Genomic DNA, 121,896 nt, shown 5'->3' on the forward strand with positions numbered 1-121,896 from the left:
AGTGGATAGAGAGATGCATTTTACCCTCTCACACAACACCAGAACCAGGGGACATCCACTAAAATAGAGTGTTAAGAGAGTTAGGACAGACAAAAGAAAATATTTCTTTACTCAGCGTGTTGTTGGTCTGTGGAACTCCTAGCCACAGCATGTGGTGATGGCATCTGGCCTAGATGTCTTTAAAAGGGGATTGGACAAATTTCTGGAGGAAAAATCCATTATATGTTACAAGCCATGATGTGTATGTGTACCCTCCTGATTTTAGAAATGGGCTATGTCAGAATGCCAGATGCAAGGGAGGGCACCAGGATGCAGGTGTCTTGTTATCAGGTGTGCTCCCTGGGGCATTTGGTGGGGCACTGTGAGATACAGGAAGCTGAACTAGATGGGCCTATGGCCTGATCCAGCAGGGCTGTTCTTATGTTCTTATAAAATAGTTGGCCATCCATCTGGCATTACATTTCTTATTCAGCTATTTTGTAAGAATATGTGACTTGATGTGCTTTCTTTTTCACATGAAAAACATTCTGAAGTCTTCCAAAACAGAACCAGGCAAGTAGAAATATTTTACTGGCTCCAAACATGTTACACTAATTTTTCTGTAAGGATTAAGCAAGCTTCAAAAAATAAAATGGAAAAGTGCACAGCAAAGCTAAGGATTTTGCAGTTTGGCCAGAGACTTCCCCTTTTATACGAGTATCACCCACAGACAGGGATATCCAAGATTTGCATAATTTCTACTGTGGTGCTTTGGACAAGTTCAGATTATACAATTTAGCAAACATACGGCTATAGCTGTAGTTTTAAAAGCAAAAGGGGAGAATAAGGGAGATAAAAACGTTCACAGAAATTCCCCAACCTGCTCCCGTTCTGTGACAGCTAAGCAGAAGAACTACCAATCATACCATGCAACAAAACAAAAGTTCTGTTTCTTCATGCAGAAATAAGCTACATAGAGACAGCCAGTCATACTGTAAGCGATAGTTACTAGCTAGAGGAAAAGAAGTGCAATCTTAAGCATATCTATTCAGAAGTAAGTCCCACTGTGTTTATGGGACTTACTCCCAGGTAACTGTGTACAGCAGAGTATTGCAGCCTAAGTATGATTGTTCTGTTATGTGTGGATGCAGCAGTCAATGGCATTAGGCTCTCTGCCCTGAAGTGGTCCACTTTTGCTCTGATTCCTTGCATAATTCATATACATGGACACAAAATTAATGGCATGTTGCTACTAACTGTTTTACCAAGACCTTTTAGTGATCTGCAAACAAATCAACATAGTACTGCACATGCTACACAAGACACTATACAGCAGAGCTGGGCTTGTAAGACTTCAGGCTTGTAAGATGTAATTTTGCTTTGTTTCTTTAAACTAGAGCCACAAGATGCATTAACCAGAGCTTTCTACCAGGAGGGAAATGGCAGTTTCAGGTATTCCTTGCCATGTTTTACCATGGCCTTACTGCTGTTCTTACTAACCCATAAAATGGCCATTGTTATGATGGGTGAGGTGTGAGGGTGGCAGGAAGGTTTATATAGTGCAAGAATTCTGATAGAGTGCAATATGGCTGCAAGTGCTTTTACACATTGGGTAGAAAGTAGTTTGGAATCTATCTATTCATAGACCATGATTTAATTCTAGGTCGCTGAATTAGTTGCAGTATATTGGCAAAGGTTTCAGGTTACCAACTGGTTAACAGTACAATCTGCAGGTGAAGATGCATTCTTGCATATGCCAGCTATGCCAGTGGATCAGTGGTGTCACTAGGGAGGTGCGGGTGGTGCAGGCTGCACCGGGTGACGCACACAGGGGGGTGACACTCACTGGGGGGTGACATGCTAAAATTGCGGTGGTTAGGGATAATACAATCATATACCGTTGGATGGGGAACGTCCAGCAGAATGCAATGCAAAAGCCCAGAGTGAAATATCTTCTTTCTATCTAAAGTTATGGCCAAAAAACCAGACAACAAAAAATGCATGGAGCCCTATGGAAAGTGAAACTGAGCTGTATCGCGTGTTTACTCGTGATTAGGCAACCTTACCTTAGTCCGTTGGAAAGGGCAGGCTGAGAAGAATCCAATGACACCTGAATGGTCCTGATCCAATGAATGCAGCCCCCAAAAACACCTGAGAAGGATGTCCCTCCCTCCAAGCAGACGAATGTATTGAGCCCCATGGAAAGTGAAACTAAACCACAGGTCATGTTTACTCGCGAGTAAGCAAACGTGCCTTGGCTGGTGGCCAGGCCAGGGAAAGGGGAATGTGAAGCCACCAGAATGGTCCTGAGCTGATGGAACTGGAGCTTAACAAATGCTCCAGAAGGCAGCCTCCCCCCCCCCCCACCAAAAAGGATCAAAACAGAGGCTTCAGCTGATAAGGTGAACTTTTTTGAGACTTGCAAAGCCAGGTGGCTCCTGACAGGGATCTGGTTTAAACAGAAGTTCTTAAATTGAACTGGGCACTGGGTAGGGTTGAAAACCTTACTGATTTTGGAGGGGGGGTGTAATTGCAGGCAGGCTACAGAGAAAATTCACTTGGTGAGCCAGGGCTGGCTTCTGTTTATTTAATTATTGGTTTTCCTTGAATTATTTATACTTATTTTAATTTGCCTGATGATGTCACTTCCACCATGACATCACTTCTGGTGGGTCTTGGACAGGTTGTCATTCTAAAAAGTGGGTCCCAGTGCTAAAAATTTGAGAACTGCTGCAATAAGGTGTGACACCACTACAGTCAGTCAACAAAACCTTTATTAGGCATAAACATTTAATAGGTGAGGACTCTGTATAGAAATCGTAGGACACCACTAGTGACCAAAATCACTAAAATCACAATTTGAAAGAATAATACCATCATGTTATATATCGATCAATGCGTAATTTCATGCAGAATGTGTTGGGGGGGCGGAGCAACGGTACATCATCACGCCCACCATCTGGGTTGTTGCCCCACCCACTGCATGGGGGGGGTGATGCGCTGGCATCCCACACTGGGTGACACGAACTCTAGTGATGCCACTGCAGTGGATGGTTCATGAGATGCAGTAAATAACTGGCTTCAACCACTGAATCATCATTTTGTATCTGGTTCTGGCCCCAAGTCACTGATTACACCTGTTTCCAGTTGGTGGACCTGGACATTTTTGTGGAAAACCAACCCCTTGCCTATGTGATCTATGTTAGCAGTGGTAAGCCCCCAGCACAACATTGTCCCAGAGTACAGTTTTAGTTTTCACCCTAGTTTTGGCAGAGATTAGATTCAAGACAGGGACAGGGATTGCCTGATTCCCAGCTTGGTCTTTAATGGCCAAAACATCCTTTAGTATTAATGTGTGTATTTATTTTTTTTTGGTATGTTTCATATGCCAAAAAAGGTAAATGAATGAATGAATGAATGTATTTGCCCAATATTTTAGTAAGAGTTTTCCTTAAGAGTGCAAGGGCAGGGAGCACGCAAACTGTGACAAAATCACAATCACAAAATAACAATTTGGCCCCACTATAGATCTAATTTGGATCATGCACTCCACATGCTATTTATATTAGGAAAAATTGCTTCATCTGAAAGCCTGTAGTGTTTCTGCCCTCAGCTTCTGTACTATGCCAGTCCATTTCAGTTCAATGGGTCATATTTCCAGGGCCAACCTTCTAACGAGCCACAGTGAAACCTGAATGCAAGTGGCACTTCCAGGGGCAGTGGCAGCAGAATGCCATGTCCACTTCTGCCAAAGCCTCCATTTCTGCAGTCAGCCACCCCAGCTGCCTGCACCATGCCTTTCTTTTTTTCCCGTTTTCAGTACTCTAGCCCACTACACTACTCTCTTTTCTGCTCCATCCCCCTCTTCCTTTTCCAATTCAGGGACTGGGAGGTGGGCACCTCAGGTATTGGAAGGTCTTGGGCTGGCCCTGGGAGCAAGAGTGCACAGTACCAGCATTAGATTAAGTCCTGTCAAGGGTGGAAGAGATTGGCTTGTGGGGGAAGACCTATCTGTCAATAGGTAGGAATGAGTGACAATGACATAAGAAAAACAAAAAAATGAGTGGGGCACTGAGAGACTGGAATCAAGCACCAAAATGGCTTGGGCTGGACCTGCTAAATTCTTAGAGCAGTGTTTCTCAAACTGTGGGTCGGGACCCACTAAGTGGATCGCAAGCCCATTTCAGGTGGGTCCCCATTCATTTCAATATTTTATTTTTAATATATTGGACTTGATGCTACCTACCATGATATGTGACTGCATTTTGGGAAATGTTACAGATCAGTATTTTTAACAGGCTACTCTGTTTCTGATTTTAACAATGATAGTAAATGGGAATTACTCCCTGGTAAGTGTGAGTAGGATTGCAGCCTAGAATTGTTTAAAATCTTCCTGCTTGATGATGTCACTTCCAGTCATGGCATCACTTCCGGTGGGTTCTGAGAGATTCACATTCTAAAAAGTGGGTCCAGGTGCTAAAAGTTTGAGAACCACTCTCTTTGTTTAGGATTATAGTTGTAGGTAAATATATTTTTTTCTATGTTGAAATTGTTTAACTTGCTATAGTAGTATTCCCAGTAAAAAGGTATCACCTTGTTTATTTCATTTGAGAGGTACAGTCTTTCCTAAGTATATTGTCTTTTTTCCTCCAATTGATAGAATGCATTGTTGAACATTCGCGACAAGGCTTAATGGAGTTTCTACAAATTAAAAAGGAATTTTGTGCTTCCTGGGTCTGATTAGCTCATTACGCCATCCTCATTGCCACTCTGCCCCTCTCCAGGAGAAAATAGTGAACTGTGTGAGTCACATTTTCTCTTTTTGAGGAGTGTTTCAACCCTGGAAGTGCCTGACTGAAAAGCAATCTGCTTGTGACCTCGGTCCTTACTCCAGTTATTTCCCAGTGTAATCGCCCCTCCTCCAAAGTTAAAAAAATAATAAAAACACAAAAAAACTTGTAATGTTGGATTTTCCCCTTCTAAGTGAATAATACCAGTCCTTCAATATATATAGGGTCAGAAATGCCCTACAACTCATTCTGCCCTTCAGCCCTACCAGCTAAAAATCTTCCTGAGAGAGGCAAGGGGAGGAGGCAAAGCCTAAAGAGAGACCATGCATTTTCTGGTGGAATGTGAGTGTGATGCTGCTGGCTCTTGTCATGCAAGGGAGTGTCTAAAACTTAGCAGAGCAGCTGGTAGTGGGAGCCTCTTTGATTCAACTTCTCTGTTTCCTCTTCTCTTGCTTTCATCAGGCTGTTTCTGGGCTGCTACTGCCCTCATGTCATTTCTTGGGACTGAAGCTTTGCCTATTTTGGATTCCTCTGGAGAAGAAGAACTGAGCATTGGCTCTTCCAGCTCTTCTGCCAGGACTTTGCCAGATAGATGTCCCCACATCCAGCTGGCTCATTGGCTCCAAGGGCGGGCTGCCGCTTGGAAAAAAGAGGTGAGTCATGCTGGCAAGAACTTGGTCATGTCTTCCTGTGTTTGAAAGTGGTTGAAAGCAAGCGGCAATGGGAAAGCTTTCTGTTTATTTCTCTTATCTGAGATTTTGCTACTTGGAGGATGAAATCTACTTCTATCTGGAGAGAAATACAACTTCTAGGCTTAGGCTGGAGACTTTAACTTCTCTGCTTGGCTGCTTAGGCCAAATATTGCATTTAAGTTTTCTAGTGCTTATTAATTATTATTATTATTATTATTATTATTATTATTATTATTATTATTATTAACAGTATTTATATACCGCTTTTCAACGAAAAGTTCACAAAGCGGTTTATAGAGAAAAATCAAATAACTAATGGCTCCCTGTCCCAAAAGGGCTCACAATCTAAAAAGATGCAGAAGAACACCAGCAGACAGCCACTAGAAAAGGCACTGCTGGGGTGAGATGGGCTAGTTACTCTCCCCCTGCTAAAAAGAGGAGCACCCACTTGAAAGAGTGCCTCTTGCCCAGTTAGCAGGGGTTATACAACCCTTGCAACGCTATTTCATCTAGTGCATAATATTCACAGCACATCAATGAGACTGATCTTTGTAGAAACAAACAGGGATAAGAATTTACTTCTTTTTTTAAGTGGGAGAAGGGCAAAGCAATGTGCAGCAGGAGTTGAAGCATGTTTACTCAGACGTAAGTTCCACTAAATTCAAAAGAACTGACTACTCGGGAGATGTACAAAAGAAGTGTTTTGGGGGTAGGTTGATGGATGTTCTGTTGTGCCAAGCTGGTGACATAGGAACCTAGGAAAAGCAAGGTAGAACAGATCCATTGAAATGCTCAACTATTTAAAAAAGGGGGGGTCCCTATTAGTTAAGAGTATCTCAAGAGTGCTAAACAATTTGGCTGTAGTGGCTGTGAGATTTGCAGATACAGATCAAACAGCTAATGCAATGAGGGTCACTTTTTGCAGTAGCATGGAGCAAGAACAATGTTTAAAGATAAATGTAATTACCTTAAAGCAAAACATTCTGTACACATATCAAGATACACTTTCTCTGCTTTATGCACACATACAAGCTGCAACCTTATGTTTACTTACCTGGGAGTAAGAGAAGCAGGGGAGTTATTCAGCCAGATTCTTCTTCGATCCTGCTGAGTCTCCAGAGAAGTACACATTTTTACTTTCACTTTCAATAACAGGAACAGGAACTTTAAAAAATGTAAAAAAAACCCATGTACTCTTTTATCCCCTCCTCACTCTTTTTTCTAACAGGAATAGCGGCTGACGCTGCCACGCACATCAAAACAACCTTATATTACTTCTCAGGCATTGTTCTTATGTGACCTCCAGGGCTGGTGCAGTGATGTAACATGTGGCTCAAGCAGCCTCCTCCATTCTTTTGTTTTTCACATGTTTTGCAAGAGCATGGAAAACATAGGAGGAGGTGCATCACAAAGATTTAGCACATCAGTGATGGTAGCCACACAGTTCTGTGACCCAGCCTCCATCAAGGAGCTGTAATGTACACTATGCCTTTACACTTAACAGTTCAGGTGTTAAAGTGCATTAAGGATTTGCTAAACTGAAGAGTTCTGGCGAATGTGATCCACATAGCAGTGGACCATAAATATGAGGGCTAGCTGAGTCTCATGTTTCCATTGCTGTGAAGTTGCTCACACTTTGCAAAGGGATGGTCAGCACTGTTAACTCTGATCATGCTGATCACTTTTTGAAGTGAAAAGACAAGGTAATAGCAGTTTGTCATCACCCCCCCCCCATTAGCACTGACTCATTTGTTTGGGATGCTGGATATAAAGGGGCACCTATGCATCAGTTCTTCTTAACATTTAACTTGTGGGAATTGTGGTTGCAAATTTGCACTCAAAATCGTTTTTCTATATATATTTCCCTTGAATTTAGAGCAGACCTAGCAATGGTATTGCTGTTGAATCACTTGAATCTATAGGTATATACTATATAGGAACTTACTTATACCGAGTCAGACCATTGGTCCATCTAGTTCAGTGTTTCTCAAACTGTGAGTCAGGACCCACTAGGTGGGTCCCCATTCATTTCAATTTTTTATTTTTAATATATTAGATTCGATGCTACCATGATATGTGACTGCATTTGGCGAAATGTTGCAGACCTGTACTTTTAACAAGCTACTGTATATTCTTTTAACAATGACAGTCAGTGGGGCTTAATCCTGGGTAGGATTGCAGCCCAGGATTGTTAAAAATTTTCCTGCTTGATGACATCACTTCCAGTCATGACATCACTTCTGGTGGGTCTTGACAGATTCTCATTCTAAAAAGTGGGTCCTGGTGCTAAATGTGTGAAAACCACTGATCTAGTTCATTCACCGTCTACTCCAAGGTTTGAGAAAGGAAACTATCAGAAGACAATAGGAAAAGTTATGGTCTATCTGTGAATGCCATTGATGAAGAGTTTTATTTCACTTATGATGCGTTCTGGTGGATAGTTTATAATATTAGAGTGCTCGTGTAATAAAGGTTCATGTAAATCTTTTTGTTTTATTAGCTGTGTACGGAACAAGCCGCCTGTGAGGGCAGCATGGAAATGCTCTTCCAGAATAATCTCCAGCTTCCAAAGATCACTAAAGAATGCTTCGAAATGGAATTTGACAAGGCAAGAATTCCTTACTATAAAAAATAAATGAGCATGCTAGCTGTAGCATTCATTAAAGGTTAAACAGAAAAATGCTAAATGTTTATATATGTCACTGACCAAAGTCAATGAGTACCAAAGTCATTGCCAATATTTTGCTCATTTTGGAGTATTTGGTTTGCTTATAATGTCAATTCACAGTAAAATAGTAGCTAATGGATAAAATGAGGGACATATTTTTGGCAAATAATCTTACCCAAAAATTATATTTTCCTTATCCTCCCATTTTAGGAGAAATGCCTGAGACAACTTTCAAGTGGCCTTTATGCATTTCAAACATACTTGAAATATATAGAAGCATCTTCTACCGATAATGCACAACAAACTTCAGCTATATGGCAAAGTACACAGCATCTGGCAAATACTTTGAAGTCAATGGTAAGTTCTATTTACCTTTAATCACTCATAATTGCTTTTACATTCAAGAAAAGCAGTTACAAGGTTATTATGTTTAAGAATACATAATATCAGTAGTAAAGGGTACTACTAAGGGTACTAAATCATGGGTATTTTCTGAATAGATACTTCATTTCTCAAACCCCTTATTACCTCTGCTTTATATGACAGTTGTAGAAATTATTAAAGAAGGCTTTTTTAAATAAGAGGAAAAACTACACATCTGGTTAACTGACATCAAAATATTAATTGACATCAAACAAGGTGATTTCTTCTCATTTTTTCTCTAGCTGTAGAATTAGAAGCCAGTTATGCTTCTTTTTCTTATAAACAGCTCCTATAGAAATACTTTAAAACATAATTTAATTATGATGAACCAGTAAGTTACTTTTACTGTCCAAAATAATAGAATCCTGAATAAATTAAGCTGCCTTCAGTGCCCTAACTTGGAGAAAAGTGGGATAAAAAAGGCACGAAAATTGTCAAGGCACACTTTCAGTTTTTTGACAACTGACAAGGCATACCGCACTGACACCAGGGGCTCACATCCCCCAGTGGCCCTAACAACAAATGATCCTCCCCCCAAACTCTTGTGGCACACCCGCAGACCATCCACAGCACACCAGTGTACCATGGCACAGTGGATGAAAATGGCTGGATTAGAGAACAGGCAACAGAGGGTGGAAATAAATCGACAGCTTTCGCAATAGAAAGAAAAGATTGGTCCTCCAAGGATCTGTTCTGAGACCAGTTTAAATTGCTCATAATTTGTATCACGCATGAGCAACATGATAACGAAGTATACAGCTTAAACCAAACTATTCTGGGTGGCAAAAAACCAAGCATATTATAAAGAGCTCTGGAAGGATCTTCCAAAGTGGGTGAATGTGCAACAGGACTGCAAATGAAGCCCAGTCTAAGTATGTGATGTGCACTGGGGCAAAAAATAAAATAAAATCCCAGCTTCAAATATACATTGATCAGGTCCAAACGGATGGTGACTAATCAGAAATTACCTTGGGGCTGCAACAGACATCTTGCTGATACCAGCAACTGTGCGTAGCAACAGTGGTAAAGGTTAATTTCAACATTAGGGATGATTTATTAATTGGGAAGTTTATACGATGCCTTTTCAATTTCAAAAAGGAAAATATTCAAAGCTACTACTTGCATAGCTAAAAACCAATTTTAAAAAAATCAATAATACAGTACAATACAATACCAAAAAAGCAGCAGATGACACGACTAAGAGTCAAAATAACAAACACCACTAGGCAGCAGATAAATCAGTTTGTCAGAATAAATGTCTTAGATCAACAGCTGAACTAAAATGGAAACATATCTCCCATGGCACAGAATTCCACATACTGAATGCAACAACAGAAATGCCCATTTATGCATCCCTGACACCATGCCTCAAAAGGCAGAAGAACATTTGGAAGGGGTTTTTTAGCCTTTAGCAGTCAGTCATATTCATGTGGTGATGCTTCTTTAGAAATCATGTCCCTAAGTCATTTAGAGCTTTCAAGATGATAATCAGCACTTTGAATTGTGCCTAGAAATAGATCAGGAACCAGTGTAGCTGATACAGCAAGGGAGTTATATGTTATCATAAGTTAGCGCTGGTCAGTACTCTTGCAATAGCATTTTACTCCAGTCTGGGTATAGTTGGCACATTAAGGACGCAATCCTAACCAGCTTTCCCACACTGGCATAGCAGGACAAAGTTCCAAACAACACAGTCCTGGAACGAGCTGGAATGCCTAGTATGTATGCACTGCTGAAACAGAGACGCATGTGTTGGCTCGGTCATGTCGTAAGAATGGATGATGGCCGGATCCTAAAGGATCTCCTCTATGGAGAACTCGTGCAAGGAAAGCGCCCTACAGGTAGACCACAGCTGTGATACATCTGCAAGAGGGATCTGAAGGCCTTAGGAGTGGACCTCAACAGGTGGGAAACCCTGGCCTCTGAGCGGCCTTGGAGGCAGGCTGTGCAGCATGGCCTTTCCCAGTTTGAAGAGACACTTGGCCAACAGTTTGAGGCAAAGAAGGAAGGCCCATAGCCAGGGAGACAGACCAGGGACAGACTGCACTTGCTCCCGGTGTGGAAGGGATTGTCACTCCCGAATTGGCCTTTTCAGCCACACTAGATGCTGTTCCAGAACCACCATTCAGAGCGCGATACCATAGTCTTTCGAGACTGAAGGTTGCCAACAACAACCCGGGGCATGTGCTGCATCCTGCAGTTGGGGGGCAGTCATGGAGGCCTCCTCAAGGTAAGGCAATGTTTGTTCCCTTACCTCGGAGTTGCATTGCCCTTAGTGCCAGAAAGTTGGTTAGGATTGGGGCCTAAGAGAGCAAAACCACTTTTGGCTGTAGCTGCTATCTTAGCATCTGGATCCAGGGGCACTCCTAAACTGCAAAGCCAACCTCTCAAAGGGAGTAGAACCCTGTTCAGAACAGGTTAGCCCATTATCACTTGATCAGTTGATTTTCTGACCAATAATACTTTGACTTGTCTGGACAAGTTTCAGGCTTTTTGCTCATGTACATCTCATCACTGACCTCCACAGTCTACTATTACAGTGATCAGGGCAGAAAGAAGATACAGTATAGAATTGCATGCCATCTGTATACTGATGACAAATAATCCCAAACCATCAGATGATTTATTCCAACAACTTTACATACATATCAGAGAACAAGATGAGACCTTGCAGGACACCATTTAGGCCATAGTGACAAAGAGGTGACAGCTGTCCTAAAGGAAGATCCATAGCCACTAAAAAATGATACCCCCAAGCCCCATCCAAGCAAGGTGATTCACAAAGTTACAATAGTTGTTGACAATGAAAAGTCCCAAGAAGTCTAGTGAAACCACAAAGACGTGCTCTCCTATCCAGTTTGCAATGCAAATCATTCACCAGGTTGATGAATTCCATTTTAACAGAAGGTTACTGGGAAAGAAATTGGGAAAAGGGCAATCAAAACTGTAAAGATTTTGGAACACCTTTACAATTTTAGTTTAGAAAACAAATAATCAAAGGGAAACACAGCAGAGACATATAAAATTTTGGATTGGGTGGGAAAAGTGGGTAGAGAGAAATTTCTTTTATAATACTAGATTCGAGGGACTTGTAACTTAAACTGGTTGGCAAGCGATTTCAAGAAAAAGTGCCCCAGCAAAAATCAGCTGGTTGAAAATTAGGCCTAGCTTAAGTAAACTAATAGTGGGGAGAGAAGCTTGTAGGTCCTGCTGGCTAAGAATGAGAAGTTGACCAGACAAGCATGCTTGGGCTGTGTAAGAAACTGTTGGTTTTAAGTAGGACAGAAGAGATATTGAATTAGAAATTCTTACAAAGTTTAAACCAGCCATTTTCACCGACTGTGCCGTGGCACACTAGTGTGCCATGGATGGACTGCAGGTGTGCCATGGGAGTTTGGGGGGAGAATCATTCGTTAATAGGGCTACTGGGGGATGTGAGCCCCTGCTGTCAGTGTGGTATGCCTTATCAATTGTCAAAAAACTGATGGTGTGCCTTGACAATTTTAGTGCCTTGTCAGTGTGCCATGAGATGAAAAAAATTGAAAATCACTGGTTTAAACTATGAAAGAAATGGATGTATGAAGGATAAAAAAGGGATAGACTGCAGAGAACGACTCCCTTCAGCCATAGAAATTGGTACATGACAAATAGGTTTCTTTTAACGTAAGTTGCCCTAAGCCCGTAAGGCTGCAGTTTTCAAACTCTCCTGGAGTTTGAAATCCACAGTAAGTCCTTGCAGGGGCAGGGGGGAAGAAGTGGGGGCGAAGGCAGCGACACGATCTCCAGGATCACGCCACTCAGGGGCGCTGCAGGGACTGAGATGCACTGACCAGTCCCTGCAGCAGTGTCCTGGGGGTGTGGGGAGCCCTGCACTAGCGCCTGAAGGGCTCCCCAGATCGCTCCACTCAGTGGCATAGCTAAGGGCGTGCAGGGGGTAGCAGTTGCACTGGGCAACAAGCTTTAGGGGGCAACAAGCTGAGCTTGACACCAGTGGCCAAAATTGTGAAGAAATTTGGTATGTATGAATAATACCATCATGTTATATATCATGGAAAGGTAATGTAATGCAGAATGCAATGAAACAAACCACATTGGACTATCTGTATTCTATCAAAAGTTATGGCCAATTAAACAGAAAACGAAAACACAACTGCCTTATGGAACAAAAAGTAAGATTTTCTTAACTCAAAACTGACCTGTGACACTGATTGTTCTGAAAGCCAATGTGATGTTGTTATGATACAGCATGGAAACTATAAGGTGTTAATATGAGTCAGCTCTCATTTCCATGTATCATAATATAGCTACTCCTGCTGATAAAGAGGCACTTTTGCAAGTGATGCTCCTCTTATATTTAGCAAGGGGGAAATAACCATCCCTCTTCACCCCAGCACAGTATCTCTGACCACTAAGGGGCACACATTTTATTGATTTACTTAATTAAATTTGATTTTGTCATGGGGGGGGGGGGGCTACAAAGTATTCTTTTATCCCAGGTAGCAGATAGATGCCTTAGCTATGCCACGGGCTGGGGGGAGGTGGCAGATGAAGTGGGTGGTGAACTGTTGGGGGGAGGAGGCCAGTTTCCCCCCAATTTGCACTTTTAAAAAGCCCAGGTGTGATGTCACTTCTGGTTCTGATATCACTTCCAGGGCATCATTTTGAGCTCTGCACTGGGCTTCACGTTCATTAGCTCCACCACTAGCTCCACTTTCACTTCTGCTGTCCTGGGGAGCCCTGCAGAGGCTCGTGCATGGCTCCCTGCACCCCAGGATGGCTGCTGCAGGGACTGGTGGGTGCACCCCAGTCCCTGCAGAAGTGAAAGTAGAGCATTCTGCAGACGGTCACGCAGGGCTCCCCGCACCCTCGGGAGGCTGCAGGAGGCTCTGGTAAGTGCAGCCAAGCCCCTGCAGCCCCCTGAGCAATCCCCAGGATTGCGCCACTGCCTCCTCCCTGCCTCCTGACTGTTCCCGCCCCTTAAGAGGCTAGGGCCCACAGGCTGGGTTGTCGCAACATCCCAGTCTGAAAACCTCTGCTGTAAGGGTAGGACAGTGTACAACTCAAGTAAAATAACTATCTGGTTATAAGATCCCCCACTATCTGAAAATATCACCAGCTAGCATTATCATGCTTGAGAATATAATCTATTTGCCAGATGAACAAAATAATATTCTTCCAAGCAAGAACCCTGTAACAAGTAAGCTTTTTGTTTCCTCCACTACAGATGAACAATCCCGATACCGTGACTATGCCCGATCCAGTCGCACAGAAAACCCTTTCTGCAAAGCTACAGGAACACACTGGGTGGAATGCTACTGTTATCAAGCAACTTGTATTGCAAAGTTTTACTTCATTTATGGAGACAACTACAAGGGCTATTCGCTTCATGTGTGAGGGCAGGCGTTTTCGGGTCTAAACGCTTGATTTTCTTATTTGCTGCTTTATACTGTGTTCAGTATAGGGACTGAACTTTTTAAATCTGGCACATAAATTATTATACAATCTGCGGTAAAGCAGATACTACTGTTGTTCTGTTTTGAGAACCCATACCATTAGCTGTTTTTTAATTGGGTATACACCTTTCGGATTTATTTATTATATTTATTTATTCAATGTATGTATTTTTTTTTACTCTGAAGACTTAGTTAATTTAATTAGGGACAACTGATTAATTTTGGCTGTGATCAGTACCACAAAGATTCCAGTATTCACAGACTATATGACTTGAAGGGTACAGATGTTTGTGTTGCTAAATTATGCCTTGAAATTTTGTGATAAATTTATTTATTGGGGCATGCTAATACCTCTCAGAATTATAATTGGCAGAAACGGGTTATCGTATACCAGCAGAAGAATACAACAGGAGGTGTTTATTAGCCCCCTTGTTAAATGCTGTTATTTTTAAGTTGCATTTTATAGTTTTAAAACTATTTTAATAATCATTTTGAATTTATATATATATATATATTTATTTTGTAATATCTGGTTTCTACTTTTTATATTGTTTTGCATTCTGCCCAGGAAATGCTGTTAAATTTGTATATTAAATAAATAAAATTGAACCAAGGCCAAATGTGTAGTTATTGAGAGGAAAAGAAAGATCTGCATATGGATAAATGGATAACTAGTATATTGAAGAGTTAATTTTGGCTACCAGGAATTTCATTTTACACCCAACTATGGAAAATAAACTGGATGTAGTTACAATAAAAAAATTTGGGGGGCCTAACTAGATGGCTAGTTGGCCTTTGAGTGTCCTTTTAAAAACTGCAAATAGAACTCACGGGGGAAGGGACTGCACATGCCCAATCTCATCTGATCGTGGAAGCTAAGCAGGGTCAGGCCTGGATAGTACTTGGATGGGAGACTGCCTGGGAATACCAGGTGCTGTAGGCTTATACCAGGGGTGTCCAAAGTTTTTGGCAGGAGGGCCACATCAGCTCTCTGACACTGTGTCGGGGGCCGGGGGGGGGAAGAATTAATTTACATTTAAAATTTGAATAAATTTACATAAGCTTACATAGATGAATATATTAAAGATGAAGTTATATGAATGAATGAAGGTCTTGCAATAGCTCAAGGCCTATAAAAGGCCTTGCACAAAGCAAGGCCAACCTTTCCTTCACTGCAACTGCTGCATCACAGATGCGTAAGAGCAAGCAGTGGAGGGAGCTCTAATCCCACAGCTCACATGAGAGATCAAACAGTCGCCCTCACACTGAGAGAAGTTGCGTTGGACCAGTGCGGGCTTCAACAAATCTCTGGAGGGCCAGAGGCTCATTGGAGACTGGGGACTCCCTGAGGGCTGCATTGAGAGGCCTCGAGGGCCGCAAGTGGCCCCCGGGCCAGGGTTTCGGCACCCCTGGCTTATACCATAGTCTTTCGAGACTGAAGGTTGCCAACCACAACCACAGGACATGAAAATCAACCCACCTCCACAGTTGCTATCTGTCTTGGAAGAAAAGCTGACATTGGAACCAATGCCTTCCATGGCATGTTGTAGCTTATACATAGAAGTGTTCTTAAATGTTTTAAATTTTTTTCCCCCAAGGAAAATGTTCAAAAAAGGTGTTATGTATTTTTGTTCCAAGGATGCAATGTATAAATTATAAAAGCTTTAAAAGAGTACTGGGTAGGTGATATAGGTTGTATAGTGTCAGCAGATGCCACAACAGTCATTACACAGGAGTTAGAAAAGGGTTTCTTTCCACAGATTTTGGGCTTTTGTTATTGTAGTTGTTTTACAAAAGTGAGAAATGCAGACAATGATGTTATGTGTTTTTGTTTCGTTATCAGTGAAAAATCACACCTCTAGATAAGACCATATTAGTTGAGAACACTACACATGGATATTAAAAAATAAGCAAAACCCATAATGCAGTGGTTTTCAAACTCTCCAGGAGAGTTTGAGCCACTGTAAGTTCTTGCGGGGGCAGCGGGGGTGGGTGGAAGGCAGTGGCGCGATCCCAATGATCGCACTGCTCAGGGGGCTGCAGGGGCTAGGGAGCACTTACCCAAGCCTCCTGCAGCCTCCCCAGGGTGCAGGGAGCCCAGTGCGAACCTTTGTTAGAGCTCCCTGCGGCAGTGAATGTAAAAGCAGAGCAATCGCGCCCCACCTCCACTAAAGCGGCAGTGGAGCGTCATCGCTTCACTTTCAATGCTTTGGGGAGCCCGAACAAAAGTTAGCACCGGGCTCCCCGCACGCTGGGAAGGCTGCAGGAGGCTTGGGTAAGTACTCCCAAGCCCCTGCAGCCCCCTGAGTGGCAAGATCCTGGGGATTGCGCTGCTGCCTCCTCCCTGCCTCCAGGCTGCCCCCGCCCCTTAAGGGGGCAGAGGCCAGGGCCCACAGGCTGGGGCATCGCAACGCCCCAGTTTGAAAAGCCCTGCCATAATGGTTCCAATCCTGATTGCCCACCCCACCACATGTATACCTGCAATTTACTGTTAAACAAAGAACATGCCAGGGCTGACAATGATAGTCATTGGCCCTGGCATGTTTTTTGTTAACAGTACATTTAGTCAGGCCATCAGTCAATATGTTCCCTGCTAAGATTTTCTCATTTCAAGAAGACCAGTGGTACCTGAAATCAATATATTGATAACAATAGATTTTCAGAGTAATCCCCCAACTGACATACAGCATTAAGATATGGAGGCTTGCTGATGTGTCCATTTTGCAAGTGATGTTGGTTTTTTTCTGAAGAGAATATTGCTCTTTTAAGAACAGAAATTGGGCTAGTATCTGTTGAAACTCCTATCTATTTCAGTGGTAGCTTCTAACTGGTTAAAGCTTTAGTTTCCAAATATCTCCCAGTGCTGGCCCAGGACAGGATCAGGCCATCAATGAGTAGAGTTCTCAAGATTTATTAATTCCAAAAGTGACCTACAGCACAATCCTATGCAAGTCTCCTCAGAAGTCCCATTGAGTTCAATGGGGATTACTCCAAGGAAAGACATCCGAAGTGGCGTGAAGCAGGGCTGTGTTCTTGCACCAACCTTGTTTGGGATTTTCTTCGCTGTCATGCTGAAGCAGGCCTTTGGAACTGCAATAGAAGGCATCTATCTCTGGACCAGATCTGATGGAAAGCTCTTCAATCTCTCCAGACTGAGAGCAAAGTTCAAAGTCCAGCTGAAATGTCTGCGTGACTTCCTCTTTGCCGACGATGCAGCTGTCACTGCCCACTCTGCCAAAGATCTCCAGCAGCTCATGGATCGTTTTAGCAAGGCCTGCCAAGATTTTGGACTGACGATCAGCTTAAAGAAAACACAGGTCATGGTTCAGGATGTGGACTCACCTCCCAGCATTACAATCTCTGCGCATGAACTGGAGGTTGTCTATGACTTTGTGTACCTTGGCTCAATGATCTCCGACACTCTTTCTTTCGATAACGAGCTAAACAAATGCATCGGTAAAGCAGCTACCACGTTTTCCAGACTCACAAAGAGAGTCTGGTCCAACAAGAAGCTGACGGAACATACCAAGATCCAGGTCTACAGAGCTTGCGTCCTGAGTACACTTCTGTACTGCAGCGAGTCATGGACTCTCCACTCACAACAGGAGAGGAAACTGAGCGCTTTCCACATGCACTGCCTCCAACGCATTCTCAGCATCACCTGGCAGGACAAAGTTCCAAACAACACAGTCCTGGAACGTGCTGGAATCCCTAGCATGTATGCACTGCTGAAACAGAGACGCCTGCGTTGGCTCGGTCATGTCGTGAGAATGGATGATGGCCGGATCCCAAAGGATCTCCTCTATGGAGAACTCGTGCAAGGAAAGCGCCCTACAGGTAGACCACAGCTGCGATACAAGGACATCTGCAAGAGGGATCTGAAGGCCTTAGGAGTGGACCTCAACAAGTGGGAAACCCTGGCCTCTGAGCGGCCTGCTTGGAGGCAGGCTGTGCAGCATGGCCTTTCCCAGTTTGAAGAGACACTTGACCAACAGTCTGAGGCAAAGAAGGAAGGCCCATAGCCAGGGAGACAGACCAGGGACAGACTGCACTTGCTCCTGGTGTGGAAGGGATTGTCACTCCCGGATTGGCCTTTTCAGCCACACTAGATGCTGTGCCAGAACCACCTTTCAGAGCGCGATACCATAGTCTTTCGAGACTGAAGGTTGCCAATATATACTCCAAGGAAAGTGTGTATAGGATTATAATTCTAGAAACTTGTAAAATGCAGTCTCAACTACTCCAGAATCATCAGAAATCACAGTGTAGGTTGGTTACAATCCTATGCATTTTCTTAGGAGAAAAACCCACTGAATCTAGTGGGGTTTACTCCCAAGTAACCATGTATAAGATGAATCAGAAAAGTATTTGTATAGTACTTTTCTAAACGCTTATAACAATCAACAAAGATTACTGAGTGCAAAGATTAATAATCTCAGTGCAAAGATTACTGAGATAGTGTAACAGCCTTGTAAGTTTAGCTTGACATGATACCAGTACTGTCATGAGGAACAAAGGAAGGAAAGAATCAAGTCTGGGAGAGCTGCTTGGCCAAGATCACTCAGTGAATCCATGGCTAAGAAGTGAATTGAACAAGGCATTTCTGGTTCTTGTCTAGAAGCTTCCCTTTTTGGGGGGAAGAGGAAATTGCTACATAGCTGGTGATTGTATAACTTCTGACACACTTGAATACTTTCGGTGTCTTGGTTCTTTGCTCATCTGGCATTCAATAAGGATAAGATACCAAAGCTGCTTGATCTTCAACCAGAGGAAGACAGGACAACTGCACCTTATTGATTTACAATACTTTCAAACTTTGGACTGCATGTGACTGATGAATATGGCATACCATTACAATGAAACAGCAGGCAAGCATGACTGCTCAAGAGGTCCTGCTCCTTTCTGATACCCTAAGAATATTTCTATTCTGATTTTCAACAAAAAGCAGTTGATATAAACAGGACCAAGCTGATTCCCTGTCCCACAATCAAGAGATCTCCAAAAGCCCCTAGATAAGGGATGACAAATGTAAGTCCCATGGGCCACATGTAGCCTGTAGAGGCTCTTTATCCAGTCCACATGATAGATCGGCTTTCCCAGCACCATCAACTGCCAAGTTGCAAAATGACACATTGGCAGAAGAAGCACTGCTGAAAGGGTGGCACTGGGAGAACCCAATTATCTTGTGGGCCAACATTTCAGCAGTGCTCACGTGTCACTAGTGAAAAGGCAGCATGCATAATTGGGTTCTCCCAGTGCTATTCTTTCAGCAGTGCCACTTCTTCTGACATGCTGGGAAGGAGAGACCTCAGAAGGCAAGAAACGGTGCAGAGAAGAGGCAGACCAAGATCTGTGAGAAAGGGAGAAAATGTAAATGTGCTGAGACAGCCCAATTGTCATGCAGGTTAACCTTTCAGCTTGTGCTAAGGCAAAGTTACTTTGCAGAACACCTCTTAGCTGCCAAGCTGCAAAGTGATGCCTCAGCAGAAGTGGCACTGCTAATATGGTCGTCTGTGCGCTCCCATATCTTAAAAATATTATCAAGATTTGTGTATTTTCTCTCATTTACAGCTAATGAATTCCTAAGTGAGAAATTTCTGGTCATCACCTACTTAATGATGTCACTTCTGGGTTAATTTCTTCAATTCTGGCCCTTAGCAGGCAGCATGAATGTTATTTGGCCCATTGTATGAAATGATACCCCCTTCTCTAGATTTTTCTAGGCTGTCCATTTCCCTTAGACTTCTCCTATGAAATTCTATAGGAGTTTGTCCCCTGATTCTATAGGAGTTTACCCCCTGATTTTTGATCACCAAATCTTGGAAAGGAAAGAACATCCTTCATAAATTGCTTTCAATCTCCTCTGCTCATGTATGAAAATATCAAAAAAGTAAACTCTTGATCCAAGGATGCCCAGGTTTATTGCTGAAAGTGGTGACTGATCTTTTTTGTATTGGTGACAAAAAGGCTTACAACGGCAAAAGGGCTATTCTGCATGTGCAAGGGCTGATTCACATGCCCAGAAAAAGTACATAGAATGTTCCTAGGATACAAAGGGTAGGATTCCTAGGATACAAAGGTAGAATTAATAAAATGACTGAATGCTACCCCATGTCAAAGAACATGAATGCAGGATTATCAATAGCTAGTTCCCCTTGTGAACTGCTTCTCAGTAACCAGGATGAGAAAGATTTCTAAATGGGAAGGAAATTGCTATTTTTTATTCTTCCATGTCACCAATGTGCCACAACTTACTAATTTAGGTACAGGGCTCAAAAGTTTTTAACTAGTATCCTCTGTGCTGGTCTGTAGTCCAATAGTCCCAGTCTCTAGCTTCCAGCCATACCTAAGGCTTGCAAGGGCTTAAGCTGCTAATGCCAAGGATGAGTGAGAAGAAGCACTTATCAGCAAAGCACACTGGGGAGAAGTTGTATACTGTGTCTAAATATATATTCTCTGGCTATATCTTCATTATGTAATAAACAGCATTTTAAACATTCTTTCAGTAGCATGCCAAGGAAATTAGCAGTTACTCCCAGTCCTTCAAGTTTCCCACAGCCTCTGCTGAGATTCTGGAATAAGATTCAGGAATCCTTCTGCAACAATTAAAATGCATAACATTGTGGATTCTGACATATGTAACATTAGTGTTCTGTAGTATTAACTAAGATGTGACCTTGCTCAACCCATGATCGAAATGAAGACTGACTGGCCCAAGCTCTGGTCATTATAAGGATAAAGTTGAAACAATCAAATCTCTCAGTCCTGAAACACCAAGGAAACAAAGAGGAAGTGAGGTCAAAACTTCAAAAAACAAATTGTTTCAGATTTTACATTTATTTCAACAGTTTTAAATGAAAGTAAAATTAATCAGATTGACAGAAATTCCACTGTGTCATAAGCATATTCAATGATGTCAGGAAACTGTGCTGATCAATGGTATATTGCTTGACAAATGTCCTTCCTAGTTTCTGGAATTTACACATTTTCAGCTGTTTTTATATGTTCAGCTGCTCCTTTCAGAGTACAGTGGTTAAATCCTTCATCCCCAAAGCAGACTGAAACAAAACACAGAGGTGAGGGGAGAAAAGAAAAAGAAAAAGAAAGCTGATCAGGTCTTTTTAAAATGTTCAGTGTTTCAAAACATTAAGTAGTGCTATAACAACTTACTCAGGCATAGAAAGTCTATCTAAACCCATATACAGGTGAACATAACTTAGTGACGTTTCGATCAGTGAAACCAGCATACGCAATGGCCACCGCTGGTCCCTGTTCACTCCCCCAAGCCTCTGAAGCCAAGGGGAGCTGCACTCTCCTTGCTCAGGAGGCTCAGACTGGCCATTTCAGCCAAGAACACATGACTTCCAGTTTCCCGAGGAAGTCAAAACGGGCATTCTGAGCCTCACAGAGGCAGTGCACAGATGCGTGGTGCTTCTGCGAGGCTCAGAAAAGCCTCCAGAGGGGAGGGAAGCACAGCTTTGGAGGCTTCACTTAATGTCAAGCCTCGCTCGACAATGGGGGTGCCAGTCTGCATCCCTATCGTTAAGCGACACACGACTGTATATGATTAAGCTAAACCTGCATATAACTGCTGGATCATTCAAACAAAACTATATGTGAACTGTGGCAGTTTCCCTCTATCATGACATGATATGCAGGTTCAGAAAGAAAAAAGAATTCCCATTTCCAAATATTTGTTATTTCTTTTTTCTGCTACTCAAAAAAAATACTTTTCATAACATATGCCTTATAAATCTTATTTTGATTAAAAGTAAACATAACAAACATACCCAGCTTTAATATCACAAACATTCCCCTAGCTTATGAGGTAGGGGGAATCACTGACTCTCCGACAAGAGGTAAGGAGTCATGCCTTCATTCCTCAAAATTATTCTGGTAATGAAGCTTTATGCAATCAAATTGTCTTTAAATCATTTTATAATTGCTAGTTCTATATTTTTAAAAAAGGTATTCACATCTCTGGATGCTACCACGTCAATAAGAAAGAGAATATTTCTTTCTGTTGGTCCCTCTTTTAAACTAAAGAATTGTAGTACCGAACTGGTCTGCACCTTGCCCAAGAACATAGCAACAGACACACACGAAATATCTAATGTCATCCCACATCTAAGTCTCAAACTATCACCTGCAAGCTAACCACATTTTCTCTTCTTAAGCATGGATTGATACTGCATAACTATTAATAGCTGAACACCTACCTCAGTAGATTCGGTTCAGGCATTCCAGGATCTGCACCTCTCTTAAAGCCTAAAGTTATAAATATGTAAGTCAACATAAATTTACTTAATATAGAATAAATCTATGGAAAGCACTTATGTACATAAAAGACTGATGACAATAAGGTAACACACTGCAGTTTAACAAACAAAGAGTCTTGAAAGCACTTTAAAGACTAGCCAATTTCTTTCAGCATACATTTTGTGAGCTAGAATCCACTTCATTAGATGCAGTACATAAGAAGCGGCCTGCTGAATCAGGCAAAGAGCCCATCTAGTCCAACTTCCTGCATCTAAGGCCCAAATCCTAACCCAATTTTCAGCACTGTGCCAATGGGACATGTGCTGCATCTTGCAGTTGGGGGGTACTCATGGAGGACTTCTCAAGGTAAGGGAATGTTTGTTTCCTTACTTAGGAACTGCATTGCCTTTATGCCAGTGCTGGAAAGTGGGTAAGAATTGCGCACTAAGTGACCCACAAAATGCCTCTTGGAACACACAAGACAACAAGATACCTGTACTCTGTTGCCTCTACAGAGATAGGCTACCTCTAAAATCTGAATGTTCCATACAGTCATTATGACATGTAAACTATGATGAATTTGTCCTCCTTAAGTCTAATCCTTTTTTAAGGGCACCAAGACCTGCTGCCATCACAACATCGTGTGGTACAACATCGTGTGGCACAGATTAATTATGCACTAGGTAAAGAAATATTTTGTCTGTTCCAACTTCCTGCAAGTCAATTTTAGTGAGTGTTCCCGGGTTCTAGTGTTGTGCAAGAGGGAAAAGAACTTCCTTCCATCTGTTCCATGCATAATTTTATGTCACCTTCTTTCTCAGTCACCTTCTTTCTATAATGGAAAGCTTCAGCTCCAATCCTGTGCACTATTCCTGACTGTAAACCCAACTAAATTTCTTGGTCCTTAATTCTGAGTAGAAATACATAGGCTCATGCTTAATTTGTTTGAGAAAAAAAGATACTCTTCCGCCATTTCCACCACGTATTCCCTTGTTCTATGGCAGGGATCTCCAAACCCCGGCCTGGGGGCCAGATGCAGCCCATGGCAAGCCTCTTTCTGGCCCACAGCCAGCCTCTGATCCCGAGAGCCTTTAGTACAGATGATCAAACACAACTGGAGTTGTGAGGTGGGGGAATGGGGGTCCATTTGTGCTTTGGGCTGTGTTGGTGCTTGGAGAAATCCTGGACATTTAAGCCCATTCATTCATTTATTCATTCATCCAAGTTCCACCTCTGACGCATTTATTCAAATTTTATATTTAATTTTTTTTTACAGCCCTCAAAACTGTGCCAGATATTTGATCCAGCCCTTTGGCCAAAAAGTTTAGAGACCCTGTTCTATGGCAAAACATAGAAGAGGGAATGTGTTGCCCTCCTAGTACATCATATCGCTTTATTTTTTTCTGAAGAAGAGACAAACAGAGTTTCCCAAATAGCAATAGGCTGAACTAATTCCCTGAGTAATGAAATAGCCTGCAGGAGCAGCTCACACATCAACTAAAATATTTTCCCATTTAATGACAAACTTGTTATTAATGTTTTATAGAACAAGATCATTGAGTGTTCTAACATCTAATAGCTAGAGGTGTTTGTTTCCAGTGAGTAAGATAGGATTACAGTTTCTTATTGAATATGATGGGCTTACTTCTGAGTAAAGTAAAAATACCACTTTCAAACACCTCTACTAATAAAAATTTTGAATCACTTATATCCAAAGTGAAATCTTTGTCCAGAAAAGAGGAAGTCACTCATATAGTCTTAAATATAATGAACAAAAATATTCTCTACTAGTCATGAGAAAGTAGAGAAAAAAATTGTTAAACATATTCAATAAGACCAGGGAAATCCCTATAAAGAACCTTCTGAAATTCTGCTTCCAGTTTTGGGAAATGTGGTAACTTCCAAACACCAAGAACTCACCCAAAGCAAAAGCACACACACCCCCTCCAATGAATTGGTTTAAGTATCTTTATTCTGCACCAATAAATATTTGGTAGTCATGATTATTTCTCAAAAACAGAATTTGGAAATAACCCCATTATTTATAATCTACTTAAATCAACTCTGCAAAACAATTCAGAGGCTATTTCTGCCCCTCAACTTTTCTTCCATCCAACATGAACTACTACTACTTCTCCACACACCCATGGTTTTTTCTTCTCCTCTCTGGAAGCTATTTTCTGCATGAATCTCAAACAATTTAATTTAAAGACTATTGGCTTTAATTAAGCATTCAAAGGTAAAAGGATTCTACTGGATGAATCATCCCAGAAGGCTTAAACATTAAGATAGGATTCTGACTATGTCACAGGGAAACTGGAACTACTCCAGAGTTTTGTAAGAAGAATGCCAACCAGCAAAGCCAAATGTTCTGCTTTCAACTAATGAGATGTACTGTTGTTTAAAATTCATTTAGGCTGCATTTACTTGAAAGCTCCACACAGCTTAGTGAGACTTACTTCGGAGTAAGCATACATAGGATCACAACTCTTACTGGCCATGGGAAAAAGGGAGAGGAAAAGAAGTGTGCAAGCCAAGGCAGCACTGAAGAAAAGTAACTCTTTGTTGGTCAAGGTTGTTGCCATATTCTCATTTTTGTAACCTCAGGCAAGATAGTTTTAAGTAACCAACAGCTAGGGTGGAGTAACTTCAGTCTTCCATTACCTTTTCTTTAAAAAAAAAAAAAGAATTCTTGAGAACTATCTGCATTTTTATATCATATTATTATTAGCTTTGTTATATACCACTGTTGTTCAGGGCAAGGACCCAAAGCAGTTTACACGCAGTAACAAACAACAAAGGTAGTTTTTCTCCTGTATTGGACTGCAGGTGTGAAAATAGGAATAAACTCAACAATTTCCAGACTCCTTTTTTTTCCCTTGCAAGTTGGGCTAAAGAGTAGCACAACAATGACATCATGATGCGGAGTATTAAGATTCTAGAGCAGTGTTTCTCAACCAGTGGTATGAGAACTGGTGGTTTCTAGTGGCACTCATGGAACCCCTGGACATCTGCCACCTGGCAACGAGACCAGGAATGAGACACAATAAACAGCGATAGGAGAATCTGCTTGGCAGTCAGAGCCGCAAAGCATGTTTTTCCGCACTAGAAAAAGCCCTCCCATCCACCCTTAGCCTCTTACTGGTGTTTGACACGTCACATCTGGTCTCCCAACCCAGAAGTAACTGGTGATGATGTTATCACCAGCTACTTCCGGTGGTACTTCCAATAGGTGGACCATGTGAAGCGGTGCGGCAGAGCACAAACATTGAAAAACACTGGTCTGCGATTGGCTCTAGTGAAGCGTAATGCATGCTGGGATTTGTAGTGCCTGATTGTATGAGGCTTGTGCAAAGCAACACAAGTTGTGGTAGCGGGTGCACACACTCACCAGGGACGTGTGGTGGGCGGGGAGGCAGGTGAGGCAGAGCCGCCCCACTGGGGTCCTTCGAAGAACGCCGCCATTGTGTGAAGCACATAAGCACTCACAACCCATGTGCTTCACACATGGGTCGTGAGTGCTTGTGCACCTCACATGGCGGCGGTGCTCTTTGAAGGACCCCAGTCAGGAGGCTCTGCCTCACCTGCCTCCCTGCCCACCACGTGTCCCTGACACACACCTCAAGATGAGAACGTGATTCTTCCAGGCAGCCACTTTGAGCCACTGTGCTGTGGCACAGTGGTGTGCCATGAATGGCACACTGGTGTGCCACAAGAATGTAGGGGAGGGCTATTGATCAGTAGAGCTAGTGGGGCTGTGAGCCCCCCCCCCCCGACAGCATGGTGTGCCTTGACACTGTCAGTGCACCCTGAGAGGCAATAGGTTGGAAACCACTGCTCCAGAGCCTCTAGAGAGGGAGGAGGCGGGAGGGCGTCAGGAAGAGCTGTGGGTCTTGCACCCACAGTGGGTCCCCCACTGAGCACACGGAAGTGGGGCGCCACGTGGGCCGCCCACGAGCCCTCCAGGGACGACCCTCCCCTCCGCGCGTCACAGGCGTCAACGCGTCCTGGAACAAGCGCGGCGCGCGCTCGTCGGAACGACCGTTTACTGACCGCCAACGGCCCCCTCCCCCTCCCCCTCCCCCTCCCCCTCCGCACTGACCTAGGTAGAGCACGACGGGGATGAAGCCCCAGCGGATGGCGAACTGGCCGCCTTTGAAGAGGTGCTGCAGCCGCTGCTTGGCCTCCTTGCCCAGCTTCGGCATGACGGAGGCGAGGCCGACCCGGCGGAACAGGGAGCCGAAAGGAGGAGAGCTGCGGGCGGCCCCGTGACGCAGCCGCGCACGCGCCAGCCTCGGCCGGTAGGGAATGGTGGCGGCGCTGCAGGCAGGCCGGCCGGCCGGCCGGAGGACGAACGGGGCGGAGGCTGCGGCGGAAGTGTCTTCTCGGCCGCAGCCTCGTGTGGCGTTTCTACACGGAGCCGGCGCCGCATTAAGGCTGCAGCCCCATTCGCACTGACCTGGGAGTGAGCCCCACTGACACTAATGGGCCTTACTTCTGAGTAGACGTGCATTGGACTGGGCTCAACGTCAGGCTGCCATCCTATGCGTACTTAGCTGGGAGTAAGTCCCACTATCATGGGACTTACTTCTGAGTAGACATGCAGACGCTTGGGCTCTGTGGCTGCAACCCTATCCACACTTAGCTGGGAGTGAGCCCCACTGACTGTAATGGGACTTACTTCTGAGTAGACATGCATAGGAATGGGCTCTGTGGCTGCAGTCCTATTCGCACTTAGCTGGGAGTAAGCCTCATTGACTCTAATAGGAGTTACTTCTGAGTAGACATGTGTAGGCTTGAGCTCTTAGTTACTTATTTTCCATTTTTGCCTAGCGCAGGTCTAGGGAGTCATTTTGTTGCTCCAGGCTGCAAACTGCATCTGTCCTTGGGAGTAAGGAGGGGCAGATGCCCATATGCCATCTCTTCACACCAGAGACAGTCGGTGGGTGATGCAGAGCCTCCCCAAGCTCCCACAACCCACATGCAGAGAGCACCTCACAGGGCGGCAGCACTTTTTAAAGGACTCCAGTGGGGAGGCTCTGCCTTACCTACATACTCATGGACTGCATGTCACCGCCATTCTCCGTGTATGCAAGCAAATATATTATTTTAATATATCCATAAATCATTTGCTTCAGCAAAGTGGTATAGGGACATCACTTTTGCCTTAGGGTGGTGGTCTTAGGTCTTTTTCATGCCACAATCCTACACACACTCACGGGGCCCATGAGGGGGGGTAATTTGTGCCTGGCTCAGGATGAGGAAGGAGGCCCAAGGAGCCAAAAGAAATTTCCTGATCTCTTACATTTTTCAATCTCAGCTTGTGTGTGGTGCTGAAGGCACTACCCTGGGCATAGGGTGGCAACTGCTGCTGCAAGCTATGCACACCAGGTTCATAAATACAAACTCCCCCACTGTGTTTTCCCCTGCCTTCCCCTTTGGGAAAGGGTCCAAAGAAACTTTGTACCCCATGATAAAATTCCTCTCAGAGGCCCTGCCCCCCCCAATAAAGTATGTGACTGAGGACCCACCCCTGATGTTGCTCTCCCCTGGACCCAATTTGCCAACCCCATTGCCACCCAGCCCCGCCAGCCCCATTTCCCCCACTCTTGTAATCTTCACAACAATGCTGTGAGGTAGCAGACTGTACAGGGCTGGCTATAGGAGCTGCAGGGCAAGACAACAAAGAGAAGAAGCTGTGCAGGATTATCCCTAGAACTCAGCTTTGATAAGGCAGTACCATGATTGGATTGGATCCAAGCCCTCATTTGTTTTGAAATGTTGCTGCGAGGCCCCAAATGAAGCTTCACAACCCCATTGGGGTCATGACCCACAGGTTCAAAAACACTGCCCTAGGTGGAAAGGATTTCTTTTATAGGAAAACCTAACATGTCAACTGGCCCCTAAATACCCCCCATAAATCTGAGGGAGGAGCCCTCCAGAGCAGATGAAGACCTAACCCCAGCTTTTGCCTTGGCGGGCAGCAGGACCACCTGAAAAGGGCCAGCTAAGCAAAAACTGTTTCCAGTAACTGCGAACTAGAAGTCTAGAAACGCAGCTGGGCAAGAAAGAAGCAGTCTACTACAAAAGCCCTAGGGCAGTGTTTCTCAACCAATGGTACTGGTACCACCAGTGGTACTTGAGGAGGTGTCTGGTGGTACTTGCAAGACCCCAGGACACCCGCCACTGAGACAAGGAACGCAATACAACAAACAGTGATAGGAGGCTCAGTTCAGCAGGCAGATCTCTAAAGCATGCTTTTCAGCACTTGAAAACACCCTCCCGTTCACCCTTTGCCTCTTACTAGTGTTTGTTGTATCGCATCTGACCCTCCAACCCAGAAGTAATTGGTGATGATGCCATCGCCAGTTATTTCTGATGGCACTTTGAATAGATGAACTATGTGAAGTGTCCAGTGGACAAATGTTGAGAAACACTGCCCTAGGGCAGTGGTCTTAGACCTTTTTGGTGTCACAATTCCAATAAATAAATTATAAGACTGGGGAACCACCACCAATCCTGCTCCCCCCTCCGACTAGTATCTAATCTGCCTATTTCCTGCCCCTGTCCCCACCCTGTTGCCTTCTCTTGCACAGGCTTTGAAAGGTTGCCACAACCCCCCCCCCCCAAAGAGGCTTCACAACCCACAGGCTGAAGAACACTGCACAGTCACAGATAGAGGCTAGACTAGGAATTTGCTTTTTTTTTTTTTTTAAGGCCAGACATTTAAACTAACAGTCATCACCACTGTTAGGACAGTGAATTCCATGAGTTAAATAGGGTTCATGTGAAATAGTACTTTCTATGTGTTCTGAAAGTACTTGGCCAACAGTCTGAGGCAAAGAGGCAAAGAAGGAAGGCCCATAGCCAAGGAGACAGACCAGGGACAGACTGCACTTGCTCCCAGTGCGGAAGGGATTGTCACTCCCGAATTGGCCTTTTCAGCCACACTAGACGCTGTTCCAGAACCACCATTCAGAGCGTGATACCATAGTCTTTCGAGACTGAAGGTTGCCTACAGAGATGTGTTCTGAACCTACTATATATCAAGTCAGCTTGAGAGCTGCCAGGAAAAAAGAAAGGTGAATGCTTTCTTTCCATATTTAGCACTTCTAGTAACATGGCCCAGGGCTCTTGTACAGTAGGCATAAAGAAATCATGGTTGATTTAATGCTGTAAATTTTACGCTGCAATCCCACACATACTAAGTAATGAGCAAGTCCCATTGAACTTAGTGGAGTTTTATTTCTGGGAAAAGGTTGTAGTGTCACATCAATTAACAGTACAGTCATATGCAGTACAATACATTTAATCAGAAGTAAGTCATATTTTACTTAATGAGGCTTATTTCCAGGAAAGTGCAGATAAGATTGCAGCCCAAGTGTCCTAAATTTACAAGTGAGGGAAAAAACACAGGCTTGTCTCTGCTGAAATGTTGTCTACCAGATACAGTTTAGAAATACTGTCTTAACAAAATAAAATTAAAACATTGCTCAATCAAGCAGAAACACTATGTAATCCCTCCAAAAGATTTTTAGTTATTCAACTGGACCTGCAGCCTTACTTGTTTCTGAACTAAAACAGCCCATACTCAACTGAGTTCTTTCCCAACCTGTTTCCATCAAATCTGCTAGGAGGCTCTTAGACCTCCCTTTTTCAGCACCTGGCTTGGTGACATACTACCTATCTCACAGAGCATTAATTGGGCATTAGGATTCGGAAGCCAAATCTTCCCTGAACAACAGCATCTCAACTGGGTGCTCTGTATCCACAAATCTAGCAAAGCACATCTATTAGCTAGCTGTTTTTTTATCTTGCCTACATTCATTCAACATAGTTGCATTCCAGTCCAAGAGAGCCGAATTAATCTGGAAACATTTCATTCATCTTCCCACGGGCAGCTACAACACAAGTGTAGTGATTCATTAAGAAAGAGGAAAAGGCTTAAGAATTACACAAAAGGCTTAAGAATTGCTGTGCTAGAACAATGTTTAACTGTAAGGAATAAAACTGTTACAACAGTAAGGCTGCAATCCTAACCAACTATTCAGCCCTGACATAAGGGCAATGCAATTCTGAGGTGAGGGAACAAACATTGCCTTACCTTGAGGAGGCCTCCGTGACTGCCCCCCAACTGCTGGATGCAGCACATGCCCCACTGGCACAGCTATGCCACAACTGAAAAGTTGGTTAGGATTGTGCCCGAAGTTGTACACAGTAAGCATACAGGCTCTTACAGTTGCCCAAATTCCAAGTATGAACAACCATCAATAACTAAGTAGGGGAAGGTGGAAACTAACCTGGTTTGTTCCCTGGACAGTGCACGTGTTGAAGCATCAAGTCGTCTGTGACATAGTAGTAGCAGTTCTTAATAATATGTTATTGGCAATTGCTTAAAGATGGTGGGTGCCATGGGTTTCATTGCACTTTTCCTTTGATACCGACACAAACTATACAAGTTCTGTCCTAAAAGTCATTCATTAAAACTAGACTTAAATAAGTTAATACCATAGTCTTTTGAGACTGAAGGTTGCCAACCAACCAAATAAGTTAAGAAAAGTCTAACAAAATAATGAGATCTCTATGTGAAAATCTGCTCTTTTACATGTAGATAGATCAACAGAATTATTTTTTAATGCTTATCTTTGATGTCCTTTTTTTTCCTCCCATAGATTCTGTAATAAAAGGTGCAGACTAACACCGTAGTCACAGGTTTCTCCTGGTGAGAGGTATATTGCACAAGTATTTGTTTAAACACAGATCACTTACTAAATATAGGGTATTTCAAAAAATGTACACACATTTTAATGAGCTCCAGTTCATTGTAGAAAACCTGTAGCACTTGAACATCTACAGGAAGTAATTCAAGAGATGTGTGGAACCATCTCAGCACACACTTTGGTGGATATCTGCAGTTCCCTTACTCAATGATGTCAGCAGTATATGAATGCCAGTGGGGAACATTTGGAGCACTTGGTCTAATTAAACAGTCAAGCAACTGCTTCTGGGTTTACCATTTGCAGTTTGTGTGTGAATTATAGCATAATAAATTTGACACTATAAAGTGTGTATATTTTCTTGAGACCCCCTGCATCTTCACAGTCAGTGTAATTGTGAGTGGTATATCTGGTCAAAGATGAAAACCATTAACTGATTTGTGGATACCTCTGTAGAGTGTAATGCACACTTCTGATGGCTTAAAGGATTTTCTGAGGCCAGAATGGTAGCTAAAGTAGGTTTAGATTTAAACCTTTCTTTGCAGTTATTCAATTTTCTTTCATAGGTTGATATAGACTCTTGCCCTTTTAGAAAACAGTTGTGTTTTAGTATTTACACTACTGTAAAGATGACTGTATATGCTCTAAAAGCATTCACAATAGGTCTTCAACAGACTACTAAGAACTTTTATACCAAGTGTAGATGAACGTAGTATATCTTGATATCTGACTATATAAACGTTGCTATTGCTTCAACTTAGGTATGAATCAGCAGGGTAAGTGAGCACACATGCTACATACAGTGGAGATTTCCAGTCACTTTTTCTTTTGGAGCAGGTTCCTCCACTGCATTATCAAACTGTTTTTAAAATGCATCTGAATCTTGTGTAGTATATAGTGAGAAGTGTTGAAAAGGAACCAGGCAGAAGAATATTGATGCCCTTATCTGCATACATCCATACCACTTTAGTAAATTACAGCACTCAGTTTCTACAAAATCTAACTAAACAATAAAAGAGTAAAAATAAATAGCACTGCAAGAAAGCAGCAGTAGCTAATTATCAAACTCAATTGAAACAGTTTTTGCCTGTTTTGGGAAAAGTTGCCAACATATTATCCCCAAATATGTATGAACTGTCACAGTATGTCTTAAAATAGGTTGTAATATACAACTCTTTGTATTCTCTAGTGAAAAAGTGTATTCTGTTTGGTTTTAATGAAGTGTTAATATTTGTTTCAACAGGCTGTATGAGATGCAGGATAATGGAAGACAAACATTTGCTTTCCAGAAAGGTATTTTACAGTGAGCAAGCACTTGCAACAATGATTTCTTGTTTTGCTTAAGTGATACAGGTAAAAAAAATTTTTTTAAGTAAGCCACACCATTTGGAACACAGTAGAACAAACTCTCATCTCATAGGGGTGGCCCACCCACTGAATGAAGTGATGCAGGTTGAATTAGTGGCAGATTGGAGGGAGCAAGATAGCAGTGGATTGAGGGTACACTTTGACATGTCCCTCTTTGACATGGTAGAAGTCTGCCACCACTTCCCTCCAGCCTCCATGAATGCAACCCACATTGATCAACTTTCCATCTGCTAAAAGCAAGAGTATTGCCTGCCTCTATACCTGCTTTTGGTGTTGCTTCTTCAGTCATGGAAGTGTAGGATTTTCAGTTTGATTTCCAGGGAGCACGTGAACCAAAGAGTTTCTTTATTCACATGGTTCCTTTAAATCAAACCAGGAATTCTACAGTTGAAGACACTCTGCAAGGAATGCAATAAGTAGCTGTTTTTGTTTGTTTTTAAATTGTGCAGAGGCAGCAAACCCAAGGCAGCTTTCTGGATCACACTGCCACTGCTCTGAGTCATGTGTTATAAATAGAGATGTTTGAAAATTGTATTATTTATTTTACTTAGAAGTAATCCCATTGTGTTCAGTAAGGCTTAGACTGTAATCCTATCTTGCTCACAGAAAACAAACACCTCTAATTATAAAACAGAGAGCTGGTGTAGCATACTGGCTAAAGAGAGTAATCTATGAATCAAGATATCCCTTGTTTGAATATTGCCCCTGCAATGGGTTGCCCCTGCAACTAATGGGTTGGCTTTAGGCAAGTTAGCCACAATTTCACCAGCTGCAATATGGGATTAATAATACTTAATTTATTTCTTGCATTTCTTGCAAATGTGGAGGAGATATTCAAAGAAATGCCAAAAAGCAAGGACACCTTTATGGGATAATTATGTAGCAAAAATTATCCCTGTTAAATACAGGATGACTTAGGCAGAAGAATGAGGACCTTTGTTTCTTAGATGTGTCAGAATTTAAATGATTGGAAGGATTTACTAAAGCAAAGTACAAGAAAAAACTTGACAAGGAGAGATCGTATTTATATTAAAACATAGCTGAAGTATGCTTAAAAAGAAGCATAACCACTACTTTTTTAAAGACATCTGTGTTGAGAAAAATACTTAAATGAACACATCAAGAAAGAAAAATGCATAAACATTTGCTGAATTATGTTTTTTAAACAGATCCAGAGGAAGATCAGAGAATGTTGCTGTTTGTGTAGTTTCATCTTTTACCACAAGATGGAGATTATCAAGATATCCTTGTAAATCAATTTGCCTGAGTTTACTGACTACTAGGAAAACCATCACTTCTGTAAATATTGGAAATGATAGTTTATCACAGTTGTCATTGCCACACGTTGACATGAATACTCATACTTAATGAAACTATCTTGTCTTTGTAACTAGCTATTTTTATTAATCTGATGCAAGCACTCTGCAAGGGAGTTACTGAAATCTGATTATGCACCAAGTATGCCGAGACCTATAATAATAATAATCAGAACATCTTTCAGTTGCATCTCGGATAGTAAAGTGTGGCACTGAAGGATTCATACGTACTACAAATGAATGGACAAATTGCAATACCACTAATCTGTTTAACATAAACGAGAATTGGTGACATGTATTCTCAGCCCAAACAGAGACATAATTAATTGGGCCTATAGAATTTTCTTATCTTTTTAGGTGAGGTCTTATAGTTGAACTTCTGTTGGATAAGCAGAGAATAAAAACACAGTGAATTTATGCACTGTGGTATTAAACATTAAGCTGGTATAATGAAAGATTACAAGAGCTTCAGCCAAGTTCTTTCAACTGTTTTTCAGAGATGACATTTCAAATTAACTCTGTGACATGACAGACAATAAAATATCAATCACCCAGATGACTATGTAGAATGTAGTAACTTTATTATTCTGCTACAGCACAATGAAATTTATGCACCTTTGAGATACAAGCATAAATATATACAACAATTCCAACAATCACACTCTTCACACTTACCCACACATTCTATACAACATGCATCATAAGAAGATGGCTAATTTAAATATATTTCCTTCATTCTACTAAAAATAAGTGTAGTATTAAGCTAAATTATGTTTCGCCTGTTTGTGTAGTCATAACCAGTCATTACTAGTAATCCTCTGATATCTCAGGGTGCTGCTTAAAATAATAAAAGGGTGAAATCTAAGTGAAATTCTTGAGATTTCTTATTTCCGAGCACCTGTTTTGTCAAGATGGAGAATGGCAAGCCCTAACTTTGTGGTTCATACTTTACAAGATTAAGGGCGCAATCCTAACCTGCGATGGAACAGGCAAACCAGGAGGCTTGTGTGTAATCCACTGTAGGATTGTGGCCAGAAGCAGCTCAGCCAGAGGTAAAGGGGAAACTTTTCCCCTTAACCCTGGGTAAGGGCTACTGGCCACAATGGGTTTCCTCGGACTTGCGCCACCTCTGGAGGTTGCACAAGGCAGAGGAGAGCGGAGCAGCTTGAAGCCGCTCCGTTCTCCCCAGGAACAGGGGTTGGGATCCAGTATAACTGCTGGATCCCAGCCTCGCCTGCCACTCCCCGCCCACACACCCGCCCCCAGGGCCACCTACCATTGCCTGCCCTCCCTCCGCCCAGGAACACCTCCCTCCCTCCTCCTCCCCGCCCCCCCACACCGACCTTTTCCGCTTGTGTCTGCACAGGCGGGCCGACACAAGCGGCTGAGGGGAAGCTGGTGCGGAGGCTTATGTCAGCCTCCATGGGCTGGTGCTTCTTGGAGCACCGGCATGGCTTCCCCTTGAGGAGCTGCAAATGTGCTTTACAGCACATTTACAACCCTCCTAGGCTGGCCCAAGGGACTTGGGCTGGCATAAGGCGCAGTTTGGATTGCACCCTAAGCCATACAATTCTAATTTAAAGTTTAAGCCTATGTGCTTTCTGGTTTTCAGATACAGCAGCTATAAAAAGACTTATAATTCCCCAATATAGGTGTATGCAGATACTCTCACTATAGTGTACTGCTACTACTACAGTAATTAAAGTCACAGATGTTTTGGCATCTTTGTAATATGCTATTTTCTTTTAACCTATCTTCCTCCACATGATAGAAGATCTATTTTTTTTTCTGAGCCACTGGAGGGCAGGCTTGAACTCTGGTCTGTGCTTCCAGGAGAGCTCCATGAGCTCCTAACTGAGGGGGACATTTGTCATTTTAATTATTATTATAATTCAGAGCATTTCTACCCATGCCTTCCAGTTCACAGGTTTCCCAAGGTAGCTTAACAGTAATAACAGGTGTGGGTTTCCCAGGTTTCCCAACATAGCTTAACAGTAATAACAGAAATAAAAAACACAATATATCATTTCAAAATATAACCAATAAAAGCAGCTCATCAGTTTGCTAAAAGGCATGTTTATATTGAGCTATAAATGGCTGCATGCTTTATGATGAAACAGACATGATTTACAGAATACAGCTTGAACTCACATGGATGGCAAATTAAAGCAAATCCATTAAAAAACAATGTCCCTTTGCTAGGTAATTTAAAAATAGCCTAGCTGACCTTTGTGATGTAAAACAGAGTCATTAGGCAAAGGATCCATCAATCAGTCTGCCTCCAGGCACTTAGAAAAGCTTCATTCCAAGTCAACAACCCCTCCCTTCACCCAGAGTGCAGCCCTGGGAAAGAATGCAAAGTGATTATCTTTCTTTCAAGTGCTCAGGGGGAAGGGAGGGGTCACTTGCTTTGGAGTGGAGCTGTTCTAAGTGCCTGGATGGATTAAACTGATGGATTGTCAGCCAGCTGCCCTCTCTCGCATTAACGAGGCTATTGTTAAACAACTTTTTTTCCTTTAATTTAAAGGGCCCTTTTCACATTAAGATAAAACCATAAATCTGTGGATAATTAGGTTATACCTGTAATTAGAAATGGGTGTCAAATGGTCTAATCCTGTTTGCTATTGAAGTAGGACAGCTGTTACCAGAACTTCCTAGCACAACCCATCACTGCTGCAAGGCTATAACTCATCCCCTTTTGCCACCGGTGGCGCTGCAAATTGTTAAGGTTAGTTTGAATGGGATGATTGGTGTAGGATCCCTGTTTTGTCCCAGTGTGAGCCGGTTGCAAGAAAAAACAGCAAATACAGCAGAGTACTTTCAGCAGATGTATTTGAGCAAGGGATATCACAAGTAGAGTAGTCAGTTAGCAGTCCAAGAGTCAGCACGAAGAGCAGTCAATCCAAGTATAACAAATCCAAATCAGTTTCCAACAATACACAGTCAAAGTTTCAGTCCATAAGTCAGTAATAACATATACATACAGTATCCAGCCTCCTCAGTCACTGGCAGCAGTTCCACAGTTATCTCCAACACCCCTACTGCTGCGCTGGAAGCTCCGACAGACTAACCTTATGTAGTTAGCTTAGCCAATCAGTGCTGGCTTGGTCACACCCAGGGTGTGTCAGTCCCAGGTGCCTGCTGACTCAGCAATCTACACCTGCTCCCTGAACCAACTTGTAAGCTGTGGTTCTGCTTCCCTCAGAACACAAAGCTAACACAAATCACAGCCTAGCACTTCCTTCTGCTCTTGTGCAGTTTAGCTATGCCATAGGAGGCATATCTGCCCTAATTATGATTTCCAAATAAAAAGTATTGTACTTCCTGTGTTACCTCAGTTAAACTCACAGCACAATCCAGAGATGGTGATGGGCCAGCACAAGTCCTTTGAGCCAACCCAGAAGTATCACAAATATGCCATAAAGCATGTTCGCACCTCCTTTAGAGTTGGCTGAGCTAGCACATGGATTTGTGCTGACTCAGGGAGGCCAAATTCAGGCCCGCCCACCACCCCAAACTGGTAAGTATGCACTGGTGGAGGCTGATGCGGAGGGGTGTTTTGTAGATGGTGGTGGGAGGGTGGAAAGGGGGATATTTTGGGGTGGGGGGGAAGTGGGCCATTGGGGGTTGGAACACACTTGGGCAACTTAGGCCAGATCCTAACCCCCCCCCCCCCGCCCTGGCCAGCCTGGCATTACAGCCTGTTGATTTTGCTGGCACAGACTTGACTAGCCCCAAAGGAGTGGCTGGTGTGTGACACATAAGGGGATAAATATCCCCCTACTTCCAGTTGCACGGCTGCCACCGCCTAACCTGTGCTGGATACCGTGCATGCCACTTGGCCTGCCTATTCCAGTGCAGGTTAGGATTGGGTTGCCCCTGTAATAGGAGTAGACCATCCAGCTAAGCACATTTGATTCCATTAAATTAACAGGATTTTCAGGAACAGTCCTTATGTGTAAGGTATCAGTGAACTGCATAATGTAGTTCCACAAGAAAGAAATTGCATTAAGTGTTTCTTTTTTTAAACAATCATCTTGCTAGGCATTGCACCAAACCATCTATATTTTTTAAAACATCAGTTTCAGTAAGCAATGAATTGTAACTTCCATGTAGATTAGGTTCTAGAAAAATTGTTATAGCTTTCAGGCTTTCATGTGCTCAGTGAGAGTTGGTTTTCTTCTTTTTTAAACAGAATTCCATTATCCATGTAATCCTGCAGATTGCTTTGGATTCAAAAGTAGTTTGTTGCCCCAGTGAAGAAGAGTGCTGTTCAAGAAACTGAAGCAATCAGATGGTATGTAATAGCTACATATAGCAGAAACAGGCTGTGAAGTTGACACTTGGAAAAAAAAATCAAAAAAGGAAAAAAGGTATATTTTAGAAACTAAGGAAATAGCTTATTCACAAGCAATTTATTCATGCAATCACAAATGTGTCTGCAAACAGTTTACAATTTAGCACAACAGAGGCACTATTTAAATTAGTATAATTCTGTTTTGAAAACTTAATACTAAGCTTACAAAATAGAGAATTAAAATTCTCTCTCCGCTATGTGCAGCTGCAAAGAGACCACAAGCGGAGCAGGGCCAGTTACTTCTCAATAATTGTAATTCTTGAGTAGTCACCTTTGCTGACACACAACCCTTTCAACTGTTCCCTCAGGCCCAATAGCTTGTTCTTTCTTCAAATACAATTTGAACTTAAGGGGTGGTCCTCCAAGAAATCAAGCAACTTGGTACTCTTGCTCCCAAGGATTATGGCATGCACAGGATTCTCCCCTCTCCCACTCAAAAGCGTGAGAAAGTTTAGCAACTTTCAAGCTTCACACTGTACATCCTCAGTACTCCATTTGTTGTGTGCACAGATGACCACTCAAGATCTACAATTCCTGGTAAACAGATCTTTTGGCAACTCTTGAGTTACTTCAGCCATTTCACACAGGCATTAACTTATGTAAAATCAAACTTGGTAAGGATATAGACCAAGGAAATCAACTTTTTTCCCTATATGGCATTTATGAATAAGCAAGCCATTATATGGAACCTTGCCACTTAGCAAAGTAAATTAGCAGAATTTTGCTATCATATTACTCAAATTCATAAGCATGTGGCAATCTGGCAAGACTGTTACACCTTCTGTGCTTCTACACTCAAATGCTTTTTCAGCTGACTTTAAGCCAATGAAGCATTTTCAAACAGTTCAGTGATTTTGCATTTAACCTTCATTATATATTCTTTCTTCCTGTAGAAGAAAGGAAGTGCTGCTGTCGTACACACACAGCTGTGTGTGTGTGTGTGTGTGTGTGTGTACACGTACGTACACATACACAAAGTCTTGTGCCTGGGTTTGCCCAGCCCAGAATTAAACTTAATTGCTGAAATTATAACATGAAAAAGTCAAAATGCAATTGGTGTATGGCTGTTTTGCAATCGTTGACTGGATAGCAGAGCTAACACCTAAAGGTGCCCATAACAACAGTAACCACATGGCAGTTTTCCAAAAGAAGATAAATTTTATTAACATGAAACATGAAAATGGCACATTTGCATGCAACATCTGTTTGGACAAGCACAGATTAAATGAAGGAAGGAGTGAGTGAGTGAGTGAGTTGAGAGTCAGGCTGCCAGCTGGGCTGAGTTTCCTCTGCCAAAGGTGACCCAATAGGAGAAAAGGTGAAAGGTAGTGGGAGGCACTGGGGATTTTAGAAGGAAGGAGAAATCATTATAAGCATTAGAGAAAGAAAGATTACCTATTTTTAATCTGCAGAGTAGATTGAGGTATGATTCTGCAAAGCAAGGCCAGGCTGCACAGCTTTGGATCCTTGAGGAGGGGGGAAATACAGCCAAATAGGTGCCCCTTGGTGAGCAGGGAAAATAGCTCCCCTTTAGGGGTTTGGACAAAGAAAACAGATTCCGGAGTGAATAATGGTATCTGGAACATCTCCTGCATGCACAGCCAGGAGTTTCCTGGACTTCATTGAATTAAGGTGTATCCTTACAGGAGGACACACAGCCTTAATGCACCCCAATTGGAGAAGTTCCCAAGAGACAAAAGGTATGGCATGGTGTGGACTTCACCCATACTTAGTTCATTGGTGGGAGAGACATCCTGCAGAAGAATGCTAAAAAGACTGTCTGGATGCCCTGGCTCCAGGTAGTTAGGCTTAATTATACAGGAAGACTTGTACTTGCAAATAAGATCTTGCCAATGTGGAGAGCATGAATTTGCAACACCTTAGAGAAAAAATACACACAACTGCCCTGCAGTGCTGCAGGTTTCCTTTCCATTCAATAGCCTTTATTAGCATGACCAAACTTGATTCGAGGGAGCATTGCCTCACCACCACCACCCCCCAATTTCAGGATAAAATCCTGCCTGACTCTTAGGAATGTCAGCTAAGGAACCAGGCAGGAAAGACTGCACATTTTGGAACTGACAAGTTACTTTTGTTTTCTAAAACCTGTGACAGGCTGGAAGCCTGTCCAAGCAAGAAGCATGTCCAAACAAGAGTGGAAAGTGCTTCTAGACATTGGGGGGGGGGGGGAAGAGACAGGTTAATGTTTTTTCATGTTGAACTGCTATTCTCTATGGAGCATTGAGACTTTGGAGAGCTCCCTAACCTTCATGAACCGCAGGACCTACATTGAGAAGGAACCAGAAAAGCCTCAGTGCACCTTTTATTTTTAATTTTAAAATATGTATACCCCACCCTTCCCCATCAGGAGACATCCAGGGTGGCCTGTGTAGTACACACATAGCTACATGCTACCTTTTAGATCCTGACCACAGACTGAAAGATTATATGCATTTTATTTATTTAAAAGATTTTCTTTATCCCACCTTCTAAGGTAGCTTACAATTTATAGAGAAAAAATACAATTTATAAAAACAGTGAATAAATTCATTCATTTATAAATAAATAAACACACACACACCCCAATTGGAGGAGGACAAAACTATTAACACTCAAGGAACTGACATAGAGGCACAGGAGACAGACAACCCAACATCAAACAAAACCAAAAGGTTTTGAGCCCTCGCTGAAACGCCATGAGGGCAGGGTAGATCTTAATTACCCCAGTAGGGAGTTCCATAATTGTGGTGCCACTACTGAGAATGCTCACCTCCACCATCCCCCTAACTTGGGAGAAAGGCAGCACTTGCAGGAAAGCTCCCTCAGATGACCTAAGAGGGCAGGCCGGAAAATATTTTACTTCTACAAATTCATGGGACACATATGGCATTGGGCACATATTAATCGTCTTGAGAATCTCAACTTTCAAAAACAGTTTCCAATCTTTACAGCTAGAGAAAGAGGCTTGAAAATGCATGCAGCATGTATGGCGAAATTCCAGAAAACTGAAAGGATTTCCAAGAATCAAAGGAGCATGGCTGTGCAGACATATAGTAGCAAGAGACAGAATTATGCCAAATGTTAAATTGTCTTAATTTGCACCATTCATACATCCTGTGAAATTTCAAAGTGCTGACTTTTTTGTTTTAATATAGTATGGGTAACACAGCTCTGATTATGTGCTATTGTTATTAGATGCTTAAATTGTTTAAGTCGGGGTGTCAAACAAGGCCCGGGGGCCGGATGCGGCCCGCGGAAGCTTTTTATCTGGCCCTCAGGCTCTCAGCTGCTAAGCAGTGCTAAGGGGTTACTGCTGAAAGGGTATCCCACATGAAAATTGGGCTCTCCCATATCTTGAAAGATGATCAAGATTTGCATATTTTCTGTTCTGTCATTTGCAGCTAATGAGTTCCTAAGTGAGGAAAAAGTGCTTATTTTTGGTTAATACCTGTGTAATGACATCACTTCCAGCCCTTAGAAGGCATCATGAATGCTATTGGGCCCTCTGTATGAAATGAGTTTGACATCCCTGGTTTAAGTGAGTGTAGTCGTGGGGATGGGGGTCTCTTCCTCCTTGCCCCAAGTGGCAAACTCAAATGGGTGGTCATTCAACACAACAAAAATGGGTGCTAGTTAATATAATTTACAGACAGCTATACGTAAACTTGGGGTAGTCAGCCCTAATTGAAGAAGGCAGCATTCCATTGGCCCTGATTGGTTTTCTTCATTTTAACTGTCCCTTTCCCCTTGCCTGTCTCTGTGCCACTCTGGTTGAAGCTTGCAGTCATGATTACCATAATGGGGCAGTGAATCCCATCCCTTGCATGGTTTTTGAAGTAGTGCTTGTCTATGTTAAATCCAATGACAATCACCAATGATTGGCCAATCACAATGATCATCAATCACAACGGCCAGTGATGATTTCTACTGTTGTGGGAGAGCAAGAAAAATCTTTTATTCACTTTTCTCTGAATTATGATTTTAGAAGCCTCTATCAGATACTCCAGGGCCTTGTTCTTTTTCTGAGCTTCCCTGTTTCTATACTAAGCAACTTGAAATATAGCAAACAGAACTGGACACAATATTCCAAATACAGCTACACTATATGTTTCTACAAAGGCATGATAGTACTGGGCAGTTTATTTTCAATCCCTTCCTTACTAAGTCTGTGCTTGGAATATGCCTTTTTCGCCACTGTCACATGCTTTGTCTCATGGTTGACCAAGGAGTTGTTTGTGAGAAGAGATTAAGAGGACTGCCTGGAACAAAAATGGAAAAATAGAGCACATAAAAAATGGACACAGTCCTGGATAATAGCTAAACCAGAAGGTTTCCTTAGCTTAGGAAAAAAAAAAAGCTTTCAGACCATTAATCTTGTAAAAGCAGAAACTATCCCGATGCTGATAAGACAGCCACTGATCCTTTGCGTATAAACATACCTTGTTGCAATACCATCAAAACCAACAACCGTCATGTAGAACAAGCTGAGGCCTGCTGGCTAGAAATCCTAAGAGGCTTTCCAACCAGCTCTGCAGAGAAGCTTCTGTGATGGATTCAAATGGCAAATTCACATTTTAATTTCTGTGCCTCTGGAGTTCCAGTTTTGTCAGCAGCCAAGATAAGGAGATCTCCTGCAAAAGAATGTTATGTGGGTGACTAAACTCTATGTAACTGCAAATGGAAACAAATACTTGGCATCATTTTGAGAGATTTCCTGGCTCAGTGGAAGGAATGACGCAGTGTGTGTATTCATCTGCCTATGCAAGGAGCTGCCCTTCCCTTCGAGTACATAGGAATGTTTCTGCATGTAGGAAAATCACATGTGCAACAGTGTGCATCAAAGTCAGCATGTACCAGCCTAAATGCTTTCAGAAATGTGAGGTCTGTTCAGACATAGCTAAGAAACAGACTTTTATATTGCTTCTCTCTAATGGGACCCATAGCAGTCCACAAAAACTTGCAGTTAACTAGTAATATCATGGTCACACTGTCCAATACAGAGTCAGGCAAACTTAAGACCACTCGAAAGAATAGGTTTACGTGTGTTTTACTCTGTTGGATTATAGTCAGTTGGTTCCTTTCTTGCTTTTTACATTAGTGTTGCTAGGCAATTACATTAAAATAGTGTGTGTGGAGTCAAATTAACCATTGTTCTTCTGGATGCATGGAAGATCTACATGGAAGTTAACTCATTATTGCCCAACCCACAGGTGTACACATTTGATCCCTGTTATGAACAGGCAATGTTGGACAGAAATGGCTTAATTACGATGATATTTTAAAAATGTAACATGCCTAAACCTCCATCTCAACTGAGAACTATCAGCATCAGGTCAAAGACCATGGTCCTAATCTAGACTAAGCTCTTTTTCCTGCTATCTTTATTGAAGCTGCTATCTCCTGTTTGATAATTGCCCCTTCTGTTCACAAAGTCTGACTTTTGTTTTCAATTAGCCACATTTGTTCCTGCTTTCTTCCTTAGGGCTTAATTTGTATATTATTTCAGAGCTTTGAACACAAATCATTCCTTTAAATAGTAAAATAATCATTCCTTTAAACAGTAGTATGTTTTCAACCCTGAGCATGGTCTGTGTATGCTAAAGGTGCAGGGCAAGCTCTGTTTGACTGTCCAGCAGAGGGAGAGAGTAGCCATGACCTGATCAACTATAGCCTTTTGTAATTAATACCAAGTATATTGAGTTGCAAGGCAAAGATAATTACAATATTCTTATTTGTATATGCTTGAATTATGTTTTCTTCTCTAAACCTTAGTTTAACTTAATTAGTACCCTCTTCCTCAGGTTATTCAAACACTTTCTAGTTCCACAACTACCTGTAGTCACATGAAAACACTGACCCAGTATCAGGGAAAGGAGAGTGGTAGTTTGGAAAGCAATCTGAATTAAACATAGGATTAGGATATGCCCACATAGGATAGGATTAAAGCTGCAATCCTATACATAGTTACCTAGGAATAAGTCCCACTGAACTCAATGGGCTTCTGAGTTGACATGCATAGGATTGTGCTGCAAATCAGCCTCACTCCCAACCATAGCGAAGCTTCAGAAATTCCTTTTTGTTGGGATATAAAAAGAGGAATGGGGTTGGCAGTTACCTCAAGTAAGGCCCAGGGCAAAAACTGCTTTTGCTTGTGTTCTGTTCAGTTAGCTTGGACATTTCTGAGCAAGACAATTAACATGGGTCACCCAAAACTCACAATGCACTGAAGATCAGGCTAGATCTGCTACATTACCTTTGTCTCTAACTTGTGATAAAGATGACCAAATAAGAAAAAAGCTGAAGGAAAAAAAGATGATTGGGCACCAGAGACTAGAGCTGTAGCTGCTGCAAAATAAATAGCACAATTCCAAAATGCAGAAATGTCTCAAAGGCATTTTTGTCCCACACTCACTTGCAGGCAGTGGACTAGATTTGCAAGAACTGGGTTTTTGTTGAAACACATAAAAAGATGAATTCAAGTAGTTCTAGGCCAACAGGAAAAAGAGGCATGCCAGCATATTAATTGAAACTGTTGAATGGGGTGGGTATTGTAAGTGACATGAACTTTCTTTGTTTAATAACACTGGCTTCTGGACTACTTTGCATCGTCAGTATATTGTAAACACAGCTACAAGGAAGAAAAGATTTTTTCAGAAGGATAGAGCCTGTCCACTTAGTAGAAGAAAAATCAAAATGTGGAATGTAAAAACACAAATGTAATGTAGCATTCCCCCCGCCCAACAAAGAAAGATTACTTGATATAGTATATTTTACATACATGATATAGCTGAACTTGTGCATCAGTGTATTAAATTTATCCACAAAATTTATGCAAATGTTGAGCTGTCCAAATTAATGCTTTAAGGGTGATGCTGCTATCCTCCAGCCTATCCTCCAATGAAACTGCACTGTAAAGAAACAGAATGGATAGTCGATTAAATATATTGTAGAATCAATTTTCCTGGCACAAAACAGCTCAGTTACATTCAGTACTCTAGGGTGTCTGAAATACAAGCATGTGTTCAAGAATATAATTCAAAATCAAGACATGAACATTTTAGCACCTTAACTAATTAGAGAAAACTGTGGCAGAGAAACAGGTCACTCCTACTTGGAAGCCGGATGTTAGGAAATTATTTGTCCTGGTTAGACGAAAGTCAGGGTTATTCTACTGCTTTCTCTCCCTTTTACAGAGATAACAGCTTCCCACTCTGTGTACATGAGGCAAAATTAACATGTTACATATGAATCAACAGCGTGCATGCAACTTCCATATGCAAAATTAACACTGTATATGGAGAAGGTAACCTTCTGAATATATATTCATGCTAGTAACAAACTGACATTCCATTTGGGAGGTGGAGAAGATTCTTAGGAAGATTTAAAAACCCACTCCCCAGATAAACACTATTTTGCAGTTTTAAAAAGTAACCTTTTGAAAATACAGTCATTTCTCATTATCTGCTAAGATTAAGTCCCTGAAAACCCACACAGATACTGAATTTGCTGATAATGAACTGTTGATCCTACAGGATCACTGGGTTTAGATGCAAGGGGTACCATGGGGGTAAGGGGTCCCTGCCATCAGAAAAATCCAGCAGAAACCCCCAGAACATGCAGCAGGAAGTGCCAAAATACCTAAATGCTACATAGATCTTCCAGAGGTGGCAGTAACCTTCAGAATTGCACCTGTGACCAGTGTGGACCCCTTTAAAATGACCAGTGGAAGCTTCCACTGGCCATTTTAAAGGGGTCCACACTGGTCACAGGTGCAATTCTGAAGGTTACTGCCACCTCTGGAAGGTCCCTGCATAGCAGATAATGGGAACAGATGCATAGATAACAAGAGAAGGTTCTGCCCCTTGCAGATAAGAGAATTTGTACATAGCAAGTTTAGAGAGTGAGAACTAACTGTAAAGATTTCAAAGGGAAACAATCACAAGGCAAAATGTGTATTGGCTACACAGATGAATGTAGTACCCAGAAACATTACATGGACGTAAGTCAATTACCCAGGCACTCCCCAAGAAGGGCAGGAGACAGAGGCTTGGGATGATTGTAATTTATTGAATTAATAAAAATAACCTGCAGCAGGGAGAAATTAAGCTAGTAAAAACCCCAAAGCATGCTGGCCACTAAGAGCTTGGGGGAAAATGGCACTAGCTGTTTACCTCCCCCAAGACCCCATGGACCTGACATCCTGACTCCAGGTGGCACCCTGTCAAAGACAGGGTTAGCCTATTCCAGCCAACCCCAAGGGGTTGAGGCAGCTGGTCAGCACTGATCCACACAGGCTAAGTGTGAGCTGGCCCTTTTTTTAACCAGCCAGGGGACTTGCCAGCCAGCCTCACCAACCCAGACAAGTGTTGTCAGAGTGGTCCTGACTCACCCTGACCTTGCTTACCTCAGCATGCACGCCACCCCCATTCCAGGCTACCCAGCCAGCATGCCACCTGCCCCACCAAGGGAAACCTTTAAATAACTACATCTATAACACCACACTCAAATGCCAGTCCAGGGTAGGCAAAAAAACCAATAACTAGGGCCAATCAGGTTAGCAGCCAAAAAATTCCTACCCAGTTCCCACATGGAGCCTCCAGTTACTCTGACTGAACATAGGGCAGGCAGGTGAGGCTTGCTGAAAAGGCATGGACTGAAGCTGGGAAGACCTTGCTGGCTCCAGCATGCCACACCCCAATTGATTCAGCAGCCAATCAGTTGCCCCAATTTTCCCACCTCTGCCCTGAGTCCGTCCTGGGAGGCTGGGCAAAAGGTACCAGGACTATAAGTGCCCCAGTGCAAATCTATGTAAATCCAGTGAGCTGTGAAGATATCAACACTCCTGTGAAATGACCACATTTGATCTCAAGGTGGGGGAGGGGAAGCCAAGTGATACCCTGTCACCTGTTCACAATCCCACCTATTAAGAAACATCACATTAATTTTGTCTTTCATATTTTCTTGTGATTTAATTTATATAGCATTGGCTGCCCCACTCAGCTTTTAGAAGATTTGCCATTGCGCCCCATTTGTTGTGTACAGTGTAGGGATCTTTCTGTGTTGCGTGAATGTTGTCTTTGCCAGCCACTGGATGAATCTTTTGTGCTATGAAAATGTGTCTCCTTATCCCCATTGATCCTGTGAGCACCATGTGAAATATAGGTGTACAAAAGGGCAAGAGGTGTGGTCTGATGGTGCTGTCTGAAGAGCTAAGCAGGGGAATCCATGGTCATGTTTCTGGATAGGAGACGGGACACAACGCCAGGCCGGGACAAGGTGCTGTACCTGTTGCGGCAGGACGGAGTTGCTAATGAGCTGATTTCTGCAGTGAGAGTGTGGGGGAGTGTGTGAGAGCCTGCCAGCAAGAACAGAAACAACCCTGAGGACCTGTCCAGGCTTATGATTTACAATTCCTGCTGAAGCTTGACCTAAAGCTGAATGGGGGCATGTACAAAGAATATTCAGGATGTCTTGGCCCCATTACTAGAATACTTTGCTCCATGTCACTACTGCATTTCAGCCACTGTCTGGCACTCCAAATTTATTTACCTCTCCAACCCTCCCTATCCTGTCATTCCAAGCCACTATTAATGTACGGCATACTTTAGTGTGTGCAACTGCAGCCAGACTGCTCTCCCTCCACCTTCTGAGGGCACACACAATTCAGACTTCTTCCTAAAGGCAACCTTCACTCACAGGTCAGCAAATACTTTATTACGAAATGTATCCATTCATGGTGTAGCATTGTGGAATCACCTTTATTTCTTGGCTCTCTGACAAACTAAGATACTGACCACTAAGACAGAGCCTACCTGCCATCACCAGACAGCTATTAGAAGCAGATTATAGCCACGCAGTTCTATCAATACCACTGACACAGGAGACAAAGAATGGATTACTATATCCTTTTGCTGGATTCTGCCAGGAAATAGCACCATAAATGAAGCCCGTAATTACTTAATAAAGAACTCAAGCTATGCAAGTATCTGCATTGCTATACATACTTAAGTGAAATGGTTTTAAAAGCCAATTTCCCAATAAGGAAGGCAGTTCACATACAACTCTCTTTTGAGCTGATCTGGTGTTTTACGGCATTAATTATTGGTAGACGTACCAATGGCTGTTGCATAATTGCGTACCAACATATCCCCAGTAGAAAGCAAGCCCCAAAGATTTTAGGTGAACTGCCCCATAGAATAGGACAGTCATCCTAGACTCATACCGACAGTTCATATGTTGCAAATTCAGAAGTATTTCAAAGCTGAACTTGACAGATCAGAGACGCCTAGCCTGAGGCAGACCAAAGTGTATGTCTCAAGTTGGCTGGGGCAGTTGAGAATGTGGTGAGGGGTACCCTGTACCCACCCACAACCTCCCCCAGCCTACTGCCTGACTGGTTGCACCACCTGGCTGCTGTCCCATCTCATTTTGCTCACTTACCTTGGGAAGTGAGTGGGGGCAGCTTACCTTCTTCATGCAAGAATCATGCCTGTGAGACAAGTAGAAGCTGCTGTGATCCTATTCCCAACAGTGTTTTTTCATTAGAACAATTGCCCACTTCTTAAACTTTCCCTTCAGCATTTGTTCAAAACTAGCCCACATGAAAGGCTCTTTCCCATGATCTCCCCATGCTGGTCTGTTTTGACATTACATGAATGGAAAGTGGTAAGGTAGTGGCTGTAGTGATGAGGTTTTATCCACCACTTCTCATTACTCCTGTTTATACAGTGAAGCCATTGAGATTCATACACATTACAAAAGAACAGAAAAGAGACTTCACATTAATTCTTTGGTGTCGGCCCTTGTGAACAGAACCATAGGAGCATCCAAGATTGACAGCAATCTTCAGAGGCCAGCAACTAATGACAACTGATATTTACATAGCCAATCAGAGAGCATTGGCCATCAGTACTTTTGAGCCTAGATACTGACAGTTATACTTGGTAGTGTGGTAAGGCTACTGCATGTCTTAAGCTTTTGAAAATGCCAGCCACAGCAGTTGGCAAAATGTTAGGTGATAACAAATCTATTCAACCATGGCCTATCAGCCCAGATAACTAACTTTGCATTAGACACTGGCCATAAAAGCCTAAGTGTTTACATTCAGTGGAAGTTTGCCCCCCTCCCTAGAAACTGTGCATAGGAAGGGGCACAATCAGGGTGGAAATGACAACAGGGTCAAGAGCTAAGGCCTGCTACTGTGGTTCCCCCCATGCCATTTATGGAAGTTTATTTATCAGTATAGATTTTATCAGTATAGCTAAACACTAATAGATATAGATAAGAACATAGTTGAGAGAAAGGTAGGTGGCAATTCTGCTCACAGATGAGCAAGTTTGCATATAAAGGGAACTGACTATTTATTGTCCTGGTGTATGTCAGTTCAGACATTGCTACTCCTGGTGAACAAAAACTTGCTTAAAATATAACCAGTTTCCATTCCGTTTGAAGAATGAATCCTTCTGCAAGAGGAAGGCTCTTTAGGATACAACACTACTGTATATACCGTAAACTAAAATTGCATTAACCTGGAATCCAGGTGGAATCAGGTTTGCAGTAATGGGAAGCTTAGAGTTTCTTCCAATTAAGAAGAAATCTGGATCAGATAGAGAAAAAGTGTAGTGACTACCATCATATGAATGGGTATATTAAACATTCCCTCCATACTGTTATCTAAAACCAAAATTACACAGTACTCAAAAAGGAACTGCAAATTGCAATTAGCCATTCCAATACATTTTAGCATCAAAACAAAAAGGCAATGGTTTTTGTTTGTACTAAATGTATTAGGTCTCCACTCGGTGCCATTTGTTTCACATATTTTATAATTAAAAATTCAAGAAAATCCTCTACTATTAATATGCAATGTAATTACTACATAAATTCATCATTATTATGATCAGTTTACATTAATTATAGTGGGGAAAATATCATAAGCATCTATTTAAATAAGGGATAACAGTTCATTAGTCTAGTTCTTGGTATTCACTAACTCATGTGCCATAAAGGCACTCATAAGCAGCGTATTTAAGTCACATTGTATACTACATATATCATACATGTGCAGGAAAACATTTTCATCACCCATAGCATTACGCTTAACTCAAGTTAGTCACAAACTGCAAAAGAAAATGGATTTTGGAAAACTAGAAGAATGTAAAACTAAAATGTAAAACTGTAAAACTAAAAGAATGACATGTTTCACATGTCATAGTTAAAGCCCAAGTTCATTTCGTCTCATGCAAACAACTATCATACAGGTTGGGGGGTGTAGTGTTTATGTGCACAGGCGCTGAGCTTAGCCTTGGTAACATGGCAACCGGCAGGCAGGCAAACCTGCTTCCCCCCCCACTCAGGCACACCAGAGTGGGCCAGTTGCGAAGGTTGAAGCCCAGAGCCTGTAAACAGAGGATGTTATGAAGAAGCCCTTATCTAGAAATGTATTGCGGTCAAGCCAGAGCCAGCAGGTTGCTTAGCAGTGCAGATTTCAGCAACCTTCAGTAATTTTCCCTGTTGTATAGCTTTGCATCATGTGTTTTGAGAATGAATAAAAGTCTGAGGAAGCTAGCCGGGAGGACGGACTTCTCTCTCAATCTCATACCATCCTACTTCCGGCTCAGCTCTCCCTGCATCAACCCTCTGAATGTCTGCTGTGTCTCATTCATTGCTCTGACTCCTTGCTGCTCTAGTTCTAACTTTCAAACCCTCAGAGTGCTTCTGCTTTTAGCACTCTCCCTCAGGCACCAAGGTTCTAAACCCTGGGTGCTTCCCAAGTAGCATTGCGCTGCTAACGGGGGGGGGGGGGTGTTTATTCCACATTATGTAACTTAGCCTGCAATCCCAACCACACTTTCCTGAGTGTAAGCCCCATTGAACAAAATAGGACTTGCTTCTGAGTAGTCCTGGTTAGGATTGTGCCCTTAGCCTACTGGAGAAACTTTCAGGCAGACCAGAACATTCCTCTCATATTTAACACAGGACACATCAAAGAGTTTCTCAAACTGTGGGTCCATGGCCCACCAGTGGGTCAGGACCCAATTTTTGATGGTTCACAAAGAGTAGATTAGGTTATGTGAATCAAAGTTAAACAAGCAGTTGTTTGGGGGAATTACTGCTACCCAATCATCATTATAGCCACAGAGGCTTGAGTGACAGGTAAAATGAAACCTTTTTTGGGTGCATCCTGATGCTGAAAAGTTTGAGAATCACTAATTATAGCACAGCATGCCCCAAGGATTAACCACTGTGCATTTCATTTTTACAGGAGTCTGAAATACCCCAAAAATCTCTGCAACTATGCTCACAGCTGACTAGAGCCAGTGTTCCCAGATGGCACAATATAGATTCAGATTGGAGATGTGAAGCAACCACGTGGGTCCAGAAACCTGCAAGCAGCCCTTCATGCTAACCTGAAACTTCGAGCTCCAGTTGAGGAAGTGAAAGCTGAACTTTTCATGGGCTTGTTTCAACAGGGGAACTTTCTGAGTGCACAGATGCAGTGCGATTCAGCCTATGCATTTGTGCCAGTACACACACAGCTCAACCTATGGCATTTATAGTCACTCATTCAGTGTAGAACACATTTTTACAAGAGCACCAGCCACCAACTGCTATTTGAGCTTTTGTAGGGTTATGGTTCATTTAGTTGTCCAGGGTTTAGGCTAACTCAATGCAAACACACCAGGCCCAAAACAAGACATGGAAGGATACTGGTCTATAGGACTTTAGGATGCACAGAAAGCAAAAGGGGCCATGTTGCAACTCTAGTAACCGTACTATGAAAATGAACCAAAACACGTGAGAAAATAAGGAGGCAAATAAAGGAAAATCCCTGAAAAAAAATCAAAAGCTGTATAGATATTTCATCTGTCATATACTCAGTCACATCACAGTTCTGTATTCAGTACTAGACAAGAGTCCATGCTGTACAATGTCTAAAAATGTGTTAATGTACCAGTGACAGCTATAGCCAAGTTGCTAGAGCAATTCTAAATAATCCTCTCTAGTAAGTGGTACACTATATAATTTTGTGCAGATATCTAGTGTTGTACAATTACCACCCCACTGGGCAGCTCCTCAAAAGCTAAATCTTATCAAATTAAGAATCAAATTAAAATCCCCAGATGGCATATATTTTACACATTAGAAGTTCTTGTTCTAATTTTAATTTCCTTTTGCCCAGATTTCATCCTCACCTGTCCCTTCAGTCTAATCCTGGCTTTGACGCAAAAGTAGGATTACCACAGAGCACCACATGTGTGCTCAAGAAATTGAAGCTCATAGATCTGTCAGGAAATTTGATACTTTGGTTGCGATACAGTTTTTCAGCAAAAGTTAGAATGCCCTGTGAGGTTAAAGCAATATTATTTTGAACTGAAACAGAATGGGTTTCAACTGCATCCAGTAGCTGGACATTAAGCAGTGCTTTTCTTCACAACAGATGGGAGGTTATTTCTGCATTCTGAAGACAGAGAACTGCTGTCCATTTCTATGGGCTAAGGTGCAGAGGTTTTCTTCTGAATGGAACAGTAAAGCATCAGATACATTACATTTCTACCTTCATCAGATCAATCAGAATATTCCATCACCCATTGAAAAGGCCATTGCCGATACCTGATAGTAAAGGTAGCTTTACTCTATTCATATACAGTATACTTACCAGGCCAGTATAGCAATTTGTACAGAACTGAAAGTTGTATGTGCTGTTCATTTCCACTTCATGCAACATATTACTTGAGAGGTGTTTCCATCACATGCATGCAATCCATCTCCCTGCTCAGTGTTAGAGGAATTATGCAAACTTGTCTGTACAGGGCTCCAGTCAAACTGGCCAACTTCAGACATTACTATGAGGACCACACATGCCTGCCCCAGTGCAGCAACTGTAGCATCAACACATCAGTCATCAAAGCAGGTCTTTTCTCCATATTACATAGCAATTTACCCAATATTCTTTGTTTTTTTTCTCCACCACAAGTTATTAACATTTTACAGGACATATCAGCTGAAACATGCAAAGCCGTCACACCTTACAATGGCTTCCAGAACTAGTTATTCTGTATATACTGAAACCCAGGCAGCTTTTCAGTAGATCCAGTCCCGCCTGCCCAACATGTGCACCTTCATAGAGCCATACTTGGTCCAATTACATTTCATAAATACCAACAGTTACAGCTACAAAAACATTAGGTTCTCAAGAGTATTTTCCCCCCATACAGCCAGATCTGCCCATCCAAACAAACAAACAAAATCATAAAGAAAATTTGCTAAACATTCTGAATTGCGCATTAGATTTGTGAAAATTCAGTTATATTGTGAGGACGAGCTAGTGCATTGTTGATTAATAGTTCAATATATAGCAAAAACATTCAGAACGCTTTTTATGTGCTACTTTAGTGCAAGGCTCACTCTAAAATGTAGTGATCTACAAACTTTATAAATCAAATGGTTACAATCTCTTCCTCAGAACACAATTATGTTGCTCCATTAGAAGCTACCTTTCAATGAATAATTCTTCCAGCATTAATTTTCATCAAACAGCAGCCAACTATTTTGCAAGTATGCTACATTCTACAATACAAAGCACCAGGGGATTCATATAGCATAGTTTCACTTCTGAAAGAGAGAACAAGCCACCAGAGTATATGAGAGAAAAGCACAGGCTTTACTATGCCCTAGTCAGGCCCACTCCTTATACCTGAGGTATTCAATCTGTGCATCCCACCTCCCTAGGGCAGCATGGCTAGCTGATAGGGACTCCTGAGGCATCTGGGGAGAGAGGTGGCTGCAGCTGATTCTGCAGAGCTCTACTCAGCTGCACCTGCTGCCTGCTGACTTGCTTTTCTTCAGCTGTGAAAGAGGTGGGTGGGGCAGCATGAGGCTGGGAGGGCATGTGAAACATGGTGGGGGGAGGTGGGAGAGAAGGCTGGTTGGGCATTGGCAGAGGTGCCGCATCTCACCATGGAGCTCTCTCCATGTGCAACCTCACCCCAGGGACTACATTTCCCAGTGTGCCCCTCGCCCTGGGTGTCCTGGGATTGGTCAAGGCTGGAGGAGAGTGCCGAGGTGCTGCATCTCATCAGCACAGGGTGTGCTCCTGACAGGCTTCAAATTGGGAGTGAAGAGTAAGCTCAACAAAGGAGGAAGCCAGCCCGCTCTTAGTGGGGTGTCCAAATACCATAGCCTGCATCCCTCCGTCTTGCCTGGGGGGAATGGGGCTGGCATCTGCATGTTGGGTGTATGTGTGTGAGCAGCCCCCATCTACTTTGGGGTGAGTTGTAATCTTGCTGGGTGAGGCTGCAATCCTTTCCACTTTCCTGGGAGTAAGCCCCATTGACTCAAATGGGGCTTACTTCTGAGTAGACCTGCATAGGCTTGGGGTCTGTGTCAGCTTAACCCAGGATCCTCACCTTTCTCTTTTTCCTCCCCCTTCAAAAAAGAAAAAAAGCCACTTGATGTCTTTGTCTCCAAAAATTGATTAAAAAATAAAAACACCCATTCCTTTTTAGCAATCCCCTTTTTCCTCCTGCCTCCTTTGGGTGGTTGGGGGGGAACTTCCCATGTTGGCTGTTATTGTAAGACAAAAGGCACAATCCTGGCTAGGTCTACTCAGAAGTAAGTCCAATTGTGTTCAATGGGACTTATTCCCAAGGAAGTGAGTTTAGGATTGCAGCCAAACAGTCTCTAGGTCTCAGTTTGCATCAGTTTGCAATTAGCAGATACACACAAAACAAAGTCTTCCCCTCCCCCAACAAATTCATCACTTCCCCCCTCCCTTTCCCAAACCCTCCAGGTGTGCTGCTAACAAACTCAGGGCACAATCCTAACCAGGTCTACTCAGAAGTAAGTCCTATTTTGTTCAGTGGGGCTTACTCTCAGGTAAGTGTGGTTAGGATTGCAGCCTCAGAGTGCTGGCAGCTGTTTTTTTTGTTTCTAGTGTATAATTATAACACCTTCATCCACATTTTGGGGGTAGGTGAGGTGTTGTAATGGGGAGCAGTGGCCAATGGCCACAAGGATCAGGGGAGTCACGAGCCAGAAAAGTTCGCAAACCACTGCCTTATACAGACATGGCACAACCCCTGTCTCATTTGAGGCACCACAGAATAGCTGTGGTGAGAGACAGCTTTTTTTTTTTTTAAACACAGTCATATCCATGGGATCAATAACTTCTGATCATGCCAGGGGTTAATTTTCAACTCCTTTGCCCCTTCAGTTTACCTCTGAGATATGTAAGCATGTCATAGGTGAAAGTGTTTTTAGATATCCTTATTTCAAGATAATCATTTCTAAATGGACCCTTAATTATTGTTTTCTCCTGCTCTAATTGCATGTGTTTGCTAGTTGACAGGACAGCAAAAGGTTGGCAACCTTCAGTCTCGAAAGACTATGGTATTGTGCTCTGACAGCATGTGTTTGAAATATTTGCAACTTGTCTTAGCTGTATCATTTGTATTAACCACACATCAATCTTTTTAGCATAGTGTGCTGCCATAGGGATGGGGCTGAAGCTCAGCAGTGGAGCACACACTTTGCATGCAGAATGTCCCAGGGTCAATCCCTGGTATATCTAAGTAGGGGTGGGAAAGAGTCCTGACTGAAACTCTGGAGATCTACTGTCAGTCAGTGTCTCCACTACTGAGTCAGCACCATCATACATTGATAATTTTAGGTAAAGAACAATTTACACCAGATCAAAAAGGGTACGAAGCAAGAAATTCTGCAGGTTGTAACCCTAGATCTCCCAGCTGCACACTAAAACATACAGGCTGGGATTTATTTTATCTCTTGATTATGCAACTGTATGTTAAACAACATTATCATTCTTATTAGTATTATCAACATGGTGAGGGGAGAAAGATCAACATACAGAAATCTACTTGCAGCTAGTCACCTCAGAACAATTCAACTAAGATGTGGGCTGAAATTCTAGTACATGAGCACTAGTAACTAGCTGATGAGGTAGAATGGTGTTATAAGCAAATGGGAATCTGAACTGTACCAGATAGAAGATAATCATTTATTTAATGAAAGTAAGACTTTAGAAACCTTATTTAGTCACATTCTTGTTTCACTTTGTTGTAAATTGCAACTAAGGGTAACCACAGCATTCATGCATCGTTCACCAGTAAAACAGTCCTATTTACTAAATGGGCTTGTCTCAGTGCTCAACACAACAGGCCAACAAAGAATCTAATTTATTCAATTCTACAAAAGCTGCATGAATGCAGGAATTGCCCCATTCAAACCTCTTTAAGGCACAAGACTGGGGGGAAGGGGCGAAGAAAATACAACAGGCTGCTTTAGGTGGGCTATAAGACCCAACTATAACCTATTGGCTATAGATATTAAAACTCACACCACCAAAATTCTATCCCAAGTTCAAATGAAGTTGCACTCATAACAATTGCTCTTTATGTAGGATCACATACATTCAGTCTTATGACAGCTGGCCTTGTCATCTTTATTTAATACCCATAGTTTTGTACCAAGAAGATTTATAAAGATAAAACAAAGACACAATAGACAATCTAAAACAATACAGTCACAAAAAATGCATAAAAGTAGCATCATGGTAAAAGCAGTGCCAGCAATCAAAAATTTTCCTGAAGAACTAGGGTTTTTTTCTCCTACTGAAAGGCAAACTGCTATTAGATTCTTTCACAGGAATTCCATAAGCACTGTGTCACAACTAAGGTCATCCTTTCTCAAGCATTCATCCCAGGTCTGGGTGTCTGCATCACTGGGCAGCTGTGGGGACCTAGAGCCATCAAGGACCCACTGCTGAACATCTGTTTGATTGCAGCAAAGTAACTCTCAGGGCTCACTCAGGTAGAAGGGGAATCACAGAGGACAGTTTGCAGTCTAGAAATCAGTCCTGGCCCACCCACTTTGCCTTTGAAGATGGAGAACATACAAAGCACAATAATAGTTAGATCACCAAAACAGGTGATAGCGGTCCCATTCAGTACAGGACAATTTCAGGTCAGAACAATTTTTACAGATTCCCTCCAGCCTGAGAGAGGTGGATAGTACACAAGGCAAGAAAGCAAATCACCACAAAACTAGCAATCATGATAAAGTAAATAGTTTTGGTGTTGACCGAAGGGTAATTTCCCATATAAGGCAGGAAAGGTTATAATACATCGAAGTGTTTGTTTAGCTTTCCCAACCACTAAGAATTTACTTCAGTGGCAGAGAGTAAACCAAATCAGTAAGAGTCCAGGTGTCAAGATTTGAGGCAATCTGAATCCAAGTACTCAGAAGAAGTTCATTTAGCCCAAAAGCATTTATTTTCTAGGTTAGTTTCACAATGAACTTGATTGGGTTTTCAGAAGAATGTACACCTACAAGAATTGTGACCTTTCCATTTTGAGGTGATGGAATTAATTACAATCAATACAACATAATACATATTATTCCAACATTAAAGACATTACAAGTCAGGTTTTATCACATGGTAGTATATTAACAGTTTTCATCAGTTGATGCTGTGCTTTCCATTCCCAAATTCAGTGGGACAAGCCACCATGACAATACCAACAAATTAACACATTTAGCAAAAGCACTGGAAAAAATTAAGGAACAATTAACCATGAATTGACTGCAAGGAAAACGAGAAAATAGCATGCCTAGTTTAATTCACGCTATCAGCCTTCCACGATCCTCACTTTCAATGTACATACAGAATAAGAGACTCTTGAAGCACAAGAAGCTGCAGTGCATAGTATATTACAGGTACCTTAAAAGCCAAAATAAAGACCTAAAGTCCCTTTTATCAAAAGATAACGAAAGGCAGTATGGTGAACAGTGAATCTGAACCATTAGCAATGTGCCACTTTTCCTACACTACTGAAAAGGGAGTATAAAAATCTGACTCAGTACTAATATAGCCAGGTTTGTATTAGTACAGAGCAAGTATAGACCTAATCTCTTTCTCTTGCTGGAGTACTGAAAAAGTACCTCTTAAACAATAGAATTTGTGATGCAGTCTTTGTGTGGCTTGATAGTGTGGGTGTGTAAAAAAGTGACCAAATACTGAGTAACAAATCTTTCCTGCTGACAATTTCAAATCAAACCAGCAAACAGGCAGCAAAAGTCAAATACATACTTCAGCATTCACATGATTTCAACAAGACAGACTCCACTCCATTCATTTCAAGATCTACAAAACCTAGCCAAAACAATCCAGATTGCTAATTTTAAGAATGTGAACGCTAGGTAAGCAATTTATTATTTGTTAAACTTTACAAAATATTGTTACCAAAACAAAAGCATTAGATATTCACAAAACCATAATACAAAAGTAGTGGCACACATTGTTCAGGAAAAATGTATTAACAGGTGTTAAGTCTTCCCAAAAATTAGTCAATTATTAAAAATATACATCTAGGCCATTGTTTTATTCTTTAATATTGAGAAGTGGTGCTATGCAAATACAAAAGATTGAAGTACTGATTCATATAAAGTCTAGTCATTTAAAAAACCTGAACATGGAAAAGCAAAGTGTGCCTGTATCACAAAACACATACATTAATAAATCTCTAGTACTGATCAAGTGCGTACAATTCTCTCTTCTAAAAACTGAGGAAAACATTCAGTACAGTGTGTTCCTCAAAGCTGTGGTCTCCAAACATATTCATTAAATGTTCCAATGTTCCTTTCTTTAAAAAAAAAAAAAGAGAGAGAGAGAAAGAAAAGCAAACCACTATGTTACCACAGTGGTCTAACAAAAACATTCCAACTACATTTATCTTATTTCTCTAAATGACATGACTCATTGTCCACCTACACTGGTTAGTTCCACTTTCAATCAGACTGTACAACATATAGTGAGTCACTGAATGGACCACCTACTGTGGAAGATAAGAAAAGCTTACTATTTTGTAGGTGAACAGAAGACAAGATTCACCCAACCACATCAGTTTCCCAAAACATTAAGCGGTATTTCAATAATTTTCAAGCCTGCTTTTAAAAGACAAGTTATCAACTGCCTACAAATACTGATAATCAAGTATAATTAGCAACCAAAACTATTAAATTCCAGCGCTTATAGAACCTCTTTTTGAATTTTCCATCAAAACCTGTGAAGCTTTAAAAGTAAAAGAACAAGCGGCAAAAGCTTATCCAGAATGGAAAATTGCTACTTTCATTACAGATTCTAAAAGCCACTTCCCAAGCCTCATGAAATACCATAGCAGGCATTTTGAGTAAGCTGGTATGAAAGTCTGAGAAAATATTCAAGATTCACCATATTAACTGGAGTTCATAGGCTCTGAAATTTAAATGTTCATATCATACAAGTTAGATTTTAGCACAGTCAAGTTTGAGAATTATATATAGTACACCAATTATTCTATATGTATATGGGTACAATTATACAAAGTCATCAAAATGCACTGGAACTGTCTGCCTTTGATTTTGTACATATTTAACGTATTGATGCACATTGTCGTTTTCCACTCCAGTTCTAATTTAGAATTATGCACATACACAGTTAATTGTACATGTGCAGAAACCCCACTTCAGGATATAGGCATTAAGTATGAGAAACATGCAACCTATTGTAAAAAAATACTACAAAGCAACAGGTCTGGTTGCAAACTTAAAGATATATGTCATAACATTTGTTGCAGAATGTGGAGAAATTCTAGAACAAAATTACTTGAATGTGCAAAAGAAAACATACTGGTTTGAACAAGAACACAAGATATCATCTACAGCTCAAAAAACTACAACACTGTAAACATTTTTAAAACCATTATTTTGTATCTTATGGCATTTCAAATAGTTAACTGTAGGAAGAAGTTCAAATAGCTTTCAGTTAAAATGGCTGTATATTCCTGTATAAAGTTATTCTCTTTACCTATAACAAAGTAAACACACCACCACCGTACAATGCTAGTCAAATGTCTAAATATGTAGAAAATTGAAAGTGCTTCAGCTGGTTAAAGATAATACTGTTACAAGTATAGTTTGATTTTAGCAAACTCAATGATCGCTTTTTAAAATTCAAGCCCCATCCATTTTTCCAAGTTTTCCAGAAGTGTATTTCATACAAAAATCATTAGAAAAAAGGTTGCTCATTTTGTTTAGAAACTTAGATCTCTGGAAATTCAAATAAGGGGATTCCTCTGAATCAAGGTAGAACTGTATAGTGCATGGGATTTTTACTTCGTGTATAGCCCTTACATTCACAAGGTTCTCAAGCTGCCTTTAACTTCACAATTTTGTTAACTGCTCCAAGTGACCACAACCTGTAACATGTGTCTGTATGGGAATGTGTTTTGGTTGAAAAGTAATACCATAGCCTGTGTAGGAGTGGAGAAACAAGATAAATAGGCAAAACCATTGCTACACATACAAAGATCTCCTGAATGAGCAAGATATTTCCACTCACACTAAGATGTGTTGCCAATTCTTCCTCATCTGCAGCTCTTCCATCTCCAAAAAGCTCTCTAGAGGGACCTTTGACCCTCTGGAGTCAGATTTTTAAGAGGATCTAGGTTATAAGAACAAGATAAGCAAGTACCTCAACCTTGTGGGCAGAAGCACCTTCTGCTCTAACAGCACTTTTGCAGCTAAGCCTGCTAAATTGTGGAGTTCAACAGGGTCAATATGTTGTTTTTAATAATATTGTACCACCAACATTCAGATAGGTTTTCAAACCTCACCATTCTGAATAGACAAAAAACACTGAAAGATCATTTTACCTGACCAAATTAAATATATACATCTTTCCTGCCATGGCCTGCTGCATGGCTTAATAGTTTCATATGATGCCTCTTACAATTCCAGCTCAGTGCAACACAGGAGTACAGAGAGAATCAGCATAGCTACTCCTATAATGTTGTACCCATGTTAGAAACACTTTCAAGTTGTACAGCTCATGTACATAGCTAATAATTCAGTAGAAAGTCAGCAATATTCCTGTGCTGGCTTGTAGGCTGGAAGTAGGAAACTGGTTCCTTTTAACTGTGAATTGACCCACCCTGTAAAATTGAAATTGTATGATCAGGAGCCCTATACTGATGTTTGAAAACACTTGCTATGGGGGGGGGGGGAAGAGAGAGAGAGCGAGAGAGACACTCCAATGCACATGAGGCTGAAATGTGAAACACCACAACTGAGTTCACAACAGCAGATCCTGTAAATGGGCTCAGTGTACACAAGCCCCTATGTAACTGCGAGATCCAGATAGAAAATATTTGGGTAAAGGACACACCCCTACTTTGAAGGACAGGCAGTGCAACTACAATCTCAAACTTCCACTGTGTGTTAAAAAAAAAAAAACATCTTCATTTCTCCCTCAATAGATTAAACAGATTTACTCGTAACATTTTGAACAATGCTCATTACAGATGACTATACAGGCCCGAAATATTTAATTTCTGCTTGGATGTTGGAAGCAAATACTCAAGCATTTCAAACTGAACGGTGATCTCAAAACTGCAAATCAATTTATGTGCATAGTGTTGTGTGCACACAGCTAGGGGTTTTCAGCAAAAGTTCTTAGCCCGAGAGGCGCCTTTAATACTTTCATAAGTATAAAAAAGGTCAGTGGGACCAAGGAAGGTTCTAGTTGCATGTACAGAGCTGGCACATATGCTCTGAACTGTGACCAATTATAACAAGGTTCAGCAAACAGAATGCTTAATTGCGCGCACATAGTATAACCCATTTTAAAAATTTCCCTGGGTGTAGTACTACAATGTAGTTTTTTCCCAACTGGAGTACTAAAAATTGTATTGTGGTGAATGTCACTCCTGGGAGCTAGGGGTTCTACAGACTCCTGCACAGAGCAACCCATTACTGTAAAATATTTAAGATGGAATTTCTATAAAATCAAGATTAGCATATTTTACAGTATACCCAACTTACAATCGAATCTGATCAGTTAACAGGACAAAATTTTTAAGTCTATGATAGAAATTAGTACTTTCAAAGAATGCAGAAAAGTTACAAATATAAAGACAAACACTCACACTATTCTATTTAAACTTACTGAAATTCTTCAAGCTTGCAAATTTAGACACTACTTTCAAACATGGGAAGCCTTCCAAAACAACTCAAGTGTTTAGAAAAAGGGATATTATAGATCATAACATACGATACTAACAAAACTGGAATCCCCTTTTATACTGACAAATTAGTGATGAGCTTGTTAATCTGTTGACAGCGTTATGCTGATAGTAGGTGGTCGCTGCTGATTTGGCTGTTTGCTTGAAATGGGAAGTTCTATCCTTTCGGCTCCAAAAATCAAGTTCTCTTCTTGCAGACTGCACACTGAAAACCTGTTTGCTTCTGTGCCACTGTGATTATTTGGGACCATAACACCACTGACCTGCTCAAATGATTTACTAAAAAGAGTAGTGCTAGTTCTAGCCAAACTATGACTGCCCGGCTTAGGCAGGGATTGGCTGCTCGTTAGAGTCAGTCTCTTTAAGGACAGAAGCTCCAAGTTCTCACTCATTGCTCTCTGGTTTTGTTTACGAGACAAGTGTTCTTTGTAGGATTCACCAACAGCTTCTTTTTCTTTCCCCCCACCTTTGCTTCCAACAGAACGTCGCTGACTCTTGCTTAGCAGGCTCTTGTTACTGATGTTGCTGCTGTTTGATAAAGCAGAGTGACTGGTGGTAGAAGCAGCCCTAGAGTAAAAGCCTTCATCAACTTCAGATACTTCTATCAGTTCATCTTCTGGAATTCCTAGTTCATTACCTGCATAGAGAAGGCAACAAATTAACATGCATTTATCCAAGTGTTTTGCACTTGATATTGATAGTGTTTTGCATTAGATATTGATTCTAAGCACCTCCCAGCAAAAGCAAAGAACTAAAAGGCAGATAGAAAACTTACCTATCAAATCAAATTGAAGGGAAATTGTACAGTACAATTTCTATAGACAAATAGCAAAATAAATTTACTAAACTAAGCAGCATGCTTACAATCTCATTTGGAAGTGATTTTCTTACAGCACTCTTGTTATTCATGCAAAAGACTAGAAAATGTTAAGATATATCAGAAAAAGTATGAACCCAACTATGTGTAAAGATATCTATGCACTATCTGCAACAGCAAAATCAATCATGAAGCTAGATGATCAGGGCACCATAATAGCCAATGTGGCATCACCTGCAGGTTCTCACATTTTTAGCAAACCCAACAGTGCTTATTTTTCCAAGGACTGAAAGGTCACATTCTGCAGTACAGAGTTATGTTTAGTGATAAGACATAGCTGGAAACCTAACACACTGGAGTATAGAAGTTCAATAATGCCAAAGGTTTCAAATGACAAAATGGAAAACAAAATTAAAATAAATTCAAATGGGTCATGTAAATTTGAAAGTAATTTTCCCTTAAGCAATTTTATATAGCTAAAGTATTCTCAACATCAGCCCAAATTGAAGAACAAAAAATTAGCATTGTCGGCCAATTTGAAGCCTCTCAGTGTGGTTTCCTGAGATAAAACAAACTTATTTGCTATAGGCATGCTTTCAATGTATTCAGCACAAAGATTCCTTCTAAATTCTATGTGCAGAGCATGCAGCTGTGTTTTACTAAGGTTAACATGCAAATGCATTTCTTGTATACTGCAATCCTCCAAACATGCAGCAGTGACCCTTTCAATCGATACCTTTTGCGCGAGGCTACAAAGTGCTCTGCTAAAACTGCACTCTGCCAGGTGAGCTTATTCCATCCTCCATAATTTTTCTTACAGATTTTTGCCTCCTGATCTCTGGCATGCCTTTGCTGTCAACTCTAGGATCTGTAGGCGTTTCCTGTACACCCTGTATATGCTGAGTATTACTCTCTGCTGGTGCTCTGTTTTTTTCCCCATTACCGGTTCTCTCTCCAGTCACATTTGTAACACTAATCTCGGGTATGACAAAGTTGCCCGAATCAGTAGTGTCATTAGCATTATCAGGTTGTTCTAGAATTAAAGATGGATAAGAAAAAACAAACACAAAAAAGATGGCTGAAACAAAAATATGGAGACAAAGAAACAAAAGAGACAAATCTGACAAAACCAGAATGCTGAACATTATGAAAATCAGATGTTTCCTTTATCAACCCATTAATGGTATTTAACAATATTAGTAGAAAGGGAATACATTTATAGGAGTAAATCTGCTGCCTTCAAGTTCCACAAAAATTGTAACAGTGGAACTCCAGGCAATTAACCTGAACTCAAAATGTCCATCACTTATAGTATGTAGCGGAATACATGCATTCTAATTTATACACCATTTAAAAGATCAACCATAATGAACACAACATCACTGTAAAAGTATTCTCCTTGTCAGGCAACATCACAATATACTGGAAAATAACTCAGCCTTGTTTTTGTAGTAAGCTGCATTATTTCCTTGCACAATCAATGTTTATCCTGAATATACAGGTTGAGTTATTGTCAAGGGTTCCATTCCCAGAACTCACATAGATCACAAAAATTGCATTAAAGCAAGTCCATTTAAAAAACAATGGCTCTTTGCTAGATAATTTAAAAATAGCCTTGCTTACCTTCTGTGATGCAAGACAGTCACATTAGGCAGACAACCCACCAAACTGTCTCTCTCCAGGTGCTTAGAAAGGCTTTACTCCGAGCCAGCAACCCCTCTCCACACAGTGTGCAGCTGTAAAGTGATTATCTTTCTTTCATGAGCTCCAGGGGAAGGGAAGGGTCACTTGCCTTGGAGCGAAGCTTTTCTAAGTGCCTGGAGAGAGAATGATTGATGGATTGCCAGCCGGCTGCCCTCTCATATTAAGGAGACTATTGTTAAACAACTTCTTTCCTTTAATTTAAAGGGCTCTTTTCATCATGTTGAGATAAAACCACAGAAAAAAAAATCAGTGGATAATTAGGTTATACCTGTATTTTTTTCACTTTTCCAAAGGTTTTAATAAACCAGTTCCTAAAGGCTACAGGATTTGCATTTTTCTAAAGATAAGCAAAGCTGATATAGTTCTTTGTTCTGCATCAGGGTTACACGGTGGGTGTAGTCTTTCCCTATATGAGGGATCTCAATAGAGCACTTGTTGTTCTTGGGGGTATAAACAAAAACAGGAGGGTTTGAGCCCACCTGTGAACCTCCCTTCTCAGTGGTGCCATGGCAGGGTCAGACTCTGTGAATGGGGAAGCTCCTCCTCTCAGGTAGGTAGGTCAATTCTCCAAGTTATAAAAAAAGGAACCTAAAATTATACTGTTGAAGAACTTGATTCTCATTCTGACTTGGATTCCATGCAGGAACATGAGGTGTAGGGGTGGCAGGGGAGGCCGAACTGCCCTACCGTAGTCCACAGAAAACAGCCACAGCCTCCCCTGCGACTGCCCACGTGCTCCACCCACTTTCCGATAGAAAAACGGATGGAGCATGTGCACAGTCACAGGGGAGGCTGCAGCTATTTTCTATGGACTATGGCAGGGTGGTTCTGCCTAACCTGCCAGCCTCACATTGCACACCCCTGGTTCTTGTAATATACAGGTAATGCCTCGTTATCTGCAGGGGTTCTGTTCCAGGAACCCCTGCAGTTGCTGAAAACCACAGATAATGAAATTCACGGTTGAGGCACCCCTTAAACCCTTTGAATGCAACCAAAGCTGTACTCCGGTTGCTTCCCGAGGGCTGGGGTCCCCAGCCCTCAGAATGTCTTCTAAGGCCTCTGGGAGGCCTTAGAAGGTCACATCCAGTTTTTTATCAAAACCAGAAGCGATGTTTAAATGCATAACAAGGCATTCAGAGGTCTGGGGAAGCCCTTGCAGGTGCTTGTAAGACCTTTAAACATCGCTTCTGGTTTTGCTGCAAAACTGAACGTTACCTTTTAAGGCCTGCCAGAGTGGCCTCGCACTGCCTCCCCAGCCCTCAGGTGACCCTCCAACAGTAACTGAAGCACAGTTTGGTCGCCTTCCGACAGTTTAGGTCGGAGAAAATCTGGCTCAATATGAGCCTGGTGTACCCACGTTGAGCCAAATCCATGGATACAAAATCCATTGATAAGGATTAATCTACTGATTAGGCTCAACCTGTAATAAATTGACAGGATCCAGGTAGCAACGCATTACTATGATTAAGGACTGGGAAATACAGTTTTGGAGAGGAACAATAGGCTTCATATGAGATACAGTTGTTGAATAAAAAGTGATGCGACAGAGCAAAACAAACAAACAATGTACAATCTAGAAGAAGAAAATGTATTAGAAGTCAAGTAAGAGCTTTGGAGAACTTTTAAAAGACTGAAAAGGAGCAATTAATTCCTAAAATTGTTAATTGGAGAATAAGAGCAAGAAAAATAACCATCTAGTACATAGTGTGCTAGAAGGGAACAAGCTCTCCTTCCTTGAACAATGATTTACTCTTCTTCTAAGTACAAATAGCCAGGACAGAGGTCAGTTCACTTTAAAAATAGTTACATTATACAGAGGCAAAATTAGAACCTATGCAATTCTAAAATCCCTGTAATGGAATTTAAAAAAAACAGTATTTGGCAATGGGGGCAATTAATGAAATTACACCAGTACGAATCTCATTAAAATTGCTTGAAAAGCAATGTATGCTATACAGGCAACACATTTAAAGTGTATGTAATGTAAAATTTGTTGACATATGGCATTTGAACAAAATGGTTTATAGAATCCTTCCCTTTTTATCGTGCTAAACTGTTGCAATAAATCTGAATCTACATCTGCCACAACACCACATCTATTTATTTTAAATGTAGGTATTTAGGGTCTTCCAAACAGATTGGTGGGTGTCTCCCCTCCACAAAGTATTACTGTTTAGATATATGTTGCTAAGAAAAAGGGGAAATTTGAGATTACATGTGAATTCCCCTTCTCGGTGGACTCCATGGTGGGTTCAGTCAGCTTAAGGTGGGTAGCTCCTCATCCCAGGCAGGCAGGTCAAGTGAAAACTTCCTGTGGTGAGGAGCGCCCACTGACTTCCCAGACTGCAAAAGCCAGAAGGAACATTCTCTCCAAACGCATGGTCTGCATAAGGAATCTCAAATCTCTGCAAAAACAGAACTGAGGAGAAATGCAAGACAGCCACTCCAAGAAAAAAACAGATTTCTAACTGGGTTGACTTGGATCCCCAAAGTGTACAGTAAGGTAAAAGGATCAACTAGAACAACCTAATCAGAAGAAACCATTGGAGAAACTTAACCAGAATCTTGGAAGTGAGAAAATGAGTGTCCCACATATCAGGCTGCGAGGGCGGGGGACTGAACCCACCATGGAGTCCACCGAGAAGGGGAATTCACAGGTAAGCTCAAATTTCCCCTTTCTCCGCTGGGCTCTCCATGGTGGGTTCAGTCAGCCGAAGGTGGGCAATACCCAAGCCGTGCTCCTCAAGGGCGGGAGCTGCCTGAAGTGTGGGAGACCACGCTCTGAAGCACTCTGCAGCCAAAGGCAGTATCCCCTAGCTTCACAAAGGTGTGCAGAGAGCTCCATGTGGCAGCCCCGGAAACCTGTTCTAAGGAAGGGTAAGCCTTGAAGGCCGCGGTGGTGGCTGCAGCACAGAGTGAGCCACTATGCCGGGGAGGGGTTTCTACCCCCCTTGCCTTGTAGGCTTCACCGTTAGCCTCCCTCACCCATCTAGAAATAGAGGAAGGAGACACCTTGAGACCCTGTTTCCTAGGCTTAAAGGAGACAAATAGCCTCAGTCTTTCTGAAGGAGGAGGTCCTAGTGAGATAGAAGGCCAAGGACCTGCGAACATCCAAGTAATGCCATTCACGCTCCCGGGGGTGGGAAAGGTTAGGGCAGAAGGAAGGAAGGATAGCCTCCTGGGACTTGTGGAACATGGAATTTACCTTAGACATAAAGGAGGGATCGGGGAAGAGGACCACCTGATCCTCGTGGACCTGGCAAAGCTCCCTGGTCATGGAGAGGGCTGCTATCTCAGAAACTCTCCCAGCTGATACAATCCCTACCAAGAAGGCAGTTTTATATGTAAGGAGTTTGAGGGAACAGGTAGCCAAGGGTTCAAGGGGTGGTCTGGAAAGGGCTTCCAGGACCAGGTTAAGGTCCCAGGAAGGGGCCCTAGCTATAGGGGGAGGACTGAGCGAGGAGACTCCTCGGATAAACTTCCTCACATGTGGATGGGAAGCTAATTTAGTACTCTTGGGGTAACCTAGAATGGAGGAGATAGCGGAGGTCTGTCTTTTGAGGGTGGAAGTACTAAGGCCCTTTTCAAGGCCAGACTGGAGAAACTCCAAGAAGTCTTTCACCTTAATGGACTCAGGAGAGGTATTGCGAGAGGCACACCAGACTGTGAGAGCCCGCCAGGTATAATTGTAGACCCTGTTGGTGGAGGGCTGTCTGCCTGCTAACAGGTTTCCAAGAACAGGATCTGAATAACCCAAGGTGGCTAGTCTGCGCCGCTCAACCTCCAGGCAGCTAGGTGCAACATTTGAAGCTGAGGGTGACAGATTGGACCCTGCAGGAGCAGATCCTCCCTTGATGACAGGCGCGGGGGGGGGGGGGAGGGTGGACATCTCTATCAGATCTGGGAACCAAGGACAACGAGGCCAGAAGGGAGTCACTAGTAGCACCTCGGCTCGCTCCGACCTGATCTTGGAGATGACCCTGGGGATCAGCTTGGTCATAGGAAAAGCCTGTAAGATGCCCATTGGCCAATGAAGATGGAAAGCGTCTATGCCCGCAGACTGAGGACAACGACCCCTGCTGAAGAACCGAGGAACTTGGTGATTGAGGTGACAAGCGAAAAGGTCCATGCTGAAGGGGCCAAACTGCTTGAGAAGCAACCTGAAAACCTGAGGGTGGAGCTGCCACTCTGACTGGTCAATTTCCTTTCGACTTAGCCAGTCGGCCATGATATTGCTGACTCCCGGAATGTATTCTGCCCTGACGGAAGCAACGTTCCTTTCTGCCCACAGGAACAGGGAGCGGGCTTGAGTTTGCAGTGACTTTGAGTGTGTGCCCCCCAGTCGGTTGATGTGGGCCTTGGCCGAGATGTTACTCCCTGGAATAACTCAGGGAACTGGACTGGGGGGAAAAGGAGGGTGTGTAGTTGATCAGATAAGGGGTCATCCTCCTCTGAAAACTCCCCATCCTCGGAGGCTGATCCGGGGAAAGAACCCTCAGCCTCAGAATCCAACTCAGTTACCACCCGGGAGGGGTCTAGATGACCACTGGAGGTTCCAGATTTCTTTTGCTTCTTAGCTGGGGGAGGAGAGACCTCAATCTCGATTTCAGCATGGTCAAGTGGAGAAACAGGGGGAGCCTGAAACAGGGTAGATGGCCCTTGCCGAGGGGGAAGACTGAGTCCAGGAATGAGGCATGCAAGGAAGCCATGGCCGAAGCCATGCTGGTGGAGACAGAGGCTTGCACCATGGACTGGATCGTGGCAGAAATGTCTTCCCAGCTAACAGAAGCTGCCGGCCCCCCTGAGGTGGGGGGTGCTACTGGAGAGTCTCTAGCCCAGTGTTTTTCAACCTTTTTCATCTCATGGCACATTGACAAGGACCTAAAATGGTCAAGGCACACCACCACACACACACTTGACAACTGACAAGGCACACCATGCTGCCAGTGGGGGTTCACATCTCCCATTGGCCCTATTAATAAATGACCTTCCCCCAAAATTCCTGTGGCACACCAGTGTGCCACAGCACAGTGGTTGAAAATGGCTGCTCTAGCCGGGCTAGCTATAGCAGAGGACTTCAGGCGCTGAGTAAAGAACAGAAAGGAGAGAGGAAATAACTTGCTCACTCCCTGAGCCTGCCCCCCTCCACACCAAGACCAGTTTGCTCTGTGCCTCTTCTGCTGTACCAAGGGGCAAGGGGCATGCAAGGGGGGGAGGAGTGCTTAAGGGTGCCAGGAGAAAAAAGGGGGGGAAACCAGCTAGACCCCTTTGCCCAGGGGCAAATCAGACTCACTGTTTGGTGGAACCGTTCGGGGGGGAGGGTTGGACTGCACGCGTGAGCCCCCAGAGCTGGCTCCAAAGATGCCCGCAGCTGCAACCTCTATGCGAGACAGGGAGCTGGGAAGGGGTGTGTGTAGGCGACTTCCCATAGCCTGATCCCAGCTCTCAGCCACCCGCAGTTGCGCCACATGGCTGAAGCGCGGGAACGGCTGAAAAAAGCCTCTCATGCCTATGCTGCTGGCGCTCAAGAAGGCTACCGGCCAAGCTCCGCCCAGGAGGATTGTAGGAGGTGGGGGCCCCTAAAGCTGCCTGACCAGGGCTGCTACCCCTCTCCTGCCCCTGCAGGTGGTAGTTAGGAGCACAGTCAAGCTGACATGCGCTCCCCAGGCAGCCCAAATGGCCGCCGCGACCTGCTCCAATGGGGCGCAGACCCCAGGAGCCCAAGAGGACGTAGGGAGGCTGAGCGGCCAGTAGAAGAGGCAGGGAGCAGATGCTCCCAAAAAAAGGGGGACCAAAGGGCCCAGAGAAAAATGCCCAGAAGGGCAAAAGGAGGCACTGGGCAGGGACGATGCCCAGAGCAACAAAAAACTCGACCTGCTTTCTGCCAGGTGAGGTCAGTCCGGGAAGCCAGGGGGCACTCCTCACCACAGGAAGTTTTCACTTGACCTGCCTGCCTGGGATGAGAAGCTACCCACTTTTGGCTGACTGAACCTACCATGGAGAGCCCACCGGAAAAGTGTAATTTATGGATCATGTGAAACAATAAAATGAATGAGACATGGTAATTCCCTGGTTCTCAATATACAGAGGCAAGATATAGTGAACCAAAAAGTACCATATGGATTTTACCCAAAACACTGGTGCTGAAGTGAATGTTTCTATAGCAATATGCAGTGTCTATTTTACAACATGCATCACTTGTATGCCCCAGAATTCCTATTTCACAGCAAAGTTTGATATTACAAAAATGACCAAAATTAGGTTTCAGATAATAGCATCAAGTCACCATTTCTACAGAATATAAAGGTAACACACACTTTGCATAACTGTACTGTGCTTCAAAATTGCTTGTTTAATGAGATAAGTAATAGAACCTAGGTGTTTGGTTCTGTTTCTCTTGCCAACATCTGCTTCAGTCTACCTTAATAGATTACTTAGAACTATGGGATGCACCTGCTTGAGGCTACTCAACTAGAAATTTAAATCATTAGAGTTGTAATTGTAGAATTAATTTGGATAAAACAAAGATTCTACCAAAGTAACTAAAATCTCTCAGACTTTGAAATGGTGATACAGGTATGAGTCTTATGACTGATTAGTTAAGATCAAGCTGAAAGCATTTGTCTCTCGCCTTCCAGGACCACTAATAAATATGTTTTCTAATGGAGAAGCATCTGGATCTATATTGTAACTATCTGTTCAGATTGAATGTCACCCCCATTTAGCGGCACGTTTTCTGTACAGAATGCTGCTGGATAAGGATCAGAACCTCTATGATACTCTGCCAGTACACCAGTTCCTACACCCACAATGCAATTATGGAATACAGGTTTGGCTGATTGAATTTGCCTTATTGATGGGCAAATAAACCGCACTACACTACTAGAGATCATGTTGTTTTTATAATCAATCAGTAATAAAAGTTGGGGTAGCAGAAGTGGTGAAACCCAGTTCGATATCACTAACACGCTCATTGTGATATTAGCCAAATTCATTCAGAAGTAGAAATCTAAAGCAAAAAGTTCTAAAGAGGTCTAAAGAAGCAAACGAAGAACATCTTAAAAATCCCTTAATTCTGCATCACATTCTTGGTGAACAGGCTCATTTTTCAAACCACTCTTCACTTTTTCTGTTATACACAGCAGTTAACAAATTTTCCCTCAGAAGCCAGAGTGCTAGATTCTTCCCCATTAAAATCATAACATCTCCTTCAACTGAAATCTTACAGCTCACTAGCTATTTAGAAGTCTGTGGCAAATATTTGCATACCTGGCAACTTATCCTTCTTCATAACAAAATAAACTTTTCCTCTTTAATGGAGACAGCTGCTTTACTATACTATCAAGCCTCATGCCTTACTGTCATCTGCTGCAACAGACACTTGTCCTAACCATTGACTCGTAAACTTCAGCACCGGAATCATCAAGTATGACTCCTGCAGGAAAGCAACATCAAAGAATGATTTCTGACGCATACAAAATACTTTATCTTTACTATCAATAACTTTACAATTATATTTAAAAGAGAGCACTTGTATTAGCTGGAAAGAAGCAAGTGCTATAATCTGTGCCTGAGGTATTCAATCTGTGCGTCACGCCTCCCTGGAGAGGCGTGGCTAGCCTCCAGGGGCATTGCCAGGCATCTCAGGGAGAAAGGCTGGGCTGCTCAGCTGCATGTGCTGCCTGCTGACTTGCTGCTTTTCTGCAGCTGTGAATGAGGTGGGTGGGGCAGCGTGAGGCTGAGAGGGTATGTGAAACATGGTGGGGGGAGGTGGGAGAGAAGGCTGGCTCAGCAGCCTTAGGTGCCAAATCTCATCATGGAGCTCTCTCCAAGTGTAACCCACACCCCAAGAACTACATTTCCCAGTGTGCCCCTCGCCCCGGGCATCCTGGGATTGGTCAAGGCAGGAGGAGAGGCTTCAAACTGGGAGGGTAGAGTTTGCAGCTCAGCGAAGGAGGGAGCCAGCCTGCTCTTAGTGGGGGGTGTCCAAATGCCCCAGCCTCCATCCCTCCGTCTTGCCTGGGGGGAACAGGGGTGGCATCTGCATGCTGGGTGTGTGTGTGTGTGTGAGAGCAGCCCCCATCTACTTTGGGGTGAGTTGTAATCTTGCTGTATGTGGCTGCAATCCTTTCCACACTTTCCTGGGAGCAAGCCCCATTGACTCAAATGGGGCTTACTTCTGAGTAGACCTACATAGGCTTGGGGTCTGTGTTAGCTTAACCCAGGATCCTCACCTCTCTCTTTTTCCTCCCCCTTCAAAAAAGAAAAAAAGCCACTTGATGGCTTTGTCTACAAAAATTGATTAAAAATTAAAATCCCCATTCCTTTTCAGCCATTCCCCTTTTCCCTCCTGCCTCCTTTGGGGGGGGGGGTACTCTGTTGGCTGCTATTGTAAGACAAAAGGCACAATCCTAGCTAGGTCTACTCAGAAGTAAGTCCAATTGTGTTCAATGGGACTTACTCCCAGGAAAGTGGGGTTAGGATTCCAGCCAAATAGTCTCTAGGTCTCAGTTTGCATCGGTTTGCAATTAGCAGATGCACACAAAACAAAGTCTTCCCCTCCTCCAGCAAATTCATCACTTCTTCCCCCCTCCCTTTCCCAAACCCTCCAGGTGTGCTGCTAACAAACTCAGGGCACAATCCTAACCAGGTCTACTCAGAGGTAAGTCCTATTTTGTTCAATGGGGCTTACTCCCAGGTAAGTGTGGTTAGTTCCAAACAACACAGTCCTGGAACAAGCTGGAATCCCTAGCATGTATGCACTGCTGAAACTGTGTTGGCTTGGCCATGTCGTGAGAATGGATGATGGCCGGATCCCAAAGGATCTCCTCTATGGAGAACTCGTGCAAGGAAAGCGCCCTACAGGTAGACCACAGCTGCGATACAAGGACATCTGCAAGAGGGATCTGAAGGCCTTAGGAGTGGACCTCAACAAGTGGGAAACCCTAGCCTCTGAGCGGCCCGCTTGGAGGCAGGCTGTGCAGCATGGCCTTTCCCAGTTTGAAGAGACACTTGGCCAACAGTCTGAGGCAAAGAAGGAAGGCCCATAGCCAGGGAGACAGACCAGGGACAGACTGCACTTGCTCCCTGTGTGGAAGGGATTGTCACTCCCGAATCGACCTTTTCAGCCACACTAGACGCTGTTCCAGAACCACCATTCAGAGCGCGATACCATAGTCTTTCGAGACTGCAGGTTGCCAACAAGTGGTTAGGATTGCAGCCTCAGAGTGCTGGCAGCTGTTTTTTTGTTTCTAGTGTATAATTATAACACCTTCATCCCCATTTTGGGGGTAACTGAAGTGAGGAGTTGTAATGGGTAGCCGTGGCCAATGGCCACAAGGATCGGGGAGGCAGAAAAGTTCGAGAACCACTGATCTGTGCCCTTGGACTGCAACCCTACAAGTCACTGCTCGTTACAAGTAACATTCCAAAGCATCCTTAATTTCTCAAATGGAAGAGACAAGGCAGAAGTATATGGCCAGTAAGTAACCACATGTATCTCTCCATTACGGGGTACAAGCCATGATGTGTATGCGCAACCTCCTGATTTTAGAAATGGGCTATGTCAGAATATTGGATGCAAGGGAGGGCACCAGGATGAGGTCTCTTGTTATCTGGTGTGCTCCCTGGGGCATTTGGTGGGCCACTGTGAGATACAGGAAGCTGGACTAGATGGGCCTATGGCCTGATCCAGTGGGGCTGTTCTTATGTTCTCAGTTATGAAAAGAACATTTATGTAGAAGCTAACATCTTTGTATGCTCAGCTTGATTGGAACATATCCCCTTATTTGCTATCAATAGCCTGTAGGGATTAGGCTTTAACCCACGCAATTTCAATATTCAATAACCTACAGAGCAACAAGATAGAACTCATAAATCGTAACAGGAATTATTAATTTGTTTTCCCCAATGTGTTTATATCCAGAGGCAGAAGAATTGAATTCCACTAAAGAATACATATTTTATAATTACATCTATAGAATGGATACTGGGGCAGGGGGTAAGAATGAAGATTTAACTGGATTTTTCACTACAATACTTCAAAATACCCTAAACTTTTTCCCACCATAGCAGTTAATTTGTTATCATTCATGTGATGTAAATCAGTGCAGGAAGAATTTATACATGTACTGCACTTCGGTGACCAGAAGAAAAGAATACATTAAAAGACCCACACAAAATTGCATAGTCACAAATAAGCACAGGAAAAATACCCACACTGGTTAGGGTGGGGGGAGGATTCAATAGATTAGGGCAGAGGTTCCCAAACTGGGGCATCAGAATGCTCACTCAAGGAAGCCCCATCTCTGCCCCCTTAAGAGAGGTGCGGTGATAGTAAAGGCAGGGACATGATCACCATGATTGCGATGTTGATGGGGACAATTTTTTTTTTTTTTGGGTGGCAACTCCAGTCCTCTGGAAAGCCTTTGGACCCCTCTTCAGGGCTCCCTGAGCCCCCAAACTGCTGTACTGAACTTTTTTTGTCAAAAATCAGAAGTGGCCTTTTTCACTATTTACAGCAGTTTGGAGGCACAGGGAGCCTGGCAGAGGGGTCCACAGACTCTCCAGAGGGCCAGTGCTGCCATAGGTAAATAGAAAAAAACCCTTTCTTCCCAGCAGCAGCACAATCATGGTAATCGCATCACTGCCTTTGCCCCTGCCCCACAAGCACTTACAGCAGCTCCCAAATTTCCAATGTACGTATTTTTCCATGTGGGCATTTTTCAGTGTGAGCAATTTTCCACATTGGCATTTATGTCTGTGGAGTTTTTTTCTATGGACAAATTTTGCATGGCCTTTTTTCTTGTGCATTTTTTCATAGAACACCAGACACCAAAGAAGAACAGTACATATAACCAGCCAGTTAAGGAATCAACCACTAAACCAGATAACTTCTTTAGCTTTCTTCTTGATGAGAAAGCTTCATATTCCCACAACTGGGGGGTGGAATAGAAGCTACTTGGGGGACCCATTTTAGTTTTCAATAGCACTGACTAACCACCTCATGGTAACTATTACATAAATAACACAAGCCTACAAAAACAACCTTCAGTTGCCAAGGATGTCTGAATGAATTTAAGGTATTTTTGGGGTGCTGAATCAAAAAGGCATTGGTTTTGCCTGACTGGGTCTAGTTTTGGGGATACGGCACAACCACCTTATATGCCGATTCAAGCAGCTTCCTCGCAAGGAAGCTGCTTGAGTCAGCATATGTTGGCTATGCCGTATGCCTAAAACTAATTGTAATAGGGCAAAACCGATGCTACTTTTTAATTCAGCCCTTCAAGTATACCCAATAATAGGTCTAACTTTTATGACAACAAAATATGCATAAGTCTGTGTAATAAGAAGTACTAATGCACTAAAAAAATTTTGTGCAACAGACTTTTAGATTAACATCTACAAGTCAATTTTAAAGCTGCAGAGATTCTATAATAAAAACAAGGATTGCTGCATATCAAAAACGTTTTTGCTCAAGATGTCAACATCTTCTTGATAACAGAATAGATCATGAACTAGCACACTTAATCTTCTTATTGATACATTAGAAGTTTTTATTTAGTGTAGAAAATATTAGATAAGATAAAATTCTAGATGCAATCAGCTAAAGACAGAGTAAATTTGCAATGTGTGTTCAACTTGGAAACAGTGAATGGTAAATTGACTATGGGCACAATCCTAACTATACGTCCCTTGCACCGGCGCAGGACCGTCACAAATGTGCTGTAAAGTACATTTGCACCTCCTTGGGAGTCGGCTAGGCCAGCGCAGGCATGCACGGAAGCTGCATGGAAGCTGTTGACCCATGGAAGCTGTATCCAGCCTCTGCAACGACTTGGGGAGGGAGAGTTGAGTTGGCCAAGCTTGGACGACACAGGGGTCTGGGGAGGGCAGGAAGGAAGGCGTTCCAGAGTGGGGAAGGGGAGTCCCAGGGACAGGCAAATGGGGAGCAGGAGGCAGGGTTGAGACCCAGCTGTTATGCCAGATACCAACCCCATTCCATGAGCAACATGGAGTGGCTTGAAGCCACTCCATTCTCCTCCAACTTGTGCCACCTCCTGAAGTGCACAAGTTCAAGGAGACCCATTGGAGCTGTGGTGGTTTACCTGGGGTAAGGGGAAGAGTTTCCCCTTGCCTCCGACTGAGCCACTTCTGGCTCCAAAACTGCGCTGCATACAGCGCAGGCCTCCTGGCCTGCCTGTTCCAGCGCAAGATAGAATTGCGCTGTATATGTTGTTGCTTATGTTCAAGAGGGTATTAAGTAAAACCATCTCTAGTACTGAAAGCAAAATTGAGTATTTCAATAACATGACAGTTCACTGGCCAACTCAGCAACATTCTTATTGTGCCATAATAGATTCATATGCAATTATGTCATACTGCCTGAAAAGCAAAACCTTTGTTACAGAATTCTAACATGTAATAGTTTAACACAAATGCACGTCTTACCATGCCTTTTCCATCTATGCCCCCGAATAGACATGCTGGTCACTGCATTTCTTGATATTCTAGATGCAGTAGGTGTAATTTCAACCTGAATGCATTTTGTACCTTCTTTATTTGATTTTATGGCACCTTGAGGTAATGAAGCTTTTATTGCATTAGCAACCTAAGAAAGGAACAAAAAAGTACAGGTGAGATTTTCAACAACAACACCAGATTTCAAATTAAAGCAACATTTCTAAATCAAGGTGTGTGTTAATATGGAACACCCTATTAGATATGACAAAAAGGTAACTATTTAATTTCTTTCTGTTCACAGCTGTGGTTTTACTTCAGAAGGATGGTGAGCAATTCAAATTGAGAACACTTGCCTTAATCGCTGCCGCAAGAGTCCATTTATACACTTGATTCCTTAATTCCTGGCTGTCTTTTAGCTACCCACTCAAACTGAACTTACAAAGTCAACTTCTGAAAGCATATTGCTTATGTGCTCTAAAAATTTCTGATCCTAGGAAAACAAGTGATGCCTCAGGTTATGATAGACAATTGCTTTTCAGAGACTTGGGACAAACTATACTTGTTGGGAAATTTTGAGATATAGTACTATATATAACTTTTATTGCCCACAATAATCTTGACTTCTGATCAAATTAGGTTATCAAATGTAACTTGCACTTCAAGCTGTAGCCTGGAAAAGCCAACACTAGCCCCCAAAGCATGAGCAGTATTCACTGAAATTAGTGTGTGTCAAGTCTGGATCCTTCTCAATCCACACACTGACAATTCATAAGAACACATGTGCAAGAAAATCAGCAATGCTGTGTTATTCAGCAATCTGTTCTAGTTTCCTTCATGTGCAATATCAGCTGGACCAGAAGCAGCCTGCATTTGTGTGCGCATAATTATCATGCGTGTACAATTATTATTTGTGTGTACACAATTAATGTATCATTAAGGCAAAAGTACTGCTCAGTAGAAATATTTTGCACACACAGAGACTTGCATTTCACTAATATTATGCTGCATCATCAGTCTGGGACAACTTTAGAGCCATCATTATATCAATATGTTATGAGAAAGAAGATTTTGACACAACACCTACCAATAGTGGCTCTGGATATAATTCTAATTGTGCTCTGTATAAAATATCATCCATTGCTTTACGAGCCAGGTCCCATTCTCCATTATAACTGGAAAGTGGAGCAAAACAGAAAAATGCGTTGTAATCTGTAAGAATTTAGCTTAAAAATTGAGTCATTTTCCAGAGAACAAAGCAATTTACAAACTAATTGATGAGAATAAAAATTCTCAATCACATAATTAATGCAACATCTATGCACACTAAAACATTAACAGTTACAGAACTGGGATAGTTTTGCCAAAACGCTTTTAGCTCTTTCCTGAAAACCGAACTTACAGTGTGCGCATTTCTCTAGGGACAAGCAAGGCCACTGCTAAAAAGTCCCTGACTTTCATGCCCACCAACTGGATCTCTGTTAATGATGGACCGGAAAGTAGAGCCTCCAATGAAGATTTCAAACACCAGACACACTGATATGGGAGATTGTGGTCATTCAGGTAATATGGTCCCACATGGTTAAGAGCTTTAAGGGCCAAGATAAGGACTTGAAATTAGGCTTGGAAGCAAATTGGCTATCAGTGTAGACTGAGCAAAATAGATTATATGCTCTGATATATTAGCCTCCGACTGTGGCACTCTGGACCAGTTTAAGCTTCTGATCCATTTTCAGAAGGCAACCCCATGTATAGGGCATTATAATAGTCTAATCTGGATGTGATCAGTGCATGGATGACAGTAATTAGGTCCGACTTTTCCAGGTAAGAGGAACTAGTCAAAGCTTATAGTAAGCACGCCTAGTGACAGCAGCCACCTGGGTCTCCAAGGATAGTGTAGGATTCTCCCAAACTGCACTTACTATGGCAGGGGAGTGCAAACCCTTTCATCCAAATCATCAGCACTTCCTACCCATAGCACCTCCATCTTATCTAGATTCAACTTCAGATTGCCCTCATTCATTCCATTTCATCCAGGTTTCACTTATTCCCTCTCTTCAACCTACCCTGGCTGGTGTTGCTACAGCTACACTTAATGCCACTGCATCGACTCCTCCCTCCCTCCAACCCAGGCTGGTGTTGCTGCAAACACATTCTGTGCAGCTCAGAAAATGTAGGTGGATGTGTGTGTAATGGCTCTCTTGGTCCTTCTAAGGGTTGATCTAAGAGCAATTTTATGACCAGATTTACCATATACACTCATGTATTTTAGGATCAATTTTAAGACAAATTTCTCAACTTATACACAAGTATATACGGTGGCAATTCAAACTCCCCTGAACCAAAGAAGGCTTTAAGACTAGACAAACTTCAATGGGATGGAACACTCTCCTTAAAGGAGGTGTTCATTACCTCAGACACCCACACAATTCAATCTATGCTGGGCAAATTTTATCAGCCAGGAGAAGATAAATCCACTAATCAGGTGGTAGATTTCACAGCTCCATGTAACCTCTTCAGGTAACACAAGTCGAATATGAACCCCTAACAACCTCACTGGTCACAACCATTTCATTATTAATTCTTTCATCATCATAGGTATACATTTTATTCATTACCATATTAATAAGTAAGTTATCCCAATAATAAAATGTAGCAGAGTTGGCATTTAAAAACACACACACAAAATTGTTTACAAAGGTTTTCATTTTATGCAGGTTCCATCTATCAATAATTGCAGACTCAGAAATTTGGTGTACAGAAAAAATTGTTCCTAAAAGCCAGAGAAACTATTTACTCTATATAAACTTCACACATTTAAGCGGTACATGCTCAATGCTCATCAGGTGCTTTGTTTTAATGAACAGTACTCTGAGTAATCACAATATATAAAAGATTAAACATCTTGCATCATTAAATATGATAAATTTGCACCACAAACTAGAATGCATCTTCAACAGATCTTTTAGTATAATATTACAAAATGTTCAACAATTCTACATCAGGGAAAAACTCTGGCAAACACCAAGGTCCCTATTAAACCTTTACTTTTTAAAATTTACCAGAAGAAACCAATTCATAACAGATGTTTCAGTCTAAGCCTTACATACTATCTAAGCCTTACATACTCTGCTAATATTGCCACATTTCAAGTCATCCCTTTTAATTACTGCTAGATACAAACGGATAAATGAGGACTTGATACACTTCTGGGTGGACAGCATATTGTAAAATTATGTTTGAATACAAATATATTTACTGAACTTACAAAGCATAATAAATCCCAGTTAACATTTGCACCATGAATTCAGGGGAAATTGGAATCCTGCTGTTTATGCCTTTGTACTTCCTCACTTGTTGTCGAGGATATCCACAAACACAAATTCTATAAGAAATCATATGATTGGCATTAGTATTGTTTTAATTGCTTTAGATATGCTATAGAATCAAGGCATAATAGTTAAGACTATTGTATATTTTGTAAATCGGAAAAAGATAATCCTAAAACGCAATCAACAGACATGCTCTTTCCTAGACTGAATAATCAAATTCAAAAATTGTAGTTCACTACTAGTATCATCATTCTAGACCAGGGGTCTCTAAACTTTTAGGCCAGAGGGCCACATTAAATATCTGACATTGTGTTGAGGGCCGGAAAAATACATTTTAAATATAAACTTTAATACATTAAAAAGCCTCAGAAAGCCTAAGGCTTTCAGACGGTCCAAAAATGTCACTTCTGGTTTTTCAGGAAAACCAGGAGGTGATGTTTTTTAGGCCTTCAGAAGGCATTCTGAGGGGAGGTGCATGGTGCTCCTGGCCCTCAGAACAACCTCCAAATGCAACTGCAGCAAAGCTCTGCTCACATTTGGTTGAGCGGGCCAGAGGCTTGGTACAAGCCAGATAGAGACTTGGTACAGGTTGCATCTGGCCCCGGGCCAGGGTTTGAAGATCCCTGTTCTAGATTCTAGAAAACAGCATAGCTGATGTGAGTTGTGTTAGATGAGACACACAATACTCTTATTTGGCCAGCCGTCTATTAGCAGCCCAAGCAACAAGAGGTTTCTAGCAGGATTTAAGTCAGATTTGCCAATAGTAGCATTTGACAAACCAGGTAATGAACCATACAAAGCAGAGTAACCATTCAACTGACTTGTGAACTAAAAATGCTCAGCAACAAGTTCAACATTCTGAAGCATGTGGCTTTACTTATCCAATAGACTTGTAATGCACAGTATCAGTTTTAAGTTGAGCTTGCAGAAGCGTTAAAACCTCATTTCCTTCTCTTTAAAATTAATTTTTGGCTTCTCTGTGTATACAGAAGTTATGAAGGAGCAAACACTTAAAACCAAGGCAAGGTAATACTACAAATTTCAGTTGAAATTCATGCATCCTGACAGCCAGGATGGTGTAGTGCAGGGGTGGCCAAATTTGCTTAACATAAGAGCCATATACAATAAACTTCAGGTGTTTGAGAGCCACAGGAGAGATATTTGAGTGTATTTTAAATGCTTAAATTTACTCACCATGAATATTAACCATACATTTTAATCCAGGAGACTCAGATTATATCCATTAAATAATTATAATGTTTGAAGATTTCTTATTCCTCCTTAGCACCCAGACCAACACCAGTCCTCAGATCCATTGATTGGTGGGTTTTTCTGCTCCCCAACAGTCAGTGATGTAACCCAGGATCCCAGATTCCTCCCTCTAGTCTAGTGCAAAGTGGAGGTAATGGGAACAGAAAAATACCATTCCCTGAAGTAAAGCTTTGACACACAAACAAGAGCTTTCTTGAGGGAGAGCAACAATCTCTTACCCAATTAGGAGATCCACTGAACAGGAGCACCCACTCTCCCCAAGTCAGAAGGTTATCTGAATCTAAGACATTGTAAACCACACAGCTGCTTCACCTCTCACAAAAGTCAACCAGGGTAAACAAGGAACACTCCCTCCTAAATTCTGGGCAGACTTGAAAGAAATTTAGATGGAGCATTCTATGGACATAATATTCCTTCAGATGAAGAGCCAGACTGTAAAACTTCTCAACCAATCAGAAAAGCTCAGCTGGATGAAACTGTACAGATGCAATGGGGGCAGAAAAGATTGTTCTCTTAATCGTCATCACCTGTACAAATCAGGCCTTAAAATGCACTTTAAACTATGTTCAGTAGGATTTTCTGTGAGTTTTCCTTTACCTGTGCTTTCTGCCACTAGTCCCAGTTTTACTTTTCCTCTCTGCTTCATCAAAGCAATGCATATTCTCTAGATCAGTGGTTCTCAAACTTTTGGGAGGCCCTAGAGCTGCTGCCTGATTTATAAATGCCAAGGTGCTGTGGCTATAATGTTGATTGGGCACTGGTGCTCCCCCACAGTAGCAGCTTATTTAACCTTTGATGCACAATGCCTAATCTGCTATCAGTTTCACGAACCACCAAAAACTGGGTCATGACTCACTGGTGGGTTCAAGACCTACAGTTTGAGAACCAGTTCTAGATTTTAAAAATAAAATAACCATAAAATTGGTTAACCATTGGTTAACCATTGGAGAACCCTAAAATTGCAGCTTATTTACCATTTTCAGTGTCTTTCAGCCAAAAAAAGTTACCTTGAGCAGATCTGGCATAATGACTGAAGAGAAACTGCAGGCATATAGCTTAAGGCAGCATTGTATCGTAACAAAAGGAATGTCAATACTTCAAATCTGTGAGGGGGAAAAATAATTCTGATTAATTAAAGCTACAAAAAGACTTTGCAAATATAAACATACATCATGTACGAGGTATGTCTCTAAAATAACGAGACTGTGATTCCACCTAGTAAACAAAGCAGTCAGAACCAGTTATAACTGCATACGTAGTAACCTTGAACATGTCTGAACCTGCATGATAAGCAGCAACACTCTATGACGTTTAGTTGATTGTGAGTCGCCATTTAGTTTGGTTGTGTTTTCTGTAGAAAAATGCTAAGTTTAAAAGTTGAACAATGTGTCAATTTGAAATTTTCAGTAAAATTGCACAAAACACCAACAGAATTGGACGCAGATCCAAACCTGTTTCATAAAGTAATCACTTGTGATAAGACCTGGATCTTTCAGTATGATCCTGAAACCAAAAGACAATCAATGCACTGGAAAACACCGTCATCACCAAGAATGAAAAAAGCTCGTCAAAGCAAGTCAAAATTCAAAGCAATGCTCTTTTTTTTTTTCCCCAATATCAAGGGTGTAATTTTGGTAGAATGGGTTCCAGAAGGCACAACAGTTAACCAGCATTATTATAAGGAAGTTTTGAAAAAGCTGAGAGAAAGAGTCAGAAAGAAACTGCCGCAACTGTGGAAAAAATTGTTTCATTCTTCACCAGGACAATGTGCCTGCTCACACAGCACTTTCTGTGAAGCAGTTTTTGACCGACAGTCACATTACTACACTTGAACATCCTCCATATTCGCCAGATTTAGCACCTTGCGACTTTTATCTTTTCCCAAAAGTTAAATCAGTGCTTAAAGGGACACATTTTGAGTCAGTTGATGCTGTAAAGAAGAAAACAGATATGTTGATATGTTGAAACAACTGGCAGATATGTTGAAACAACTGGCAGAAATTGATTTGCTCCATGCCTTCGACCAGCAGAAAACAAGACTACAGTGATGTATTAGTGCAAACAGGGAGTATATAGAAGGGGACAAACATTAAATTTGTAATACCAATAAATAAAGGTGAGTTATTTAATCAGTCTCGTCATTTAATAGACATACCTCGTATAGTCACTCTTCCATCAACTTTTATACCAGCACACCATCATATCAAAAAATCTGCAATTGTAGAAATTGTAGAAGGGTTCAAAGTTTGTTTCAAGTATGACTGAACGCAGGTTCATGCTTTACCTGTTTTGTGCTGTCAACATCTCTCTCTGCAAATGAGGTCCACTATACACAACTCTGGATAAGCCATGCTGAGATAAAGCACCCTCAGTAAGAGCCATAGAACCAATACTGGATGGCTAAAGAAAATACATAGTTTAATACATTATTCAAGACATTGATAGAACATTTAATACATGTAATAAGGAGAAAGCAAATGAACATGAACAGTTTACTCCAGTTTTCAAACTTCAATAAGGAAATTGGGAACCCTGTAAGACTTGGTGGGGTGGCAGTGATGGTACCACAGTGATTGCAGTACCGCCAGGAGCAAGGGGCTTTTAAACTTTGGGGGGTCACACTGGCCTCTGGCAGGACGCAATATGCAAGGGAAGATCGATCAGAGCTATTTGCAGCAGCACAGAGGCCCTCAGAGGGGTATACGAGCCCTCCTCTTTGTTCTGTTGGAGGCCAGCGTGACCCCCCAGGTAAGTTTAAAAGCCCTTGCTCCTGATGCCACTGTGCCAAACTATTTTTGAAAGTAAAATAAAGCTGTCCCTCATTTTAAAAACAGTTGACTTGTGTGAATTCGACTTTATATGCCTGGCAAACAAAAAAAATTCGAGCAGTTTAAATAGTGCAGGCAATACAACCCCCTTTCTACTTACTAAATACATGCCTGAGAGTGAGTATGAGAGCACAGAATGAAGCTGCTGTCCTCCCTTGGTTTCAGTTCCCACATGTCTCTCAAAATTTTTAAAGAAACAGTATGTGTCTCAGGTGTAAAGGATTTTCAGTGCAATTTTGAGTATGCATGATTTCTGTTTTATGAACTGACTCTGGAACACAACCCTCATGTAAGACACAGGATAAATGCATTCCATTTCAAAAATACAGATTTTACCTGAGATTGCAGTTACCACAACTGCACTGAAACTGAAGAAGCATAAAAATACTGCTCGAAGGGATTCTTTGTGATTGAATTAACATAAAACAGAATAGTTATGGCTTTTCTAACCTCAGATATTTCTAACCTCAGATATTTCAATCTAAGGATAATCAGATTGCCCAGAATCTATTCACTATTTTTAAGAACCCAGATTATCTGTATTCATCTGGGGCCTTATAAATGCGCTCATTCCTCTAATACAGGGGTCTCCAAACACCGGTCCGTGAGCCTCTATCTGGCCCACGGCGAGCCTCTTGTCCCCTGAAAGCCCCTGGCCCACTTTCCCAAACATGACTAGAACTATGCTCTGGTTGTATTTGGAGGGTATTCTAAGGGCCAGAGAGGTTGAATGAATGAGCCTATTCATTCATTTATTCACACATCTAAGTTCCATCTCTAATTTATTTAAATTTTATACTTAAATTTTTTTTCACCGTCAAAACTGTGCCAGACATTTGATGCGGCCCTCTGGCCAAAATGTTTGGAGACCCCTGCTCTAATACTCAGAAATGTTTTCCAGCTATACCACTAAAATGACTTTTACAATGAAGGTGTGTTTTAAACCACTAAGATAACAAAACTGAAGCCAGATTACATTTATTTGAAATGCTAGAGCTTCACATATCAATTACAAATTTATATATATATATATATATATATATATATATATATATATATATATATATATATATATATATATATATAAACACTTCATGATTTATATGAAAAATATATATTATATTATATATGATTTATATGGTATATGTTATATTTATATATTATATTATGATATATATATATATATGATATATATCATACATATTAAACTTACTTCATGATATACTGAAGGTTTGGATAAGGATGGAATTGTAAAACTTAGAACCTTACTGTGCCCTTGCTTGTCAACTATTTCCTGTAAGGCATAAAAGAAATACAAATAACGCTTTCTGCAAAATACACAGAAATATATTTGAATACAGCTAAGGCAAATGGCATAAACCCCTACCCCTACCAGCTATTCTCTATGGCAATGCCACTGAATGGAGGATTTGTGGACACATGGAAATTTCTATTATAGGAGGAGGCAGAGCCGATCCTGGGTTTTCCCACACCCGGGTCCACCTCTGACTTTGCCCCCCCCCGCCCTGACCCAGAAGTAATTGCAGTGATATATTTCCACCGCAATTACTTCTATGCGGCTGCCTCCTCTCTTCCCCCTTGAAAAAAGGGGGAAGGAAGGAAAGAGGCAGCCAAGGCTCCATCAACACGTTTTGGGGCTGCTGGCAGGAGTGTCCAGAACAGAGGCAAGCACTGCTTCCAAGAGGCAGGTGGTGCTCACCTTCTCAGCACTGCTTCAAGAGGCCCCAAACGCTCTGATGAAGCCTTTCATGCTGCTTAGAAGTGGAGCAAAAGGCTCTGTCAGGACCAGAGAAGCAGCATGCGTCTCCTCCGAAACTGCAGGAGAGACGCACTGCTTCCCATCACTCTGAGGGTTGCCCCTCTCTCCTCCCCTTTCTTTCAAGAGAATGACTGGGGGGCAGTCTCAGATGTGGCCAGGAACAGCTCTGAGAGTGGCTGCAAGAGTGCAGCCAATCTCTGTGCAATTCCTGGCTGATCAGAGGGCTGCCCCCTCTCCTCCTCTTGAAAGAGAGGGGAGGGCAGGGGCAGCCCTCAGAGCAGTGCAGAACTGTTCCCTTCTAGGGGGTTGCCTAGAGCATCAGCACACTAGAAGTTGTGGCTCCCAGCACAATGATGCTCTAGGGCTCCCCTTTCCTCTGTTCTTTTATAGGAGGAGAGGAGGGGCAGCCCAGTCCAGTGCTGAATCATGGCTGGAGCAATTCTGGGTCACCCCTCCTTCATCAGGAGGAGATTTTTTTTAAGTGAAAGCCAGTAGAGCTGCCCAGTTTCTTTTGCTTTAAAAAGAAAAGACAAACATGCAGCAGGGTGGTGAGACTGGCAACAGCACCCACAAAGGGGCAGCGTCTGGGGCATTTGCCCCTCTTGACCCCCGCTACGTCCACCACTGGGAGGCGGACAGTAAGTACAGGTGTGCCCTAGTATCTACAGGGGTTCTGTTCCTGACTCTGCCTCACAGATACTAGAAATAGCAGATACCGTGGACACCTGTCTCTCCCTCACCTCCATGCAATTTAAAGCTTAACCCAGCTGGTAATTCTTCCTTAAGCCATTTCTGCCCAGTGTTGCATATGCACAACAGGGACCAAACGTGTACACCTGTGGGCCAGGCAAAATGGGTTTAAACTAGGTTGCTACAAGTTTAGGAGATCATAGCAACCTTCAGACTGACTGCTTCTAAGTAATTAGACAGCGGTTAACAGGAAATGGAACTTAACCTTGTCTAGTTTATTTATTAAAACATCCAGGCTGCTGGGAGGCACTCTTTAACTTTAAGGAAAACTTTTTTTAGCTGGGTTAAGTCATTAAACAATCTAATGGGCTTGGGGGCAGCTCCGCCCCCATTTAGTGACTTACCCCAGTCAAAAACATTTTCCCTAAAGTAGATCATAGTAATATTCCGCTTTAAGAAAAACTTATGGCTGGAGTAAGTTCTTAAACAAGCTAAATGGGTTTCCTGGTGAAGAGGGTTTGTGTAGAGCTCCCCCCACCCTGCAAGTCAATTAGCTTATTTAATGACTTACCCCAGTTAAGTTCCTTAAAGTAGAAAAAACGAGACAGGGGTTAACAGGAAGCAGTAAAGTTAATCTCTATCTAGTTACTTAGAAGTGACTGGGCTGCCAGGAGTTAGCCTGAAGGTCACTATGGGTTCCTAAACTGATAGAGACCTAGATTAAGACTTACCAGCTAGAGTATAGTTTACATCACATGGAGGTGGGGGAAGCCGGGGGCTCCCACATCGATGCATAAATGAACCACAGATATGGGATCCGTAGGTCCCCCATATACCCTTATTTTTCACCTTAGGCAAATACCACTGGTTTGTAAGAAGTTTTACTCAAGTGGAAGCATTCACTAATCTTGCCATAACTGTCAGTTTAGATGTTGTATCCTAAGGTTTCCTTCCATTCTGCAAAAAGAAGTCTTACATGCAGCAGGAAACAATTCTAGAGATCTAAAAAACCAAATCCAGCAATGGGTACCCAATTTCCTTTGCACAGTTATAATGCCAGGAAGATACTTCGGTACATGATATTTGTGGACAAGCCATACAGAAGTTCTTTGACTTAAACTGGACATACAATTTCTTCATTAGAAATAGGGATGAAAAAAGTAGTAATATCACCGCATGTAACACCTAGAACAGTGAGAACAGGGCAGAAAATTCTTATTTTCTCCATCATAACACTGGTTTGATTGAGGCATTAAGTCTCTAAATGAAGTTAATTCTTAAAAAGTAGCCATCTTAGTTGCAGAAAAAAATTGTCCCTCTTTAGATGTTTACCTGCAGCATGGAAGCACGCCTGGTCATTATTGGCAGCCAATAGTCATACCCAGTATGACTGGATCTTATTCAACTGAATTCTATTTGTACTTAATATAGTAACCAACACATTTGTTTTTCACTTTTTAGCAAAATGCATGATTTTTCTCATCTCTGTACTCAAGGGAGATAAAAGTACCCTGATAATTCAATAGATTAGGGACTAGAACACTGTCAAAAACTGGAAGTCATCTAAATGGGAAACCCAATTTTATTTATTTTGCAAATGCATTCTGGTCACCAAAAATCACAAATAATGCACTATATAGCTTTTGCATGCATTCGCAAGTGATAAACACCACATGATACAGTAAAATAAAACAAGCAGCATGGAAGGTCATGCAAACATGACAAAAGAGCAGACCACTTATGAAATATAAGGGTTCTGGTTATGAAAAGTGTCAGAAGAGCAGACCATCAGATGTGGACCACTGAAAAGTGGGGGATGTCTCTGTGCATGTGTGTGTGTACACACATGTACGTACAGACACATAAATACTGGTCCGAATGGGTCACAACTCCACACTTTTGATGAAGTAGCCATTGGCCCCAAAAAATTTATACTACAATAAATCTTACCTTTTAAAAAATGCCACAATACTGTTTTTAAAAAATATGGTTTCATTTGAGATTTCATGAAAATGAAGACAGTATACATTTAAGTCATAGACCTCACGTGTATTCAGATACACACTACTGATGCAAATGAATACCATCAGTGTTACATGACTGCAATACAAATAAAGTTATTACCATGGGTATAACCCAGGTTACAACCATCACCATACAGGGGTTAACATAATTGTATCATTATGCAATTGCAATGCAGAAATGGAAGTTGCCTGCTTCTCTTCCACCAAAGGCAAGATACTGCCCATTTTCTTTTACCATCCTTTCCAAACACTCAGGATTAGAAGTGCATATAGACACATTCCAGGTGAGAGTTATCCCACTGCTATCACAACAGACCTTCGTAGGCAGGGATATAACAAAGAATGCTTAATTCAATAGTGTAGCAGTTCAAAAAGTAGCGTCCTTTTTGAAGCTAAGGCGGCAATTGCTAAACTCCATTAACCTCAAAAACAGAGAAATATCATACTAGTACTAGTTAGTATTCCAGATTTTCAGCTTCTATCCTGACAAAACCATAGAGCCATTCTGCTAAGAGCCATTATTTGTCCCAAGAAAGATTAACTAACATCTCAGATATGAATACAAACCAAATTGTAAACTCCTAGGAGAAGTGCTTCTATGCAGCCACTACTTTGTAGATCTTTACTGGCAGAGACAGCAAGATAGCACCATATCAATTCTGGAAGAAACTGCAGCGTGAATTGCAGTAGAAGTTCCTCCCCACTGCGATAGAACTCAAACAGCTGGTGACACACTGGCTCCAGAAGCTGAAACAAAAGCAAGCATTAAGTGTCTGTCAATGGTGTAGCACAGGGGTCCCCAAACCCCAGCCTGGGGGCCAGATGTGGCCCACAGAAAGCCTCTTTCTGGCCCGCAGCCAACCTCTTGTCCCCTGAAAGCCTCTGGCCCACTCAACTTAACATGACCAGAACTGTGCTCTGAATGTGTCTGGAGGGTGTTCTGAGGGCCAGAGAGGTTGAATGAGTGAGCTTATTCATTCATTTATTCACTCATCTAAGTTCCATCTCTAATTTATTTATTTAAATTTTATATTTAAAATTTTTTCCCAGCCCTCCACACCACACCAGATATTTGATGCGGCCCACTGGCCAAAAAGTTTGAAGACCCCTGGTGTAGCACTTCACCACAAAAATTTATTTTCCCATTATTAAAAAGGAATAATCTGTTATTTTGCAAAAGAAATGTTATTAATTTCTTGCACTTCATGTAAGTCTCTTGGTTTTCTTACTTAACAGTTGCAGCTTTTTTCATTACTGGCGAACAAAGGGAGATGCCCTTCAAATTTATGTTACATAGTAGGATCCTTAAATGGAGGAAAAAGTAATGGCGGAGGAGATGGAAAGTAAGAAGAGGTATAAGAAATATGCCATCCTCTTAAGATGGCCATGTGTTGGGGGGAGGATAAGCTTGGGAAGGAAGAAAACAAGTCTGCAAAGCCAGGGTGCCATGAAGTACAGAGCAGGGTTCAATAACCTTCATTTTTCTTACTTCCTGTTACTCTGTCCTCCATTTTGACTATAGTGCTTCATGAAACAATATCCACCATTTATTCCCACATTTTTCCCAGGCTAGTTACAATTCCATACATTTACCTACCTCACTCTGTGCGTCTTGAATAACTTTGTACAAAGACGAAACCAGAGAACATTTATCTTTCAGATTTTTAGCATAGCTCGGTATGGATGCTTCTGGCACTGTCTAACACAAAACACATCAATCAATAATTCTCACTGCAGTAAAAAAAAAAAAAAAGGCTTATACCTACCCCTTCTACAGAACAGGTGCTAATCCTAGTAACATTTTCAATTATATTCCTCAATGGAGGAAAAAAACAAGCCTCAAAGTAATTGGTATTTCTGCACTTTAGTTTAAAAAGTACATTTAACACCTTGTATTGACTAATATGAGAAATACACAGGAACTGCCTTATACCAAATCAGATCTTTGGTCTATCTTAGTGTTTCTCAACATTTGTCCCCTGCTGTACTCCTTCGCATTGTTCGCCTATTGGAAGTACCACCAGAAGTTACTGGCAATGATGTCATCCCCAATTACTTCTCAACTGGGAGACCAGATGCAACATGACAAACAAGAGGTAAGAGGCTCTTTTTTTGAGCATGCAAAAAGCACACACCGAAGCTCTCTGGCTGCTGAGCCGAGTCTCCAAATGCTGCATGGTGTATTGCATTGCTGATCTCACTACCAGGGAGGGGTCCCACAAATACCACTGGCCACCACCTCAAGTACCACTGTTGGTACATGTACCACTGGTTAAGAAACAATGGTCTGTCTAGACCACTGTTGTCTGCAGTAACAGCTCTCCAGGGGTCTTTCCCAGCCCTATTTGGAAATGCAGGTGATTAAACCAAGGATCCTCTATATGCATTGAATGTGCATTTCCACTGTGCTACCATCCCACCCCACAATTATTTCATTTTACTACTACTAAATCAAAGTAGCACAGCTGAAAAAAGCAACAAAAGATCTAGAAAATGAAATTTGTATTCTGTACCACCACGCAAATATCCCATGACCATAGTCCAAGTGAGAAACTGACTTGTCCAAGTCAGATTTGATAATTGAAACCATCTGTTGCTCAATAAAATTATGCCACTCAATAACACTACCATTGTTGAGCCAGAATCTCACTCGCGCTAAAGAAAACAATTTCTCCATAACTATGCTACACAAATGAAACTATTCCAAAATCCACTTTTTGAAAGTTTAAACACTGAACAGAATACTTCAATTCTGCTGTCTATACAATGCAATCACCAGCACTTATGACTTACACAAAACTTGTAAACCAATATTTCTTTTATTACCTTGAATTCTGATAACCATTCTTCTACAATCCCTTTATCCACAGCCAACATCTTCCAACATTTGTTCTGAAATCTTCAGCCTTAACAGTTGGAAAGAAAAGGCACTTATTTATTTTGCTATACAGGACATTTATTTTCTGTACAACTGGAACCACCATAGAGTAGATACATACCCCTATGCCAAGACCATTTACTTTGTTCCTATAGTTTTGCATATCAAACACTTGTCTCATTTGAGATGCTAGAGTATAAAAAACAGTATTACACATCAACACTGCGAACATCACATTCATTCACCATGCATACAATGGTAAATTAAAGGAAGGTCCAAAACATAACACTATTCATTATGTTCTATGCTATGAAATATTTCTGACACAATAACCAGGTGCTACTGAGGCAGATTATACCCATTTTTTCCCAGCCCACAGGTGTACACATTTGATCCCTTTTGCTTTATGCAATGTTGGGCAAAATTGGCTTAAGCAAGCCAAAACTACAGCAGACGACCAGCAGATGTTCAACATAAATAATTTTTTCTGAAACCTTTAGATGTTTAGGATTGCACTGACTTCAATCATCTGATCTCAATAGCCCAAGTTCCAGAAATGAAGATATTCCCCTATGTCTGCAGTTTTCAAACTCTCTGGGAGTTTGAAACCCGCAGTAAGTCTTTGCAGGGGCAGGGGGGAGGCAGCAGGGGAAGGGGGAAGGCTCAGGGGGCTGCAGGGACTGGGATGCACTCACCAGTCCCTGCAGCAGCCGTCCCTGCAGGGCGCTCCAGGTTAGGAAAAGGGAGAGTGGAGCGATCTGCTCTGCCTCCAAAGTGGAAGCGGAGCGCGATCGCCCCACTCTCCCTTTCCCTGACCTGGCTCGTGCAGGGCTCCCCGCACACAGGGACGGCTGCTGCAGGGACTGGTGAGTGCATCCCAGTCCCTGCAGCCCCGTCAGAAGGGAAAGCGGAGTGATCGTGCTCCGCTTCCAGTTTTGCTGAGAGGGGTGCAATTGCTCCGCTTCCACTTTTCCTGACCTGGGGAGCCCTGCCAAAGGTTGCGCAGGGCTCCGCGCACCCCCAGGAGGCTGCAGGAGGTTTGGGCAAGTGCACCCAAGCCCCTGCAGATCACGCCGCAGCCTTCCCCCTGTCTCCTGGCTGCTCCGCCCCTTAAGGGGGCAGAGGCCAGGACCCACAGGCTGTGGTGTCGCGACGCCCCAGTTTGAATACTACTGCCCTATGTATACAACCTATCAATAGCAATGTTAATAGTATGGCATTTCCATTTAAAGGTCTCCAAAATCTGAGATAGATGCTTTATAGCTAACCAACACAGCTATTTTCAACTGGTGTACCACAAATGGTTCGCATGTATGCCAGAGTTTGGGTGAGGGCTATTTACTTATAAGCCACTAAGGATGTGAATCCCCTGCTAACAACACAGAATGCCTTGTCACTTGTCAAAAAACTGATGGTGTGCCCTGAAAAGTTTAGCTCCTTGTCAGTGGGCTGTGAGATCGAAATGGATGAAAACCACCAATTTAACATATAGCCACCTGTCAGTGGTCAAAATCTTGAGACAGCCTACCATGAAACTGGATTTCAAAACAATGGGTTGTCTCCTAATCAAGTAAATCCTGACAACTGAAATGACTATGGCAAATTAGTCACAATTTAAATTCCATTAATTTCAAGGAAAATTAATAATGACTAGCTTTCTTAGGGTACAGTTTAATACATTCCCTATCTTCTAAAAGCAAAGAGGACCTTCAGAGAGCACTAAAGCAGGGGTCTCCAAACTTTTTGGCCAGATCAAATATCTGGTGTGGTGTTCAGGGCCGGGAAAAAAATTTAAATATAAATTTTAAATAAATAAATTAGAGATGGAATTTAGATGAGTGAATAAATGAATGAATGGGCTCATTCATTCAACCTCTCTGGGCCTCAGAACACCCTCCAGATACAATCAGAGCACAGTTCTGATCAAGTTAAGCTGAGTGGGCCACAGGCTTTCAGGGGATAAGAGGCTGGCCAAGGGTCAGAAAGAGGCTTGCTGCGGGCTGCATCTGGCCCCCGGGCTGGGGTTTAGAGACCCCTGCACTAAAGGAACATGCTGAGATTCTGAAGATTCTAATGATCACCCCCGCCACACAGTATGAGCCTTTCAACTGACAAATAGTTATTGAATGGGGAGGAGGAAAGCTCTTCAATTCTGGATACTGTCTCCAAATTTAAATACTTGCTTCTTCAACATTCCTGCAGTAAAGGTCAGAAACTCCTGCCATAACTCCCAAGTAACTATGTACTTTTTTAAAAGCTTCCCACAGCATCAATTCTACTGTCATCTTTGTTTATCTCTTGCTCTGAAAGAGCTCAAAGTGCAGCCAAGTTGGCAACCTTCAGTCTCAAAAGACTATGGTATCCCGCTCTGAATGGTGGTTCTGGCACAGCATCTAGTGTGCCTGAAAAGGCCGATTCAGGAGTGACAATCCCTTCCACACTGGGAGCAAGTGCAGTCTGTCCCTGGTCTGTCTCCCTGGCTATGGGCCTTCCTTCTTTGCCTCAGTTTGTTGGCCAAGTGTCTCTTCAAACTGGGAAAGGCCATGCTGCACAGCCTGCCTCCAAGCAGGCCGCTCAGAGGCCAAGGTTTCCCATCTGTTGAGGTCCACTCCTAAGGCCTTCAGATCCCTCTTGCAGATGTCCTTGTATCGCAGCTGTGGTCTACCTGTAGGGCGCTTTCCTTGCACGAGTTCTCCATAGAGGAGATCCTTTGGGATCCGGCCATCATCCATTCTCACGACATGACCGAGCCAACACAGGCGTCTCTGTTTCAGCAGTGAATACATGCTAGGGATTCCAGCACGTTCCAGGACTGTGTTGTTTGGAACTTTGTCCTGCCAGGTGATGCCTAGGATGCATCGGAGGCAGCGCATGTGGAAAGCGTTCAGTTTCCTCTCCTGTTGTGAGCAAAGAGTCCATGACTCGCTGCAGTACAGAAGCGTACTCAGGACGAAAGCTCTGTAGACCTGGATCTTGGTATGTTCCGTCAGCTTCTTGTTGGACCACACTCTCTTTGTGAGTCTGGAAAACGTGGTAGCTGTTTTACCGATGCGTTTGTTTAGCTCGGTAAACGAAGAGAAAACAAAGAGAAAGAGTGTCGGAGATTGTTGAGCCAAGGTACACAAAGTCACTCCAGTTCATGAGCAGAGATTGTAATGCAGGGAGGTGAGTCCACATCCTGAACCATGACCTGTGTTTTCTTCAGGCTGATCGTCAGTCCAAAATCTTGGCAGGCCTTGCTAAAACGATCCATGAGCTGCTGGAGATCTTTGGCAGAGTGGGTAGTGACAGCTGCATCGTAGGCAAAGAGGAAGTCACGCAGACATTTCAGCCGGACTTTGGATTTTGCTCTCAGTCTGGAGAGGTTGAAGAGCTTTCCGTCTGTTCTGGTCCAGAGATAGATGCCTTCTGTTGCAGTTCCAAAGGCATGCTTCAGCAGGACAGCGAAGAAAATCCCAAATAAGGCTGGTGCAAGAACACAGCCCTGCTTCACTCCGCTTCAGATGTCAAAGGGGTCTGATGTGGAGCCATCGAAGACAACAGTGCCCTTCATGTCCTTGTGGAAAGATCTAATGATGATGAGGAGCCTGGGTGGACATCCAATCTTGGGGAGAATCTTGAAGAGGCCATCCCCGCTGACCAGGTTAAAAGCCTTCGTGAGATCTATGAAGGCTATAAAGAGTGGCTGTCGTTGTTCCCTGCATTTCTCCTGCAGTTGTCTAAGGGAAAATACCATATCAGTGGTGGACCTGTTGGCTCAGAATCTGCACTGCAATTCTGGATAGACTCTGAAAGACTCTGGAAAGACTCTGAAAGAGCTCAAAATGCAGCTAATCACTGTAGAGAATTGTTAATACTTTAAAACAGTGGTTCTCAAACTTTTCCGGCTCCCGCCTCCCCTGATCCTTGTGGCCATTGGCCACAGCTCCCCATTACAACATCTCACCTCAGTTACCCCCAATATGGGAGTGAAGGTGTTATAATTATACACTAGAAACAAAAAAAACAGCTGCCAGCACTCTGAGGCTGCAATCCTAACCACACTTACCTGAGAGTAAGCCCCACTGAACAAAATAGGACTTACTTCTGAGTAGACCTGGTTAGGATTGTGCCCTGAGTTTGTTAGCAGCACACCTGGAGGGTTTGGGAAAGGGAGGGGGGAAGAAGTGATGAATTTGCTGGGGGAGGGGAAGACTTTGTTTTGTGTGCATCTGCTAATTGCAAACCAAATGCAAACTGAGACCTAGAGACTGTTTGGTTGGAATCCTAACCCCACTTTCCTGGGAGTAACTCCCATTGAACACAATAGGTCTTACTTCTGAGTAGACCTAGCTAGGATTGTGCTAGGAAAGTGTGGAAAGGATTGCAGCCACACGGAGCAAAATTACAAATCACCCCAAAGCAGATGGGGGCTGCTCACACACATACACCCAACATGCAGACGCCACCCGTTCCTCCCAGGCAAGATGGATACAGACTGGGGCATTTGGACACCCCCCCCCCCACTAGGAGCAGGCTGGCTCCTTCCTTCCCAAGTAGCCTTGACCAATCCCAGGATGCCCAAGGCTAGGGGAACACTGGGAAATGTAGTCCTTGGGGCGAAGTTGCACATGGAGAGAGCTCCATGATGAGATGCAACACCTCTGCCTGCCTAGCCAGCCTTCTCTCTCACCTCCCCCCACCATATTTCACACACCCTCCCAGCCTCACGCTGCCCCACCCACCTCGTTCACAGCTGCAGAAAAGCAGCAAGTCAGGAGGCAGCACATGCAGCAGAGCAGAGCTCAGCAGCAGAGCAGCTGCCAGCCACCTCTCTCCCTGAGATGCCTGGCGATGCCCCTGGAGTCTGGCCATGCCTCACTAGGGAGGCGGAAAGTACAGATTGAATACCTCAGCTTTGAAATGATTGTACTGAGATACAAAAACTTGGTACCTTGAATGCATTTATCCTACATGATCATCAACTACAGGTTATTTCTTGGAGAAAGGTTTCCAATCACTGTATCTCTTCAAAAGGATAATAGAACTAACAGTGTGAAACATAGCATTCAGGCAGTTTAGTATTTTGCAACTCCAGGAAATTTACAAACAAAAGTATCACCCAGAAATTTCATCCATGATATATCAATCCTTCTGTAGCCTCTTACAAAGACATTTTAATTAAACAGAAATTTACACAGAAATTTTCTGCCACAATGGGTACAAGCATCTTGTCATGGGTTGGCATTCCATCTCCCACCCAGAAACAAAAAGTATCCAACTGTCTAAATAAAGTTCTTATTTTATTAAAAGTTTGACTAATGGAAAACCCTGAAAACAGGTTCATTGTTCCATGGGTGGGCACACAAAGATGATAAAGGAAACATGATCAAGGAATCTTACAGTGTGGTGAAAAATTATGTCCTATGTGTCTTATGTTAAGATTTACTATAGCTGTATTATATTATAAATTAGAGAAAAGAGGCACAATCTGAGAAAAAGTTTCAATAATCTGGACATAGTAAGTGAAGCTGTCCCCAAGTCTCCTGTTCAAGTCTTATGACTAGAGGAAGTCTAAAACAAAACCGTTTTTTTATGGATGGCAATGCTATCCATAAAAGGGGGGGCTGAAAGCAGTGGTGTTTTTATTCCAAATTATTATTATTATTATTTATATACCGCTTTTCAACAGAAGTTCACAAAGCGGTTTACAGAGAAAAATCAAATAACTAATGGCTCCCTGTCCCAATAGGACTCACAATCTAAAAAGATGCAAAAGAACACCAGCAGGTAGCCACTAGAAAAGACACTGCTGGGGTGAGGAGAGCCAGTTACTCTCCCCCTGCTTAAAAAAAGAGGAGCACCCACTTGAAAAAGTGCCTCTTACTCAGTTAGCAGAGGTTTAATCATTTTAATCATTTTTAAAGCATTTTTATAAAGTGTAATCAGTGTCATATAGGTGATATGGCTGTTTTATGCCTGTGGTTGTCAGCAGACATAGTCACAGAAATAAAACAGACATAAACACATCACACACACTCCGAATTGCACAACTACATACTCAACTACTTAATTAAACTTACATGAGCCATTTAAGATTTCCATGCTACTTGTATGAACAACCACAATGAACCTAATGCTGCCGAACACAAATTAAAACATTACCTAATTAAAATACTGAGAAGTTAGCAACTTGAACCAACAGAATTGAACCCAGCATTGCATTTGTCTGGAAATAAACTGGTTTTAAAGTTCAGGAAAAACACAACAATATAGCAAGGAACCATTAAACATTTGCTAACTTATGAGTAAATGCAACCATGTAACTCAGTTTCGATTTCCATAGGGGTCAATAAAATATATTATCAGCTTGGAGGGAGGGACTTCTCAAGTGTTTTTGGGCCTGAGTTCATCAGATCAGACCATTCTGTTGGCATTGCATCCCTCTCAGCCTGCCCTTTCCAATGGACCAAGGCATCGTTGCCTACTCACAAGTAAACATGTACTGTGGGTCAATGTCCATAGGGCTTCATTATTATTTTCCTTGGCAGCTTCTGAGCATGCTCAGAAGACTTTACAGCCAGTTAAAGCAACAGAGCTCTGAGAAAGACGGGCTTAGAAACACAGAGAAGTATTCAGAATGATCCACAAATGCTCCCCGCAGTCACTTTTATAGGTACATGTCAGTATTATTTTGTTAATTGAGCAGGACATTGCATTTTATAAGCTCAATCACATGTTACAGCAGTGTTATTTTGTTTTTACCCATTTAGACTGCCCCTACTTATGACTCAGTAGATCAGATCCTGGGGATAGAAGAAGGCAAGAGAATAACATTCATTTCCAAAATTCCAAGATTTTGCAATTCACCCTTGAATTTACCCTTGTACCATCAATATAGAAGACAGATCAAGTATTCTCATCTGAAGTGTACTTATATACCATGGAATACACGGAGAAATATTGAAGAGTCACTAAAATATATTTAAGAATTATTTTCTATTAGCGAAAATGATATTAAATGAAGATGGGAACTGCAACTATTTGAACTTTGTCAACTCACTCCTTAGAACGCTCCAAGCATTTTTGCACATAACCAGAGGAGGAGAAGTTATACAGGCACGAAGTAACTTCAAAAGACAAAGTGCACATCCCTCTATCAAAGATGAGTCTCTCTAACTAGCAGTATTAAAAAGCACATGAGTCACCCAACTAAGACCTTTTCAAGTAAATAACACAGTATTATTTAAAGCAGCAATGCTTTTGTGGCACACTGTGATGTCAACTTATTGCTTTTACCCAGTTTCACAAGTTCAGGCCCACCACAATTAGAAAAGAAAAATAGTAGTAATCAACTTCTGTTGACATGTTACTAAGTAACGAACTAAACTTTACTTCCACATGATGACTAATTCCCGTACATCACCAAATAATCAGATTCCAGTTCAGAAACTCAATGTTCAGTCTTGCATATTTCTGCTTTTTCAGTCTTTGTATTTTAATTGCATATCCCAAAGGTCCTCCTCTATGGAGAACTCGTGCAAGGAAAGCGCCATACAGGTAGACCACAGCTGCGATACAAGGACATCTGCAAGAGGGATCTGAAGGCCTTAGGAGTGGACCTCAACAAGTGGGAAACCCTGTCCTCTGAGCAGCCCGCTTGGAGGCAGACTGTGTAGCATGGCCTTTCCCAGTTTGAAGAGACACTTGGCCAACAGTCTGAGGCAAAGAGACAAAGAAGGAAGGCCCATAGCCAGGGAGACAGACCAGGGACAGACTGCACTTGCTCCCAGTGTGGAAGGGATTGTCACTCCCGAATTGGCGTTTTCAGCCACACTAGACGCTGTTCCAGAACCACCTTTCAGAGCACGATACCATAGTCTTTCGAGACTGAAGGTTGCCAACATATAAAAATCTATACCAGTATCATGTATCATTTTCTGAGAATAAAAATTTTGCCAATGTAGAATTTTCATTCTAGTATCGTTTTTCATATGGAGCATAAATCCTACTCAGCTATATTTTCAGTGGAGCTTTCAGTCATTCATTTGTGCTGCCAGTAAATGGTTAATCACAAGGAAGTTCTCATTTTTAAGCCTCAGGCACCCTTTCCAGTCACAGCCAGTTAACTGCGCTTTTAGAATTTTTGATAGTTCAAACCCATGTTTTCAAAGGAGAGCAAACTAGCAGCAAACCTTGCAAAAAGAAATTTCTAATAAAGTAGGCAACATGTAGTAGGCAAAATAAAGTATTTCTAATAAAGTAGTAATAAATTTTCTAATAAAGTAATAAGTAGGTAACTGTCTCTACAGAGAAAGAACAAGGTCCTAGCAACTCTAGTAGGCTAGCTTTGTGCATTCTTATGGGGTCAATTCACAGAATGAAGCATTCGTTCCAAATGAAAATACAGGCCCAGCCTATTTAAACACGGATTTTTTATACACAGATTTGACTCAACACAAAAGGCCCCTGCAAATGAGAAGGAATGTGCTGATCCCTGGAGAAGGGGAAAAATGCAACCCTTTAAAATCAGTTTAAAAAACTGAACAGTCTTTTAACAATAGCCTCCTTAATGAGAAAAAGAGAGGGCAGCTGGCTGAAAATGCATCAATCCTTCTCTCTCCAGGCAACCCCTCCCTTCTCCCTGAGCAGTGTAAGAAAGGTGATCACTTTGCATTGGTGAAGGGAAGGGCTGAGTGAAGCATTTGGAGGACTGATTGATGGATTGTCTTCTTAATGACTCTTATCTTACATCACAAAGGTCAGCAAAGCTGTTTTTAAATCACTGGAGCAAAGAAACTTTGTTTTTTAAATTGATTTGCTATAGTGCGTTTTTTGCCATCCACATGAGCGCTTGGAATGGAACCCACACGAATAATGAGGCTCAACCTGTAGTGCAAAAAATGTGAGTTTTTCAGAGTTTGACAAAATTTAACATATCTGTGCATAAAATATAAGCATTCCTGTTTACTAACAGTGCTTATAACGCAATCCTATGCATGTCTATACAAAAGCAAAACCCACCAAGTTTAATGGAACTTACTCCTAGGCAAGTGTGTATAGAAGTGCAACCTCAGGGTTAAAAAATAATTAACACGTTTTTATAAAGAAACATATTTTATCTCATTTATGGGTGGGTGTCTAATTTGTTCAACAATTGACATTTTATTTTAAACTTACTTTTCATGCAAATGTCTTCCCAGGGTCAACATCTTAACCAAACTAAACAATTTCATTTATCAAGATAAAAATCTACTCTAGTTTTTACTTATCTGACAGGGTTTGCCCATAGAATATCACAAAGACAAGTAAGGTGGTGTACTTTTTCTGACAGGTGTATTAAGAACTTGCAGTTCCTTTTGTCCAATTCCTAGCTGTTGATAGATCAGCCTCAGATCTTCAAGAACATTTCTAGAGGCACTAACATGAGATACATGGTTTGAGGCCAGCAGTCAAAGTCACTTATTGTGAAATACAATTAAACTCATTTTATGCAAATACAGGATACATAATAAGGTAAACTAAAGGTCTGCAATATAATCTTAGATAGTACTATTAACCTGAACCAGATAGTTTAAGTACAATCTACAATTGAGATAAAGGTCATACCCTGCAGAAACAAACATCTATCCAATGCCAACAGGAAGCTATGACAACATAGAACAGTTTTAGTTAGAACACATGCAGATTCAAGCCATCTGAGTTTTTTTTATTAAAAGGTCAGATTTTTGCATGGAAGATTAGTAGTTATATGCAACATAATCTTTTCTCTAGAACAGTGCTTCTCAAACTGTGGGTCAGGACCCACTAGGGGGTCCCCCCATTCATTTCAATATTTTAAATATATTAGACTTGATGCTACTCTGGTATGTGACTATATTTGGGGAAATGTTACACAGCTGTACTTTTAACAGGCTACTACGTATATTCTTTTAACAATGATAGTCAATGGGATTTACTCCTGGGTAAGTGTGGGTAGGATTAGGAATGTTAAAAATTTTCATACTTGATGATGTCACTTCCAGCCATGACATCACTTCCAGTGGGTCCTGACAGATTCTCATGCTAAAAAGTGAGTCCCAGGGCTAAAACTTTGAAAACCACTGCTCTAGAATAATAGTATCAAACAATATTATGCTCATCAATCCAGGAGCCAATTCTCCTATTTACTTGGCTCAGTTCCAATTAATGTTCTGCTGTTCTTTCCAAATAAACTGACTGTGCCATACTGACCTTTGAAATACAAGATAAATCTTGGCAGCGATCATTATTAGTACTGCTATTATTAAAGGCCATCCCTCAATCCCAAAGCAAATATCTAAACGCACTCCAAACGCACTCAGGATACTCCTCGGGGGAGGGGACTTCTTGTAGTGGGGGATTCAATTATTAGAAACATAGAGAGGGGGGTTTGCGACGGATGTGAGGACCGCATGGTGACTTGCCTGCCTGGTGCAAAGGTTGCGGACATCACTTCTCATCTAGACAGGCTGGTAGACAGTGCTGGGGAGGAGGTAGCGGTTGTGGTGCATGTCGGCACCAACAACGTGGGCAAGTGTAGCTGGGAGGTCCTGGAGGCCAAATTTAGGCTTTTAGGCAGGAAGCTGAAAGCCAGGACCTCAAAGGTAGCGTTCTCTGAAGTGCTACCTGTTCCACGCACAGGGCCAGCTAGGCAGGCGGAGATCAGGGGTCTCAATGCGTGGATGAGACGGTGGTGGAGGGAGGAGGGGTTTAGATTCGTTAGGCACTGGGGAACGTTTTGGGACAAGTGGGGCCTGTACAAGAGGGACAGGCTCCACTTGAACCAGAATGGAACCAGACTGCTGGCGCATAACATTAAAAAGGTGGCAGAGCAGCTTTTAAACTGATCCCTGGGGGTAAGCCGACATGACCCGAGGGGCATCCGGTTCGGGACTCCTCATCCCTATGGGATGAGGATGGGGAGGTTAGAGAACAACAAGACAAAGGCAGAGTAGGAGAAGAAATTGGGAATGGTAGCGTGATGGGATGTGATAGACGGTTTGGCACAATGAGAGGATGCGGGGACAAAGGAGTGAATAAGCAGCCCATCCTAGGGCATTCCGTGTACAAATGCTTTTATGCGAATGCCCGAAGGAAGTCTCTGAGCAAAGATGGGAGAACTGGAATGTCTGGTGACAAGGGAAAACATTGACAGAGTGGGCATAACGGAAACCTGGTGGAATGCAGAGAATCAGTGGGATAGCGCAATCCCGGGCTATAAACTCTACAGGAGGGACAGGCAGGGGCGTGTTGGAGGTGGGGTGGCCGTTTATGTTAAGGAAGGGATAGAATTCAGCAAAGTAGAGATTGAAGGTGGGTCCACCGTAGAATCTCCACCGGGTTAAATTGCCAGGTTTGTGCAGCGATGTAGTACTGGGGGCGTGCTATCGTCCTCCAGACCAGAAATCGGATGGGGACCTTGAAATGAGGAAACAGATCAGAGAGGTGACAAGGAGGGACAGGGTTGTAATCATGGGGGACTTCAATTATCCTCATATAGACTGGGTCAATTTGTGTTCTGGTCACGATAAGGAGACCGGATTTCTTGACGTGCTAAATGACTGTGGCTTAGAGCAGCTAGTCATGGAGCCCACCAGAGGACAGGTGACTCTGGATTTAATATTGTGCGGTACATAGGACCTGGTTAGAGATGTAAATTTTACTGAGCCATTGGGGAACAGTGATCATGCTGCGATCCATTTTGACATGCACGTTGAGGGAAGAATACCAGGCAAATCTCTAACAAAAACCCTTGACTTCCAACGAGCGGACTTCCCCCAAATGAGAAAGCTGGTTGGAAGGAGGTTGAAAGGGAGGGTAAAAAGAGTCCAATCTCTCCAGAGTGCATGGAGGCTGCTTAAAACAACAGTAATTAGAGGCCAAGGGGAAGTGTATATCGCAAAGGAAGAAGGGCTCCACTAAGTCCAGGAGGGTGCCCTCATGGCTAACCAGCCAAGTTAGAAAGGCCATAAAGTGCAAGGAAGCTTCCTTCTGTAAATGGAAGTCTTGCCCTAATGGAAAGAATAAAAAGGAACATAAACTGTGGCAAAAGAAATGTAAGAAGATGATATGGGATGCCAACAGAGACTATGAGGAACGCATGGCCAGCAACATTAAGGGGAATAATAAAAGCTTCTTCAAATATGTTAGAAGCAGGAAACCCACCAGAGAAGCGGTTGGCCCTCTGGATGGTGAGGAAGGGAAAGGGGAGATAAAAGGAGACTCAGAGACGGCAGAGAAATTAAATGAGTTCTTTGCATCTGTCTTCACGGCAGAAGACCTCAGGCAGATACCGCTGCCCAAACAGCCCCTCCTGACCGAGGAGTTAAGTCAGATAGAGATTGAAAGAGAAGATGTATCAGACCTCATTGATACATTAAAGATCAGTAAGTCACCGGGCCCTGATGGCATCCACCCAAGAGTTATTAAGGAATTGAAGATTGAAGTTGCTGATCTCCTGACTAAAATATGCAACTTGTCCCTGACTAAAATATGCAATGGCCACAGTGCCAGAAGACTGGAGGATAGCAAATGTCACACCAAACTTTAAAAAGGAAAAGAGGGGGGACCCGGGAAACTATAGGCCGGTCAGCCTAACATCTATACTGGGTAAGATGGTGGAATGTCTCATCAAAGATAGAATCTCAAAACACATAGACGAAGAGGCCTTGCTGAGGGAGAATCAGGATGGCTTCCGTAAGGGTAAGTCTTGCCTCATGAACCTTATAGAATTCTTTGAAAAGGTCAACAGGCATGTGGATGCGGGAGAACCCGTGGACATTATATATCTGGACTTTCAGAAGGTGTTCGACACGGTCCCTCACCAAAGGCTACTGAAAAAACCCCACAGTCAGGGAATTAGAGGGCAGGTCCTCTCATGGATTGAGACCTGGTTGGAGGCCAGGAAACAGAGAGTGGGTGTCAATGGGCAATTTTCACAATGGAGAGAGGTGCAAAGCGGTGTGCCCCAAGGATCTGTCCTGGGACCGGTGCTTTTCAACCTCTTCATATATGACCTGGAGACAGGATTGAGCAGTGAGGTGGCTAAGTTTGCAGATGACACCAAACTTTTCTGAGTGGTGAAGACCAGAAGTGATTGTGAGGAGCTCCAGAAGGATCTCTCCAAACTGGCAGAATGAGCAGCAAAATGGCAGATGGGTTTCAATGTCAGTAAGTGTAAAGTCATGCACATTGGGGCAAAAAATCAAAACTTCACATATAGGTTAATGAGTGGTGGTGGACAAGTCGATGAAAGTGTCGACCCAATGTGCGGCGGCAGTGAAGAAGGTCAATTCTATGCTTGGGATCATTAAAAAGGTATTGAGAACAAAACAGCTAATATTATAATTCCGTTGTACAAATCAATGGTAAGGCCACACCTGGAGTATTGTGTCCAGTTCTGTCGCCGCATCTCAAAAAGGATATCTCAAGCCATGGTACAAGTCATGATGTGTATGCGCAATCTCCTGATTTTAGAAATGGGCTATGTCAGAAGGCCAGATGCAAGGGAGGGCACCAGGATGAGGTCTCTTGTTATCTGGTGTGCTCCCTGGGGCATTTGGTGGGCCGTTGTGAGATACAGGAAGCTGGACTAGATGGGCCTATGGCCTGATCCAGTGGGGCTGTTCTTATGTTCTTAACATATGAAGCTACCTTGTATTAGTCCAGAGGTTCTCAAACCGGAGCACCACAATGCCTCAGCCTAAGAACCCGCCAGAGAAGCTGTTGGCCCTCTGGATGGTCAGGGAGGGAAAGGGGAGATAAAAGGAGACTTAGAGATGGCAGAGAAATTAAATGAGTTCTTTGCATCTGTCTTCACGGCAGAAGACCTCAGGCAGATACCGCTGCCCGAACGGCCCCTCCTGACCGAGGAGTTAAGTCAGATAGAGGTTAAAAGAGAAGATGTTTCAGACCTCATTGATAAATTAAAGATCAACAAGTCACCGGGCCCTGATGGCATCCACCCAAGAGTTATTAAGGAATTGAAGAATGAAGTTGCAGACCTCTTGACTAAGGTATGCAACTTGTCCCTCAAAACTGCCATGGTGCCAGAAGATTGGAGGATAGCAATTGTCATGCCTTTCTTTAAAAAGGGAAAGAGGGGGGACCCGGGAAACTATAGGCCGGTCAGCCTAACATCTATACTGGGTAAGATGGTGGAATGCCTCATCAAAGATAGAATCTCAATACACATAGACGAAGAGGCCTTGCTGAGGGAGAATCAGGATGGCTTCTGTAAGGGTAAGTCTTGCCTCATGAACCTTATAGAATTCTTTGAAAAGGTCAACAGGCATGCGGATGCGGGAGAACCCGTGGACATTATATATCTGGACTTTCAGAAGGTGTTCGACACGGTCCCTCACCAAAGGCTATTGAAAAAACGCCACAGTCAGGGAATTAGAGGACAGGTCCTCTCATGGATCGAGAACTGGTTGGAGACCAGGAAACAGAGAGTGGGTGTCAATGGGCAATTTTTACAATGGAGAGAGGTGAAAAGCAGTGTGCCCCAAGGATCTGTCCTGGGATTGGTGCTTTTCAACCTCTTCATAAATGACCTGGAGACAGGGGTGAGCAGTGAGGTGGCTAAGTTTACAGACACCAAACTTTTCCGAGTGGTGAAGACCAGAAGTGATTGTGAGGAGCTCCAGAAGGATCTCTCCAGACTGGCAGAATGGGCAGCAAAATGGCAGATGCGCTTCAATGTCAGTAAGTGTAAGGTCATGCACATTGGGGCAAAAAATCAAAACTTTAGATATAGGCTGATGGGTTCTGAGCTGTCTGTGACAGATCAGGAGAGAGATCTTGGGGTGGTGGTGGACAGGTCAATGAAAGTGTCGACCCAATGTGCGGCGGCAGTTAAGAAGGGCAATTCTATGCTTGGGATCATTAGGAAAGGTATTGAGAACAAAACGGCTAGTATTATAATGCCGTTGTACAAATCGATGGTAAGGCCACACCTGGAGTATTGTGTCCAGTTCTGGTTGCCTCATCTCAAAGAAGACATAGTGGAAATGGAAAAGGTGCAAAAGAGAGCGACTAAGATGATTACAGGGCTTGGGCACCTTCCTTACGAGGAAAGGCTACGGCGTTTGGGCCTCTTCAGCCTAGGAAAGAGACGCCTGAGGGGGGACATGATTGAGACATACGAAATTATGCAGGGGATGGACAGAGTGGATAGGGAGATGCTATTTACACTCTCACATAACACCAGAACCAGGGGACATCCACTAAAATTGAGTGTTGGGAGAGTTAGAACAGACAAGAGAAAATATTTCTTTACTCAGCATGTGGTTGGTCTGTGGAACTCCTTGCCACAGGTTGTGGTGACGGCATCTGGCCTGGACGCCTTTAAAAGGGGATTGGACAAGTTTCTGGAGGAAAAATCCATTATGGGGTACAAGCCACGATGTGTATGCGCAACCTCCTGATTTTAGAAATTGGTTATGTCAGAAGACCAGATGCAAGGGAGGGCACCAGGATGAGGTCTCTTGTTATCTGCTGTGCTCCCTGGGGCATTTGGTGGGCCGCTGTGAGATACAGGAAGCTGGACTAGATGGGCCTATGGCCTGATCCAGTGGGGCTGTTCTTCTTAAATAAGAGACCCAAACTACTGAATCTGCTATTGTTTAATGCCCCTACAGTGGACTCAAGGTAAATTTAAAAAGTATTCTTATAAACTCAGAGTAAACTTTTGCCAGTACAGTTCATTATAAATTTTAAAAATAGCATTTCAAATGTATTTATACTTTGTTTTTGAAGAGTAAATATACAGTACTTGCAGAAAAATAGCTGAAAAAATTTACCAAAGAAAGGGAATTTCTTGTTATGAGAATAAGTTACTAGTATTCAATCCTTAAAATGATTCTATTTGCATGTGATCTGCAAATATGAAATATGCTAAAAAAGGGAATGAATGAATGAACAAACCTTTATTAGGCATAGATAGAGAAATCATAAAAGCAAACATAATTAGTCCTAGTCCCGTTTATCAAAAACAGAGTTAAGATACTAAATTACTAATAAAACATTTACAGTTCAACATAAAAGATCAACATTTTTGACAAATTACATTAAGAAGGCTTGGAAATCACCAAAAGTAAAAATTTAGAAATTCCCTCTAGCACATCTGGTGAGCAGTCATTTAGGAGACACTTCAGTTTTGCCTCATCCGAAAGCCCATTCATTTTGCCGAGAAGTGGAGTCATGTAAGTGTGGCGGGATCTAGTGTGCCGAGGACAATAAAAAAGAATGTGTATGATTGATTCAACATTTCCCAAATTACAAGGGCAGAGGCGTTCTTTATATGGTATTTGCCTATATCTGCCTTCTGTGACCTTGGATGGAAACACATTGAATCTTGCCAGAGAGATTGCACGACGTTCAGAGGGGTTGATCAGAATACTCAGATAAGGAGCCATTTGCCCATACTTTAGCGGGATAGAGAAATTAAGAGGGGAGCAAATTCTAGAAGCAAGTTCAAAGAGGTTTTGTGCCTCAATGTCTAGCATACTTTGCTTTACCCTTTGATAAACTTCAGGGAATGGATAGAAACTTAAAAAATCCAATGAAAAACCAATTGATTCGATTTTTGATTTAATTTGGCTATACCATTTAGAAGAACCAGACTCAGAGAGCATTCTGGATAGGAGACTGCTTGGTTTCATGTTATAATGTAATTAGAGCCAATAGCGTATGGTTAAAAGCCATGCTCTTGATACTAAGAGCGATTGTCCGGTCTCCAAACATAATGCAGAGTATGGTACAGATTTAGGTAAACCCAGGATAGCCCTCAAAAATTTAGCTTGGATACTCTCAAGGGTGTGATTTATAGAGCTAATCCAGATAGGGCACCTGTACAGGAGCTGTGCCGATACCTTGGCATTAAATACCTTGAGAGCAGCTGGTATATAACGATTGCCCTGACTGAAAAAGAATCGATTGGTGCTCTGCAAAGTGACATGGGCCAAGTTGGTAACCAATTTTTGATGAGTACCCCAGCAAAGATTGTAGTGGAAGTGAATTCTAAGGAATTTAAAGCTTTTGACCTGTTCCAGTTTCTCCCCTCCAATAGATCAAGTACCTGGGCTCCATGATTTTGAAAAGACCATAACTTTGGTTTTCTGAGAGTTCAGTTCAAGTTTGTTACATTTCAGATAGTCAGCAGTTCTATTTAAAAGTCGCTTAAGTCCAATAGGTGTACAGGATACTAGCACTGCATCATCTGCATAAAGCAATGCTGCAATATGCATTGAACCTAGTTTGGAAAAATGTCCATCTATCTGAAGCAAAAAGGGGGTAAAATCGTGTAGAAAAAGATTAAAAAGAGTGGGTGCTAAAATGCACCCCTGTTTCACTCCCCTTTCGACCTGAATTTTGGGGGTCAATTTCCCCGAAGATGTAAATTTAATTTGGCAGGTGGTGCCTGTATAAAGTTTCTGAATAAGAGTTAGAAGTCTAGGGTCTATATTGAGTTTAACTAGTTTGTCCCATAGCAGCAATCTATTAACGGAGTCAAAGGCTCCTTTAAGATCCAGAAAAGCAACATATAATTTGATTTTTTAGCCTTGTGTACTTGTCAATCAGATGAGCTAAAACAGCACAGTGATCAATTGGTGAAGATCCTTTTCGAAATCCTATCTGATCCCACCCTGGAAGGCCCAGATCTTCCATCCAGGATAGCAGCTTGTTTAAGAGATGTTTTGCATAAAGTTTTCCCCCCACTGATAAAAGGCTTATAGGTCTAAAATTGGAGGGATCACGATGGTCGCCTTTTTTGTAAATAGGCACTATAGTAGCATTTGTCCATTCAGCTGGTATTACACCTGTTTGGTCCACCACTGTGAATAATGAGGATAGAATAGGGGCCCACCATTCGGGGTCCACTTTCAGGATCTCTGACAATACCAAATCTGGCCCAGGAGCTTTCCCTTGTTTACTTTGAGAGACTAGCTCTATAATTTCTTCAGTGGATACAGGAGGCCATGGGGTGGTTGCTGAAGGATTTAAAGTAAAAGATGCTAAGCCACTTTCACCCTCTTGGCAATATAAGGTGGAGAAAAAGCGGCACCACTCGTGTGGGGAGATGACCATCTGAGAGCGAGGTGCAGTTTTCTGAGCAGAATTGGTGATTATACCCCAAAATTGCTTAGAATTTTTATGTTCTATGGCGGCTAGTAGTTTATACCACAAGCGGGAAGCATAATTATGTTGCTTTTCTTGGATCAGTTGTTTCAGCTGCTTTTTTAAAATAAAATATGTATCAGGAATTTGAATAGCCCCTGAATAGCGGTATTACTGGTAAACGGATCTAATCTGATTTTTGAGATCCATACAATCCCTATCAAACCAAGGGGATATTGTTTGAGATCCATCCCCTGTACCACCTTTAGCAGAGGGTATACTAGTGTAGGAGACTAAAGTGGATGAAACCCTAGAGATTAATAACTCATATATCTTAATTAATTCTATCGGATCTGACTCATTTAAAACTTGGATTCTATAGCTCTTGTATGGCTCCGTGTAGAGCAGTTCGCTCATTTTCTGATTAATTGTAGTATTCCACATGATTTTAGGCCTAATTTCATATTCATTTTCAAGCTCTACATCAGGGGTGGAGTACTGGAAAGAACCTAAATCTAGCTTGAGTATTAAAGAAAAATGGTCACTCATTCCTAGATCATCAACCAAAAAATCAATAACATTGACCTTGAGGTGAAGTGGAACCAAGAAATAATCTATAACACTGGAACCAATGGCTGAAGCATAAGTGAATTCACCTGAATTGGGGAAATCTACAAGGCCATTTAACCATATTGTATTAAAATTGACACAGAATCTGGCCAAATAGAGGCCAGCTGCATTTGTTTTATTATCTTTGGAAAATCTTTCTAAAGAAAATAAATCAAGGAGAGATGAATCAGGATCTAAGTTTGCGGCAGTACTGAGCAACGGCTCTGAATTTCCAACCCTGGCGTTGAAATCCCCACCGATAAGACAATGGCATGAAGGAAATTCCATGTCTAACTCCGTGACAATTTTAGAGAAGGTGCTCCAATTCTGGGATAATAATTGGTTGTTCAAGCCAGGAGGAAGATAAACATTTACAATTATTAACTGGAGATTGTTAAGAATAAGCTTGACTGCATGACATAATTTGCTAGTTGTCTTAGTGACCACCAGTTCTGAATTTAGCTGGGAAGAGACAAAAATTGTCATCCCCGCTTGCAAACGCCCCTTGGAGCTTATTCTATAAGATGGAATGTTGTAGGAATTAAAACCTTGAAGGTGTAAAGGAATTTGAGACCAGGTTTCCTGCAAAAGGATTACGTGAAAATCACATAAATATCGCTGGAAAGTCTCATCATTAACCTTGCTATGCTATCCCGCAATATTCCAAGAAAGAAGTTTTTAAAATGTCCTTGATGTGAGATCAGGTGTTGCAGATGTAAGTCAATCTGATGGGAGAGCTTGAATGTCTTCCTCTTCACGTCCCAAAGAAATAAGCTTCTGTGTTTTAGACAGTTGAACAGCAGATGGTCGGTGGGGAACGTTAGAGTTCGACTGAGCAGTCCTTGTTTCAATAGCAGTTGAGGTCATGGTAATCTGTCCAGCCATAGAGTCTTTAAGTTGGACTCTAAACTTATCCAAATTATCAATAATTTTGGCTTGCTCTCCAGCAGACAAATTTTTAAAGGCCTCCAAAACCTCTGAGGAAAGAGATCCCTCCTCAGCCACCAGTTGGAACAAAAGTTCCAACATACAAACTGAATAAGCACAACATAAGCACAACATAAACAAACATATAAGCACATACATAAGCACAACATAAGCAAACATATAAGCACATACATAAGCAAACATAAGCACAACATACAAACTGAATTTGTTTTTACTCTAGCATCTTCCTACACCAACTCTTTAAAGAAAGCACAAAAGTTCAGAAAACATGATCATTGCCACATATTAATTTTTTTAATATAAATGTTCTTGTCCTTAAAACTACAACTACAACAACTAAACCAAATATTGAAAACTAAATCCTTCATACGATTGCAAAATATCCTAGAGCAGTGGTTCTCAAACTTTTTGCACCAGGATCCACTTTTTAGAATGAGAATCAGTTGGGACCCACCAGAAGCAATGTCATGACCAGAAGTGACATCGTCAAGCAGGGAAACTTTTTACAATCCTAGGCTGTAATCCTACTCACACTTACCCAGGAGTAAGTCTCATTGACTATCATCGTTAAAAGCATATACAGGTAGAGCCTAATTATGCACATGAGTTCCATTCTGTGACCCTTCGCAATTAAGAAAAAACAAGTTGTGCTAAATTCCATAGAGTTACGCAAATACACTGCAGCCTAACACTTGGGGATGGAAGGAAACTAAGGCAGCTGTTATCAATCCCCTCCCCTCCACCTCCCCCACTCCTACTCAGCCCTCCCCATTGCCAGCTGTCCCTGCTTCTTTCATAGGTGCAATGCTGAGCTTTTAAGAGTCCAGTCCTATGCACTTCTACTCAGAAGTTAGCCCCATTATAGTCAATGGGGCTTACTCCCAGGAAAGTGTGGATAGGATTGTAGACTGAGAGCCCACTCCTATGCTTGCCTACTCAGAAGTAAGTCCCATTCTAGTCAATGGGGCTTACTCCCAGGAAAGTGTGGCTTGCTGGGAAGACCTGCTTGCTGGGCTGTTTTGTTTCCATAGGCTGAGAGCCTGCACCATCTCAGTCTGAAGGAGGGGGGATTGGGAAACACTCCCTGAGTTTTTTAAAGCAATCCACTCTGTTGCTACCGACCTCTGTGTGTGTGTGTGTGTGTGTGTGTGTGTGTGTGTGTGTGTGTGTGTGTGTGGTTTTCCACTCCCCCTCCCCTCTTCAGCCTCAGCTGGCTCAGGGCTCCAGGAGTCTTACTGTTCCTTGGCAAGGGGAAACCTCTTCCATGGCTCCAGGTCTATTTCCCTGCCTGTATGAGGTGGAGCCTTTTTGCAATGTTTTGGGCTGCCTGCAAAGACGACAGTGCAGGCAAAGGTGTGTGAGACTTTTGGTTCCCCCCACTCCATTCACTTTGAGATAAATCTGCAGATAAAAAATCCATGGATAAATAGGTTGCACCTGTACAAAGTAGCCTATTCAAAGTACAAATGTGTAACATTTCCCCAAATGCAGTCACACAATTATAGCATCAAGTCTAATATGTTAAAAATAAAATACTGAAATGAATGAATGAAATGAACTCGCCTGGAATTGGCTCCTGACCTTCCTACTGGGTCCTGACCCACAGTTTGAGAAACACTGACTTAGGGTACAATGCTAACCCACGCTGGAGCAGGCAAGCCAGGAGGCTTGCGCTGCATCCAATGCAGGATTGCACGAGCAGCGGCTCAGCCACGGGCAAGGGGAAGCTCTTCCCCTTATCTGTGGGTAAGGGCTGCGCACCCCTATGGGTCTCCTTGGACCTGCACCACCTCCAGAGGTGGCGCAAATCTGAGGAGAGTGGAGCAGCTTGAAGCCACTCTGCTCACCCCGGGGACAGGGTTTGGGATCCGTCATAACCACGCCCCAGCCCCACCCCCGGATCCCTGCACGCCCAACCCCAGGCCCACCCTCCCCCGCCCAGTAACACCCCCTCCCCACACCTACCTTTGCCGCTTATGTCGGCATGCTTGCGCCGATACAAGCGGCAACTGTGGGGGAGGCTTCTGCTTCTGTCCGCTCGTTGGCGCATCTGAATGTGCCAACGCGGCTCCCGCCTAAGGAGGCGCAAACGTGCTTTACAACACATTTGCGACCCTCCAGGGCCACCTATACCAGCAAAACCGCCGGATTGCGCCCTTAGAGAACTAAACTTCCCACATGTCAAAGGCACACAAAGGCTTTTAATTAATGAAACAGTTCCTGAGTTAACTTTCTTAGCAAAGAAAAAGCAGAAGTTGGACATGGTCGTATCTTTGTCACTTTATAAACTAGATTGCTTACATTTTCCAGAATAATAAGATTTTTCCACCAGACACCTAGTTTCAATGGTTTTTCTACATATCAACTTAATTTTCACTTATACCTATAACCATCTCAATTCTTAATGGATTTAGAAGCATCATTAAAAAGGTCAGTTGTGCAAACATCAGAACCATAACACATAAGGAACAAGGCTTAGGAATGCTGAAACAGCTATATTTTAAAGTAATGTATGTGAATCGGCAAGGCTAACAAAATAAGCCACAGAATGTATTGGTTGATTCAAAAAAAATGTTACCAGCCTGCTTGCCCACGTATACCATTTGTGGGCCTAAAAGTAAAACAAGATAACTTTTTTAAAGCTGCTCCAGATGGTCCCTTGCAAGAAATTCACTCTCATCATGGCCTTATTAACTATTTACAAATTTGACATGAAGAAATCTTAACAAAACAGCAGAACTGAATCTAGGTTTCCAAAGCCAAGGGTCATCCCCCCCCCCCCCCACACACACACACAGGTCCTGGGATCTGACCTTATACCTTCTACTATCAGTACAGTCAGAATCCCATTATCCACGGTTTCAATTATAAGATGATTGGGGGGGGGGGAACATTAACATCTAAATTCTTACTGGCCCAAAAATGTTCTTGCTTTATAGGTCACTAAAGCAAGAACATTTTCAATCCAGTATTTAAACAACATTAATAAGCAGGCAAGGGCAGCAGAGACAGGGTTCCCCATATCAACAGAGCGACCCTGGAATGGATCCGCTGCGGATATGGTGGCATGCCTATACTTCTGTTTGAGCATAAGTGGGAAGGCCTTATGCAATTTCTGTGTAATATGCAAACTGCTTTTGTGCAGCCAAGAGCAGAAAGTTACAGGTCTGAACTGCTGGCCCCCATTGTATCTCATTTTTCCAGCATAGTTTTATCTGATCTAGGAACTGCCACATTATTTCTTCTCAACTTTAGAGGCAATTACGCAGGGTTATTTTCGTCTTTCAGGCTCACCTCACAGAATGCCCCTCCACCTAAGGTGTGAAGGAAACATGACTGGTCCCGACTTCCATTAAGTACATCAAAGATTTAACCTTTCAACAACCTCAAAACAGAAGGAATATGCATAATTTTTTTAAAAACTAAAATGTATTACAAGAACATGACATTTATATCTGAATTACAGTACCTCAACATTTGAACATTACTTTTAATACCTATGCACAAGACATTGCACTGCTTTCTTTTGTTCAAGTTCTCTTGTAGGCACATCGTCTACAAGGTTGGGCAAGCAGGGTCCGATTCTAACTAGCACATAAGAGTGCCAGAAAAACAAAACCTACAGTTTCACTGAAACATCAGAAATACAAGACAACATGCTGCACGAAAGTTTCTCAACACCCTAAGACCAGCTAGCTTTGAGGGAGCTTTACTCCCTCAGTAAGTTCTTGTGAGGGAAGGGCTAAGGCAGTGACGTGTTCCCCAGGATAGCGTCACTAAGGGGGGGCAAGGGGGAGTGCCTCGTACTTACTGTGAACAATGTAGGGCTGCAGCAAGCTGCAGGAGGTGCGGGGAGCCACCGCAGTGCTCTCCAACTCTTGGAATCTTCCGTAAAAGCGGGCACAAAGCATTTCCGTTTTGCAGGGAGTGCTTTGGCCCACTTTTATTGCAGATTCTAAGGGTTGGGTAGCGCTGCAGAGGGCTCCCCACAGTCCTGCAGCCTGCTGCAGCTCTACATCATTCACAGTAAGTTAAAAGCACCCCACTTCGCCCCCTTTTCCTGGGGATCGCATCACTGCCTCCCTCCCCTTACCCCGCCCATTACAGGGATGAGTGAAGCATTACATGAACTGGTGGGTCACGACCCACCAGTCTGAGAACCACTGCCCTAGACCAAAATCAAGCACATAATGTGAAATCAATTTTCATCCACATCAAAAGACAAATATGCACAACACACTACAGAGATTTACATATTCTTATGCAGCTTCAATTTACCTGAAGAGTTTTTTTATATCCCTTTAATTCTAATAGATTAAATGCTTGACAACCAATTATCTGACATTAGATTAATTTCACCACAATATGATTCATACTCCCATTAATACTAATGAAAGCCACTTGTAATATTACATTCCTGAGCACACAAATCCCACAAGTTACACTTTTTTAGATTCTTCCACTGGAGAAAAGACAATTCCAGCAGGATTTGAGGAATATGGACTTTGCTCAAGTGATTAGTGACTTCATATTTATCAAGTACTAAATACAACTTTCCAATTAAATACAGGTGAACTTCACTTAGCAACGTTCTGACCAGCAGTGGCCTGCATATGCAACGGCTGCCACTGGTCCCTATCCCCCTCCCCCCAAGCCTCCTAAGCCAAGGGGAGCTACACTCGCTTCGCCTCCAGAGACTTTTCTGTGCCCCGCAGAGAAAACCAAGAAGAAGCGACCTCAGGAAGCCAGAAGTGACTTTTTTCACCTTATAAGGTATTTGGAGAACTTATAAAGCATTCGGAAGCCGATGGAAACCCGAACTCCCATCTTTTAGACTGATTTAGCCATTTTGAAAGCTCCTGTGCATGCCCCCCCCCCACAGCAACATGATCCTGGGGATCGCATTGCTGCATTTCCCCCTCTCTGCCCCTTGAAGGGGTAAAGGCAGAGGTCCTTAGGCTGAGGCATTGTGGTGCTCCAGTTTGAGAACCTCTGGACTAATACAAGGTAGCTTCATATGTTAAGAACATAAGAACAGCCCCACTGGATCAGGCCATAGGCCCATCTAGTCCAGCGTCCTGTATCTCACAACGGCCCACCAAATGCCCCAGGGAGCACACCAGATAACAAGAGACCTCATCCTGGTGCCCTCCCTTGCATCTGGCCTTCTGACATAGCCCATTTCTAAAATCAGGAGATTGCGCATACACATCATGGCTTGTACCATGGCTTGAGATATCCTTTTTGAGATGCGGCAACCAGAACTGGACACAATACTCCAGGTGTGGCCTTACCATCGATTTGTACAATGGAATTATAATATTAGCTGTTTTGTTCTCAATACCTTTTTAATGATCCCAAGCATAGAATTGACCTTCTTCACTGCCGCCGCACATTGGGTCGACACTTTCATCGACTTGTCCACCACCACCCATTAACCTATATGTGAAGTTTTGATTTTTTGCCCCAATGTGCATGACTTTACACTTACTGACATTGAAACCCATCTGCCATTTTGCTGCTCATTCTGCCAGTTTGGAGAGATCCTTCTGGAGCTCCTCACAATCACTTCTGGTCTTCACCACTCAGAAAAGTTTGGTGTCATCTGCAAACTTAGCCACCTCACTGCTCAATCCTATCTCCAGGTCATATATGAAGAGGTTGAAAAGCACCGGTCCCAGGACAGATCCTTGGGGCACACCGCTTTGCACCTCTCTCCATTGTGAAAATTGCCCACTGACACCCACTCTCTGTTTCCTGGCCTCCAACCAGGTCTCAATCCATGAGAGGACCTGCCCTCTAATTCCCTGACTGTGGGGTTTTTTTCAATAGCCTTTGGTGAGGGACCGTGTCGAATGCCTTCTGAAAGTCCAGATATATAATGTCCATGGATTCTCCCGCATCCACATGCCTGTTGACCTTTTCAAAGAATTCTATAAGGTTCATGAGGCAAGACTTACCCTTACGGAAGCCATCCTGATTCTCCCTCAGCAAGGCCTCTTCGTCTATGTGTTTTGAGATTCTATCTTTGATGAGACATTCCACCATCTTACCCAGTATAGATGTTAGGCTGACCGGCCTATAGTTTCCCGGGTCCCCCCTCTTTTCCTTTTTAAAGTTTGGTGTGACATTTGCTATCCTCCAGTCTTCTGGCACTGTGGCCATTGCATATTTTAGTCAGGGACAAGTTGCATATTTTAGTCAGGAGATCAGCAACTTCAATCTTCAATTCCTTAATAACTCTTGGGTGGATGCCATCAGGGCCCGGTGACTTACTGATCTTTAATGTATCAATGAGGTCTGATACATCTTCTCTTTCAATCTCTATCTGACTTAACTCCTCGGTCAGGAGGGGCTGTTTGGGCAGCGGTATCTGCCTGAGGTCTTCTGCCGTGAAGACAGATGCAAAGAACTCATTTAATTTCTCTGCCGTCTCTGAGTCTCCTTTTATCTCCCCTTTCCCTTCCTCACCATCCAGAGGGCCAACCGCTTCTCTGGTGGGTTTCCTGCTTCTAACATATTTGAAGAAGCTTTTATTATTCCCCTTAATGTTGCTGGCCATGCGTTCCTCATAGTCTCTGTTGGCATCCCATATCATCTTCTTACATTTCTTTTGCCACAGTTTATGTTCCTTTTTATTCTTTCCATTAGGGCAAGACTTCCATTTACAGAAGGAAGCTTCCTTGCACTTTATGGCCTTTCTAACTTGGCTGGTTAGCCATGAGGGCACCCTCCTGGACTTAGTGGAGCCCTTCTTCCTTTGCGATATACACTTCCCCTTGGCCTCTAATTACTGTTGTTTTAAGCAGCCTCCATGCACTCTGGAGAGATTGGACTCTTTTTACCTTCCCTTTCAACCTCCTTCTAACCAGCCTCCTCATTTGAGGGAAGTCCGCTCGTCAGAAGTCAAGGGTTTTTGTGAGAGACCCTTCCCATCCATCCACCCCATCTCTATCACTTCCCACTCCCTGCCCCCATAATGCTCTCCCAGCACTATTCACTGTAACCAAATATTCTTGATAGAGAGAGCTAAAAAAGTATTGGGGTCATGCAATGAAAAAAGTTGAAGACCACTGGTTGAGGATGCAATCCTATACACACTTACCTGAGAGTAAGCCTCTCTGAGACCGCTGAGTAAATATGTATAGGATTGTGTGTCAGACTCTTTTTATCAGTTGTTTAATCAGTTTATAATGCTGGCTTGCTTAGTAATAACTGATCGTAGTCAGTCATTTATTATAGAAGTCACCACAAGTGGATCTTTGATAGTATTTGTTTGACCTGCTTTCAGGAACCAATCTAAAAATTCTCTTTCCTTCCCTATGCATACATAACACATTTTCAGGACCAAGATAAAGAACCATTACAATAACTGCACCTTGTCTGTTCTTTATCTTTTTAATGAGTCTCAAAATGTGATGTTTCACTTGAGGAGTTGCTATTAATTTTAATGCAGAATTTTAGGTTAATATGAAAAACTGTATGGCTTTGAATATAAATTTTCTAAAAGGATTTTTCAGGGCAAGACAACATGTTTTCAAGATTATAAAACGAGATAAATATAGCCACACATATTATGGACATTGGTATCCATTGAACAGTGACTTATATGTGCCTGAACCAATTAAGCAGATTGGAAGGTTTTTTGAGCCAAGTACAACTTTCCAGCAACCAGATTCTTGGCTACTTTCACATCACATGCCTCCATGAGTGGAATGAAATGTAATAAAGGGACTAGAGAAAGGTAACCTACCTACTCTGAAGGCACTAACACCAGATAGTTACAGTTTTCAAGTTACGGTTTTCAATAGACATCTAAGGTTACACTACTTAAAATGTAAAGCAAGAGCATTTGTGAGCAAATACCAGGAAGCATGAGGCATTAAGCTAGTTTTGACAGAAAGAACGAACGATTTCTTTCCAGTACCAACACATTAAAATGCACACTGGTAAGTCTTAAAAGGAGAATAAATAGAAAGCCAGAGTGGGAAAGCAGGCCTGGTAATCTAGTGAAAACAGAGGGATCAACCAAAGCTAGAATGCCTATTAATGATAATGAAATAGATATCATAGTGACTGCCTTTTTTTCCTCTTACTGCAAGATAAATGTTCACAAACATTGCAAAGTAGAAACTAACTCTGTGCTATGCACTTACAGTTATTTATTTTATTAAACAGGTCTGAAACAGAGACCCTATATAGGTATTCCTACAGTGTTCCTTAAGCCTCCTTAAGTATGCCAAATCACAAAGAATTTTCAGCCTGTGAATATAACTTTCATGGCCTAAAACTCTTTTTCAGGAACCAAAGAGGCTTTACCAAATCCACACCCATTTGAAGACAGAATTGGTAGAGGAGCAAGGACACTGTAAAATCACATACATTTCCCACATGGCTATACTAATCCTTAAGGCTGTGGGAGGGGCGCATGTTCTTATGTTTAGCAGGGAGCCTCAGTTTCTGTAGTTGCCTCTGCAAAGAAACTGCTCCAGTCAACAAACAAAAGAATCCTGTGGTTTCTTAAAGATTAAACAGATTTCTTTCAGCAGAGGCTTTCATGGAGTTAAAGCCCACTTTGTCACCATCACCAGAGACAACAACACATTTGCTGGTCCTTACCGCTACATTCCTGGACACATCACCTGGAGAGTAAGTGCAGCTGTACACGGAAGGAAGACTCACTGCGTCAACACGCATAAGAAGGCAATGGGAAAGTGACACAAGCCTCTCTTTGTTTGCTTCTGCAACCACACTTCCCAATAGTACAATACTATACGTGCTTACTCGATGCTCAGTAGAGCTTACTTTACCAGGACAGCGAGCACAGGATTGCAGCCTAATAAAAGCTCAAACGCACCGGAACGCGTTGCGTGACAAAGGTGGTGCTCTTTCTCCAGCGAAAACCCTCTGCAACGAAGCCCGACCTGCGCCTGCATTCACGGGGAAATCCGTCCGCCCCCTTGACCTTCCACGCGACTTCTACTCGGAAGTAAGTCCCATTACAGTCAGTGGGACTTACTCCTATGTTAAGTGTGTATAGTATTGCATCCTCTAGGATTAACCTCGTGCTTTGCGAAGCTCCCGGCCACACCGGGAGGCGCTAAAAACAGCCCAACCCTACTCAGGGATGTCTACTCAGAAGTAAATCCCATTACAGCCAATGGGGCTTACTCCCAGGAAAGCGTGGACAGGACTGCAGCCTGAAGCTACGACCCTATGCATGCTTACCTAGGAATAAGCCCCACTGACTATAGCGGGGTATATTTCTGAGTAGACATGCAGAGCATTGGGCTCTAACTCTCCTCGCAGCCGGTTCCTGGCTGAGCGGAACCAACCGAGGTCGAGCCTGACGCCTCAGGCTGCAATCCCAGCCACACTTTCCTGGGAGTAAGCCCCACCGACTCGAATGGAACTTACTTCCGAATAGGGACTTCCCACTCACAGCATCGGGTTGTCCATCCTCGGACGCCGGCATGCCTTCTGCCCCCACCACCGCCCTACTCGCGCGGTGCCCCCCTTCCATGCAAGCACGAGGGGCGTCCGCGCGCGCCCTCCAGCCCGCCCCGCTCCCTCTCGCGCTCGCCCCCCCAATCCCCTGTTGCTTGCCTCCTCGGGCCGGGACTGGAGAGCAGCAGGCGCTCCCTCCCCACACAGTTCAAACCACCCCACACCAAAAAAGGGGAGGGGGTCTAGAGAACAGTTAGTTTCGGGACGGGGGAGTGCCTCAAACACACGCAAGCGGGGGGAGGAACTGGCCACTCTCCCCCTCACAGACAGCCGTTGCCCCAACGGTCGCCACACAGAACAATAAACCGTCAAGGATGGGTCTTCCTGGCGGGAACGAAGAAGAAAAAGTTCCCTCAGCGCGAGCCCCGCTGCTCAGGCTCACCCCTTGTCTGCCTCGCCGGCTCCTCACGGCGCTGCTCTTCGCTCCGCCGCCGCCGCCCTCAAAGCGGCTTGCTTGCCAGGGCCAACAAGGGTGCTGAGGGGGGGCCGAAGGAAAGAGAGAGAGACTGACTGACAGGGAGACTCGGAACACGGCAGCTGCTCGCCCCCACCCATCGAGGCTCCTTCTTGAGTGGCTACACGGAGAGCCAATCGCCACGCCACGGCCTCCTCACAGGCCAGTAAGAGCTCGCGGGGGGGTGGAACTCATCCCGCCCCCTTTTTCCCCTCGCCGAAGGGAGGGATGGTGCTGCCCCGCACAAAGAAAGCGTGAGGGGACGGGCGCGTGGACGGAGATAATGCCGGGGGCGGGATGTAGCTGTTGTCGTCATCACTTGATTGACAAGCGAGAGTACAATCGGTTCCGCGGGGGTCAGAGAAGGTCAAG

At 42.6% G+C, this 121,896-nt stretch overlaps 3 protein-coding genes and 1 long non-coding RNA gene across 7 annotated transcripts; 2 read left to right on the top strand and 2 right to left on the bottom strand.

The window, feature by feature from the left end:
• Positions 1-5,092: 5,092 nt before the first annotated feature.
• Positions 5,093-13,968, top strand: IL6 (interleukin 6). Its single transcript, XM_066629140.1, has 5 exons — positions 5,093-5,111; positions 5,232-5,422; positions 7,962-8,069; positions 8,340-8,486; positions 13,777-13,968. Exons 1-5 carry the CDS (start codon positions 5,093-5,095, stop codon positions 13,966-13,968), a joined length of 657 nt encoding a protein of 218 aa, XP_066485237.1.
• Positions 13,969-20,823: 6,855 nt separating this feature from the next.
• TOMM7 (translocase of outer mitochondrial membrane 7) lies at positions 20,824-26,607 on the bottom strand. The gene is made up of 3 exons (XM_066628212.1): positions 26,367-26,607; positions 22,225-22,273; positions 20,824-21,063 (listed from the first exon to the last, which is right to left on the bottom strand). Exons 1-3 carry the CDS (start codon positions 26,467-26,469, stop codon positions 21,048-21,050), a joined length of 168 nt encoding a protein of 55 aa, XP_066484309.1. The 5' UTR covers positions 26,470-26,607; the 3' UTR covers positions 20,824-21,047.
• Positions 26,273-34,514, top strand: LOC136651633 (uncharacterized). Of its 2 annotated transcripts, none has more exons than XR_010794534.1 (4): positions 26,273-26,565; positions 30,937-30,993; positions 32,225-32,334; positions 33,519-34,514. It is a non-coding gene; the product is annotated as an uncharacterized lncRNA (long non-coding RNA). The 2 variants fall into 2 exon arrangements; XR_010794533.1 differs by having other exon boundaries at positions 32,225-32,274.
• A 22,777-nt stretch (positions 34,515-57,291) lies between these two features.
• On the bottom strand, positions 57,292-121,545 carry HYCC1 (hyccin PI4KA lipid kinase complex subunit 1). Of its 3 annotated transcripts, XM_066628561.1 has the most exons (12): positions 121,453-121,545; positions 91,835-91,914; positions 90,606-90,707; positions 89,576-89,755; positions 85,728-85,808; positions 83,971-84,086; positions 82,694-82,789; positions 80,351-80,467; positions 78,170-78,257; positions 77,074-77,233; positions 63,656-63,952; positions 62,657-62,739 (listed from the first exon to the last, which is right to left on the bottom strand). In XM_066628561.1, exons 2-11 carry the CDS (start codon positions 91,883-91,885, stop codon positions 63,684-63,686), a joined length of 1,260 nt encoding a protein of 419 aa, XP_066484658.1. In that variant the 5' UTR covers positions 91,886-91,914; positions 121,453-121,545; the 3' UTR covers positions 62,657-62,739; positions 63,656-63,683. The 3 variants fall into 3 exon arrangements, with proteins under 3 accessions (XP_066484656.1, XP_066484655.1, XP_066484658.1); XM_066628559.1 differs by lacking the exon at positions 63,656-63,952 and having other exon boundaries at positions 57,292-62,739; positions 90,606-90,703; XM_066628558.1 differs by lacking the exon at positions 63,656-63,952 and having other exon boundaries at positions 57,292-62,739.
• Between the last annotated feature and the right edge of the window lie 351 nt (positions 121,546-121,896).

The sequence above is a fragment of the Tiliqua scincoides genome, chromosome 5, assembly GCF_035046505.1.
Source record: "Tiliqua scincoides isolate rTilSci1 chromosome 5, rTilSci1.hap2, whole genome shotgun sequence".
Taxonomy (NCBI): Eukaryota; Metazoa; Chordata; class Lepidosauria; order Squamata; family Scincidae; genus Tiliqua; species Tiliqua scincoides.

Coding starts and splice junctions, on each gene's coding strand:
- IL6 (XM_066629140.1), top strand. Junction 5,423..7,961: donor CTGCCGCTTGGAAAAAAGAG/GTGAGTCATGCT, acceptor TTGTTTTATTAG/CTGTGTACGGAACAAGCCGC. Junction 8,487..13,776: donor CAAATACTTTGAAGTCAATG/GTAAGTTCTATT, acceptor CCTCCACTACAG/ATGAACAATCCCGATACCGT.
- TOMM7 (XM_066628212.1), bottom strand. CDS start 26,469: ATGCCGAAGCTGGGCAAGGAGGCCAAGCAGCGGCTGCAGCACCTCTTC. Junction 22,274..26,366: donor CCCCGTCGTGCTCTACCTAG/GTCAGTGCGGAG, acceptor TTATAACTTTAG/GCTTTAAGAGAGGTGCAGAT.
- HYCC1 (XM_066628558.1), bottom strand. CDS start 91,885: ATGTTGGCTGTGGATAAAGGGATTGTAGAAGAATGGTTATCAGAATTC. Junction 82,790..83,970: donor ATGTTGACAGCACAAAACAG/GTAAAGCATGAA, acceptor TCCCCCTCACAG/ATTTGAAGTATTGACATTCC. Junction 77,234..78,169: donor TATATCCAGAGCCACTATTG/GTAGGTGTTGTG, acceptor TTCCTTTCTTAG/GTTGCTAATGCAATAAAAGC.